The sequence below is a fragment of the Zalophus californianus genome, chromosome 8 (assembly GCF_009762305.2).
Source record: "Zalophus californianus isolate mZalCal1 chromosome 8, mZalCal1.pri.v2, whole genome shotgun sequence".
Taxonomy (NCBI): Eukaryota; Metazoa; Chordata; class Mammalia; order Carnivora; family Otariidae; genus Zalophus; species Zalophus californianus.
Window position 1 is genome coordinate 91,319,374 of NC_045602.1, and position 124,940 is coordinate 91,444,313.

Here is a 124,940-nt window from a genome sequence, read left to right on the forward strand (position 1 = left end):
TCATGCCCCCAGGTGCTTCCACACCCTCCCTCACTCTGCCCTTCCAGGGCTACTCCCCACAAGGATCACAGAAGACAGAGCTGCTCATCAGGCTGGGTGTCTGTCACTACAGTGCCTATCCCAGGGGTAGTGATTGGTGTTGACAGCCATGGAGGTCAGGCTGGGCTGGGAAGGGGGATACAGGCATCATCAGGGAGCAGGTGGGACATGGTGATTGGAGCTACCATTTTCTGAGCTATCTTCAGAGGCCCTGGGATGACCTTCTATGTGTCAAGGGGCTCATGTGCAGATGCCTTGATGGGTGTCCATGGAGGGCAGAGCCTTTTATCAGCTTCACTCACCCACCTCCAATCTCTGTGACTAGATATAGCCCCTCTTCAGAAGGACCACCCCATTATGAGCCTGGTCCTAGAGCTGGAAAAGAGAAGAAGCAAGAGCTGCTCCCTGGCAAAATTGTCTGCATTCCTTTTGAGTGAGATGGATGAGGGGCATGGAGAGATTGGCGGATGAATGAATAAATGAATGGATACATGGATGGATACATGGATGGGTAGATACATGTATGGATGAATGGATGGATGGACGAATGGATGAATGACTAAATGAATAAATACACCAACCAACCAGTGGGGACCCTGCAAGTACTACTAGGACAGCCTCCCATGAGCTGGGGAGTCTCATTGACTCAACACTCTGCACCTACAGTCAAGGAAAGAGCAATAATGATGATGAATTCACCACCTCTTGTCAGAGGCAACACCATTTATAAAAGATAAAAGATGTGGGAGAGTGTAAAATAGATAGGGACCCAGAAAGTGCTCTGAGATACCTTTAATTTTCCTGGTACTGAATAGACCTGGGACTACAGACTGACTCTTGCTCTCTGGAGGGAAAAGAACTTCTTTTTTTTTTTTTTTAAGATTTTATTTATTTATTTGTCAGAGAGAGAGAGAGAAATAACACAAGCAGGGGGAGTGGCAGACAGTGGGAGAAGCCCGCTCTGCACTGAGCAAGAAGCTCGATGTGGGACTCAATCCCAGGACGGTGGGCTCATGACCTGAGCTGAAGGCAGATGCTTAACCAACTGAGCTACCCAGGTATCCCAGGAACTTCTGCTTGAGGAGCAAGGGACTCCTTCTCTGCCTATTTCTGCACGCAGGTACTGTTTAGGAGGGAGAACTGGGAAAACCATGGTCTGGCATCCACAATAAAGGTGCAGTCCACCTGGAAAAAAAAAAAGTAATTATGAGATTAGAACAGTTTAACACATGGAGAGCACTTAGCATGAAAGACTGAGTAGGAGTTCAACGTGCATGAAAACTACAAATGACGAAAAGCAAAAAGAAACAGTGGCCTAGGGTAGGATCCGAGGAGCTCAAGACTCCACCAAAATGATGGGCAGGGGTTGCTGAATCTGCACATGTGGGTCAGGGGCTCCTGAGAGGGTCCTGGTGAGACCATGGCTTGCCACTCAGGGGTCCTGCCAGTACCCATGACACAGCCTGGATGCCCCCTGCCCCCATGAGTTCTGAGGGAGCCAGCAGACTGCCCAGGAGATGGTCCAGCTGAACACTGAACACTCAGTAGCAGCTGCAAACCTACCCGGAGGGGAGGCTGCCCCTCAGACTGGGATAGGGGGTGGGGCTGAGAAAAGCCCCACTGAGGGTTGTCATCCTGACTCAGGCTCATGCCCAGGGTCTGAGTCCCCTGGACGATATCAGCTCATAGATGATGACACAAGAAGTTCATTACACAGGCCAGCTGTGAGCACAGGGCTCTGATGGCCTAGAAAAACCATATTCTCCCTCAGCGGGGAACCCTGGGACCTGAAAAGAGAGGGACCAGGACTCTTTTTATGGCCCACGATCATCCCTGACAACATCCCTAAGCCTTCTCCCATCAGTCCTCCTTTATATGAATGTTCATCATATTCTCAAACCTTTTTCTCTTCTGGGCCATCTTGCAAGGGGCAATTTTCCAGATCTTCATCCTGTTTTGTACAAATGGTTTGGCCCAATTCCAACTCCATTAAATATATCAAGGTAAACTCCTGTTAAGAACAAATTGTAGAAACTGCAATGAAATACTTTGCGTTAGTAAGAAAAACAGAGAACCAAAAAGAAAACAGGCAAAAGCTGTGAATATACATACATAAATGAATAAGGACATACATATGTACGATGTCTCTTATTTTTCTTATTTTTAAATTGATTTATTATTTCACCTTTTCCTCTTAATTCTCCATTTTTCTACAAAAAGATGTCCATATGTACACCTAAGGCATGTATTAGAATCCTCCCTGAGGCACTCCTCCTGATGGCCTGCACCTGCCAGTCACATCCACAGTGCTATGAATGCACAGGAGGTAACAGGCTCACAGGATCAGACGCTGCACAGCAAGGAGCCTGCAGGGGTTCAAGCACCACTGACAGCACCATTGATCTCTCAATCGTATGCTTGCGTGGCATCAGCCAGACACAAGGGGAGCACACCAGGGTGTCCTCCTCTGGAGAGTAGGATAACAGGTGTGTTAGTCCAATGATTAGCCATCACAGATGGCAGTCCCTTTCAGGGCAGCATCTAGACAGGGATGTGGGGGGTCCTGGGGGCTGGGGATGCTTGCCTCTTTATGTGGGAGCTGGCTGCACAGAAGGGCTCTTCTTGTTAAGGTTCACTGAGGTGGATATTTACAAAGCAGATGCTTTCCCATGTGTCAGTTAGGCTTCTATCCGAAGTTATTAAAAGTTACCATTTCATCTTGTTAAAAAGAAAGAACTGCATGAAAACTCAAGAAGGGCTCAAACTTAGAAATGTAGCCAGAAATCACTGTGGGGAGGAAACTGCCTCTCATTGGACTGAACTGGAATTATCTAGAAAGCTGACTTTTGGGCTCAGTTCTTACAACTGACACATGATATCCACTCGTGCCCCAACAAGCACCAACAATACACACACACACACACACACACACACACACACACACACACACACACTCATGCACACCCAGCCTCACTTGCATGGCCCCCAGACCCTGAGCTAGGACGGGGCACAGGGGCTGGAGCAGCAGCTACAGGTTCTATGCCCAGGGGTTCCCACATCCTCCAGGTGTCCAGGGTTGGCGGCTGTCTAAGGAAGAGGCAGAGGGTCAGGAAATGGGAAAGACTGAGAGAAGCCAGTGGGCACTGTGAGGGGAGGGGGCCACACCCAGTGTGATGCAGAAGTGAGACTCTCCCCATCAGGGCCCTGCAGACATGGTGCCTGGCTCAAGACTGTTCATGCAGGGACCAGAATCTGGGCATGCACAGAATGAGTTCAGAACAGCAGTCTGTATTCCATTCAAAGAAAGCATGAAGTGATAAGAATAAACAGTAGTGGGAAAGGTTTGCCCAACAGAGGCTAAGGGCACATTTCTATCAGGCCCAATGTTTTCTCTACTCTTAAGGCTCTATAACCCATGGCCTTCTTCTGCATGGGCTATTTCAGGAATCCTAAATGTGATGTGTCCTGCCCAGATCTGTTTGTGTTTCCTCCAACCTTGCTCTGTTGTCTCAGTTGATGGAGTCACTGCACACCCACGTGTTCTGGGAAAACACCAGGGGTCCATATTTGACCCCCTCTTTCTCTACACTGTCACACCAGTGCACCCCACATCAACCTCCAACAGATGCAGAAGCCAGCACTTCTTTTACTTCCCAGTGACCAGAGGACCATCCCCTGCATCCTGGTCTCAGCCTGCCATGGCCTGTGGAGCCCTGAGCAACTTTTTTCAATGGATCCCCAGATCTTCAAGGATAACATCTCAAATCTTTGCCTGGGGCCCTGAGGTGCCCCCAGCCCTACCTACCCCTGCACTCCTGCCTCTCTGCACCTCCTTCCCAGCAACGCCAGTCCACAGAATTTCAGGCTGTCTGCAAGTGTATTTGTTGCTTGTCCCCATCCAGGGTCCTCCCCAGGGCTGCCTGCCCTTCTCATCCCCAACCTCCAGATGACTGTATCTTTCCAGGAGTACCCATCATTGAGATGCCTTCCCTGACTGCCCCCCATGCCCCTAGCCTTGCCTTTGCCCTAGGCCCCCACACCTACTGCTCTTCCCCAGCCTTCCACTATTCCACTCATGAACTTGGAGGCCATTGGTCTGTCCTCACCAGCACCACAGCCCCATGAGAACATTTCCCAATCTGTCTTCTCTGCTACCTCCTGCCCAGCCCTGGACCTACAGTGTTTCATGCAGGAGCCTCACAGCTCAGTTTCTGTGATGCCTTTCCTTCTCGGGCTGGTGCTCCCCAGCTACCACGTCTCTTAGTCTCTCTGGTTTCTTGTCTCCCTGCGGCTCTGGCTTCTCCTAGCCACCTCATTGGCAGCTTTTCTTCCCTCTCTCACTCGGCAGCTGGATCTTTGCGTTCAGTGCTTGCTTTCTGCTCACCTTCTTTCCTTCCCTCTGTTATTCAGGGAACTTGCTCATGAAGGAAACAAATCAGAAACTCGGAACACTTCTAATGAAACCTTGTAACTTTTTTAACAATATTTACCAAATTAAAACATCCATTGCTCTTTCCTGCAGATCAAGGACTCGCCCCTCCCAGGTGTGGTCCCAGGGCAAACATGGAGCCACATGGAAGGAGGACATTCAACTCACCTTGCGCTGGCTTCGCCGCACCCACAGCAGCTTATACGCATACTCATCTGGGTAAACTTGGTTGAAATGAAACACCGCAAACTCAACACACAGGGTAAAGTAATTTGTTCTCCTATCAATGTCCACAAAGTTGGAACTGCAGACATGAGGCACCAGCACAATGAGCCCCAGAAGCAGAGGTGCCTTCAGGAGCATGTTGTCTGGCGTGAGCCCTGGAGGCCAGCAGCAAACGGCTGGCAGCCAGCGTGGGGCCACCCTCCAAAGCTCTGCATCCCACACAGCCTTACCCCAAGGAGTCCCTGGGCTGCTGGCCAGTGCTCTGTCCAGCTCCTCCCTTTCATCCTGCCTTGTCTGTGCCTTGTCCTTCCCATCATCACTAACAGAAGGCAGAGCAGGGGCTCACCATTTCCACCGCTTTGTTCCATAAGCCTTGGACCCAGGAACATGCATGCAATATGCTCTGTTTCCAGGGCTACCTCCACCTGCCCCAGTCCAGCCCTAATAGGCTCTGAATGGGGGTTTTGAATCCACCTCCCTTGCTCTCACAGCACTGCATCCTACAACTGCCAAGTCACAGGAACTCTTAGGAACACTGGTGGGCTCTAGGAGATTGAGGTAAAAACCAGGTCTACCTCTGACCATGGCTGCAGCCATCAGGAGGGTACAGGGAAGGGTTACCATTGGGGCTGGGTTACCATCCCTTCCACCACCTCTGGCACCTGCTGACCTGCTTGCCATGAGGTCTGGCTGTGTTTGGCAGTGGGGAGAGGGATTTCTAATGTACTGGGCAGGTGGAGAGAAATCCAGGACAAAGTGGGTACTAGCCCAGGGCAGGGCTCTGCTGGAATGGATGTGGATGGCAGCCATGGGCATGAGAGGGATCAGGGACTGGGAAAGACAGGCCTTGCCCAGCCCTAGCCAACATGCATTTCCACACAGTTCTGCCACTTTGAGGTCCCATGGCCTTTGCCAAGTCATTGTTGTTAGGCTTTCCTCGGGGGAACCACAGTACGTGTGAGTGTCCTGCCTGGCCTCATACAAGGCATTGGGAGTGAGTGGACCAAGAAATTATGACATGCTGTCCATGCATGTGAGGACACTCTGCAAAGGAAGGATTTTCCCACCTTGGGCATGGGGAGTAAACAGACACCTGCACATTGATGATGATCCCAGAAAGGGTACAGGGCCAGGGCCACAGCTGTTCAGATAGGCCATAAGTACAGACTGGGATTACCCCAGAAAGAGACGGGAGTGTGGCCAGAATGGCAGACACCTTTGTGACCACCTTCACTGCTGCACATCAGTAGATAGCTGGCGGCATGGGTGTCTGGGGATCGTCATGACGAGGACTCCACACCCTGCCTACAAGTGTGTCTGATCCTGAGTGTTGCTCTCCCGAGGAGATCAGGTCCCCACATGGCTGACCCTTCTTCCCCACCTCCAGCAGCAGGGTGACTAGAGTGGCCATTGTCATCTTTCGAGACCAGGAAGACACTACTGACATGGGTTGTGACTGCCTCACTTCTAGATTTCTCTCAGCAGGGGTCAGAGGTTTCATGGGGCCTGCCAATGGACCAGCTGTTGCATTTCTTGGCCCTCTCTATCAGTCTGTTTCTTCTTTCCTTTGTTTATGCTTTTTTGTCATAATTTCCTCCCATTCTTGAGAGAGACTGTGATCACCGGTCATCCTTGTGCCCATCCTCTGCGTGTGCCGGTCCAGACTGTCACTTCCCTTGAGGCTGAACCTCAGGAGCACCACATATACTTGTCACATCATAAATTTTAATCATTTCCTTTGATCATATACCCTAATCAGAATTGAGATTACTTGTGTTATTTTAAGGTGTGTTGCTGACTCGACAACCATTTTTCTCCTTAATTTCAATCTAAACATCATTGCAGCCAGAGACTTTATTCCTTATGATATCAGTTCTTTCAAATGCATTGAGATTCACTTTATGGATCAGAATATGTTCAGTTTGGATTAATATTCTATCAGCTCAAGAAAAGTACATGTTCCGGGGCACCTGGGGGGGCTCAGTCATTAAGCGTCTGCCTTCAGCTTAGGTCATGATCTCAGGGTCCTGGGATGAAGCCCCACGTCGGGCCCCTTCTCAGCGGGGAGCCTGCTTCTCCCTCTGCCTGCCGCTTCCCCTGCTTATGCTCTCTCATTCTCTCTCTCTGTCAAATAAATAAATCTTAAAAAATCTTAAAAACATAAAATAAATAAATAAAATTATATAAAAAAAGAAGAATACATGTTCCATAGTCGGTGGTGAATATTCTATATAATTGTTATTAATTTGTGAAATTAACAATTAAGTGGAGCACAGGGTGATGCATGGTCAATCTCAGTTCAACAAAGGACCATGGGAGAAACTGAAATAGAGGAGCGATCATTCACAGGTCCTGGGGGAAGTACTCAGCAAGGTGAAAGGGCCGCACGGGGAGGTCAAGGCACAATGCAGATGGAGCCACAGGATCTGCTTACTGGGTGGAGTACTTTGGGGTTCTTGGGATAGAACCAGACTGACCAACTCAACCCCAAAGGACAGAGTTCTGTAAAACCCACAAGGGTCTTTTCTAAGGGAGCACAAGGGGGAGGTCCTGGGAGGCAGAGGAGACTATTGCTCACAAGGGCTGCAGGGGAAGTCACATCAGGTGCTTCCATTTACTTGTGACTCTGCAGGATGCTATCTAGGGCACATGCTTGTGCTTATATGAGAGACTAGTGTCAGTTTTAAGACCATGCAGGCCTCCTGGCCACACAAAGTAGCTGCCAAGACAGCAGTACCATGGAGTAGCTTAGCTAAACTCCCAAAAATAATCAAAAATCAAATTTGTTCAACGGATTCTTAAATTTTTGTATATATGTTCTGATTTTTACCTAGTGGGTTCTGTCAGTTACTGGTTTGGGATTTGATCATTTTCCCTCTAGCCCTGTCTGGTCTGGCTTTACTAATGTGGAGACCATAAGAAGAGGTAGCCCAAGGATAGAACTGTTGTAACTTCCATATTCAAGCAAAGCTGTGACTTTCAGTTCCCAAAAAGCTATGTTTCTAATCCCATATTTGTTGAGAGCTGCAAGAGGCCACAGTCAGAGTTATGAACCTATATTCACACCTTGGTGCCCAAAGGGAAGCTCATTAGAATCATCAGTGCAGGGCTTAAAATAACCCAGTGGCTGGGTCCGCTGAACACATGACACTAACACAGTTACATTTACAATGCCCCCAGGTGCATGTAAGGTGTATCTGAGCTCAAAGCACAGCATAATTGAAAACAACAAGATGCCAGGCCTTCCCAATGTGAAATGGGAATGATGATAAAGGTGTTCACCTATGAGGGGTAACAGTGAGCAGCAACAACCGGACTTCAGGGAGGGTCTGGTTGTCCTCAGCCACCACAGGCCTCTGAACAATGAACAGCTAGACCACTCTGAACCTGAGTGATCTCAAACCAAGAGCAGGTAATAGGTTAGCTTTGCTGACCACACATCTACCTTGTTAGTTTATATTTGCCCCTATCAAACTGTGGGGAGACATCAGAAATTATATGCACAGGCTGGTGAAAGGACCAAACCTGGCTCAGGCCACCATCTTTATTCTGTGCCCAATGAAGCAGTCCAGAATATGTGGAAAATCTATCTTATCAATGTTTATAGCCACATCATGGAAATATATCAGCAAGAAAAGGACAGACTTTGAACCACACTAAAAATAGAACCCCTAGAAACCCAAAAGGAAGGAAGGTAACCCCTAACCCCTCCATGCTGAAGGATTCTTCCAAGCATCATTGCCACAGCTTCTCTGTCCCAGTCATGCTCCCAGGTGCTCCCACACCTCACTCTGTCTGTCCCTCACTCTGCCCCTCCAGGGTTACTCCCCACAAGGATCCCAAAAGACAGAACTGCTCATCAGGCTGAGTGTCTGTCACCACAGTTCCTATCCCAGGGGTAGTGATTGGTGTTGACAGCCATGGAGGCTAGGCAGAGCTAGGAAGGGGGATACAGGCATCATCAGGGAGCAGGTGGTACATGGTGATTGGAGCTACCATTTTCTGAGCTACCTTCAGAGGCCCTGGGATGACCTTCTATGTGTCAAGGGGCTCATATGCAGATGCCTTGATGGGTGTCCATGGAGGGCAGAGCCTTTTATCAGCTTCACTCACCCACCTCCAATCTCTGTGACTAATATGGTCCCTCTTCGGAAGGACCACCCTATTGTGAGCCTGGCCTTAGAGCTGGAAGAGAGAAGAAGCAAGAGCTATTCCCTGGCAAAATAGTCTGCATTCCTTTTGAGTGGGATGGATGAGGGGCATGGGAAGATTGGAGGATGAATGACTAAATGAATAAATACACCAACCAACCAGTGGGGACCCCGCAAGAACCACTAGGGCAGCCTCCCATGAGCTGAGGAGTCTGACTGACTCAACGCTCTGCACCTACAGTCAAGGTAAGAGCAATAATGATGAATTCTCCACCCCTTGTCACAGGCAGCACCATTTATAAAAGATAAAAGATGTGGGAGAGTGCAAAACAGACATGGACCCAGAAAGTGCTCTGAGATACCTTTATTTCCCCTGGTACTAAATAGACCTGGGACTACAGACTGACTGTTGCTCTCTGGAGGGAAAGGAACTTCTGCTTGAGGAACTATGGGCTCCTTCTCTGCCTATTTCTGCACGCAGGTACTGTTCAGGAGGGAGAACTGGGAAATCCTTGGTCTGGCATCCACAATAAAGGTGCAGTCCATTTGGAAAAAAAAAGTAATTATGAGATTAGAACAGTTTAACACATGGAGAGCACTTAGCATGAAAGACTGAGTAGGAGTTCAACGTGCATGAAAACTATAAATGACGAAAAGCAAAAAGAAACAGTGGCCTAGGGTAGGATCCGAGGAGCTTAAGACTCCACCAAAATGATGGGCAGGGGTTGCTGAATCTGCACATGTGGGTCAGGGGCTCCTGAGAGGGTCCTGGTGAGACCATGGCTTGCCACTCAGGGGTCCTGCCAGTACCCATGACACAGCCTGGATGCCCCTTACCCCCATGAGTTCTGAGGGAGCCAGCAGACTGCCCAGGAGATGGTCCAGCTGGACACTGAACACTCAGTAGCAGCTGCAAACCTACCCGGAGGGGAGGCTTTCCCCAACCCTGGGGTGGAGGAAAGATTGGGACATGTCCTTGAAGCCCAGGGTATTAGAGGGGGGTGTGGGATGACCAGACAAACTAAACAGTCCTCAGAAACCAAAATAGAAGAGCAAAGGAAGAGTTAGGACCACAGAGACAGAACAGTATCTGCCAGAAGCCAAGGTCTCGGGAAACATTCAGGCTATGCTCTGGGGAGAGGGTCTCATCATGGGAGGAAGGTCATATGGGTATCTGCAGGGTATTTCTGGTGGGCCAGCCAGGTGAGCACAGGGCTCAGCTTCACTACTCTGTTGGAAGCAGCTCTGTCTACTTAGTGTGGCCACCTTCCCCCTCTGGGTAGAGTTCTGGGACCTGGAGGGAGAGGGACCAAGACACTCATTGTGACAACTTCCCTAAGCTTCCTTTCATAGACCCTCCTTAATATTATTGTTAATTTTATTATCAAACCTTTTTCTTTCCTGGGCCTTCTTGTAAGGGGCAGTTGTTGAAGTCTTCATCCTGTTGTTTACAAATTGTGCGGTGCAACTCCAACTCCATTAAAAATATCATTGTCCACCTCTGTCAAGAAGAAATTATAAAACAACTGCTAAATATTTGCTTTCCATGAGTGAATAAAAGGCAGAGAATCAAATAGAAAAGTGGGCAAATGACTAGAATATGTATATAAATAGAATATTCAGACAATTCTCTGTAAGCATATGATCAATAGAAAGGTGTTCCTAAATGCACCTAAGGCATGTATTAGAATCTTCCCTGAGGCACTCCTCCTGATGGCCTGCACCTGCCAGTCACAACCACAGTGCTATGAATGCACAGGAGGTAACAGGCTCACAGGATCAGACGCTGCACAACAAGGAGCCTGCAGGGGCTCAAGCACCACTGACAGCACCATTGATCTCTCAATCGTATGCTTGCGTGGCATCAGCCAGACACAAGGGGAGCACACCAGGGTGTCCTCCTCTGGAGAGTAGGATAACAGGTGTGTTAGTCCAATGATTAGCCATCACAGATGGCAGTCCCTTTCAGGGCAGCATCTAGACAGGGATGTGGGGGGTCCTGGGGGCTGGGGATGCTTGCCTCTTTATGTGGGAGCTGGCTGCACAGAAGGGCTCTTCTTGTTAAGGTTCACTGAGGTGGATATTTACAAAGCAGATGCTTTCCCATGTGTCAGTTAGGCTTCTATCCGAAGTTATTAAAAGTTACCATTTCATCTTGTTAAAAAGAAAGAACTGCATGAAAACTCAAGAAGGGCTCAAACTTAGAAATGTAGCCAGAAATCACTGTGGGGAGGAAACTGCCTCTCATTGGACTGAACTGGAATTATCTAGAAAGCTGACTTTTGGGCTCAGTTTTTGCAACTAACACATGATATCCACTAGTGCCCCAACAAGCACCAACAACACACTCTCAAACATGTGCGTGTGCGAGCACACACACACACTCATGCACACCCAGCCTCACTTGCAGGGCCACCAGACCCTGAGCTAGGACAGGGCACAGGGGCTTGGAGACCACCCCAACGAGCTCCTGTGGCCTCCAGGTGTCCAGGGCTGGTTGTTGTCCAAGGAAGAGGCTGAGGGTCAGGAAATGGGAAAGACTGAGGGAAGCTGGTGGGTGCTGTGCAGGGAAGGGGCCACACCCAGTCTCTTCAGGAGTGTGGTGCAGAGGTGAGACCCTCCCTATCAGGGCCCTGCTGGCATGGCACCCAGCTCACGGCTGTTCATGCAGGGACCAGAATCTGGGCATGGACAGAATGATCGAACTCACCTTTTGCTGGGCCTGCCCAACCTCCAACAACTTGTATGAGTCTTCTTCCATGTTGTCATCATTGAACCAAGCCAGAGCAAACTCCACAGATGCCACAAAATAATCATGGTTCTTACAAATGTCTACAAATTCTTTTTGAATGGTCCAGACATGGGTGCCCAGCACAATGAGTCCGAGAAGCAGAGGCGTCTTCAGGAACATGCTGTCCTTTGTCAGCACCAAGGACTGGTGACACATGGGAGGAGGGGGTGGCAGCAGCTGCTGGGCTGCCCTCCACATCTCCGGATCCCACACAACCCTGCCCTCAGAGCTGCTGACCTCCCCCCTTTGACTGGTGCCTCTGGTCAGCTCCACCTCTCCATCTACCTGCCTTGTCCCTCCCACATCACCAAACAGAAAGCAGAATATGGGGTCACATCATCACCCCTTGTCACAAAAACCCTGGACACAGGGCATGCATGCAACATGCTCTGTTTCCTGCGTGTTTCCAGGGCTGCCTGCCTGAGCTGCTATTTCAGCCCCACTCCTGCAGAGCTTTGTATCCACCTTGTTTGCTCCCACAGCAGTGCATCAACTGCCAGAGTCACACAGATTCCTGGGAACCCTGATGAGTCCGTTTCTGGGGCTGGAGGCCGTTGTCAAGCCTGCCTACAACCTTGGCTGGAGCCCACCACTAGCCAGACCCAGGGAAGTACAGGGTGTGCGGCCGGCAATGAGGAAGGTTGGGGAGGTGTTTAATCCACTGTCCTGACCCTCCTCTGCCAGAAGGTACATCTGGCTTCATCCTCCCAGTCTGGTATGATTAGTTTTCCCTCCCTCCAAAATATGTTCTCAATTTCACTGTGATTTCTTTCTTGATCTGTGGGCTATTGTGACTATGTCGTTTAATTACTACCATAGCCAGTTTCCAATCATCTTCTCTCCTGTTGACTTCCAGCTGAAGTCCACTGTAGTCAGAAAATATCCTATTATTTATCTTCTTTGAAATTTGTTGAGGTTTTATTGCCCAGAATATTGCCAACACTCTATATGTTCTTGAACACAATGTATATTCTGTATTTTTTAGGAGTTAGATACCTCTCAGTACACCATTTTGTTCAAACCTTCCATATACTTACCTTTTTTGCTTTGTTTGGTTATATTGAGTTTGGTTTGGTTTGGTTTGGGTTTGGGTTTCAGTCTCCTTTTCTGTCTGTTGCTCAGAAATGTGTTAAAATCTCTCACTGTGATTGATCGTGAATTTGTTCTTCTTTTCCACAATGATTGCTTTATGTATTATGAGACTCTGTCATTAAGTGCTTATACAAATAGAATTTTTACACCTTTTTGGTGGTCAACCATGTTACCATTATGAGTTAGTTGTACCTTTTATCCCAAGGAAATCCTCTTGCTCTGCAATCTGCTTTGTGTGATGTCAGAGCTCCTACATCAGCATTGTTTTCTTTTTTTTTTTTTATTTTTTTATTGTTATGTTAATCACCATATATTACATCATTAGTTTTTGGTGCAGTGTTCCATGATTCATTGTTTGTTCATAACACCCAGTGCTCCATGCAGAACGTGCCCTCTTTAATACCCATCACCAGGCTAACCCATCCCCCCACCCCCCTCCCCTCCAGAACCCTCAGTTTGTTTTTCAGAGTCCATCATCTCTCATGGTTCGTCTCCCCCTCTGACATACTCCCCTTTTCTTCCTCTCCTGTTATCTTCTTCTTTTTCTTTTTTCTTAAAATATGTTGCGTTATTTGTTTCAGAAGTACAGATCTGTGATTCAACAGTCTTGCACAATTCACAGCGCTCACCGTAGCACATACCCTCCCCAATGTCTATCACCCAGCCACCCCATCCCTCCCACCCCCAACCACTCCAGTAACACTCAGTTTCTTTCCTGAGATTAAGAATTCCTCATATCAGTGAGGTCATGTGATACATGTCTTTCTCTGATTGACTTATTTCACTCAGCATAACACCCTCCAGTTCCATCCACGTCGTTGCAAATGGCAAGATCTCATTCCTTTTGATGGCTGCATAATATTCCATTGTGTATATATACCACTTCTTCTTTATCCATTCATCTGTTGATGGACATCTTGGCTCTTTCCACAGTTTGGCTATGGTGGACATTGCTGCTATAAACATTGGGGTACACGTACCCCTTCGGGTCCCTACATTTGTATCTTTGTGGTAAATACCCAGTAGTGCAATTGCTGGATCGAACGGTAGCTCTAATTTCAACTGTTTGAGGAACCTCCATACTGTTTTCCAGAGGGGTTGCACCAGCTTGCATTCCCACCAACAGTGTAGGAGGGTTCCCCTTTCTCCACATCCCCGCCAACATCTGTTGTTCCCTGACTTGTTAATTTTAGCCATTCTGACGGGTGTGAGGTGGTATCTCATTGAGGTTTTGATTTGGATTTCCCTGATGCCAAGCGATGTTGAGCACTTTTTCATGTGCCTGTTGGCCATTTGGATGTCTTCTTTGGAGAAATGTCTGTTCATGTCTTCTGCCCATTTCTTGATTGGATTATTTGTTCTTTGGGTGTGGAGTTTGATAAGTTCTTTATAGATTTTGGATACTAACCCTTTATCTGATATGTTATTTGCAAATATTTTCTCCCATTCTGTCGGTTGTCTTTTGGTTTTGTGGACTGTTTCTTTTGCTGTGCAAAAGCTTTTTATCTTGATGAAATCCCAATAGTTCATTTTTGCCCTGGCTTCCCGTGCCTTTGGCGATGTTTCTAGGAAGAAGTTGCTGCAGCTAAGGTTGAAAAGGTTGCTACCTGTGTTCTCCTTTAGGATTTGGATGGACTCCTGTCTCACGTTTAGGTCTTTCAACCATTTGGAGTCTATTTTTGTGTGTGGTGTAAGGAAATGGTCCAGTTTCATTCTTCTGCATGTGGCTGTCCAATTTTCCCAACACCATTTGTTGAAGAGACTGTCTTTTTGCCATTGGACATTCTTTCCTGCTTTGTCAAAAATAAGTTGACCATAGAGTTGAGGGTCCATTTCTGGGCTCTCGATTCTGTTCCATTGATCTATGTGTCTGTTTTTGTGCCAGTACCATACTGTCTTGATGATGACAGATTTGTAATAGAGCTGGAAGTCCGGAATTGTGATGCCGCCAGCTTTGCTTTTCTTTTTCAGTATTCCTCTGGCTATTCTGGGTCTCTTCTGGTTCCATACAAATTTTAGGATTATTTGTTCCATTTCTTTGAAAAAAGTGGATGGTATTTTGATGGGGATTGCATTGAATGTGTAGATTGCTCTAGGTAACATTGACATCTTCACAATGTTGATTCTCCCAATCCATGAGCATGGAACGTTTTTCCATTTCTTTGTGTCTTCTTCAATTTCTTTCATGAGTATTTTATAGTTTTCTGAGTACAGATCCTTTGCCTCTTTGGTTAGATTTATTCCTAGGTATCTAATGGTTTTGGGTGCAATTGTAAATGGGATCGACTCCTTGATTTGTCTCTCTTCTGTCTTGTTGTTGGTGTATAGGAATGCCACTGATTTCTGTGCATTGATTTTATAACCTTCTACTTGACTGAATTCCTGTATGAGTTCTAGCAGTTTTGGGGTGGAGTCTTTTGGGTTTTCCACATACAGTATCATATCACCTGCAAAGAGTGAGAGTTTGACTTCCTCTTTGCCGATTTGGATGCCTTTGATTTCTTTTTGTTGTCTGATGGCTGTGGCTAGGACTTCTAATACTATGTTGAATAGCAGTGGTGAGAGTGGACATCCCTGCCGCGTTCCTGACCTTAGGGGGAAAGCTCTCAGCTTTTCCCCATTGAGAATGATATTCGCTGTAGGTTTTTCATAGATGGCTTTTATGATATTGAGGTATGTACCCTCTATCCCTATACTCTGAAGAGTTTTGATCAAGAAAGGATGTTGTACTTTGTCAAATGCTTTTTCTGCATCTATTGAGAGGATCATATGATTCTTGTTCTTTCTTTTGTTAATGTATTGTATCATGTTGATTGATTTGCGGATGTTGAACCAGCCTTGCAGCCCAGGAATAAATCCCACTTGATCGTGGTGAATAATCCTTTTAATGTACTGTTGGATCCTATTGGCTAGTATTTTGGCGAGAATTTTTGCATCCATGTTCATCAAGGATATTGGTCTGTAATTCTCTTTTTGGATGGGGTCTTTGTCTGGTTTTGGGATCAAGGTAATGCTGGCCTCATAAAATGAGTTTGGAAGTTTCCCTTCCATTTCTATGTTTTGGAACAGTTTCAGGAGAATAGGTATTAATTCTTCTTGAAATGTCTGATAGAATTCCCTTGGGAAGCCATCTGGCCCTGGGCTTTTGTTTGTTGGGAGATTTCTGATGACTGTTTCAATTTCCTTAGTGGTTATAGGTCTGTTCAGGTTTTCTATTTCTTCCTGGTTCAATTTTGGTAGTTGATACATCTCTAGGAATGCACCCATTTCTTCCAGGTTATCTAATTTGCTGGCATAGAGTTGCTCATAATATGTTCTTATAATTGTTTGTATTTCTTTGGTGTTGCTTGTGATCTCTCCTCTTTCATTCATGATTTTGTGGATTTGGGTCATTTCTCTTTTCTTTTTGATCAGTCTGGCCAGGGGTTTATCAATCTTGTGAATTCTTTCAAAGAACCAGCTCCTAGTTTCATGGATCTGTTCTACTGTTCTTTTGGTTTCTAGTTCATTGATTTCTGCTCTGATCTTTATGATTTCTCTTCTCCTGCTGGGTTTAGGCTTTATTTGCTGTTCTTTCTCCAGCTCCTTTAGGTGTAGGGTTAGGTTGTGTATTTGAGACCTTTCTTGTTTCTTGAGAAAGGCTTGTATTGCTATATACTTTCTTCTCAGGACTGCCTTTGCTGTATCCCAAAGATTTTGAACAGTTGTGTTTTCATTTTCATTGGTTTCCATGAATTTTTTTAATTCTTCTTTAATTTCTTGGTTGACCCATTCATTCTTTAGTAGGATGCTCTTTAGCCTCCATGTATTTGAGTTCTTTCCGACTTTCCTCTTGTGGTTGAGTTCTAGTTTCAAAGCATTGTGGTCTGAAAATATGCAGGGAATGATCCCAATCTTTTGGTACCAATTGAGACCTGATTTGTGACCTAGGATGTGATCAATTCTGGAGAATGTTCCATGGGCACTAGAGAAGAATGTGTATTCCGTTGCTTTGGGATGGAATGTTCTGAATATGTCTGTGAAGTCCATTTGGTCCAGTGTGTCATTTAAAGTCTTTATTTCCTTGTTGATCTTTTGCTTAGATGATCTGTCCATTTCAGTCAGGGGGGTGTTAAAGTCCCCCACTATTATTGTATTGTTGTCAATGTGTTTCTTTGCTTTTGTTATTAATTGCCTTATATAATTGGCTGCTCCCATGTTCGGGGCATAGATATTTACAATTGTTAGATCTTCTTGTTGGATAGACCCTTTAAGTAGGATATAGTGTCCTTCCTCATCTCTTATTACAGTCTTTGTTTTAAAATCTACTTTGTCTGATATAAGGATTGCCACCCCAGCTTTCTTTTGGTGTCCATTAGCATGGTAAATGGTTTTCCACCCCCTCACTTTCAATCTGGGGGTGTCTTTGGGTGTAAAATGAGTCTCTTGCAGACAGCATATTGATGGGTCTTGTTTTTTAATCCAATCTGATAGCCTGTGTCTTTTGATTGGGGCATTGAGCCCATTTACATTCAGGGTAACTATTGAAAGGTATGAATTTAGTGCCATTGTATTACCTGTAAGGTGACTGTTAACTGTCTGTTGTCTGTGTTCGTTTCTGCTCTTTGCTGCTTTTAGGTTCTCTCTTTGCTTAGAGGACCCCTCTCAATATTTCTTGGAGGGCTGGTTTCGTGTTTGCAAATTCCTTTAGTTTTTGTTTGTTCTGGAAGCTTTTTATCTCTCCTTCTATTTTCAATGATAGCCTAGCTGGATATAGTATTCTTGGCTGCATATTTTTCTCGTTTAGTGCTCTGAAGATATCTTGCCAGTCCTTTCTGGCCTGCCAGGTCTCTGTGGATAGGTCTGTTGCCAATCTAATGTTTCTACCATTGTAGGTTACATATCTCTTCTCCCGAGCTGCTTTCAGGATTTTCTCTTTGTCTCTGAGACTCGTAAGTTTTACTATTAGATGTCGGGGTGTTGACCTATTATTATTGATTTTGAGAGGGGTTCTCTGTGCCTCCTGGATTTTGATGCCTGTTTCCTTCCACACATTAGGGAAGTTCTCTGCTATAATTTGCTCCAATATACCTTCTGCACCTCTCTCTCTCTCTTCTTCTTCTGGGATCCCAATTATTCTAATGTTGTTTCGTCTTATCGTATCACTTATCTCTCGAATTCTGCCCTCGTGATCCTGTAGTTGTTTCTCTCTCTTTTCCTCAGCCTCTTTATTTTCCATCATTTGGTCTTCTATATCGCTGATTCTCTCTTCTGCCTCATTTATCCTAGCATTTAGTGCCCCCATTTTTGATTGCACCTCATCAATGGCCTTTTTGATTTCGATTTGGTTAGATTTTAGTTCTTTTATTTCTCCAGAAAGGGTTTCTCTAATAACTTCCACGCTTTTTTCAAGCCCAGCTAGTATCTTTAAAGTCATGATTCTGAACTCTAGGTCTGACATCGTACTAATCTCCGTATTGAGTAGGTCCCTGGCTAACCGTACTACCTCTTGTTCTTTTTGCTGAGGTGATTTCTTTCGTCTTGTCATTTTGTCCAGAGGAGAATAGATGAATGAGAGAACAAAAGGCTAACAGGTTTACAACGTCCCCAGCAAATATACTGTATACAAATCAGAAAAGACCTGAAACCAGGGGAAAAGAAAGGGAAAGAAAGAAAAAAGAAAGAGTAAAAGAAAAAAAAAAGAAAAAAAAGATAAAAACAAAAACAAAACAATTCAAAAAAGGAGAATATGATCAAATATGATCAGGCTAGTGCATAGATCAGTGCCACACACTAGATTTTGGGCGTATTTTGGTCTGTTAGAAAAAAGTGCCTCCTAAAATTTTAAAGGAAGAAAGACATATATGTACAAAATAAGGGTTGATACAATGAAGGGATGGAAGATGACTGTAAAGATGAAAATTATAAAAGATTTTATAAAAGGACTTGGTAAGATAAGTTGTTTGAAAAAAGAAAGAAGATTTAAGGAAAAAAAAAAAAGGAAAAAGGGAGAGAATGTGATCAGGCAGGGGACTAGGACAAAGCCATACACTAGTGATTTAGGGTATATTTTGATCTGTTAGAAGAAACTGTACCTCAAAATTTTAAAGAGAGAACAACTTATATATATATGCCAAAAATAAGGGTAACTACTATGAAGGGATAAAATATGACTCTAAAAATGAAAAAAAAAATAAAAAATGTTTTTTTTTTAAAAAAAAGGGATTTATAAGATGTTGGTTGAAAAAGGGAAAAAGAAAAATAAAAAAAAGTCAACAAAAATTAACTTTGATGAAATAATGAATCATGGTAAAAAAAAAAAAAAAAAAAAAAGCCATGAATCTATGTGCAGTATTCCCCTAGCGCTGGAGTTCTCCTATTCTCCTTGATCGATCAACTTGGTCTTGGCTTGCTGGCTGTTTGTGCTGATCTTCTGGGGGAGGGGCCTGTTGCTGTGGTTTCCAAATATCTTTGCCGGAGGCGGGATTGCCCCGCCCTTGTCGGTCCGGGCTAAGGAAGCTGCTCGGGTTTGATCTCAGAAGCTTTTGTTCCCTGCAAGCTCTCTGTACAGCTTTGGAGGACCAGGGCAGAAATGGTGGCCTCCCAATCTCCACTCGGAGGAGCTGAGAACTCAGGGCCCCGCTCCTCAGTGTGCCCCCAGAGAAAAGCAGTCACTTCCGTGTCCCCGGTCTCCGGCCGCACTCCGTGCTCACCCGGCCTGTGATCGAGCGTTGCTATCTCTGGCACCCGACCCCGCGCGGAGTCTCCAAACCCAGCAGATCCCTGCAGTGCATTCCCGCACCGCTCCTCCCCGGGAAGGAAGGGGAGTCTCCCCGGATCTGCTGCTTGTTGGGTCCCTGCTGGGGGAGCCGTGCCCCGACTGGGCCGCAGATCACAGTTTATGGCAACCCCGAGCTGAGAGCCCGCGACTCTGCTCCGTCTCTGCAGCCGGCTTCCCTGCTCTGATACCTGGGAGCTCTGGCGCACTCAGGCACCCCTGGTCTCTCTGTGACCCCAAGGGTCCTGAGACCACACTGTCCCGGGAGGATTCCACCCCCCGCTTAGCCACTGCAGCGACGTCCCTCCGCCGAGCCAACTTCTAAAAGGTCCGATTTTGTGCTCCGCGGCTCTATCACTTGCCAGAAGCGGCCGGCGGAGGCCCCTCCCCCGCCGTCTATCCTCCCAAATATCGCCTCGGATTCACTTCTCCGCACGCCCTACCTTCCAGTAAGTGGTCGCTTCTCTGTTCAGAGAGTTGTTGCTACTCTCCTGTTCGATCTCCTGTTGAGTTCGTAGGTGTTCAGAATGGTTTGATCCCTATTCAGCTGAATTCCTGAGACCAGACAAAAACTAGGTCTCCTACTCCTCCGCCATCTTGCTCCGCCCAGCATTGTTTTCATTATTGTTCCCATGATATGTCTTTATTCATCTTTTTGCTCACAGATGGTGTCCTAATCATTAAGATGTGGCTTTGTGAGCAGCAAACAGTTTTTAAAATCAGTCTAAGTGTCTTTTCTTTTGAGGATTTATTCCACTTACAATGACTTGTATTACTGATCCCTGACAACTAGTATTACCATTATTGATATGTTTGGATTCCAATTGGCCATATAATTATTTGTTTTCTATTCATCTCATTGTCTGTTCCTTATTTTCTCCTTTCTTGCATTCTTTTAAATTATTCAAGATCTTATTATTCCATTTCTTCCTCTCAGCGGTTTTATTTACCCCTTACTTTACTCTTCTTTTAGTGGTACCATTAGTGATTGTGACAAGCATCACTGAGTTACTTGTATCTACTGTAAATTAGTACTTTTACCATTTCAGGGATGGTGGAAAGACCTTAGAACATTATTACTCCTAACTCCCTGCCCACCTAGTGTGTTATTGTTGTCAGGTGTTTAAATTATATATATTCAAAAGCCCGTAAGACAATATGATTGTCTTAAATTAATTGGATTTAGCAACATATTTACCCTTCTGCTCTGCATCATTCCTACAACATTATTTTCACTGGGGTTATTTCTTGTCCCCTGAAGAACTCTCTTAAGGATTTATTTTTGGTTGGATCTTGATAATACATCTTTTAGTTAGTTAATTTTTTCATTTGTGTTTTTATTTTTCAAAAACTATCTTCTCACTAAACAATTGTACTTCCTTGGGAGCCCTTGTCCTAGGGGTTCAGCAAAGTTTCCCCCTCCCCCTACGTCCTTCAAGCATGGCTAATACATGGATTTTAAGATGATAAATTATCCTCTGGGCCCTGTTTTGGCTGCATCTCAGAAGGTTTGTTATGCCATATGTTCATTATCTTTTGATTCAAAGTATTTTCTTATTTCCTATGTGATTTCTTCTTTGACCCTTGGCTTATTTAGAAATATACTACTAAATTTACAGGACCTAGAGTTTTTCAAATTGAGTTTTTATTGTAGTTGTCTACTGTGAACAGAAAACATACTCTGAACCCTTTTGATCTTCTAAAACTTTTAAGATTCCTCTCTTTTTTGATTGAGAATGTTTTTATTTCACCTTCAATTTTGAAGAAAAATTTTGCTGCCTATAGAATTCTAGGTAGTTAGTTCTTTCATTTCAGTTCTTTGAAGATTCAAAGTGGCACTTCTTAAAGTGGTCTATTTCTAATTGACTTTTACAAGCAGGATGTGGCCCTTCATGGTCTCTGCTGAAATCCTAGGATATTTGCTATAGCACTTCTTCTTGGCAGGTGCTGAACTCCAGGTTTTGTCCCCCATTTGAGGAAAGAAACACCTCTTCCCCAGGGCACTGAAAGCCACTGCCTCCTTCTCTTCCATTCACACCCTGGTGCCCTCTCACCCCATTCTCCTCTCTAGGCCTTGCTTTGAGTCAAGCAAGATAGAGATAATATAGTTCCACACCAGGGTAGTGTCCTTCACCACCTGTTTCTCCCAGGGGCAATAAGTAGTACCCACAGTCTAAGTTCTCACCATGAAGACCAGGCTGAGTCCCCAGGTGTTTAAGCATCAAGGAGCAGGTAAGGATGTGCTGAGTTGAGCTGCTGTCTTCCAAGGCCATTTGCAGTCCTGGTGAAGGCTTTCTTTCAATCCGGTGGCCCCTGTACCCTGGTGGGTAACTATAGGTGGATGGAACCTCCCTCTTGTGCCTCTCAGATTTGGATATGGCCCATCTACAGAATGCCTGGGCCCTGTGAGCCTGGTGGGCAGAGTCTGAAGCAGAAGTGATATGGTCCTTGCTTCCTGGGAAATTCTTCTATAATCTTTTACTTTCAGGAGATTTGTGTAAAAAGAAGAAAATTTTCATTCCACTTGAAAGAGCATTGAACTTTGTAACCTTGCTCCATCTTAAAGCTCTCTTCATTCTGTCTTTGGCCTCTGGTTCAGGGTCTAGCACTGCCCCTGGAAGGGTCAGCAGGGCCATTTCCCTCCTTCCCTATGAAGGTCAGGCTTCCAGGTGACTGGACTCACTGGAGGCTCATAGACAAAGCAGAGAGCTGCCCAGGTCAGGGCCCCTGGGTGTTCTACTGGACTTCAACAGTTACTGCCCCAGAATGGGGCTTAGGACTGAACAGATATGTACACATCCATGTCCAAAGAAGCATTAATCACAATAGCCAAAAGTCTGAAGCAACCTATATCCATCAATAGATCAATAGATGAATGGATAAACAAAATATTGTATATCTATACAACAGAATACTATTCAGCCTTAAAAAAGAAAGAAATTCTGTCTCAAAGTATAACATGAGTGAACATTGAGGGCATTATGTTAAGTGAAATAAGCCAGTCACAAAAGAACAAATATTGTATGACTTCACTTATATGAAGTACCTAGAATATTCAAATCCATACAAACAACATAGAAAGGTAGTTGCCAGGGGAAAGAGGGTAGGAAGAGATGAGATGTTACTATTTAATGAGTGCAGAGTTTAAGTTTAGGAAGATGAGAAGGTTCTAGAGATGGATGGTGGTGATGGTTGCACAACAATATGAATGTACTTAATACCAATGGAATGTACTATTAAAAATGATTAAAACAATAAATTTCATGTTATATATCTTTTGTTAAAATAAAAAACATTATATATACATATTAGGGGCTCAGGAAAATTCTGAATTACAGAAGAGAGAAACATATGGTTCTGCAGGGAAGGCCATGTTGCTCCCATCACACATGCTGGTGCAACCCTCCAGTGCCCATGTGTCAGCAGGGGGAACAGGAGGGAAGAGGACCCCTTCCCCAAACATAACCGAACTTTAACCTGCTGGCTGTCCTCCTCTGGTCTCCCAGCTGGCCTCAGCACTCCTGCCTCTTTCTAGAACAGTGTTGTCCACCAGGGGCTAATGTTAGCCCCTCTCAAAGCTCTGCCATGTATCTCAGAACACCTGATGCTTGCCTGGGTGCCCAATTCTTATATCACATTTGAGATCAGTCATTCCCAAAGAATCATTGAAACTCAACAGAACACAGAAGAGTAACCACCTGTTATAAGAATATTTTATCCTCTGTGGAAAAGGGAAACCCTCTCACACTGTTGGTGGGAATGCAAGCTGGTACAGCCACTCTGGAAAACAGTATGGATGCTCCTCAAGAAGTTAAAAATAGAGCTACCATATGACCCAGCAATTGCACTACTGGGTATTTACCCCAAAGATACAGACAGAGTGAAAAGAAGGGGCACATGCACCCCAATGTTCATAGCAGCAATGTTCACAATAGCCAAACTGTGGAAGGAGCCGAGATGCCCTTCAACAGATGAATGGATAGAGAAGATGTGGTCCATATATACAATGGAATATTACTCAGCCATCAGAAAAGATGAATACCTACCATTTGCATCGACATGGCTGGAACTGGAGGGTATTATGCTAAGTGAAATAAGTCAAGCAGAGAAAGACAATTATCATATGGTTTCACTCATATGTGGAACATAAGGAATAGCACAGAGGACCACAGGGGAAGGGAGGGAAAACTGAATGGGAAAAAATCAGAGAGGGAGACAAACCATGAAAGACTCTGGACTCATGGAAACAAACTGAGGGTTACAGAAGGGAGGAGGGTAGTGGGATGGGTTAACAGGGTGATGGGTGTTAAGGAGAGCATGTGTGGTGATGAGCACTGAGTGTCATATGCAATGAATGAATCACTGAACACTACATGAAAAGTTAAAGATGTAGGGCGCCTGGGTGGCTCAGCCATTAAGTGTCTGCCTTCAGCTCAGGTCATGATCCTGGGGTCCTGGGATTGAGCCCCACATCGGGCTCTCTCCTCAGCAGGAACCCTGCTTCTCTCTTTCACACTCCCCTTGCTTGTGTTTCCTCTCTCGCTGCTCTCTCTCTGTCAAATAAATAATAAAATCTTAAAAAAAAAAAGCTAATGATGTATTATATGTTGGCTAATTGAAAAATAAATAAATAAAAGAATATTTTATCCTCTTGAGAGACCTGAAAGTTTAGATAACAATGTTTTTTTAATGGTGCAAAGAAAGGTCTTTTCCTCAGTCATTCAGCTGTAAGTCAGAACCAGGATCAAGCACCAACATAGTTCGATGCTCAAGGAACCCAGACCAAGACCACTAAGCCTCTGCTCTCCTGCCTTGTCCCATGTTTCTGGCCTTGCCCTTGGGATGATAAACCAGTGAATAAACACAATTTCTACAGGGACATTCCTATTCCTTAGCTCTGCATGGGTCTGATTGTTACTATTTCAAAAGTTGGGAGAGACCAAGAGAGGTGGCAAGGCAACCATAGGAAAAACAGAGCCTTCCTTTTTCAAGAAGGTAGGGTGAGAGCTGGGGCCTTGCGAGGAGGTAGGAGATAAGTGTTCACTGAGGCCAATGGGCACAGACCAGGAGAGATCCACAAACAGGTTTCTGTACTGGGGCAGCACTTGCCAGGATTCCATGCTAGTACACACATTAGACAAATACAAATTTAGGGAAATTCTACAGTATAATGGTCCTTCAAAAATGTCAAGGTCATGGTGCCTGAGTGGCTCAGTTGGTTAAGTGTCTGCCTTCAGGTCAGGTCATGATCCCAGAGTCCTGGAATCAAGTCCCGCATCGGCTCCTTGCTCATCAGGGAGCGTGCTTCTCCCTCTTCTGCCTGCTGCTTCCCCTGCTTGTGTTCTCTCTCTCTGTCAAATAAATAAATAAAATATTTTTTAAAATGTCAAGGTCATAAAAGTCAAGGAAAGATTAAGGGACCTTTCCAGATGGAACAGCAAGTGTGCCCCATGATTCTACATCCTTTTGTCATGGGGCATTTAGTATGGTGATTAACATAACATAATAATAAAAAAAAAAAAGAAGGAGAAGAGGTCCTTCGTTCTGGGAGGGCCAAAACACATGTCCTGCTGCTCTGCCACTGGTTGAGGGTGGGGGAGGCATGACCATCCCTTAGCACTTGTCAGGATTTGAGGATCAGGCAGGAGATATGTCTCTGTGTTCATCTCTGGACTCCATGGTTGCATTGCGGTTAGGGAGGAAAGTGTAGGACCTGTTTGTAGGAATGACTCACTAACATATTCAGGGTGATAAAGCATCACATCATCAACTTTCTCTCAAGTGTTTTAAGAGTGAAGTTCTTTGCATTGTAATTATAGCATTTCTGTAAGTTTAAGATTCTTTTAAAATAAAACTTCTTTTTAAAAACTCAGCAGGATGGGGACATGGAGCATATGCCTCAGAAGTAGCCCATCTGAGGGGCAAACAAGCTAAAATATTGAGTCTCCAGCTCCTGTCTTGTCATGTATAGCAGTGCATACATCTGCCACTTTTGGCCTATTCCATGATGGGCAAATGTGCCCTGTGGCCAGAGAAATCTTCAGGCAAAGCCACGGAGCATGCACCAAGTCTAAATGAGAAGTGTGAATGAGAAAAGATTGAGTCTGGTCTATACCCTTGGAAAACATGCCCAGAATCCTCTCTGCTCTGTTCCCCCAAGGATCGACCCTGTCCTATAGCTGGCCATGCCCTGGAGCAAGCTGGCTGCATCAACCCAGCCCCATATCCTTCCCCCATCCAGTGCAGAGGGAGACTGAGGCCTTTCTGGAAGTTCCTGTGAAAGAGGGAAATGGTTCCATGTTCCGGAGGGCCAGCACACAGCTGAAGCTCAACAACTGGCTGGAGTTGGGGAAGGTGTGCCTGTCCCTGCCTGTGTGTAGGTAGGGCTGTGGTCTGCACTGATCAACCTGATTCCACAGCAGACCACCCCTGATAGAGGTGGGCCCAGTTCTTCCTACTACCATGGCTAGAGACAAGGGAAGGGTTGGGTCCCCAAGGAAAGTCAGAATTCTGTTTTTTTTTTTTCCAAAGGCATTTCCAAAGGGAAGGGAAAAGCAGGGTCCTCTACATTCTCTTCAAGGTAGTCAATTACCAGAAGAAGGAAGACAAGCCTGAAGCCCCAGGACAGAGGTTCCTTGGATATAGAGTGTTTAGTGGAAGAGTGGCTTTTAGGAGAGGAGAATGTTCTCTTTCCAGGTAAGACAGAGTCAACACATAACACCCTGACTTTACCAAAGATTCAACTCCAAAACCTGGACAGAATGTATGGAACAGCCACCCAGAGGCTCTGAAACATACATAGTAGCAGATAGACAAAAGATTAGAATTTGAAATACCAAAGAACCAGGAAGGTTTATCATTGCTTTTCCTCTGGTGTCCCCCAGCCTGGGTTTTAAGAAGCCAGGAACTCAAAAGAGGGCACCTGGGTATGGAGAGAGAGCTCTGGGAAAATCCCTGTAGTCCTGCTCAAGGAGAAAGCAAGGCACTCATGAGACAGACAGTGGGAGTGGTCCCTGTGTTTTCTTTTCTCTGCTCTCTGATGCCCTGACCCCTGGGGCAATCCTGTGGTGGCAGCCGAGAGCACAACAACAGTGGCAGGGGATCCTAGAGATACATAAAATGCTGCCGAAGGGGAGCCTCCTCTGATCAGAGCAGCTGTTCGTCCAAGAGAGATGAACAAACCCCTGTTGCTTTCTTCCTTTTCCTCTCCTCCTCTGTGACCTCAGAACTGGCTGTAGTTATGGGCCTGCATGACAGAGCAGGGTAGGGGAGGTCCAGGGGACCAGATAGTACTGGAAAGATAGTAGGGAGTGAGGATCTCAGAAGCAGGAAACCTGAATTGCACAAGTGCAGGTCTAATCCTAAACAGCACACCAAAGACTTTTAGAACTGTATGAAGGGTTAGAGTATCACCCAGCCGGACTGGACACTGGAAGACCCACACTCAATACAGGTCCAAACAGCATTGCAGAGGCTTGCTTTGACACAGAACTGACATTGAGATCACAACCCACAGAAGGCTGGTCAGAATTTGCAGCCTGAACCCAACTGGGTTAATTGCCTGCTGAAAAAAGAAAAATCAACATTCCCTATAGGATTTGAACAAGATACAGAGTCTCACAGCATAATTTTCAAAACATCCAGGATATAATCCAAAACTACTCAGCATATGAAGAACTAAGAAAATTTTAGTTCTCATGGGAAAAAGAAAACAATTAACAGACACCAAAGTTAGAATTAAAAAGACAAGAAATAACAAGTGTTGGTAAGGATGTGGAGAAAAAAAAACTTGTGCACTGTTGGTGGGAATGTAAATAGATGCAGCCATATTGGATACAGTATGGACGTTCTTCAAAAAATTAAAAATAGGAATACCATACGATTCAGTAATTCCACTACTGGGTATTTATCCAAAGAAAACAAAATCACCAATTCAAAAAAAATATATGCACCCCTCTGTTTATTGTAGCATTTTTTTCAGTAGCCAACATAGGGAAGCAACCAAAATGTCCATTGAAAGATGAATGGATAAAGAAGATGTGATATATATAAAATGGAATTTGCTCAGCCATAAGAAAAAGAATGAGATCTTGCCATTTACAACAACACAGATAGACCTGGGGGGGGGGGTATTATACTAAGTGAAATAAGTCAAACAGAGAAAGATAAATATCATATGATTTCACTTATATGTAGAATCTGAAAAACAAAACAAACAAATAAACAAAAAGCAGAAGCAGGCCATAAATACAGAGAACAAAATGGCAGTTGCAGGGTGGGGAGGATAGGGGGATGGGTGAATTGGGTAAAGGGGAGTGGGAGATACAGGCTTCCAATTATGGAAGTATAAGTCATGGAGATGAAGGGCACAGCATAGGGAATATAACCAATGGTATTGTAATAGCGTTGTATGGTGACAGATGGTAGCTACACCTGCGGTGAGCATAGCATAACATATAGACTTGTTGAATCACTCTTTGTACACCTGAAACTAATGTAACATTGTGTGTCAACTATACTTCAATCTAAAAAAAGACACCAATGCTGAAATAATTCAATATCTGACAAGGAGTTTAAAGCAACATTCCAAGAAGTAAAAGTAAGCCCTTTTGAAATGAATGGAAAGGTAGGAAATATTAGCAAAATCAGAAAATTAAAAAAGAAGTAGCAAACAAAAAGAGAGCTTTTTGTATGAAGGGTTAGAGTAGGCTAAATCCAACACATATACTAAAATAGTAGGCTAAATCCAAACACATCGACAATTACATTAAATATGTGATCTTAATTAAGAGATTGTCAAAATGAATAAAAATATGACCAAACTATATGCTCTTCTTATTCACACACAACATGATTATATGTATGCCTAGAAACATTGTATGATTACATGCATCATGTTGTGAAAATCCCAAGGAAACTACCCCAAAATCCTATACAGCTAGAGTATGGTTCTTGCAAAGTGGTAGATAAATACATGGAACAGAATAGTCAAGAAATATAACCATAGATAGCCTATTCATTTTTTACATTGATGTAAAAGGCAATTCAAGGTAGAAAAACACTCTTTTCAACGAATGGTGTTGGAATAATTGAACTCCCTTGGACAATAAATGAACCTCAAACTCAAGGAGTAAATATAGAGGAAGGAAGAAATAAAATCATCCTACCATGCCCATCTTGGGGGGAACAGAAGAGCAGGAAAAAAAAAAAGTCTAAAGAGTTCATCTTTTAGGAGAGAAAGAGTGAGCAGATAATAGTTTCGAACAGCAGGTATGATTATCATTTATCATTTTAAGAATAGGAAAATATAGTTTTATTTGGGATTAATACTCTGTGCTCGATTGACAAAATGGCTACAGTTCTTTAAGCCTCCCTATATCCACGCCCTTTGCAAAGACAACTTTACAGTTCCTCTCACTGAGAGGTGGGGTCTATTATCCTATTCCATGGAATGTGGCTGAGGTGTCTGTGGGCCAATTCCAAACCTAAACCCCAAGGACATCCTCTCATTCTCTTGAAAGCCTGTCACCATCGTGGGACATGCCTAGGTTACTCTGCTGAAGCATGAAAGGCCATGTATAACAGAACCAAGTGGACCCAGCTGAGGCCCCTGACATATGAAAGAATGCAGTCAAGAGCAGCAGAGCAAATATTATGTTTAAAAGGTTGGAAGGGGGGCTCATGGGTGGCTCAGTCAGTTGGGTGTCTGCCTTCGGCTTGGGTCCTGATCCCAGGGTCCTGGGACTGACCCTTGCATCAGGCTCCCTGCTTGGATTCAAGTCTGCTTCTCCCTCTCCCTCTGGGATTTCCCTCACTCTTGCTCTCTCAAATAAATAAATAATTTAAAAAAAAAGGTTGGAAGAGCTGAGAACACAAAAAAATCAAGAGAAAATGTCAGAACACTTAAAGTAATATGCATAAATTAACTCTGCACAAACTGCATTGAAGCTGAAATAATGTGGGCAAAGTAACAGACACTCCTTTGGAAGATGAGAAGCCATGGAACTTTCATGATAGCCTTACCAACTATAGAGGGATTTACTGCAATTTCTTGTTTTTCAGACTGTTGCTGAGTTACAACTAACATTTATTTAAATAGAAAATATGCATATTATTTATATCTACACAGATAAATGTATAATATATCTTCAGTTTTATCTATAATTTGTAGATGTTATATTATAGACTTATTATCTATATATAAGCTTAAAAATAATTTCATACAGTACAAAATGGAGTGTATGCACGGCATATACTGAAAACAGGAAATACACGTCAGTTCATTAAACTTTTATTTCAGTTACTTACATGGTTTTATATATGTAGGTATGTGCTGGACCATAATATATACTGTATTTCTTCCTGTGGAATGATCCAACATGTTTATACTCCAATATATTGAGTAACAAAAAAGTCTGTGCAGCCAGCTGAAAAGGCCAGTACAAGAATAACCATTCTTTTTTCCATTCTGTAGACACATCATCTTAACTCCTCCAAGCCAGGCTGCAATCATTCTTTGATAGGCTCATACTTTGTTGCCTTGTCTTTTCAGATTTGCAGTCCGACAGTGATCCTTATTTAAAAGAATTCCTCCAATTGCTATGATTACTTATAAGGCTGGGAACTCTGGTGGCAGCATCCCAGATATTTATAGCTCTGCCAAAGGTTTAGAAGTTGTTTACCCCTCTTTGTGAGATTTTTAGAAAAGACTCCTTTAGAAGGGATGGCTTCTCACAGATATTATCCCAAACTCCCCCAACCCATGGTTTGAAAGGACCAATCAAGAAATTCCAGTTAATCTATCAATAACCAAACTTAAACTGGAGTCTTTTGTGCCTCAACCAGTTTTGTTTTTGTTTGCAGTAGACAGCATTTGCCATGGGCATATGAATGTTTAGATAGCTGGTGAACCAGGGGTCAATGCTTATAGGGACATTTAACTGTCTGTGTCAGCATCCATAACAAATCAGAAGTTTCCCAATTGCCCTGCCATTGAGCCTCCATTGCCACCTTCAACAAAAACTTCCAGGAGGCGTACATGACTCCAGATTTGCCTCCATAGGAAGACCCTTTCTCACATGCCAATCAACACATGACCAGAAATCTCTCCCTAATATTAGGAAAGCTAGCCAACCCCACAGCCAAAGCAGTAGCAGCCCAGTGATGATCACTTGACTCGTTGGCTAAACAGACAAGCACATGGCCCTTGATTATCTACATACCGGACAAGGAGGCATTTGTGCCGTAGTGAATTCCATCCTTTGTACAGGGATAAATGCCTCTAGAGAAGCAGAAATTCAATTATACAAGATCAGAGAACAAGCCCACCGGTTATGACAAATTTCTCCTCACACTCCATTGTCTTTTGATCTATTTAGCTGGCTACCTTCAGGTTTGAGCTCCTGGCTTAGAATCATCCTACAAACTGGATTTATCATATTACTTCTAATTCTGCTTCGCATAATTATTCTTGAACTTCGTACCTGTTGCCTGTCAAATGTCTGCAGAAGCAATGCACCAAAGAGGGTGATGCTGTTTCAATGCTTGGATATGATCTTCAATGTTTACCACCTTGATAAGATACAGACTATAAGTGGAAAAGGCCTGAGAGTTCTCCCTCCTACCCTTCCTTTTGCTCACATGTGGCCTAGGTAGTTTGAATTAGTGCACTTTCCCTTCCAACATGGGACATGACAGCCAGGACAGGGCCTTCCTGGCAACAAGGGACAAAAGCACTAAATGGGGAAAACCTTAACTTGTGATCAGTGATGCTCTCTAGGGAAGATCTTGATCAAAAGGGGGAAATGTGAAAATGCATAAAGGACACCTCATTTATCATTTTTTAATTTTATCTTATTTTATTATGTTATGTTAGTCACCATACATCATTAGCTTTTTTTAAAATATGTTATGTTAATCACCATACATACATCATTAGTTTTTGATGTAGTGTTCCATGATTCATTGTTTGTGTATAACACCCAGTGCTCCATTCAATACGTGCCCTCTTTAATACCCATCACCAGGCTAACCCATTGCCCCACCCCCTCCCCTCTAGAACCCTCAGTTTTTTTCCCAGAGTCCAGAGTCTCTCATTGTTCGTCTCCCCCTCTGATTCCCCCCCTTCATTTTTCCCTTCGTATTATCTTCTTCTTCTTTTTTTTAACATATAATGTATTATTTGTTTCAGAGGTACAGGTCTGTGATTCAACAGTCTTACACAATTCACAACACTCACCATAAACATCGGGGCGCACATACCCCTTTGGATCACTACATTTGTATCTTTGGGGTAAATACCCAGGAGTGCATCATTAGCATTTGATGTAGTGTTCCATGATTCATTGTTTTTGTATAACACTTCATTTTTATTATTTTTAGTTTTTGATGTAGTGATCCATGATTCATTGTTTGCATATAACACCCAGTGCTCCATGCAGAACGTGCCCTCCTTAATACCCATCACCAAGCTAACCCATCCCCCCACCCCCATCCCTTCTAACACTCTCAGTTTGTTTCTCAGAGTCTATAGTCTTTCATGGTTCATCTCTCCCTCCGATTTCCCCCCGTTCATTTTCCCTTCCTTCTCCTAATGTCCTCCATGCTATTCCTTATGTTCCACAAATAAGTGAAACCATATAATAATTGACTTTCTCTGCTTGACTTATTTCACTTAGCATAATCTCCTCCAGTCCCATCCATGTTGATGTAAAAGTTGTGTATTGATCCTTTCTGGTGGCTGAGTAATATTCCATTGTATATATGGACCACATCTTTATCCATTCATCTGTTGAAGGGCATCTCAGCTCTTTCCACATTTAAAATGAGTCAGGAAGCCCTGAAGGGGGCACTCTTCTTGCACGTACTGCTCCTGGCAGCAAGCAGCACCAGCAGGAAGAGAAAAGATAAAAATTATCTTGACAAGGAGGACATTTTTCACATAGGAATTTGATCTCCTGCTTTTAAGAAAAAGAAGGAAACCCCTCCCTGTCCCGGCAACTGCACACTAAGCCCTCCTTGCAGCCAATGAGAAACCACCACAGTCTGAAACACTTGTTCTTCTCCAGTGACCTTTTGTTCAAAATAACCCTCCCTGATTTCCTCCTAAAACCTAATAAAAGCTCACCTTCCTTTTGTCTCTTTGGACTTTCCTATGGTTCACCATACTGTGTATGTCCTGAATTGTGATTCCTCTGCTATCCCCAAATAAACTCACTTTGCCAGTAAAATAACTGGCAATTTTATTTTTTAAGGTTGACATAACCAGAGAACTTACAAAATCACTAGAGTTGGAGAGTATGTGAGTTTTAGAAACAAACCAGGCAAACTTCTTCAGCATGTCCATCAATCTGAGGTGAAAATTTGGTGGTCAGATAACATCTTCCGACAGAGCACAATGAAGCCTGTGGCAGGAGGCACATTAAGTAAATCTGTGTAAACCTGAAACTAAGTGTCCTGTTCAAGGTTGAGCAGGAAGACTTTCTGACAGCGGGCAATTACCCTCCCTCCGCTTTTAATCTCAGCCTCCAAACCAACTGTCAGTGGGATGTGGAAAGCCTACTGCCAGGAAGAATGGGGTTTTTTTGTTGTTGTTTTTTAATAAGATCAATGTGCTAGAAAAGTATACCCATTGATGCATTGTCTTGTGGCAATAAACCCATTGGTCCATGTTACCCATAAATGATCCATGGCAGGAGATAGGCTGGAAATGATGAACGAAGACTGAGTGGGCCTTGGTGGCTGCCTTTGGGACTTCCAAGGGACAGTATGTGGTACTCCCACAAGGGCAGTGTGAGGGGAGTAAAGAGAATGATCTGGTCCTGGGTTTGAGGAGTTTCAGTACACAGTGGGACTTTCAAAGAAATTTGTGGCAACCAGGTAGAAATATAGGATCAGATCTCAAAATAAGGACCTGGCATGAAGGCAGATGTATAGGGGTCCCCTCAATGGAAGCATTGAATGTGGCCAATAGTAGCTTTGAGTGTGGAAAAGGGGTTCTTCATTCAGAGCCCATGACAGTGGGTATAATTTGGGGATCTATAACCCCGCTAAAGTTATATGCAACATTTTATGTAGATATTACTGAATGCTCAAATGGACTTTTTAATTGAGGCAGATGTCAAAGTGAGGTGCCAGAGAAGAATATGAAATTTCTCACAGAAGGAGAAGACCCATAGATGTTGAGGAAATAAAAGTCAGGAGTTGGAGAGCAGCGGGAAAGTTTTAAGCAAGGTGGGCTCCTGTCCGAACCTCACCAAAGCGACAAGCTGAGATTGACTCAATGCTTTCTAGCTGGGCACGCAAGAAGGGGCTGGCTGGAACTGGTCTGAACAGAGAGAGCTGGGGTGGGAAGGCCCACACTGCTTAGCCAAGAGAAACCAAGGGATTCCCTTGGGGGAACCAACCAGCTGGAAGACAGAGCATTACACTGCAATGACAGGCAGAATAGTGTCCCCCAAAATATCCCTGTCCAACCCTTGGAATCTGTGAATAGGCTGCCTCCAAAAGCAAAGGGGATTTGCAGGTGTGGTTAAGTTAAGGTTCTTGAGGTGGAGAGGTCATCCTCAGTTATCTGGGTGGGCTGAACATAATCACAGAGGTGCTTGTGAGAGGGAGGTGGAGAGTCAGAGAAGGACAGATGGCAGAAGAATCAGAGGTCAGATGACATCTTTGAAGATGCTTCACTGCTGGCTTTGAAGATGGGAAAGGGGCTATAGGCTAAGGCATACAGGTGGCCTCTACAAGCTGGAAAAGGATAGAAATGGGTTCTTCTCCAGAGCCTCCAGAAGGAATGCAACCCTGCCAACACCTTAATTTTAGGATTTGTAATCTCCAGAACTGTGAGATAATAAATGTGTGTTGTTTTAAGCCAGTGTTGATGGTAACTCATTACAGCAGCCCTAGGAAACTAACAGAGCTTCCAAGAGAGCTATGGAGGAGAGGTTACTAGCAGTGGAGGCTGGGGGAAAGCCAGGAAGGGACCCAAAGAACAGTACACTGCACAATTCCCAACAAGTCCAGGAGCACTGCAGCTGGAGCCAAGTAGGGACTTCTCAGTACCCCCACCCCTTCTTCTTCCCCTGGTCCTCACACCAGAAGAGTCCTGAGGTAAGATGGTAAGATGGGGCAAATGGAACAGATGGAACAGATGGGGAAAACGAAAAAAGAGCTATCACTCCTCCCCACAGTCAGGCCTTCAGGAGGGAGAAGTGCAGCTTCACAACACATTCCAAGTTCTGACCATCTGGAGAGACTGGTTCTTGATTACTGGATTGAGGCTGTATGTATTGTCTGAGAGTGCCTGAAAGGTTACAGGGGACAAATAGCACAGCCGAGTCCATTCAAAGGGACAGTGGAAAGTGAATATAAAGCCGTGTCATGACTTCACCCATACATGGAGTATGCTCCCCATATGGGGCACAGCCTCTGTTTTCTGGGGAGCACTGGCTTCTCTGAGGGGGGCCATACACTTCCCAAATTTAAGAATTATTAACACAGAGCATTGTCTGGGTGGCTAGTAGGTTAACCGTCCGACTTCAGCTCAGGTCATGATCTCAGGGTTCTGGGATTGAGTCAGGTTCCCCATTCAGTGGGAGCCTGCTTGTCCCTCTGCCCCTCCCCTTGCTCGTGTTCTCTCTCTCTCTCTTTCTATCTCTCTCTCTCTCTCAAAAATAAATAAAATATTTTTTTAAAAAGGTAAGAATTATTAACACAGGCAGTCACACCACTGCCGCCATCATGCCAGCCCTTTGGGTCTCAACAAGGCTGGGTAATGCTTCAGAATGACACACAAGCCAATCTGGGAGCAGATTGGATCCAGTTTCATTCCACATGACAGAACCCAACTAGGCACAATTTATACTGATGCATCATGCCTTACGTGGGAAGGACAGTAGTTCCTGAGGAAAGCTTCCATTGTGGAGAAGTTGTCTTGTCTTCCATCCCAGAAAATCCAGCACAGCATCACAATGCAGAACCATCAGCCCACGCCAGATAGCTGCATCATCAGCATGGTTGTGGGCCAGTTCAAGGCTGATGAAGACCCCATCATGGGGTTCCACCAGATGTTCTTATTAAAGAACATTAACGATGCTTGGATTTGCACCAATCACATGTTCAGGCTTTCCCTGCACAGCTTCAGCTGGGCTCCTCCCAGCCAGGCACTCTTGCTGTTTCCTCCTTTCTCTTCTTCTTTATACTATTCACATTCCTCCAGATGCTCCAAATATTAAATACAAATGAGCAGGGCCGTGGTGGGAGCGGGTTCAGTGCACTGCTATTATGGAGTTATTGTGCAGATGTAGTTGCATCTGACAAAGTTTGTGTTGCACCAGCACATGCCTTGGAAAGTCTTAAGTAATGCAAAAGGTGGTCTTTTTATTTATTTATTTTTAATCTACTGACAAGTCGCTCTAGTAACGCAAAGAAGTGAAGGAGAAAATGCCTCACTGCCCAGATATTGATTTGTTCGGATATTTCAATGCTTCATGATACAATAAAACCACAAAAATTTTCTTAAAAAAAAAAGAATTATTAGCATAGAGGAAGAGACCAAGGTTTGGGCCTGACGGAAAAGTAATATCCTGGCCAGGCAGGGAAGAGGGAGAGGGTGATAAGAAGAGTCCAAGGGAAATCAAAGGACAGGGAGGATGTGGTGTTCACTTGGCTGACCTGTTTGTGCTCCACTGCCCTGTGATCCAGCATCCCCCATGTCTCCATTGCTTCCTGTCACTCCAGACTGCCCACAGTGCTGGCTGAAGTGGGTTCAGTAGATAGAGGCCCCTGGCCTGACTTCCACCCAGATAATGCTGGGGCAGCAGGAGGGTGTGTGCTGCTAAGACAGAAGCCCCCCAAAAGAGAAGAAAAGAGCATTTGCATGAGTGTATGTGTGTGAGAGATGAACATATGCAAAAAGAAGAAGAGGAAGTAGGACTGAAATCGCCAACCATGGCAGAGTGTTCCTGCTCATTCACCAGGTCCAGCTACAGATGGAGAAGGAGGTGGAGGAGGGCTGTGGGTGTCCACCACTGACCATTTAAATCCAGCCAGGCAAGGAAGGTCAGTGGTATCCTGCTGGGCCCTGCAGGGTAAGGAGGGGGGTCTTCCTATTCCTCCCCAGCTTAGGGACAATGGCCAGACTCTGGCAGGCCCCGCGACTTCTGCTGGTCATCCTGGTAGCCCTGATGGCCCTCACCTACCAAGAAAAAAGGAAAACCTTTCTGAGTGTCAGAAAAGTTCCTGCATCAGAGCCCTATGTGATAGCCACCATGCAATATGTGATCAATGACTTCAACAAGAAGAGTAACGACAAGTACAATTTCCGGATTGTGCGTGTCCTGAAGGTCGAGCAGCAGGTCAGCTCAGCCCCCTCTCCTAGCCATGCCTCTCCAATGGGGACAGTCCAAAGGGGATGCCCACACAAGTGAAATTCAGCCTCGTTTAGTTTCAAGTGGGAATTTTAAGAGAAACAAATTCACTGGCATAGATGAAGTTACTTAAATGATACCTAAGACCAGGGGTCAACAGATTATACCCCAGGAGCCAAAGAGGACTGCTGCCCATTTTTGTAAATAGTTTTATTGCTGCTCAGCCATGCCATGCATGCACACATCATCCAGGGCTGCTTTTGAGCTACAACAGCAGTGTTGAGTACTTGCAACTGAGATTGCATGGACTGCAAAGCCTAAAAGATGGACTATCAAGCCTTTACAGTTTATAGACCCTTGCCCAAATCAATTAGTATCATTTGAGTTGTCCAAGGGATGTCTTTTCCCAGAGACTTGAATGGCAAAAAGATAGGAGTCAGATAGGAAGGGGAGAGAGAAGCCCACCAATTTGTCCAGGAAGGAGTGCTTGACCTTGGGCACCATGAAAAGGAGTTCTTGCCACCAGAACCTACAGAGAAAGGAGAAGTCCTTTTATCTCTTTGCCACTTGCTCCTCACAGGTTACTGACCACATGGAGTATCGTGTGAACATGGAAATGCGGCGGACCACCTGTCAAAAGCTCGAGACTACTAACTGCTCCTTTCAGGAAGGGGAGCTTTACAAGGTACCGGGTGAATACACATTAATTCAGAAAGAACCCACTGGCGTTTTCTGTGGTTTTAGGATGAGGTAGGGTAGAATTACTGGGGGTATATTCAAGCCTGCTTGAAAAGAAAGCATAGGTAACACCAGCTTGCTCAAAGAGGGAAAGTAAAGGTAAGAGTAACAAAGATCCTGCCTGGCAGGTGCGGTTCCTTTGTTGTTGAAAGAATTATGGGAGGTAAAGGGAGTCCAGACAGGGAGAGCCAAGGTGGCTGAATAACTGAATATAGCAATAGAGTAAAATTAGATCTTCTTGGATGTTAGTGATTGAACTGATGGAGTTGGTAGTCTGATTTCTATTTTAGGAGAAATGTAAGTGTTTAAGCCTCCCACCCCACCCCCACCCTGGGCTTTCAAATGAAGAGCAAGAAAACAAAATCAAACTAAGAAATTATATTTATTAATTTTTTATTATGGGACAAGAGGGAAGTGAAAAAGAAAAGCAAAGTCTTGAGAGTGAATGGGGACAAGGGAAGGAGGGAGTGGGTGTGATGGATCAGTAGATGAACAGACAAAGAAAATGCAGGGAAGGAAGGATGGATGGAGATGGGTGAGTCCAAGTGGATGGATCCAAGTGGATGGATGATGGATGGGTGAATGCATAGATGGATGGATGGATGGTTGGATGGATGGATGGATGGATGAAGTCAGCAGAGGCCATGTAAGGGAAAGTGTGAAGTAAATGACACTGGAGTAAGAATAGAGGAAAAAAGAATCACTAGTTCCTATTGTGAGTATGGCAGGATGGATCCTATTTCTAGTCTACAATTATCACCATAAACAGAAGGGCATTTGATGATCTCAGCAATACTACCATCAAGTGACTGAAATCAAAATAAAAGTCAAGTCATATTTGGATTGGAGACATGGTGAGGTGGTGTCATCTTCCCCAACTGCATGTGTTATATCCTCTTCTTGCTCCTTTAAATTTTTCACTTTGCTTACCTTTTTAAAATATTGTTTTTGGTTTTTTTTTAGCAAATTGAGTGCTTCTACACAGTGTTTGTTGTTCCTTGGTTTGAAAAGTACAAAATTCTGAACAAAAACTGCACCGATATCTAGATGTCCTGGAGCACACACCTGCAATCATTATGCATGAAAGTATCCTGCAATAAGCAGTAATTCCCTTGACTTGACTTTAATATAGAAAATAAATGTTTGTCAAACTATTATCGTAATGCTCTTAACCCTCTTAATGTTTATGATTCCACTCTTTTTTGCCAAATTCTTCAGTTCATAATAATATAATATTTTGGGCTAGGGCAGTTTGGGGATTCTAATCAGGTGATGTGGATAATTCCTGACCTTATAGCCTATACCTGCATGATAGCAGAACTTCAGCCCCAGCCTCATTTCAAGTAGGAGTCTTCAGACTGTAGAGTAAGTAGAAGATGAGAAGGAGGAGGAAGGAAGAAGCTGTATGTCACTTACCTGATTAGACAAAAGCTGTTTGCAAGTATGGCCTACAATGCCTTCTCTGAGGGCCCAATGAGGAGTATCCTTTTCCTTGCTTAAAGTGTCAAACAAGGACAAATAATACAAGTAATTTTAAAAGATGAGGGTCTTTGTTACTGATAAGGACTAAGTTGGGAGATGTGTGTTATTTTTGCAGGAAAATGAACTAATACCAAACTCTATATTTACACCCCTAGCATCAGCAAAATTGGAGCAGGTCTCTTCATAGAGGACTTCCTCACTTGGAGTTACCAAGGAAAATATGTGCCCATGTGGGAAAGAGGAGGTCCGGGGTACCATGACTTCTTTATTCATCCCAGATAGACAAATTAGAATAATTCCTCCAAGAGAGAAATGATTGAAGGTGAAGAGAAACTGGGAATACTATGTCAAAGGACTCCCTTTCTATGGGTGCCATATTAGCAGTGGGGAATGATCACACACACACCCCCAGCCAATAGCTTGATTCAGGATTTCAAACAATGTCACCAATTTCATCTCTCCACTCTACTTCCTCCATGTGGTCTCAGAGGGCTACCAGCTGGGTCACATCTGTCCTCATTCACATCCAGTAGGGGAGAAAAAGATCTCATCCCCAGGAACTGAGGAAAAAGCCTTGTGGTTTAATACCACTGGGGAACTCTAGGGACATTATAAAATACTTACACACACACACACACACACACACACTCACACTCATAACTCTTTCTTACACACACACACACACACACACACACACATCTACCTGAAGGGAGAGGGAGTGGGGTATTTATGCAAAAGCCCCAGTCAGTTATTGGCTGCAGAAGAGCTCCTAGGAGGCATTAATTCCCTAGAACCACTGGCCTGGGGTGGCTTGAGGGCAGAGCAGGCAGTCAGAGATAAAAGGGCATAGGTGCTGCATTTGGAGCTGGTGTGCACAGAAAGATAAGCTGTGGGAGGATAAAGGCAGAATGCCAATAGGGTACTCTTTCTACATGTGGACTGTATACAGGGATGCAAAATAGACACATCAATTCTCTACCAGATAGAGATAGCTGGGAGCTCTGAAAGAACAATATTTTTGCATTCTACACTTCCTACCGAAGTTCTGGAATGCTCAGGACCCTGTTTCAGGTGGTGCCCAGGTGGGACACCCCTCCACCAACTATTCAGGAAAATGTTAACCTACAGTTTCTTCATCTTTAACTTAAAATAACAGTACCTATTTCTTGGGGTAGTTATAATATTAATAATGATAGTGCATGTAAATTACTTAACAAAGCAAATATTCAAATAAATGTTAATGATTAGTAAGAATATTGGCAGTAGCAGTAGTAATTTAATATTAATCAGTCATTCAACTCTCTGCTGGGATTTTGGCTGCTTTGTGTGAAGGCAAATGTTATTAACCTGGGGTAGAATAAAAGAAAGGTAGAACATTTGTGCCCCTTGATATTTTGGATTTCTCAGCCCAATTTTTTTTAAATTTTTTATTTTGAAACAATAAAAAGAAGAAAGTTATAAGTACAGAGAGGTCTCTTGTATGGTTTATTTAGTTTCCTTGCATGATCACAACTTTTGTAGTTATAGAAAAATATCTCAAGCAGGAAATTGACACTGGTATAGTTTGCATGTGTGTCATTTTGTCATATGTGTAGATTTGTGCGACTGTAACCACAATCAAGATATAAAACTATTCCATCACCACAAACATACTCTGAACTAACCCCTATAGAGTCACACCTCTCTTTCCCCACCATCTAAAACTCCTTGCAACCACTAATTTATTCTCTATCTCTTTAGTTGTGCCAATTTGAGAATGTTATATAAATGGAATCAAGTACGTGACCTTTTGAGATTTGTGATGATGCCCTTGGGATCCATCCAATGTGTTTCATGTTATCAGTAGCTTGTTTCTTTTAATTGTTGAGTGGTATTCCATGGTATACCATAGCACCACAGTTTGTCTAACTATTTACCTATTTTAAGATGTGTTTGTTCTTTTCAACTTTTGCTAATAAAGTTTCTATGAACAATCATGTATGAGTTTTTGTGTGGAGGTAAGTTTTCATTTCTGTGGGTTAAATGCTGAGGAGTGCAGTTGCTGCACCATATAGTAAAGCATATTTTAGGATTTTCTCTTTTTGAAAAAGAAACTGCCAAATTATTTTCCAAAGGATGTAACATTATGTAATGTCCCTTTGTATCCCTGGTAATTTTCTTTGCTCTGAGGTCTGCTTTATCTGATAATATAGCTTCTCTCACTTTCTTTTAATGTTTTATAACTTTTTCATCTTTTCACTTTCAACTTATACATATTATTATATTTGAAGTAAGTTTCTTGTAGATAGCATATAGTTGGGTCAATATTTATTTAATCCACTCTACAAATCTCTGTCTTTTAATTGGCTTATTTAGACCATTTACATGTAGTTTACACATTCTATTTAATGTAATTGCTGAAAGGACTTAGGTCTGTTATTTTATTTTTTCTTCTCTCTGTATTTTGTTTCTGTTTTCTTTATTCTTCCTTCCTGTGAGTTACTTGAATATTTTTTAAAGAATTCCACTTTTATGTATCTATACTGTTTGTGAGTATATCTCTTTGCACAGCCTTCTAGGTGGTTGCTCTAGATATGGCATTATAAATACATAACTTGTCAGTCTGCTGGTGTTGTTATTTTACCAGTTTGAATGAAATGTAGAAAGTTTACCTCCCTTTACACCCTTTATTATTCCTCATTTACAAATGTTCTAAATATTTCTTCTACATACATTGGGAACTACATCAGAAAATGATATAATTTTTGCTTTAATGATCAGACATAATTTAGAAAACTCAAGAGAAAAAAATCCTATTGTATTTACCCATATTTTTACTTTTTATGTTCTTCTTTTCTGATGCTTTAAGATCCTTCTTTTAAATTTCCTTTATATTTAGAGAGCTTCTTTTAGCTGTTATTTTAATGTAGGTCTTCTGGTGCAAATTCTCTAGTTTCCTTCCAGGTGAGAATGGCTTATTTCCCCTTTATTCCTGTCGGATATTTTAGTGGATAGAGGATTCTGGATTGGCAGTTTTCTTTTCTTTTAGACCCTGAAAAACATTGCAGCTCTTCTGGCCTCCATGGTTTATTATGAAAAATCTGTTGTCATTCAAACTGGGGTTTTCCCCCTAAAGTTAATGTGCCTTTTCTCTTTCACTGCTTTCAAGATTTTTTGTCTTTATATTTCAGAAGTTTAACTCTGATGCGTTTTGCTGTAAATTTCTTTCTGTTTAGGATTTACTCACTTTCTTGAATCTATAGGTTTATGTCTTTTGCCGAATTTGAGAGGTGATCAGCCATGATTTCTTCAAATAATTTTTTAGCCCCCCTCTCTCCTCTCTTTCTGCAATTCCAATGTGTTAGATATTTTGTAAGAGTTTCACCAATTTCTGAGGCTCTGTTCATTTCTATTTGGTTGACTTTCTCACTGTTATTCAGATTGGATAGTTTCCATTATTCTTGCTTCTGTTCATTTACTTTTCCTCTATTCCTTCCATTTCACTGGTGAGCCCACACATTTAATTTTGTATTTATTATTGTACTTTTTAATTCTAATATTTCCACTTGTTTTTTCTTTACATCTTCTATTTCTTTGTTGAGATTGTATCTTTTCTGAGACTTCCCATTTTTTCATTTGTTTGAAGCATGTTGACAATTGATCATTGCAGCACTTTATGATGACTGCTTTAAAATCCTTATGAAATGGTGGGTATTCATCCTTTCTGATGGCTGAGTAATATTCCATTTTATATATGAACCACACCTTCTTTATCCATTCATCTTGAAGGACATCTCAGCTCCTTCCACAATCCTTATTAGATGATTTTAAGATCTGTGTCATCTCTATGTTAGCATCTGTTCATTGTCTCTTCTCATTTAAGTTGACATTTTCCTCATTCTTAGTAGGACAAATGATTGTCTATTAAAATCTGGGTGTTTTCATATTGTACTTCTGGATCTCACTTATATGTCTCTTAGCAGGCCTCCTCTGACAGTGCTCTTCAGGGAAGAGGGACACCACCTCATCACTGCCAGTGGGGACTGAAGGCTAGTTTCCTCATTCAGTCTCTGTTGACACAGGTGGGGGGGATTCCTCATCACATTTGGATGGGATGGGAATTCAATTCAGCCTCCCCACCCAGGCCTCTGCTGATACTATTCTCACTGGAAAGAGCAGGAGTGTCTCATCACTACTCCCCACATGCCTCTTCTCACACTAGCTCAGTGAGGAGAAACAGAAGTCTGGGCTTTCCATGTGGCCTCCACTATCACCACAGGGAGCGGGGCAGCGGTGGGGGGGCATGTTGACACTCAGTGAGGTAAAAGCTCTGGCACCCTATTTGGCTTTCTCTGACACCATTTCAACTTGAGTGCTAGGCTCCTCATTACAGTCTCAAGAGGGTGAAAAATCTACATTCCCCACTCAAGCTTTACCAGGGGGTCAAGGGATTGTGGAGCCTCATTTTTCCTGCAGTATTTTCCTGGAGTAAAGCACTTATCTAAATGCTGTCATAATGGGCTGCCCCATCCTGGCCTTTTGGCCAGAGAGAGCAACCTTTCGCTGAGATGTTTTTTTATCTGCCCCTGTTGTCATTTCCAGGTTTCCACCTTCTTCATCTCCAAGTCTGAGATACAAAGCAAAAAGGAAACCCAGGGTATAAGCTTCCTATAGCTGCTGTCAAATCTTCACAAACTTGGTGACTTCAAACCGTAGACACTAGTTCTCAGTTCTGGAGCCATGAAGTTTGAAATCAAAAGTGTTGGCAGGACTGTGCTCCCCCCAGAGGCTCTAAGGGAGAATCTGTTCTTTGCTTCTTCCAGCCACCGGTGGCTGCTGGCTTTGCTGGGCTGTGGTACATCACTACCCTCCCTGCCTCTGTCTTCACACACCTTCTCCTCCATGTTTCTTTGCTAAATCCTTCTCTGCCTCTCTCTCATAAGGAAAACTGTCTTGGGTCTCTTAGACATCAGGGCCTGGACTCCCCACTCCTTTCACAGAGGCCTACCTTGTGTCTGTCCTTCCTAGCTGCCATTCATAAAAGCAAGGCAGGTGGGTGGGGCAGGAAGAGGTCACTTTAAAAATTCAAAGCAAAGCCATAAAGTTTGGTAAAATATTATTAAAAGAATAAAGTATCATTTGAAATTACATAAAATAAAGCTACAAACAAAACAATTAGGTCATATAACTAAAAGATATTTTTTAAAGTAAGAACTTAGAAGTTGAACAAGGTTTAAATCAATAATTAAATAGCATTAGAGAGGTAAATTAAGTAAAAAATTTTAAAATGTTAAAAAAAATCTTGAGTAAATTAGCTAAAGGCTGAATGTACACATATCCTATTATCCAGGATTCCACTCTTAGTTGTGTACTCAACAGAAACTCATGCATATGTCTACCATTAGACACACACATGCATATTTATTCTTAATAGCTTTTATTCTTAGAAACTAGAAACTACCATAAAGTTCATTATCAGTAGAATAGATAAGTATAGTGTAGTATAATCACAAAATAGAACTTTACACAATCTTAAAGTGAGCTACAATTACACACAACATGAAAGAATTCAGAAATATGTTGAATGAAAGAAGCCAGAAACAAAAGAATATATATTGTATGATTCCATTTGTAAAAGCTCAACCAACAGGCCAAACTCAGCTAGAATGGTAGGATCTGGAGAGGCTCCTCACCTGTAACATGGAGGTGAGAGTTGCTATTTCATAGGTTGTTGGGATAACCAAATGAGAAAGTGAGGACAGCAGGCCCGTGCGTATCACCCACTCAGCCTTCAATAACTTTAGATCTGCAGAACTGGATGCTTCTGCCTTCTCTCTTGCATGAGAATTTCCCCACCTTTAACACTGCACCTCCACTCTCCCTTCTCTCTTAAGACACTCAGGTGAATTTGAGGTTCTTATTTGTGTGTTTACTCTTCCCCTTTGGAAATCCTCTCTCAAGTTGCCATTATAAGTATGCCAGTGGGTCTGGTCACTGAGGAGGTTCTCAGCCTTCATCTGATCCCCATTTCTGGTCCAGTGTACACCGACTCTGCTCAACTATGAGTCACAGGAGGGAAGATGCTGTAGGTCTCATTCCTCCAGCAGTGAGCACATGGGAGGCTCAGGAGCTCTCTGTGAAGAAAAGAGTTCACACGGCCAGCCCAGACTGCTGTCCTTGGAAAGGCCCACTTGTGAAGTTGGCCTTGGTTGGAGGGTGGGGACTTGGATGGCAAACGGTTCCATATATATATATACTGATATAAACTCTCCCTAAGTGATGAGAGGCCCTCATTGTGTCTGTACTCTTTATACAGTGTGACTTATGCTGAATAACTTTTCTCCTTCTGGGAGTCTGAAGTTTGGACACATCCTAGGCAGAAGCTGCTTATGTGCAGGGAAAAACCCATGGCACTGAGTCTCTAATGAGCTTCCCTGGGAAATACATTTCACACATACTATCACAACTCACTACTGGGGAATTAAGCACATACCATCTGACTGTACCAGGAAAGGAGTCTGGAAACCTGCACCTAGTTCCCTGAACTTTTCCACATTAACTTTTTCCCCATTGCTGATTTTGTCTGATACCCTTTCACTGTAATAAGTCATAGCTGTGAGTACAACTGTGTGCTGAGTCCTGAGGGTCTTTCTACTGAGTTACTGAACCAGTGAACTTGGGGACCTCAGCCACACTCACAAAGATACATAAGTTACAGAGAGTATGGAGAAAAAAGAGAGCTCCTGCAAGCTCAGGCTGGTGGTCAGAAATTGCCTGAATCACAACAAACCTCAAAGACATGCACTGAAGTAGAAAAACTATGAGTTTCCTCCAAAGAGTTAACATCCTTCTGTTCAAATTGCACCCACCCCCTAAGGGCCACTGAACATGTGCATGAGTGTGAGTGTGTGAGCACGTGAGGAATGTGAGTGTGTGTCTGCATATGTGTGAGTGTGTGTATGAGTGCGTTGTGAGTGTGCACATGCACTTATGCAAGTGTGCATGTGTGCATGTGTGCATGAGTACGAGCAGGTGTGTGGAGATCCTGCTGAGGGGGATGAGGCCCTTCAGAAGTCTAATAGAAAGCGCACAGTGTGACCACCTAAGTTTTTATCAAACATCTTTGCACCAGTGCATTCAAGCCTCCAGACAAGAGTTGTTCCAGAGTTGGTAATAGTTCATCCAGGGCACAGTGTACACCAAAAAATCACAAATGAAACTCTGTGGAAGGAGAAAGGAAACAGCTTTCAGGGAAATATTTTTTGAAGGTGAACAAAAAACTCCTGCCCTCCAACAAGCCCTTATCTGGGGAATCTGGACCAGTCTCTGTGTCTGCTCAATGACCACATGGGTGAGGGGGATCTGCTCACAGTCACATGGTGGGGGCGGAGTGGGCCGGCCTGAACAGGGATGTCACCCTGGGTGCCCCCTGCCCAGTCATTGGGACCTGGAACAGGTGCACCTGGAGCCTGCAGCCCAGCCAGATGCTGGGATGAAGTCTGGGCAGGACAGCCTGGGACAGCTACATTGCCCAAAGCCCCAGTCCTCCTGCTCCTGCACTCAGGCACAAAGTGTCCCTCGTGTCTGCCAGCTTGCAGGTGGTTGCACCAGGTGGTACTGGGAAAAGCCGGAAAAGATGGGCAGAGGTTGGAAGACAAGAAGGAAACTAGACAATTCCCAGGGATATAGACAGTATGAGCCAAGGGCAGAGCAAAGCCCCAGGGAAAGTAAACCACTTCCACCTGAGGGGCAGGGGTGATACTGCCAGGGCCGGGGCTATAACAGCTCAGGGTGGGGAGACTGCCCAATTAGAGAGCCTTCCTCCCACCTCTGGGCACCTCCAATGGCATCAGGCAGCCCTAAGCCCCATATCCACACAGCTAGAAAAGCTGTCAATGTCCACTTTTGGTCTACTTTTTAAAATTTTACTTTTCCCCCTTTGATCACAAGTCCCTGCTCAAATGACTGCCACCACACACCTTTTTCAGCTTCTTTTTGCTTTGAATGGGACAAGAATTACTTGTGCTATTCCTCTTGCATTTGGTCCGGCTAATCTTCACAGTTACCATATACTCCACTCCAGTTGTGAGCTACCGAGAAACAGCAACACTGTTAGTGTTGACTCCAAGCATCCAGTTGCTGACTCTCCCCAGGAAAAGCTAGGAGATGAAGCCCCAAGAGCCACAATCCCTGTTTCCAGAGCTCATCCAGTAAAACCATGGCTCCCTCTTCTCCTCCCAGCTGGAGGATGCACAGTGACAGTTGAGGCCCTTGGTTGGCCCCCAGCATGTGCAGAGCCCTTCCCCTTGCTCTGGACTGGCCTCACTTTTGCAGTCACAGATGGCTTCTCACTTATCTCCCTTGCATCCTCAGGATGAGGGACTGGCAAGACACTGAGCTTGGCTGCCCGGCAGCCCCAGAATACCCCCCATATCTATACACATGATCCTCAGAATGCATAGGGGTGCATCTTGTCCCTCGGTTTCATCCTTGCCCTCCCTCCCTACTCTCCTTCCCAACCAACCTGATGGAAAGCAGTTTAAAAACACAGCTAAAAAACACAGGCTTAGAAACTGAATTGATTTGGGGCATTCATTTCCCTCCTACTAACCCTGCACCCTTGAGCAAATGCCCAGCAGCCTCCCTTTCTTCAACTACAGAGTTCAGATAATAATTGTGCCTGCTCAAGGAGTTGTTACATGGGCTAAAGAGAAGCATGCATCTCAGTGAATGCACAAAGAAAATTCTAAAATAATTCATTATGAATTATTAAATGTTTTAGCAAAGTGTGGGGAACATTACTCTGAAGCAGCTATGGAGTTAGGAAAGCAACAGAACAGAAGACAGAAGAACTGTGCTCGAGTTCTGGCTTTATCCCCGGCTAACTCTGTCTCCTTGGCCAAGCCCTGCCACCTCTCTGACTCAGTTTCCTCATCTAGAGAATGGGAAGAAGAGTGCCAATTTCCTCCTAGGGTGTATGCAAACAGTGAATGTGTAAACCATGGAGAACACACACCAGGGTTAGTCCCGGCTGTTGGGATCTGTCTTGCTGTGCTCATGATCAAGTGCCAGGCTGTAAGGACTGTGAGGTCAGGAATGCTGGGAAAGCCCTTTGTGGCAGGACCTGCACCGTGAAGTGAAACTGCAACAAATGCTTTGGTGATTCATGTCCTCTCTTGGAAACAGCTGGGTCCCTCAAGTCAACACACTGGATAGAGAGCTCTGCCCTGGGGAGGGGAGAAGCTCCTGGAACTTCCCTGCTTCCTTGTTCCTATGTCAGGGTCAAATCAACCGAGAGGGCTTGGTACTCTCCCTGGTGGTGGTAGAGGGAGAGAGCACCCACACTGCCCCCTAGAGGAAAGTGCCCCCAGAAAAGCTCAGGGTGGTTGCAGGGGAAGGAGGCCTGAGGGCGTTATGGCCATCCTGGTCCCAACATCTGCCACCTGAAGAACCTCAGGATGCAGGGCTCCAAGCTCTTCATCAAAGGACGACGGTTCCATCCAGGTGTTGGCATCTTACAGGGCTTTCACACTGACTTTCAGCATACTCCATAGGTATGAAAAATCTAAAACACCGGCCATAAATTTTACTGACATTCCAGTGTGCAAAGTGTTTTAGTATTCATTATTAGATTAGATTGCTAGGTAATAAGAGGAATCATCATAGTCATACAAATATTTTCACGAGTGCGACTTCACTCTTATTCTGCCCACTTGCCGATGAGGAAACAGGCCTGGAGATTATGAATGGCGCTTGACATAGATCTCACAATTAGAGGGACCTGGAACCTGGGTGCAGGCAGCTCATCAGGCCCACCTCCTATACCCCTCTGTGGGGTATTAGGATGCACACATCATGTGGTGAAAGGACCCAGGTCACCTAGCTACCTCAGGGCACACACACTGTCCTTTTATCCATCTGAATGACATTAAAAGGTTGTTCATAAACTATTCTTTGAGAGTTAACTGTTTTGTTTTGTTTTTAAAGATTTTATTTATTTATCTGACAGAGAGAGACACAGCGAGAGAGGGAACATAAGCAGGGGGAGTGGGAGAGGGAGAAGCAGGCTCCCCGCGGAGCAGGGAGCCCAATGCGGGGCTCGATCCCAGGACCCTGGGATCATGACCTGAGCCAAAGGCAGACGCTTAACGACTGAGCCACCCAGGCACCCCGAGAGTTAACTGTTAACGGTAACGGACTGATTCCACAAGACAGACCTCCTGGGAGTCTCAGATTTATCCTTGAGAAGTATGGCCTGGGAGAACAAGCCAACTTGGCAAGAATTTTGTTCAACAGCCGCCACCTTGTGGCCAAGTCACCTCAGTATTTGTGGGCCTGATGAGCCACCATCTTGGGGCAAGAGTATGTGACTGAAACAGGGACCAGCGGATGTCCACATTGTGATGTCAGGCCTGCTTCGTATCACACTAACACTGCCTGCCCCTCTCTGCGCCCCACCCTTGCTGGTTTCTCCTGTCCCCACTGTCCCTCTCTCTCTGGGCCAGAGACCTTTTCTCCGGTCAATTTTTTTTTCCAAATCGGGTTAATTGAACTAAAATGTGCTATTGCCTCTGCCCTAACTTACATATAGTTTACTATGTAAACTTGAAGGGAAGTGGGACCCACAAAAGTGGTTTTCAAACAACTTTTCTTTCCTCCATCACCCTCAATTGATGTATTTCAAAAAAACTTTGTATGCAAAACACATAAAAACACATAAAAAGAGAGATGATCTGGTTGAAGTCTGTTCCTCACTCCCCCTTCTGTGCCCTGTGCAATCCCAGATATCTATAGAATACAACTAGAAAGTTCAGACTTGACAGCCCTGGACACTGAAAAACTATGTTGAGGGGGAACCTACAGAGAACATATTTCACCAAAGCAGAAACAAAGTCATCTTCGTCAGCTGTCACTCTGGTAGGACTAATTTCAGAATAAAAGGCAATTCTTCCCAAGAAAGAACAGTTGAGAACCTCAGAGACTGTTTTTACTTCAGACCAAGAGTAACAGAGTAAGGTTTCATTCCAGTCATTCAGCTAGCATTTCAAAGCAGGGTGAAGGCAAGTCTGGGGTCCAAACAACTCCAAACATGCTCATCCCAAATGAAGCCTCCCCCCACCTTGGTGAAACCATCACTTGATTCTCTCTGGGAGCCATGCCATGTCCCCGGATGTCCAAGTGGGCCCTGCCCACATCCAGAGAAACTGAAGCACAAACCTGCATCTGACTTCGAAGTAGCTTGTCGACTTGAAATAAGTAGGTGTCATTGCTAGCATTGTTGTAGGTTTCCATGAAGAATTGGAGTGTTGAATTCATGTTTGTCTTGCTCATGGACTTCTCCTGGAAGCCTTCCCACCTTTGAAAATGACCTAGTCTGGCTTCCAGGATCAGGACAGCCAACAGCAACAAAGGGTTCCTCCAACATCCAACTCCCATCTTGAAGCCTCGGAAACCTTCTAACCACTGCACCTGCCAGGGCAGGGTTGGAGCCAGAATACAACTCACTCACCCTCCCGCAGCAGCCCTTGCCCAGTGGGCTTGCCCAGGTTAAGCAGAGATTGAGACCCCAGCCTTATCCTTTCAAGGCTCTGCCCCCAATCTGACCAAAGGACCAACCCAGGAAATCTCCCTGCGTGGTTGCTCAACTCTCTTTCAGGTTTGTGTATTTTCCACATATTTATGATACCCACTTGGTTCTTCTATTATTCAGGCAAGTGTAATTTCTAAACACCTGCCAAGATTGGCAAGACCCTCTCCTTGCCTTCGTATTTATCAAGGAAGAAAGCCCCCAGAACAGAGCTCTACAGTGCTATGCCATAAGAAGTATATTGGACAGAGAAGCGCCATTGGTGGGAATTGGGGAAGACTTATGGAGAAAGTAATATTTTAAACTGGGTGGGATATGAGGAATCAAGATACAGGACAGGGCGTGATACATTCTACTTACCTGCTGTGGATTCTACCTTTTTAACCCAGCCATCAACTATTCCCTATGCCTCCTTTAGAGATAAGTTCTCTTTACTCTCCTGCCTCCTTTCTCACCACAGATTTCTGCCTGCTGGATCCCACTATACCTGCAGGCCCTGGCACTAGCTCTTGCTATCTTGGTGTGACCCCAGCAGACCTTTGTGAGGTAATATTAGCCTCCCTGTGAGGAGGGAATAAACTCTGATCCTTGTTCACAAATTAATCCTAAAGACCCCTGAAGGTTAGGTGTTGCTTATTTGGGGCAGGAAAAATTTTCCTCAACCCTCTTTAGGTCTCTGGATGGACCTAAGAATTAAACTAACAGGAGAAAAGCATACAGGTTTTATTGACATTTTGTATTTGCATGGAGCCTTCACAAGAAAATGAAGACGTGAAGAAGTGACCAGAACAAAAAGCTTATATACCCTGTAGACAAAGAAACAATAAATGTGTGAAGAATAGACAAGACAAGGGGGTTTGGACTAGGGATAATAAATGGTGAAGAGATAACAAGGTTTGTTTCTACAGTCTTATCCCCCATCTCTGGGGATAAGGATGTCCTCCATCTTCCTGGCACATGGAAGGCACCTTTCACATGGGAGATTTATCTTCTGTTTTTAGGGAAGAAGGCCTCCGGGTGGGGGGTGGGGGATGATCAGATTGTCCTTCCTGTTTCACCATTTTCTCAAACTCCTTAGGCTTAAGATCTTCAATGCACCAAAGTGCCAAATTTGGGGGTAACATGCCCTGAACCCATTACCTGCATCCAGAAGCCTGTAATAGCTCCGCATTTTTAAAACTTTTGTTAAGGCGGGATCCTGAATGGGGTCCTGCAGCAGAAAAAAAGAATTAGTGGGACAATTGATGAAATGTGAATCAAGTCTGTAGATCAGTTCATAGCACTGCACCGATGTTAACTTCCTCGTTTTTACCGTTGCACTGCACTTACATGAGATGCTAACATTTGGGCAAGTGGGGTGAACATTTTATGCTATTTTTGTAGCCTTTTTGTAAGTCTGAAATTATTTCAAAATAAAGGTTAACTTTTTAAAATTTTTTTGTTTAAATTCAATTTAGTTAACATATACTATATTATTAGCTTCAGGGACAGAACTCTCTTCAGCAACCCTCAGTTTATTTCCTAGAGTTTAAGAGTCTCTTATGATTTTCCTCCCTCTTTGTTTTCATCTTATTTTTTTAATTAGATATTTGCAAATGACACTACAGATAAAGGGCTGATATCCAAGATCTATAAATAACTTCTCAAACTCAACACCCAAAAAACAAATAATCAAGTCAAAAAATGGGCAGAAGACATGGACACTTCTCGAAAGAAGACATACAAATGGCTAACAGATGCATGAAAAAAGTGTCCATCATCATTAGCCATCAGGTAAGTTCAAATCAAAACCACATTGAGATACCACCTTACACCAGTTAGAATGGCAAAAATTGACAAGGTAAGAAACAACAAATGTTGGAGAAGTTGTGGAGAAAGGGGAACCCTCTTACACTGTTGGTGGGAATGCAAGTTGATACAACCACTTTGGAAAACAGTGTGGTGGTTCCTCAAAAAGTTAAAAATAGAGCTACCCTATCACCCAGAAATTGCACTACTGGGCATTTACCCCAAAGATATAGATGTAGTGAAAAGAAGGACCACATGAACTGCAATGTTCATAGCGGCAATGTCCACAATAGCCAAACTGTGGAAAGAGCTGAGATGCCCTTCAACAGATGAATGGATAAAGAAGATGTGGTCCATATACACAATGGAATATTACTCGGCCATCAGAAAGAATGAATACCCAACTTTTGCATCAACATGAATGGAACTGGAGGAGATTATGCTAAGTGAAATAAGTCAAGCAGAGAAGGTCAATTATCATATGGTTTCACTTATTTGTGGAACATAAGGAATAGCATGGAGGACATTAGGAGAAGGAAGGGAAAAATGAAAGGCGGGAAATCAGAGGGTGAGATGAACCATGAGAGATTATGGACTCTGGGAAACAAAATGAGGGTTTTAGAGGGGAGGCGGGTGGGGGGATGGGTTAGCCTGGTGATGGGTATTAAGGGGGGCATGGATTGCATGGAGCATTGGGTGTTATATGCAAACAATGAATCATGGAACACTACATCAAAAACTAATGATGTAATGTATGGTGATTAACATAACAATAAAATAGTTTAAAAAAACTAATGATGTACCATATGCTGACTAACATAACATAATAAAAAAATAAAAATAAATAAATTCAATTTGCTAACACGTACTACATCCTTAGTTTCAGATGTAATGTTCCACAATTCATTAGTTGCATATAACACCCAGTGCTCATCACATCACATGCCCTTCCCAATGCCCATCACCCAATTATCCCATCCCCCCATCCACCACCCCTCCAGCAACCCTCAGTTTGTTTCCTAGAGTGAAGAGTCTCTCATGGTTTGTCTACCTCTCTAATTTCTTCCCATTCAGTTTTCCCTCCCTTCCCCTATGATCCTCTGCGCTATTTCTTATATTCCACACATGAGTGAGACCATATATTTGTCTTTCTCCGATTGACTTATTTCACATAGCAAAATACCCTCCAGTTCCATCCATGTCGATGTAAATGATAAATATTCATCCTTTCTGATGGCTGAGTAATATTCCATTGTATACATAATTCATCTGCTGAAGGACATCTCAGCTCCTCCCACAATTTGGCTATTGTAGACATTGCTGCTATGAACATTGGGGTGCAGGTGCCCCTACTACATCTGTATCTTTGGGGTCAATACCTAATAGTGCAATAGCTGGATATTCATCTTATTTTATTTTTCCTGCCTTTCCCCATGTTCATCTGTTTTGTTTCTTAAATTCCACAAAATAAAGGTTAAAATGTTCAAAAATAAATGGGACCTTAGTCTTTGGGAAGGGGTACACATGCAGTACTACCTTGCAATCCAACTCTCCTGGGTTCAGATCCCTTGCTGGGTGACTCAGAGAGACAGTTAATCTCTGAGCCTCAGTTTCTTCATCTATAATATGAGAATGGGAAAAACTACTAATCTTGGTTTGTGGTGGAAACTAAATCCACATACCAAACAACCTGTTCTCAGGTCAGGCATCAGTCAGTGCTCGGAAACATCCTCTGGGTGATTCTTTCAAGACTCTGAACCCACACAGTGAAGCCCATGGCCTGTCAGACCCCAAATGCCCTAGGACCCAGACCACCCTCCAGTGTGAAAATCCTACTAGGACCTGTTACAACATCACTGCTGACCCTCAAAGCCTGCCTTGTAAGACTTGTCCAGCTGATGGAAGTGGCCACTTTGGAACACTCTGGGCCAAAGCTGCAGGAGCACCATTGTCAAATAGATGCATAAGGGTTCCAAGTAATGTGTGTGCAGACTGCCTTGGAAACCTGAGCTATTCCCATTGGACTGTGGATCTGAGGAAGGAAATGTAATATTCAATGGATTATATCAGAAAATCTATGAACATGGGGCCAAATACATAAAAAAATTGATCTACTTAAAGAAATATGCACCTTGGTTATAACCATAAAGTAAGGGAAAAATGAATCCCCAGTAATTTGCACAGAATAAGAAAAAATATATAGACCCTGGTTATCCCCATAGAATAAAACAGAAAAAGGGAACCCTATCTACCATACCTGGAGTTCTTTGGCTTATGGTGGCAGAACTCCAATCTCACCTCCCTCCACATGGCCTTCTCATCTGTCTCTTTATCTCAAATCTCTCCCACCTTTCTCTTAAGAATGCCAGTCATTGGATTTGGGACTACCCTAAATCCAATGTGATCTCATCTCAAGATCCTTAACTTAATTATGTCTGCAAAGACTTTAAATCCAAATAAGTTCACATTCATGGGTACTAGGGGCAACAACTTGCACATATATTTTTGGGGAACACAATTCAACACACTAAATTGTCCACAGAATAAGAAGAAAATTGAGAGTATAAGTGTGTCCATATATACTAATTTCTCATGGTTTTGTAACAAATTAACATGAGTTTGGTGGCTTAAAACCATAGAAATGTATTGTCTTTTAATTCTGGAGGCCAGAAATATGAAGTCATTTTCACTAGACCAAAATCAAGGTGTTGGCAGCGCCATACTCCCTCCAGAGGCTTTGGGGGAAAATCCACTGGTTGTCGTCATTCCTTGGCTTGTGGCCACAATGCTCCAATCTCTGCTTCTGTGGGCATATGCCCTCCTCTTCTGTCTGCCTCCCTCATATAAGGATATATGGGTGGTATTTAAGGCCCATCTGAGAAATCCAGAATGATCTGTCCATCTCAAGATCTTGAACTTAATCACATCTGTAAACTTCTTCTTTACCACATAAGACAGTGCTCACAAGTTCCAGGGGGTCATTATTCAGCCTATCACACCATGGAGTCAGGAAAAATAGGAAGAGTGATTATTTCCATGGAAGGAGGGGGACAGGGGCCCTGGTCATGTCCCTGGAGAAGGAAAAAAGAGAAATAAACACATCCATGGAAATGAGAGGAAATAGGAGGCCTCATCAATTCCATGCTTAAAGGGAAAACAGGTATCCTGGTTACGTCTGTGGAATAAGTGAAAAATAGGAGACCTGATAATATTCATGGGATAGGTTGAAGATAGGGATGAGCATTATATCCATGAATCAGTGGAAAAATACAGGAGGATGGATGATTTCCATAGCTTGAGGGGGAAATGATGGTTTTGGTTATGTTCATGGAATGAGGAGAAAATAGGATTCCAACAATGTTTGGTATAAGGGATAAGCAGGGGCTTGGTTAAGATTATGGAATAAAGAGAAAATGAATGGCCTGGTTATATCCAGAATAGATTGTGAGAAAAGGCAGTGATATAATGCCCATAGAATGAAGGGGAAATGAGGGACCCTCGTCATATCCATGGAATATGGTGAAAATAAGGGGTCTGGCAATGTCCATGAATTAAGAGAAAAATACTAAGCCTGATAAAATCCATAGAAAGGGAAAATATTAGGCCTGATTATTTCCATGCAATGAGGAGAAAATACAGGGCTGGGTGTGTCCGTGTAATGCAGGGGAAGTAGGGGGCCTGGTTATGTCAGTGGAATAAGGGGACAAGCAGAATGCCTTGGTCATATCTATGGAATGAAAGGAAAATAGGCAGCCCCATTGTGTCCATAAAAAAAGAAATAGAGACAATGACTATGTCTACGTAGTAAGGGGAACGTAGGGACCCTGGTTATATCCATGGAATGTGAGAAAAAGCCCTAGTTGTACACACGAAAGAAGAGAAAACAGGGGACCTGGCATGTCCATGCATGAAGAGGAAAATAAGCCTAATAGTGTCCATGAAATAAGGAAAAGCATGAGGTCTGATTGCTTCCCAAGAAATAAAGGGAAAATAGAGGCCCTAGATGTTCAGGAATAAGAAGAAAATTGGAAACATGGCCATGTCTGTGGAATAAGGGGAAAACATGTGGCCTGGATAAGTCTATGAAAGTCTATAAGGAAGATATGGGGGGGCTGATAATATCCATTTAATAGGGGACACAGGGAGCCTGGTCATGTCCAGGGAATTAGTGGAAAAGAAAGTAGCGTCTCTGGATGTTTCTATGGAAAAGGGGAAAGTAGGTAAAAAGGAAAAACTCAGCTTCCCATCTGGGTAGGGAAAACCCCAGCTCTTCCCTATGTTATTTCTCTCCAGCAAGTCTCCTTTTCTATCTTGCAAAACACTTTCTGACACTTCTGGCTGCCAAATATGTGGGGTTTTCCCCACAAGCAATTCTCTCCAACACCAGTTGGGTGTCCTATAAGTCCACTCTACCTGGAGACAGCATCAGACCTCACAGATGAAGGGCTTAGTCCAACAAGACTTTCCCACTATCACCACCTTCAGATGCCAGGTGCAAGTCCAGGTTGTCAACTGTGCTTCATGACCAACTGGCTATAAATCCAAGGTTCTCATGACTCCCTTTCTGGGTTCAATTAATTTGCTAGAGTGGCTCATAGAACTCAGGGAAACACTTTTTCCCAGCTTATTGTAAAAGGATATAACAAAGGATACAGATGAACATCCAGATGGAAGGGATATGTAGGACAAGGTATGTGGGAATGGGGGCAAGGCTTCCATGCCCGGTCCCAGAGGGCAACTCTCCCAGCACCTTTATGTGGTGACCAACCTGGAAGGTCTCCAAACCCTGTACTTTTAAGATTTTATGGAGACTTCATCATATAGGCATGATCTATCATTGACTCCATTTTTAGCCCTTCTCCCTTCTCACAAGCATAGGGGGCAGGGCTGAAAATTCCAAGTTTCTAATCATGGGTTGTTCTGTCTGGTGACCAGCCCCCATCCAGAAGCCCACCCAAAGTCACCTCATTAGAACAAAAGGCACTCCTGTCACCCAGGAAATACAAGGATTTCAGGGGCTCTCTGCTGGGAACCAGGATCAAAGCCCAAATATTGGAGCAAAAGACACTCTTCATAGTCTCACCACTTAGGAAATTACAAGGGTTTCACAGGTTCTGTGCCAGAAACTGGAGGCAGAGGCCAATACACATATTTTCTATTACCTCATAAATAAAACTCGGTTACAACCATAAAATAACAGGGAAGTAGAGGCCCTGGCTCTATATATGGCCCAGTAATGTCCACAGAACAAGAGGAAAATAGAGAACTTAATTATTTCCATAGAATAATAGGAAATTACATTGCCTGGTTACAGTCATGGGATAAGAGGAAAATGGGGACCCTGATTATCCATGGAATAAAGGTACATAAGGTGGGCTGGTTATGTCCACCTAGGAAAAGTGAAAAATAGGAGCCCCATTTTGGTCAATAAAAGAAGGGAAAATGGGGGCCCCAATTATAGCCTGAAATTATAAGAAATATGGAGTCTGTGTATGTCCATGGAATAAGGAAGGGTGGGTGGGAGGGAATGCAAAGGGGCTTGAGGAAACTTTGGATAACAGATGTGTTCATTGTATGGAGTATAGTGATGATCTCACAGGTGATACACATCAAAACTCAGCAAGTTGTGCAGTTTATTGTATGTCAATTATACCTCAATAAAGCCATTTGGGTAGGTAGATGGACGAATGGATGGATGGATGGACAGATAGATGAGTGGGTGGACAGAGGAACAGATAGATGGATAGGTAAGTGGGGGTGGGGGGATGAACAAGTAGATGTATGGACAGGTAGATGGTTGGATGGATGGGTGGGTGGATAGATGGATGAAGGGTGTGCAAGAATAAGCACAGAGCTTCCTATGGAACAGACAGGGCTGCCACTGTGCCCCTTTCCATAACTGCACCCAGAGCACTGAGAAAGAAAAACCTGTCCTTGTCCAGAGCCACATGGAGGCAAGTATGAGAACAGTGAGAACTGCACCTCAGCATCTCCCACCTGCCTGGGCCCAGGCCACCTTCTCACTTGTTGCTACACCATTCAGAGGAAGAGAGTCAGCCTCATTAGTAGTTGGTGCTTAAGAAAGAATAAGCATCTTTCCCAAAAGCCCAGCGCACCTGGCCTTCTGACTCATAGGCTGAACCTGGTAGCAGGGCCACTGCTGGAGCAGTCAGTGGCAAGGGCATGAGATTTGTCTTAGATCAACCCACAGCTATGTGGTGTGTGGGTGACATGGTGGTAGGCCACAGGGGGTTGTCTGTGAGCTGCACAACTTCTTGGTTTTGCCTGTTGCCAGCCAGGCTTGGAAATCCTTTGTCAGGCTGCTCCCAGGGAAAAAAATAGCAGGAAAGAGAGGGACAATGTATCTTATCACTGAGGGCAGTATGGGTCTGCTTGTGTGGGCTGAGGAGTCTGGAGACTGGGAGTTTCCTGGCTGTGGTTTTTCATCTACCTTGTCATTACTGCCCCTCCACCCCACATGAACTTCACAGGTTCTTCCTTGACCCCAGTTCTCTTGAGCCTGCACAGACCACTCATCAGTCTGGTCAAAACCATTGCTCATCATGATATGCTTCTGATTGGAAACCCAAAGCAGAGTGCCATTACTCCCGGAAGTGGGAAGGGACCTGGAGGTCTTCTAGCAGGTGAGAATCCATGTCCCAGGCTGCTGGGCTTGTTCCAGGACAGGCAGCTAGGTAGACCATCCCTCACCCAGGCAGACTGAGTCCAGACATCCAGGCTGGTCAGTTCTGGTCTTGCTGCGGGGCCAGGGGATGCTGTGAAGAGTAGGAGAGCTGTAGAGTAGTCAGACGTCGGGCTGCCCTTCCACAGTTTCTTGGCAGCTGCTTCACCTTCGGAGTCTTAGTTACCTCATCTGTAAAATCCACATGATAGTAAAAACATCAGAATATTTTAAAAGGTACCTAGCAGTGCCTGGAACACAGGGCTCAATCATTTGGGTTCTTCTCCCCATATTTTTTTAATTTATCTATCTATCTATCTATCTATCTATCTATCTATCTATCTATCTATCTATCTAAACTCTTCCTTGTTCTGCTCTCAACTGGCTGCTGACCTAGAAATTACCTTGACAAGAAGCAAATCTATTTGAGAGCCACCCTGTCCCCAGAAACCCTTCAAAGCCGGCCCAGCAAGGAACAATCTGCAGTCTGGGTACCTGCATGACTACTCTCCCAAGCACGGCTGCAGGGGATCATTGCCTAGGCTAACAGTGGCAGGCTGCAACTGCAGCCCCGAGCCCCTGAGCCCTCATCCCTGGAGCTGCAGAAGAAGGACATGGCTGACATTGGCTGGAAGATGCCCGCTGGTCCTGGGGAGCAGGCCAGCAGCAGGCGCAGAATGTCAACAATGACAAGGTGGTAGTACAGATGGCTCAGAGCTGGCATTGCCCCAAAAGGCTCAGTGTACATTTTCCCTTTCCAGACAAGGAAACCTGAGAAATCACGAGGTTCAGAAAGTCAGAGATGTCATAAGACATGGAACATTCTCGCTGTCTCTGTAGGATCTCCACCTGGGGACTGAGAGTGACAGGGTTTGTCGGCAGGCCACCGTCCTCATGCAGCCTTTGGTCTCCTTTCTGCGGCCATTCTCCCTGGTGCAGCACTGGTTTACCAGCTCCTAAACAGGCTACTCCATTTAAGTAACCATCACATCTCATTTTGAAAGCGAATAAAAAGTACGCAGGCTCTGCAGACTGTTGTTCTCCTGTTTCTGGTCTCCGGCTATACTTCTGTTTTTCCGTGAGCAGGCAACCATCCTCCTGAAGCAACAAGCAGCAAAAGCTGAAAAGGGCCAAAACTTTGTTGTAACCTTCAAGTGTTCAAGTTCAAGTCTTTTGTCCATCTTTTCTATTTGGTGGTTTGCCTCCCATTGATTTGTAGGATTTCTTTACCCTTAGTAATAATTATTTTGGGGTATATTTCCTGCAAATATCTTTTCTGGGTTGTGGTTTTGTCTTTTCATTTGAGTTATATGCTATGTTAACGAAAAGAAATCCTTCATCTTAATGGAGTGAACGTATTGATTTTTTTCTCTTATGGTTGGCAGTTTTGATATCTCATTTAAGAAATCAAGGTCATGAAGCTACTTTCCTGTATTTTCATTTAAAACTTCTAAAAGTTTTTACCCAAAACTCATGTGACATTGTGTGTCAACTATACTTCAATAATAATAAAAAAAAAAGTCAGTTTCAAAGTTAAGCATTTCACACTTATGTCCATTACCATCAATATTTTTGTGCCAGGTGTATTTGCTAATATCTCATTCAGAATTCTTGTATCCATGTTCCTGAGTGAGACTGGCCCAAGATTTTCCTTTCTCATACAGGCGTTTTCTAGTTTGGGTCTCAAGGTTGCACCTCATACAACAAGCTGGGGAACGTGTCAGTCAGGGTCCCTGCAGTAAATAGAGGCACACTCGCAATAGGAAGGTTTATTTTACAGGGGGTACTTACAATGCTGCAGGTGCAAGTGAATCCCAAGGCACAGGGCTGTCATTTGCTGGCAGATGAGGGGAGCAATCTCGATGTCAGGGAGCATCAGCTGGCCACCCTGCAGATGGACCGGTGAACAGATGCCATGATTTCACTCACCTTCTGCCCCTCCACCTCAGGCTGAGCACCTCATTGGCCTCATGCACCAGAAGTCCAAGGACATGGAACCCTATTGGTGGAGTCCCTACAGATCAGCCTTTTGGGGCAGAGAGCAGCATAAAGCAAGGTAATGAGTGGGACGGAGAGGAGGGGGGGATCAACGTGATCAAACACGGGGACATGTCCCTCTCTTTTAATTCCCTGGAGGAGTTGCTAGTTTGTTACGTTTCTGTCCATGTCTTTTAGGGACTGGGAAAGAGAGAGTCTATATGTAGCTTCATTTCATTTTCTTTATCTGGACACTCTCGCAATATACAGTCAATTCTCATCAATCAAAGTAGTTATGATCTATAAAGTCACTACAAACACTGAGTTAACAAGTACTGAACCATTGCTCCCCAGGAAAGCACAGGTTTGGTTCCCTTGAGTCTCTGGTCACATTTTTGTCAGCCCATTAACTGTTTTATATGTGTTTCTGTTTAAAGACACTTTATTTGATGTATATCTTGACTTGTTAACATTGAACTCATAGCCAACAGCACCATAACTTGTGCCTGAACAAAGCTTATCTAACACGTATCTTCTCCCTAAGGCACAGCACCACTTTCTTGTGCTGAGGAACACCAGGAGACTTATTTACAGTATGAGCTAAAAAAAAAAAAAAAGTTAGTAAGCTGAAAACATGTTTATCATGCCACTCAAATTTTTCACTGCTCTGCACATGTCCATAAATGACTGCAGAAATTCATAGTATTGGTTTGGGGGTTACAAATGGATTTTAGCAAATAGGCAAATTTGCAAATATAGAATCCGTGGATGCTGAGCATTTACTGTACTTTCAAATGCAGTCACTACAACAGTGCTTATGAAGACTCAGTTCTTTCAGACTATGAGATGTCTGAAGACTCAGTTCTTTCAGACTATGAGATGTTAGCACCACACCTAAGTAAGCCTGTTACAGTGTGACCACTGATAGGAAACCCTTTCTTTATTTTGGGACAGATCTGACTATTCTGGTAATAGGCAAATAGGATGAAACTCAAACATGCCACAATTGGAAAGGGTTATATAAGATTTGGTGCAATGAACTATTATCCATTAACACCTAATTGCAAAGACTAGTAGCAATCTAGAAAATGCTTATGTATCCTTAGAAACATATAGATAAAAAATGAGTAGAAAGGGATGAATTTTTCCTAAAATTTCTTTTAATTAAAGAAATTTAGATCAATTAAATTAAAATAATAATGTGAAAGGAAATCGAAACAGTCCAGGAAATAAACCCATTTTTCTCTGTAAGCCATTGTGCCTGCAGCTTAGAACTATAATTCTGGCTAGAACTATATTAACTATCGAGAAGAAAAGTCTTAGAATATATCATTATATAAATAAAAGTTGGGTCATCTTGGTTTTTATGTCTGTTTGCCATTTTTAAAAGTATCCAGTTAATTTCAAACTGTGTGGTGGAATTTCATATCAGTTAATGAAAAGAATAACATTAATTAATGACATAATATTACTTTTTCACAAGTATTTTCTTGAACTTAATTTACCATTTTCTATGTTTCCTCTAACAGATATTTTGTACATTTAATTTTGCTTTTTCTAATGTTTTGGTCTAAATTTCACAGAACAATTTCTTAAGAAAATGGTAAATAATATTAACAGAACTGTCTTCAGGAATAGTTGTAGTAATTTCGACACAGCATGAAATGTCTCAAACACACACACACACACACATACACAAACTACTATTGATTTGAAAATTTAAAAAATATATAATAAAAACCACTTATTTAATTATCCCTCTGGAGTTCCCCATTCAATTGCTCTCGGGTTTTGCGAGTCCATGAGGAAAATGAAAAGAATCACCATGAATAGAATAATTAAATTCTAGCCTCAAAGCTACACAAAGTGCAGAAGCCCAGCCTCATCAACATGAATAGAGAACGTTTATTTTCATTAATTCATTATTTTGATGCTTTTGGATGAAGAGCCTTCTGGAATGAATTCTTTTCTTCCCTGCCTTCGAAAGGGGACCACACTGGAGCAGCCCTGGCCTTGTCCCTCCCGACACCTCTGAGCCACTCTTAGGCTACTGAGGCTGAGACATCAGTGGAGGAGGCAGCCAAAGATGGGGCAGACCCTCCCGGGGTTCCAAGGCCCTTGGAGGTGAGGGGCTGCTCCACAGCCTGGGGGCTCCAGCTTCACAGTTTTGTCAGTGCAACCAGGCTCCCTTGAATATAACTCTGGTGGGTTTAACACCTCTGACAAATCCTTTGAGACCCTCCCCTTGAATACAGGTGAGCCTGAGCAATTTGCTTCAGGGAAATAGAAATGATGCCTCAGAACTTGAGACCTTAAGTTGTAAAGGTGATTCAGCAGCTGCCTGGCTCCCATCCCCCTAGCACCTTTGGAACCCTGGTCACCATGTAAACATTCGGAGAGAGAAACCAGGAGCCTTGGCTGTTCTGGCCTTTCGAGTCTTCCCATCTCAGACAGCAGGCATGAGTAGAAAGCCCTGAAGATGACCCCAGCTCCAGCTACCACCTGACTGAGAGACCCCCAAGTGAGAACCACCCATCTGAGCCCAGTCGGGCCCCAGAACCACAAATGATACTAAATAATAAACAACTACTATAGCTTTTCACCCCTAAGTTTGAAGTGACAACCAGAACCCCAAGTATACAGTTATCCACAGATGGCAATACCGATTTATGAATTTGTAATGAACACCATGACTGTGTCTGGGTACCAGAACACACCTATCAGTCCTCAGTGCATACGGTCCCCGTCTTAGTTTGTGTTCTCCCAGAAGCAGACCTTGAGACAAGGATTCTAGTGAAAGCAATTTCTTAGGCAGTAACACCAGAAGGCAGTGCCAGTAGGAGTGTGGGGAAAGGCAAGGGAAGAAAGTCAGTAAAGAGTACAGAACAAGGAACGTTCTACTGTGAGCAGCTTGGAGCTCACTGCCACTGGGGACCCCTATGAGTGAGTGTAAAACATTGCTCAGAGTTGTCCCACCAGAAGGGTACTTATCTTCCAATTTGCCAACATTCATTGATTGAGGGCTGCTCATAGGAGGCCAAGAGGCATTGATTTCCTTGTTAATGTAGTTAATTAATCTTCCCCACTTCTTTGGCACTCCAGCAGAACAGGCTGGAAGGCCAAAGAGAACCCTCAGGAGAATTGCAGGTGCTGGCAGTTGGGACCCCCAGGCTAGTCATGGCCAGAAGTTTCCTACAGACTTTGGAATCAGAGGGAGGGGGGGTGGGTGACACTAAGTGAATGCAGGACCTGGTAGCTGCTGCTCAGCTGCAGGGCAGGCAGGCATAGTGGGAGCCAACTGCACTCAGTGGCATGGGAGAAACTCACCCAGTGCACTGGGCCCCCGCACTGCCACTCCAGATCCCAGTCCGGACAGTCCTGGAGGTGCAATGCATTTGTGCCCACTGCACCTTCCCTTGGTACTGGTCTCCACACAGGACTTTTCCCATGCTGCACTGCCTTCTGTGAACACATGCAAAGGGCCACACCTTGTTTTTCACACAGATCGTTTTCTGATCCTGCCTCTCTTACAGCAGGCTATTCGCAAATGGCTTCAGTCTTGCCTTTGCAGAGCACCTCTCAGGGTGAACAGTTGGACACTCGACATTCCTGTGTGTTCATTCAGTCTGAATGCCTGTGAGTCTGCCCTGATCATAGGGAAAGGCCTGCAGGTTCTGCTTGGTTCTGCCTGGTAAAGGGTGCAGGCTCCTCCTTTCTTTCTCCATCTTCTCAGAAACTGTCTGAAGTCTTTCCTTCCAAGTGTCCAGAGCGGCTGAAAGGCAAGATATGTCTAGGCCAGCATTGTCAACTTCGTGCCATAAATAGAAATGTTCTGTATTTGTGCATTCCAATATGACAGCCACTAGGTACATGCGGCAATTGAGCAGTTAAAATGTGGCTAGTGTGACTGAGGAACAAAATTTTACATTTGATTTCATATTATTTGATTTAAATTTAAATGGCCTCTTTCAGTGAGTGGCCACCATCCTGGTCAGCACAGGTGTACATCATGGGTCCTTTGGACCCACTCTAGGACAGCTTCTACTTGAGGGCTTCACTCTTTCCCTGGCGCACAGCAGAGCAGGTCTCCTTTTCCCTCCTGCTTGGAGGAGTCCTCATCTGTCTTTCATTCATCCTCATTCTTTGAGGTTTTTCTCTCTGCCCTGCCACCCCCCTCTATCTAGCCTCTGGAAGAAGAAAACAAGTGCTCTACACAACAATTACAGTTTAAAGTTTTTTCCCTACTTGGGTATGGACTGAGGAAGGATGGGAGTGACTGTCAGAAAGAAGAGAATGAAGGAAATACCCAGAAACATTAAAAATGTCAAGATGTACCCTGCCACCCCTAGCTGCATGTTCTGGCTCAGAGGAGGAAGTCCATTCTACCTCCTTTTGAGCTGACCACAGATTTGAGAATCTAGAATTGTATGCTTTACAATAGCGCAGAGAGTTCTTATTAAAATGTACATTTCCTAGACTCCAACCTCAGGAGATCCTGATATAAACAGCTAGCGGCTTAGGGATCAGTATTTCTTGAACATCCGTTACTTTGGGCCAGCTTTGGGAGCTGCTTTAATCAAAATAATGATCCTGCACTTAGGAGCTTTTGAGTTGGCTCCACTCCATGAAATTCCCATGGACTGCTCTGCTTTTCAAATGCTTATGTCCAATTTTGCAGTTTTTCCTCTTTAATCTGACATTTACTGACACCTCTAATTTCCTGCCTCCTTATTCTCCAATACTGCTTCAAAAGAACACAAATTAGGCTTTTGAAGTTAGAGTATTGCATGTAGTAATAGTAAATAAATTCTGCCTGAAGATCTGATACGTCCATCTCTAGAGTTCCTTCAATGTTTGAACTCTGTGACATATGCTTTAGTTACCTTTCTAGGAGTTTGGCCTTCGTTGCCTTGCTTCTAAAGACAGGCTTCATTCTAAAGACAGTTTGACATTGTCACACATTCTCATTTGGCAGTGATTTTCATATTTGCTTCACCACCTCTGCTTTAGCATTGCCAAATGCAAATGGTCTAGATTTTGTATAAAACAAAAACAAAACAAAACAAAAAAACAAAACAAAGAAAAAAAGCCACCCCCTCCAGGACAGGCCTGGAAATTGTTGGCACATGATAGCATCTATCTATGGATTCTTCTGCTAGGGAATTAGAAGTCCTCCAGGCAGGCCTGTGCCCCAGGAGACTCACCCTCTAGGGCCAGCACCATGTAAAGAATAAGAGAGCTCAAAGCTTCCCATCCATGGAAAATAATTCAATTCGAAGAGTGGATTATGCATATATAGCATAAATGCAACTTATTTATAACCAAGAAAGAGAGAACCGACATTAAGTTGTAATACGGAGAAACTGAAAAATAACTCTGAATTTATATTGGGGAAAATGATGCATTCTTAAACGCCTTGCTCTGGAGATAAAAATGGCTCTTTCTTCCAGCTGTTGCTGGTGGGTGGTTGGGTGGATGGGCATCACATGGTTAATGAAATTGCTTTCAGTGGCTGCGTTAGATTCCCTTTTGCAGAACTTGAGCGTAGGTTGAACGTTCCAATCTGTTATCCACCGTTTCCTCATCTATCCCATTGCCAGGTGTCAGTCGTGGTGAGCAAGGGATTCCTGAACCAACATGATGCGGCGTGTTTGAGGTTACCCTAACTAGAAAGCCACGCATCATCTTCCATTTCCCCGCATACTAAATGATTAAAGTTCACCTTGGACTAAGACCCCTACGGAGAGCCACGCCCCTCGCCCCGAAATCCCGGGCGCTGGCAGTCTGCAAGCTCCGATCCCCACCCCGCCTGGCTCTGCGGCCCTCTGGGAATTGTAGTTGACACCTCCCCCATCTCCGGCGCCAGGGTCCGACCCGGCACTACAAGTCCCGAAAGGCCTTGCGCACCACGCCTGCGCTCCCCATCTCTGGGAGAGAAGGGCGAAGGCGCTGAAGGCGCGTCGGAGCCGGGAGAGGAGATTGTGGCAGCGGGCGACATGGACAACGCGGGGAAGGAGCGAGAGGCGGTGCAGCTGATGGCGGAGGCCGAGAAGCGAGTCAAGGCCTCCCACTCCTTCCTCCGAGGGCTCTTTGGGTGAGCTCCAGACCGCGAGTGCCCTGAGGGGGGTCTCCGTCGCGGGCCCCTTCCTCAGCCAGCCGCCCCCACGCGCGTCCAGTTGAATCCCCTCTCTCCCCTGAGACGCCCGTGGGCCCTCATTTCCCCTGCATCTTCCAGAGAGCTCCTAAGCCTTAGAGCCTCCCAGAGACACCCTACCAAGAACGCCACAGGGGCTCTCAGGACCCCCGCGCGCCCCCAGACCTCACCCCCGTACGTCCCCTGGAACCTCCAGGATCTCTCGGGGTCCCTCAGCCCCCACACACCTTCCAGACATCCCCGGAAGTCCCCCGAGCCCCCACGCCCCCTCCGCCCCGGCGTTATCCACGCGTTGGTTCGGCGGGGGGGGTCCCACGCCTCGCCTGGAGGGGTGCAGTCGCCGCCACGGCGGGATAGATTTGTTCGTTTCGCCACGGTTGAAGCCGCGTCCCTCGGAGACCCGTGTTAGTGGGAGGCGAGCCCAGGAGGAGCTGGAGGGGCGGGTCCGGGGACCCCCCGCCCCGGCGCCTGGCTGGTGCATCTGGGCGCATCTGGCTGGGCAGGTGGGTCCCCGGGAGGAGCAGACTGTCGCGGCGCCCCCATTCCAGAGATCGTGTGCCCGTTTGCCTTGCGCCAAGTGGACGTTTAATAAATGTTCGTTGGAGAACGAATACGTTTTCTCAGCAAAGTCTTTTTACTTCACCAGAGATTGATGGGTTTGCCAGTGCCTCCTGTTTGATTAAGGATAACGCAGTTCCTGTCTAAGTCGGCGTCTTTGGGGAATCCCGTTCATTTTCTGTAATTCTTACGTGTTCTCCTAGGGAAGGTCTTAAATTCGGACCTCCCAAAAAGCAGAGCTTGAATATGTGAATGATTCAGCTGTTTAGGATTAGAGAGGCTGAAATTTCCTGGTGGTTTTTGTTGTTGTTGTTGTTGTTTTTCTTTTTGAAAGTGGAAGATCTGCCGACAGCAAGAGCATATTTTTATTTTTGAGAAGGACCAGTACTTTATTAGAGTTTTATTTCTGTACTAAATTCAGTTTGGAATCTGCTTGTTTTGCCACCTTCATTCTTTTGATTATAATATAACACTTTACCGTTGTGAAAACATCTCCAGGAAATGCTTAGATACAGGTTTCATGCAGTGCACAGTAGTACAGGATGCAAAGATGCATAAAGGTAAGGGTTCCTTTCCTCAGGAACCTCTCAAAGGGCATTTATCCTAGCTGGTTTCTAAATTTCTTGCAGGACGTGTAGTTCAAACACAGCAAATTCATAATAAGTTGTCCCCCTTTTACAAGTTACCCTGATATACGCTGATACTTAAGGAGTACTGCCTCATACTTGATGCTGACACCAAACAATAGCTCCTTTCTGTGATTCACAAAACATTTAAAATCTATTCAAATAAAATTTAATGTTCTAGCACCTCCTGCCTAGAGGTGATCTTAATGTCACAGCAGATTTTAAGTCAGGATGTACTTCCGTGGAAGAGAATCTATAATTGGCAGAGGAAAACATTACAGCACTTGATACTGGTCTCAGGGGAACCCTCCTTTCTGTGAAGAGGTGTTGCGTTATTGTTTTTGTGAAACTAGGCCAAGTCTTGAGCCAGTAATCCTAAAAGGATTTTGAAAAGGCTTTTGTTTATAAACAAACTTCTGTTTGTTTGCTGATTGTTGATCACCTGTTTCATTGACAGGAGGTATAGGAAGACTTTCACCTTCACTCTTTACACTTAGTTTGCACAAGTCATTGCATCCTAGGCCTGGCCTGGATATGGCAGGCCAGTTGATGTCTTAGCTCTTGGTTGGGGGGCAAGGTACTTAGCCTCTCTGTGCGTTAGTTTCATCTGCTATAAAAAGGGGTAATAATAGTATATCTCATAGTGAGGGTTCAGTGAGTTTATGCTTATAAAACATTTAGGACCATTGGAGATGGTGATTATGAAATATTAATTAGCATATTCATCAAAATTGTCAGCCATTATTTACCAAGGAAGCAGAGAGCCAGACAGATTAAGTGACTCTGCCGGAATTTCAGAGCCAAAGACCTTTAGGACTAGATCTTTGGTCTTTTAATTAAAGATTTGAAAGAGTTTTGTACCATGTTAAGTGTTATTTTTCCTATGGGGAACTGTGTTATTTTCAGTGATAGTTGGCTCCAGGAAAGCTTAGGGAAGACGAGTACTCACGGTTCTGTGAGTTTTAATAGTATATAATTACTTGAAGCCAAAAGCTAGGCCTAGTTTCTCTGTCAGTTACAGTAGGAAGGCCGATTCTGTATCAGTTTTAGATGTTTAGAATCTTCCATTATATCTGACATCATTTATACTTGTCCTCATCCTTCTAGGCTGGAGCACATGTTAGTCCACCCTGCCACCCTTCTTTTAATGTAGAATTTTCCCATCTACTTGTTACCCTTTCTTGACACCACAGTGTAGTCCATCTCCCCATGTCAGACTCCTGAATTAACAGAACACACGTACTGACCTATCATCAGTTTCATCCAAGCTCCATGTATTTAAGAGCTGACCAGTTAGTGCTTTAAAGGGGACAGGTGATGCTCTTTTGAAGACGTGGCAGCCATTAGAAGATGCTCAGCATTTGCAGCACACTTCCCATGGACTCATTCTCATTATCCTAACTGCAGATTAAAATGTATTAGGAGCTTATTTTCTTCACCCCCTGTTTATCCACCACCCACACAGGTTTTGTGGCAATACTGTATTCTCACTACTATTCTATTGCTGTTTCTTGTTGCTTTCAGTAAGATTAAATGAAAATATACATTGTATATTCCTGAGGAAAGGTCAGTTGTGTATTCTGTGTACAAGGCACAAGTCCCATGCTTGTCTGCAAGATGTTAGTGAGCCACGGAGGGATGCAGCCATCACAAAATACCTATTATGGGTGTTCTGCTTTTCTGCTTGACTGCCAGTTAAATAGTGGTGTGTTTTTTTAGCTGTGGTATTGAATTAAAATTTACTCTTTCTGAAGGGCTTAGCATAGTATAGCAAAATTACCACCAAAAGAGTTCTGTTTTCATTTCATTTGTTCCCAGGGATGAGTTATGGAATTTTTCAAATTCGATTGTAGAATCTTAATGAACTGCCATTAAGATCTTAAACTGGCCTGAGTGTGACAGTAAAGTAGTTTTGAATTGCTAAGGTCTCTCTTGCTATCTTCTCCTTGTTAATAGGAGGCCAGATTGGGGATAGCCTGCACAGTGCACATCAAAGAGAATGGCTGCTTAAGAATGGCAGTTGGAAGATGTTCTGCATGGCTAATGCTGTCTTCTCCTACTTTTGGATGTTGCCCAGTTGTAAAGCTTGTAAAGAGCCATGAATTTGGCAGTGTCAAATTTAATGAAAGACCGTATTGCGTTATCTTGACGCAATTATGAGTCTATAATTTAGCTATTTTTGAAAATTGGGAATATTTCTTGAACATTGTAAGACCATCAATTATTGGTATTTTTCACTCAGCTTTATTTCTCAAAGGTTGTTTTTAAATTTTGCCAAAATGTGATGAGGACATATGATAGCATTTGTAAAGCATTAGGGGCACCTGGGTGGCTCAGTCGGTTAAGCATCCGACTCTTGGTTTCCACTCAGGTCATGATCTCAGGGTGATGGGATTGAGCCCTGAGTCTGGCTCCTTGCTGAGTGTGGAACCTGCTTGAGATTTTCTTTTTCCCTCTCCCACTGTTCCCTCCCCACCCCCCACTTAAAAAAAAATTTTTTTTTTTTTTGGTTTTCTAGTTTTACTGCCAAGTTATAGCTTGTGTACCAAATGATAAAATCTTTCTAGATTGGCCTTTTTCTGTTTGCATTTGCAGTGTTCACCATCTGTTCTCATTCTCGTGAGCCCCATGAGGTGCACTTGTTTAGAAGAGGTAGGGAGAGGAACGCCTGGGTGGCTCAGTCGGTTAAGTGGCTGCCTTCAGGCCAGGTCATGATCCCAGGGTCCTGGGATCGAGTCCCACATCGGGGTCCTTGCTCAGCAGGGAACCTGCTTCTCCCTCTCTCCCTCTGCTTGTGCTCTCTCTGTCAAAAAAAAAAAAAAAAAAAATCTTAGAATAGGTAGGGAGGACCCATGGTGGTATGTGGCTCCAGAATGTAAGCTCCTGGTGAGTGTCTGTCTTAATATCATTGCTGTCACCCCGCACCTCACTCGATGTGTGCCAGCCAGTAGGCACTTGGTGAATATTGGTAGAGAGAATATGTGAATGCTCCTAACATGTTGATTTTTTTCTTTTACTCTTTAGTTTTTGAGAGCAAAGGCAACAAAGTGAAAGGGAGTTCATGTCACGTTTTTCTATGTTTTACCTAAATATGTGTTTATTATAAATGTAGTAGCTACTACATATGTGAGAAAAATGCAAGGACTATGGAAAAGTTCCAGTTAAAAAGTAAAGTATTCCCTGAGTCTCCCCTCTCCTAAATCGTACTCCCCAGAAGTAATGGTTTTTAACTTCCTGTTTAATTCCTCTGATGGTTACCACTGTAATTCTAAATAATTTTGGAATACTTCTACTTCTTGACTTACTAATTTTAGACAGTATCTAATGATTCTGCTAAAAATGAATAGTTACATGGCCTTGCATTTTCTCTTACCTCCTGATTTTACTTAGTTAATTGTCAACCTCTAAATATTAACTTTTATATATGAATAACATTTAAACTATAATTCTACTTTTTTTTTTTCCAATAGTTCCCTATTTCTGTGAGTTACAGAGTGGCCATGAGTAGGTTGTTCAATTTGGGATATTTTTGAGATGCCAGGAAGATGGGTATAAGCCAAGGCTGTCTGTCCATCCAGCCAGGACATAGGATCATCCAAGTTCTAGGAGACTTTGCAATCTGTTCTTATGAACACTTTGTGTTCATTTGATTAGATGGTAAGATCACTAAAGTGTTTGTACCTTCAAAGCATTTTCAGTGACTAACACTTAGGGTTCACAGTAAGGAAACATTGGAAGTAGAATTTTAGAATGCTAACCATTTCTGTATTTAAATGGAGCTTATTATAAGTAATGGTAATGTAATTAAAATCGAAATAACTGATAGATCATTCCTTCTTGGCTTAAAGTACATATTTTTTCATGATAAGGAAGTATCTGTCAACTTCTGTTTTAATGAGTGTTTTTATCAGAGATTGACGAGTCATATTTTTTTAAAAAGATTTTATTTATTTATTTGAGACAGAGAGGGAGAGAGAGAGAGCATGAGTGGTGAGGAGGGGCAGAGGGTGGGGGAGAAGCAGACTCCCTGCTGAGCAAGGAGCCTGACAGGGGACTTGATCCCAGGACCCTGAGATCATGACCTGAGTTAAAGACAGATGCTTACTTAACCAATTGAGCCACCCAGGCACCCCAAGAGTTATATTTTGAAGGCCTCTTTAATATCTGTGAAGACAAACATGATTTTTCTCCTTAGTTACTAATACGTTAAACTGTCCTGGCATTCCTTGAATAACCCCTATAGACTATAATGTATTATTTTTTAATGTGCTATTTGATTCTGTTTTTAACTATTTTCCTTTGAATTATTTTCTTTACGGTTCTTTTGTATATAGCCCATCAGGTTGAAGTATCGATGTTACAGGTGCCTCATAAAAAGAATGTAGAGATTTTCCTTTTACCCCATGCTATGGTCCTTGAAGATTTAAGTGGAACCCTTAAATTGACTTTTTTGAACATTCTTTAGTTCAGTAGTTACTTCCCTTTGTCACTTCTGTTTTTGTGCATTTACCTTTCTCTCTTGATTCTTTTGATCCTTTTCCTCAAACAGCTAATATTTTGACTCACAGGTTTTATTAGTTTCCTGTTTTCTTCTTTTAACTCTGTTGCTTGCTTCCATTTTTTCCTCTGGCTTTTTGGGGGGAATGGAAGATGGTATTTATTTCACTATTTCTATTACTTATATGGGTCCAAATACTCATGGATGAATTTTCCTTTAAAACTGTATTAATGTTTTAAATTGTATCCCCCCTGCACTGATCTTGATATATAGTTTTTTATTGTCATTCGTTTCCCCTTTAATCCAAGAATTTGTGGGTTGTATTCGAGGTGGAGGTGCTTTGATTTCTAGTTTTCTTTCATTATCATCAGAGAACTTACTAAGGTTTTCTTTGCCACCTGATATATGATTGGTGTTTATGAATGGCCCTTGCACACTTGTGAAGAAGGCAGATGTTCTCTTATTGGAGTGTATGCCTTGATAGAGATCCCTGAGATGTAGATTTTGATTATGTTGTCAAGGCCTTTCACATCTGTGTTTATTTTTTGTCCACTTGACTTGCTTTGGACTAAAGGGGTATAGTCATATCTCCTTTTATAAGTGCATTTCTGTCTATCTTGCATTTCTTATAGTTTCTGCTTTATGAAGGTGGCTACTATGTTTGGTAAGTAGATGTTCAAAACTAATATAATTCCATTATGAATTGTATCTTTAGCATTAACGAGTGAATTTCTTTCTTTCATTTGGTATTTTTGAGCCCAAATTCTGCCTTGTCTGATACTGGAGTAGCAATCCTTGCTTTCTTATTATTTGTGTTTGCCTGCTTGAGGACTGTATTATGTAAGAGGATTATACATTCTGTCTGCTGCCATGTGACCTGTGCTGCCTGGCTCTGGGCAAAGTGTGCTTCCCCTCCCCACTGAGTCTGCTCTGGCCCATGACTGACTTTGAGGGAGTGGAAGGGGGGATGCACTCTCTGCCTGAGCAGAAGCTGCAGGGGTCATCCCTTGCTTCTGTCCTGGTTGGGTGGGGGGGAATAAAATACACACACACACACACACACACACACACACACACACACTCCTGATAGGGCTACATTCCAGACACACACACACACACACACACACACACACACACACTCCTGATAGGGCTACATTCCAGACACACACACACACACACACACACACTCTCCTGATAGGGCTACATTCCAGACACACACACACACACACTCTCCTGATAGGGCTATATTCCAGACACACACACACACACACACACACACACACACTCCTGATAGGCGCACACACACACACACACACACACACACTCCTGATAGGCTACATTCCAGAATAGAGGGATGACACATGGAGAAAGAACCAGCACAACTGGCCTGCAGTAACAGGTAAAGTAAGTGAGAAAGAAGCCTTTGGAGATTTGAGGGTTATTTGTTGTTGCAACAAATCAAACAAAAGTTGGTTGATGTATGTGGTATACTTTTGACGTCCTTTTAATCGTAAGCCTTTCAGAATAGCTTTATTTTATTTGTATCTCTCCTATTGAGCACACAGTTGGCTTTTTTGTGAGCAAATCTAAAAATCTTCAGTCCACTTACATTGTTTGTATGACTGGTATATGATTGGTTTTTAAATCTGTCATCTTGCTTTATATTTATTATGTCTTTATTAATTATGTATGATGTTTTAATTTTCTTCATGTGATCTCTTTTCTCTTATTTTTGGAAATTTTGTATTTTTGTTCTACTTGGTAACCTTTAGACTATGAATTTTTTTTTAATGTCCTTAGCTCTAGTAGGCCTCTAGTATTTGATGTGGGAAAACACCCATTACTTATGTGCCAGTCCCTGAGCCTGTTCTAAATTTCTCCCTCTGTCCAGCTTATGTGTGTGGGAAGATGGGGCTCAGTTATTTGTACTTTGTTGGAAAAGATGTTTCCATTTTATATTTCTACCCTGTTTCTACTTTTTTTTTCTCTTCGATCTATAGTAAAATATATTCAATGCCACCACCACCAACCTTTTTACTGATGTTCCTTAGTCATCTCCATAGTTGGAAGCCATTGTGGTATCCTTAAGTTCTTGCTTCGATCAGTGGTACTTATTGGTTGGCTTGGCTGGCTGTGTGATCTTTGACTCACACTTTTTTTCCTTTGAGTTTCTTCAAATATGTTGTTCCCCTGTCATCTTGCTTTGTATGTTGCTGTTGAAGTCTAATTGAAGCTAACCTGATTTCCTTAATTTTGTAAGTGACTTTGCCTGGAAGCCTAGAGATTTTCTTGATGTATAAAATCTAATAGTCTTACTAGATGTGTTTCACTGGGTCAGTTTTCCCAGTACATGGCAGACCTTTTCAGTACTTAGATTCATATCTTCTTTTGTTTCCATAAAATTTTCTGAAATTGTAGTTTTAAATCTTATTTCAATATTTTGTTTTGTTTTACTCCCCTTTTCAGGGACTCCAGTTATCCTATCATTTTTTCTTGAATCCACTTCCATGCTCTTGGCTGTTTTCATTTTTCTCCTCAGTGTCAATAGAATCTGTTCTCCCTGTAGGTATGTTCTAGCTAAGATTTCATTTCTGAGATGACTTGGTCTTTTTTTTTTTTTCTTTCCTTCTAGAATTTGAAATAGGAGTTCCTGGTTTTATTTTTTGTGTGCATGTAGGGAAGGAAGAACTTCACCTTTGTTCTCTAGTCTCCTAGGTTCTCCAGACAGACTGAAAAGAAAAAATAGTTTATTGAACATGGCAGCAATGAGTAACTCAAAGGGGTTATTAGAACTGGGCTTATAGCGTCTTAACAAAACAATGTATTTGTAGAGAAGTGTCAGGACAAAAGGTTTTAGGCTTCCAAGGGCAGCACACTGGGAAACGAAGGAGTAAGGTTTGTTTGTGCAGGCCTGTCTCTGTATGAACGTTCCATCGGCTTCATGGCCATAAAACTTTCCCAGGAGAGGGGATTTATGGCAGTCCTCATACCTTAGAAGTTTCTGCATTTAGTCAGATAGGGGAAGCTCTGAGAAGGTGTCTTTCTGTATCTGCTATTCTCATTTTCCTCTAGTTCAAAATAATCTTTATGCCAAAGTGGTGTATTTTGGGGTGGCATATTCTGGTCCCCTGCATGCTCTTGCATTCTGAGTTTTGAGTTTCTGACCTGTGATGTAGTTTCATATCTGTAAATGTTTGTTTAATAATATTTAAATTATATGGAATTGTTCTCCTCTGCCTTGTGGTAGTTTGGGGGAACACTTTGGTCAGCTGCAAAGGTTTTATTCTTACTTCTCACATGGTAGCTTTGTATGGATGCTGCTTGCCTTCTTCTGTTTAGAGTGTCTTGGAGTTTCTTGGGCTCATAATAGCATGTGTTTCTGCAATGGGAGATGAGGGGTTTGGGTGCTTTCACAGGGTTCTTAGTTTAAATCCTCTCTTCTGTTGACACCATTAAGGACTTTTTTTTGATGAAAAGTATCAGGGAGGGGTGGGTAGGGGCTTGATGTTACTCCCAGTGCTATGATTCTCCTTTGTTTCGTAAGACTCTTAGTTTATTTCTATCACTGGTTTTCTTTCCCTTCTTTCCCTAAGCTTCTGTGAACTGCCTCTGCCTCTCCCAGAAGTGGGATCTTCTGGAGGCCACCACATCTAGCCAAGTTCCCCTGTTCCAGTGCTCTGGCCCTCTCGGTCTTACACCTGGTCTCTGTGTTCCCCCCCTATGCAGCCCTTCCTTACTAGGGTGTTGCTGTCTGTGAACTGCTGTTGTGGGAACCTGCTGCAACCCCTCTTGTGCCCATGCATTTCCTCCTGAGAGGAAGGAGGAGGAAGTGTCACTGGAGGAGGAGCAGTGTCACTGGCTCTGCTAGTTTCTCCAGTTGTCTTGTTGAATTCTGTCTCCTAGTTTTGCTGTTGGCATGGTTGTATCTGCTGCTTGTTGATCTGTCTGGGTTTGGAGGACATAAGGACAAGTTGGTATTCAGGCAGCCACCATTATCCTGTGAGATTCACAAGTTTCACCAGGATTTCTTACAGATTGAGATTCAGTTTGAAGATTGAATTTTCATAAAGATGGAAATTAAAATATAAAAACTTCTGTGGTAAGTCATGTTGTACGTGTCATTTCTGAGTCCATCCAATAACTACTGTTCTTAGCTTTCCTGTATATTTAAGTATCTTGATTTGTTTTATTAATAGGTCCAGCTACACATTTTCCCCTCTATAAGAAAGGTGACTCTCCATATCAAGTCGAGGCATTGGGACTAATACCAAAATAAAGACCAACTAGCCCTCTTTGCTGTACATGTTCTTATAAACTTCTTTTCAGGAAATTATGCTTAAACACGGATACTTTTGTCAGCCATTCCTTAAATGTCTCAGATTGTTTCCTGTGTCTGAGAATCTAGGATTGTTGTTTTCCTTAAGTAAGTAGAAATAAAGTGAAAAGTTCTCAGAAAATGGAATCCCAGAGTCCAAGGCAGAGAGCCCTGAGACTGCATTGGTAGTAGAAGTGTGGCTCCTGCTCAGCTTCTGTCGGCGGCTCTGGTGGAATTTCTCTTGAGACCCAGGAGGGGCTGCCTGCTCTGTGCTGGCCGTACCTAGCTAATAAATGACAGTGTTCCTCTGTAGATTGTCTCACCTGTCCAAAGCCTGTGTCCTTGCCACTACTCCTGTTACTGGTTCCTGAAAAAACAAAGGACCTCAGTCTAGTGGTTTTACAGGCATTTGGTATAAGAGTTCAAGGTAGCTTGATGAAGAGCATCTCCCTGGTGCCTGTGCACCTCCCTGCTGCAGATACTTCTGCTTTCTGCATCGCATGAAAGAAGTTGGACTCTTTAGAAATATATTAAACCCAGCAATAAATTCATCTTGAAATGGTTATGTTTATCTAGGAAAGTTTAAGTTTTTAGAATATGGAGATTATAGAAATGAAGTACAGATGAAAAAAATTGCTCTTGTAAGGTAAAAAATAGAATAAATAGTTCTATGTGGCTGTGATGTTGTGATCTAATAAATATATATTTGTTCTTCATCCCTGGTTCCTGGCACAGAACTTGTAAAGTGCTTATGGGATCCTCAGTGGTAAGGGTGAGAGAAGCATCTTCTGTATCATAGTAAGCCCCTTTCAACAATACTAAAGTTCATGCTAATGAGGTGACTGTTTTTGGGTCCCTCGGTGGCTTCAGGATGAGGGCTGGTCCTCAGAGGAGCCAACCATGTAATTAGAGGGTTGGAACTTTCAGCCCCACTCCCAAACCTCCCAGGAGAGGAGAGGGGTTGGGAATTGAGTTAATCACCAGTGGTCAGTGATTTAAACAGTCGTGCCTGTGTAGTGAAGAATCCTACCAGAACCCTAAATGATGGGTTCAGAGAGCTTATGGGGTGGTGAACACGGAGGTGTTGGGAGGCGGAGCCCCTGGAGAGGGTGTGGATGCTCCTTGCACTTCCTTCCAATATACCTCGCCCTGTGCATCTCTTCTAAATGATATAACTCTGTGAGTTATATCATTTGTGATCATAAGTAAAGTGTTTTCCTACGTTCTGTGAGTTCTTGCCAATTAATCAAATTTGAGGAGGGGGTTGTGGGAACTCCTGATTTTTAGCCAAGTTAGAGATGTGAGTATCTTGAGGACCCACTACTTGAGATTGTTGTCTGAAGTGGGGGCAGTCTTGAGGGATTGGGCCCTTATCCTGTGGGGTTTGCATTGACTCTGGGTAGTGTCACAGTTGAATTGAATTGTAGGACACCTAGCTGGTGCCTGCAGAGAACTGGAGAATTGCTTGATGTGGAAAACCCATACATTTGGTGTCAGAAGTGTTGGGAGTAGAGAAACAGTGTTTCTGTTAATAGTAGAGATATTTTAAACAGAGTTTGAATTTTTCTCTCCTTTTCTAGATACTTGTTGTGTTTGCTTTTTGTTTTGAATGATATATGGGAAAACTTCCCAAAAAATGTAATGTGGGTAGTTTCTTCCATCCAGACCCTGAGCGGTCAGCATTGTTACTGAGACTTGTGTGCCAGGCCCTGTGCTGGTCTCTGTCCCCAGGGTCAGCCTAAGGGCTAAAGTAATGTTGCTCATAAATAGTGAAAGTAAAGAGCTGTCCTAGTCGGTGGGGTTTCCCCCACGGGTCCCAGGCACTCCGAAAAGTGATCCGTATTTGTAGTTCCCTGATGTAGTTTGACATCCCTTCAGGATACTACGATGATAGAGTTGAATTTTGTCTCTAGTTCTGCGTTCACATTCTCACAGCACTGTGTCACTTTTTATGATATTTCTTCTCTGCTACTCTGTGATTTTATTTTTTTTATTTTTTTAAAGATTTTATTTATTTATTTGAGAGAGAGAATGAGATAGAGAGAGAGAGCATGAGAGGGGGGAGGGTCAGAGGGAGAAGCAGACTCCCCGCTGAGCGAGGAGCCCGATGCAGGACTTGATCCTGGGACTCCAGGATCATGACCTGAGCCGAAGGCAGTCGCTTAACCAACTGAGCCACCCAGGCGCCCTACTCTGTGATTTTAGAAGCAACTTTATTTCTCCCTTAGCAGTTGCCTCCTTTTCTTTTGGGTACATCTCATGATGTGTGTGCCATTAGTCTCCATGTTGCTACTTTAACGCCCCCCTCTTCCCACCCACAGTCCTAAAAGAGCATGTACTATGGTTGCCAGGGTTTTGTAGTGCTCTAAAAATAGTTCTTATTCAGGATGAGGAAAAATCAAGACTTCAGATTATTTGAGGATTAATTGGTTTTTAAAAGATCAATGACTTATCTGCATGTGGATGTTGTGGGAGCTCTTTGAAATAATGGGCTGTAGTTTCCCAGGCTGGGTTCTCCTCCCCATGCCCCCAGCATCTGAATAGGAACAGACAGGATGCGACTGTGAAGAGAGGCAGGGACTTGCAGGCTCAGCTCAAGGCACTGCTCTGTGGTTCACTGGCTCCTGGTGGGACATGTTGTGGCTCTGACCACGTTTCTTCAGTGCAGCATGTGAGGTGGGATGGGCACTCCGATCTTTTCCAAGCCCTGAAGTTAAATACTTTTTCCTCAGTATTCTGATCTCTTCGTGGGCAAGAACATTCCTTTTTTTTTTTTTTTTTTAAGATTTTGTTTATTTATTTGACAGAGACACAGCGAGAGAGGGAACACAAGCAGGGGGAGTGGGAGAGGGAGAAGCAGGCTCCCCGGATCAGGGAACCTGATGCAGGGCTCGATCCCAGGACCCTGGGATCATGACCTGAGCTGAAGGCAGACGCTTAATGACTGAGCCACCCAGGCACCCCAAGAACATTCTTTTCTTAGTGTTTTCTGACACTTACTGATCTCAGTGAATGTCTCCTGAATAAGCATGGTCAAGAAGGGAAGGGAGTCTGCCTTGCCCCTGGAATTGAGAGTTGGTGGGGTCAGCTGGGGCTGCATGGGTGGGGTGGTGATGGTGGTGGTAGAGGTGATGGAGGTGATGGTGATGTAGGTGATGGTGGTGGCAGTGGTGGTTCTTAGGCTGGTCACTGTTTCCATTAGTGGCACAAAAAGCATTTTCTTCAAGTTCATGGTAGCATAATCTCCCCAAATAGTTAATTTGGCTCAGTTTAGCTTTTCTTAATGTCAGGTCAGTGCCCTGTACTTATATTGTATCACCTTACAATGTAGATTCCCTCATAGAAACTTGTTTCTCTTTTCAAGGATCTTATACTTCACTTATGGGGGCTCTGAATAACAATCATTTGAATTATTTGAACATGAGTTCTGAATATTTGTCCTTAAAACTCAGAAACATTAACTTTCACATGAATAGAACACAGTAGGCATTTGGAATGATTTCAGAAGTACATTTTTTCAAATTGTTAAAGTTGTGTTTGTGACAAGTAAGTTTTTCGAGTGCTTTTAAAATGAGTATACTTCTCGTGATTCTATTTTAGGAGAGGTGAGAGTCTTAAGTTTTTATAAAAATGTATTCATTATTTTTGTAATGATCACTGAACTTGGTATCAGGTTCAGCTCCACTACTGACCTTGGCTAGATGACCTTGGTTGAGCCATTGATCTCCAGATACAGTTTTCTTTCTTTTTTTTTTCTTAGATTTTATTCATTTATTTGAGAGAGAGCACAAGCAGAGGGCTTGTGGGAAGCAGGGCTTCCCACTGAGCAGGGAGCCTGATGCAGTGCTCAATCCCAAGATCCCTGGATCATGACCTGAGCCAGGTATCCCCAGATACAGTTTTCTCTTCTGTCAAATGGAGTTAGCATCTTTCATTGTGGTTGTAATAATGATGAAAATGACATAACACATGTGGAAATACCCAGCATAAAAACCTAGCATAATGTAGGTGTTCTATTATTCCTAGCTGAATCTGTCTCCAAAAATAATAGGGTAAAGTACATTTTAATTAAGCTAGTTTTATTTGGAAACCTTTAATAAGAATGAATGAACTATAATTACAGTGCAAGATTCCTGGTACACTTTAGAAAAATAAGAAAGTGGTAAGCCTTTGTTAGCTCCAAGGAGTTATGGCTAAGATCGGAAACTTGGGAATTTTCCACTGGGGTAATTAGCTAATTGTTTTGTTGTTGTTGTTTTAATATATGAAGGTGTGATTGAAAGAAAGCTTTACTAATTCTGACACTGCATTTTTGGTGTGGCTTGTCGCCATCCTGTCATTCACTGTGTGACATAGCCCCCGAAGGCTTTTTTCTTTTTGTGTGCGTGGGGGGGGGGGGTGATACAGCTTTAGATATAATTCACATACTGTATAATTCATCCATTTAAAGTGTCCAGTTCAATAGTTTTTAGCATAGTCACAAAACTGTGCATCCATCATAACAGTCAATTTTAGAACATTCTCATCGCCACAAAAAGAAACTCTACTCTCCTTGCCCCTCCCCATTTTTCTCCAGAACTCTAGGCAACCACTAATCTGTATTCTGTCTCTATAGATTTGCTTACTCTGAAGTGAAATCTTACAATATGCTCATGCCTTCTTTCATTTAAACATAATGTTTTCAAGGCTTATCCATATTAGAGCATATATCAGTACTTCGTTTCTTTTTATTGTCTAATATCCCATTGTATGCGTATACCACATTTTTTTTATCAGTTGATGGACATTTAGGTTGTTCCCACTTTCTGGCAGTTATGAATGATGCTAGGGTTGAACATTTATATACAAGTTTTTGTATGGACGTAGTCTTTTCATTTCTCTTGGGTGTGTACCAAGGAGTGGAGTTGCTGGGTCATATAGTAACTCTATGTTTAACCTTTTGAGCAACTCACTAAATGTGGCTGCAGCATTTTACATTTGTACCAGCAGTATAGGAGGATTCCAGTTTCTATACATCCTCCCTAACATTTGTTACTGTCTTTTGATTCTAGCCATCCTTATGGGTGTGAAATGAGATCTCATTTGTGGTTTTGATTTGCATTTCCCTGATGGCTAATGATGTTGAACATCTTTTCATGTGCTTATTGGCTGTTTGTATATCTTCTTTGAGGAAATGTCTAATCAGATCCTTTGTCTATTTTTTTAATTATTAGTCATTTTATTATTGAGTTGTAAGAGTTCGTTACATATTTCAGATATAAGTCCCTTAGCAGACATGTCTCTTATTTGTACAAATATGCCCAAAAGTTTTTATGCCTTCAGTACATGAATCTAATTATAATAATCATCCTGATTGAGTACCTACTCTGGGTCAAGCCCTACAGTGGCCACTATATATGGATTATTTCCTTTGATCTTTATAATGACCAACAAGTATAGATTCTATTATCTGCTGTTTACACATGCAAAAACTGAGGCCCAGAGAAGTTAAAGAACTAGCCTGGGGTAAGACAGTAGTTACTGCCTAAGGTGCAAGTCACATGTGAGCCTCAGTGTACTGCAGTGGGACACGTATTGATACAGAGCTGTCCATGCCCCTCTGCCAGAGCTCGGAGCCTCTTTGAGTTTCTGGCATATGTGTATGTGCTCACTCTTGTTCATATTGTGCCCACTCGAAGAGCGAGCCTTGATCTCCCCTTTCTCTTAGTCCTTATGTCCTTAAACCCCTCTGAATTCCTCATGTGCACTGCACGCAGTACTTTGTCTTCATTTTCTGGTTATTTATGTTTATAGCGTAGATAGAAGAGGTAGAGAAACATCATTTATAGAGGGGTCTTAGTTTAGCTTTTAGGAAGAACCAGGTCAAATTGGAAAACTCTGGTGCTAGTTACAGAGGATTATTTTTGCCTTTGTGTAAGAAGAAATGTCTGACAGCTAAAGCTGTCCCTCAGTGGAATCAACTGTCTAGTGGAGAACTTTCCAGAACAGTATGTATGCAAGCAACAGTAGAGTTTCCTTCTCTCAGGATGTCGTAAATGCATTTCCACACAGGAAGATGGGCTGGACTCTGAGGCCTTCCCCCTCCCTTTCTTGGAGAAGAGCTTGTCTCCTGCCAGAGGTGATAATATAGCAGTCAAAAAACATGGCATTTCTTTTATGCTCTGGCTTCAGGTTTTTGTTTTTTTGTTTTTAAAGTCTAAATAAACATAGTGCTAAACTCTTAAAAATTAACAGGGTAAAAGTGTCTTTAACCTTCAAAATTTAATCTCATTTGAATAATGTACTTCTTATTTCTCCAATTGACCTAAAACTTCAATTTCCATGCATGGAAATTGGTTAAGGGCATGGCTCTGAGATCAGCCAGATCTGTATTTGAGTCTCAATTCTGTGGCATTCTTGCTTTGTGACCTGGGGCTAGTTACTTTACTTATGTATGCCTCAGTTTCCTCATTTGGAAAATAGGGTTAATAAGAGTATATGCTTTGAGTGAGCAGCTGTTAAGATTCTGTACTTGTCTGGCACATAGTAAGTGCTCATTAAATGCTTATTATTTGAGGGAGGGAGAATTAGAGATGTGGATGGTTGCTGTAGTAAAACTTAACCTCGTTTTTAAATTTTTCTCAGAGGAAACACAAAAATAGAAGAGGCTTGTGAAATGTATACCAGAGCTGCAAATATGTTCAAGATGGCTAAAAATTGGAGTGGTATGTATAAAGTTTTTGTTTGTTTGCTTTTCAGGCAAATAACTTTAAAATCATCTTGAAGGAAGAAATAACTGTCTGCATTTCCTCCTGTTGGCTGAGACAGGTGTACGTGCTGGAGTAACTGGTGTGGCCACTGTGGTCTGGGAGAAAAGAACCTTGATCTAAGTGAACAAAGCCTATTTTTCTTTACCTAAACATTGGGTGAGAATTTCTTACTGTGGGAACAGCTCTGTGATAGCTGATTGAGGTTCCATTGAGAAATGGAACACCCAGTAAGGGTGTTATTTCTATAAACCTCAACATTTTTATTGTCACTTTTTAACATAATGCTTTCTATCCAGTGAAATTACACATAACAAAATCACTTCCAAAACAATGGAATTATTTACTGGTTTGAGAGAGGATGACTATTTCTAACACTGATTTGAGAAACAAATTCATCCCCTACCATGTAAAAAGGGGCTTGTTATGTCTCTGTGATAGGGTCTCTCTGTCGTGAAAATGGAGACTGCCTTGAGCTGGAGCAGGGACTGGGTCTCTAGCCCGGCTTGCACCTGCTGTGTGATCTAAAGTAGGGCCTTTGCCCTCTACAAATCATTTCCCCATCTGCTTTTTTTCCCCCAGTTTTATTGAGATAAAATGGACTATAACATTGTATAAGCTTAGGGTGTATACTGTGTTGATTTACCCATTAAGGCTGACACTTTAAAAGCATTTCTATGAAGAAATGGCTGTAGAAGTACATGAATCTGAAAGTTCCTTTCTGACTAAAATTCATTTATAGGTTAAGTTTTAGGTTAAAACGATGTGTTATGTTTTCAAAATGTACTTCTATCTGAATTATAACATACTGAAAACAATAGAGGAGAAAAAGAGCATTGTCTCAGCGTTTTTTATCTTTTGTGTTTTATAAAGGTATGGTCTAAGGATAGATTCGCGTGTACTAATGAGATTGGCCGATGCATGCATAACAGGAGCCAGTCTGTTGGAAGCACTTTACTTGGGAGGTCCAAGCTATTACTGTACTCTCCTTAGGCAGAGCCCATCAGAGCTGCCATTCAGTTAGCTGCTGCCACAGGTACCCATGTGCCTGCTTACTCCCCTGGCGGCAGGCTTGGCCCCTCCTCTGGGACTGCCAGCCCCATGAGTCACCAGTTTAAGGGGTAAAGCCTGGTGGGCAGGGGTTCTCCAGTCCCAGCTCCAACTGGGGGCCACTTCCTCTCTGATTGCTCAGTGCCTGTGCCACACTGATGGCTGAGTATTCTCAACACTGCCTGGGCACTTTTTTTGTCTGGCACAGAGCCAGAGTCGAGCCTGGGCAGGCTGGATCAGGAGTCTGTACTGCTGCTTTTCCCTTAGTGGAAGTCCAGAAGCCTGAGTAGGAATTGTGTGGTTACCTCTGGAAGAGGGGTCAGAATAAGGGATGATAGCCAAAGCTTTGTGGAATTGAATGCTTTATTTCTTAATACCAGCAGTGGGTTTTTTGGTGTCTCTCACGATTTTCTGTACTTTTCTGAATGTTTTTGAAATGACTAAAAACATTTTTTTTTAAGTACCACAAGTTCTTATGATATTCTTCATCATGTTTTTCCTAGTGGAGGGATCTCTTTCCCATCCATTCCTGTTAGTGCTGACTTCCCTATTCCAGACCTTACTGAGCTGTGACTCCACAGGCCTCGTGCTTCCCAGTCTATGGTTGTTCTCTCTGAGCCAAGAACTTCAAGACAGTGGGTGGGCTCATCCTTGTCCAGGTTCCTCGTGCTGGCATTTAAACCTCCCAGAACTGGCCTCATGGCACCTTCAGCCTTCACTTCCCCTGCCCACTGTGTTCATCCCTCCTGCAGGCAGCATGGACTTGTCACTGGCCTCTGTTCCCAGCCTTTTCTTGTCTTCAAGCATTTGTTCCTTGTTCGTGAGACTTCTGTGCTAGGGATTCCTTCCCTCATTCTTTTCTGCTGCTCCAGAATCTACAGTCCCTGATCGAAACCTTTTCTGAAAAAATTAAGTGCATAAAACTTTCACATTGTGCCTTGTTCCAACAGAAACCTGGACAGCACCCTGTAACCAAACCCATCCGTCATCCCACAGGGAATGTGCAAGTTTTCACACTAAGTGGGAGATAAAGACATGTTAAACCTCATATGAAGTTCAGTCCGATTTTGTTATAACTTAAGAAACTTGGAGTTTTGAAATTGTGGGCCTTGATTTTCACTCTTTGAGATACTTACTTTGTCCAAGAAGCTTCCATTAATGCTTTCTTCAAGAATGACAGCCAAGTCCAGTGGACTCTGTGAGATAGAAAGATGAGTAAATAAGTATCCTTGACCTCAGTGTTTTACCTTTCTTTAAATACTTGTGGCCTAAAGCCACAAGTCAGTATTTAATATATGCTGGGGGACAGAGTTGAACGTGACTGGCTCTGGTACTAAATGGAGGCCTGTTGCCCAGGTGTCACTTGGGAGGTTTTCTGGGGCTGAGAGACACTTTTGTCACCGTTGAACTTGGTTCTGATTTCTTTATACATACCTGAAGTGCACTTGACCACATTTATATATGCTTCTGACTGGAATGCTTCTTTTCAGTGACAAGGAACTTTTCTAGGGGTAGGTCCAGCACTTAGAGCACGGACCACCCTGGGGACACCGGCTGCTCTGTGATTAATTGTAGTGACTTGTCTTCTTCAGCTGCAGGAAATGCATTTTGTCAGGCAGCCAAGCTCCATATGCAGCTTCAGAGCAAGCATGATTCTGCCACCAGCTTTGTGGATGCTGGCAATGCTTACAAGAAGGCAGACCCTCAAGGTAAGACGTGCCTGCATCTCTGCGCAACTAGAACCGTAGGGTCGATGTCAGGGACCTTTCTCACAGGGTATGCTGCTGGACCTTGGAGTCCTGGTAAAATAAATTTTGGTGCTTTGGGAAAATAGACATTTTAGTAATTTTAGGGATTTTTCTGTAATCATTTTGAGCTTTTATGAGGAGAAATTGTGTTCAATTTGTCCTAGCTGTTTAGTTGACAGCACTGTTTTCTTAAATGCCATTTAATTTTATGAATATATTATTACTCGTTAAAGAGAAGGAATGGTTCCTCACTCCTAAATACGTGGTGCATTTTAAGATCCAGTTAATGGGAGATTATAATATCTGATAGTTAAAAACAACTTATTCACACAGTATTCATCTGACTTTTTAAAGAGTGTTTTTCAAAGTACTGGTTTTGAAGAAAGAATGAACTTGGGTATTTAAAGTGGCAAAATTTTGCAAATTTTTTTTTTTAGTTAAGAGTATACATTTATTGATTAAAAGTACTAACTTATTCCTGTAGCACATGCGCTGGAGGCTGTGGAGTCTCCCATTTTTCTCTTTTAGCAGTGTATTTTAACACAAAAATCCCAACTTTTATTATGAATATATCATTGAGAATGAAAATGCTTTGAGGGCTTTTGTATAAAGATTGTTACACTCTATTTCCGAATGTGAAAAACTGGACACGGCCTAAATGAACAGCAAGGATAGAATGGTAAAATTAAAATGCATCAGTATTCTAGAATATGATGCAGGCATTAAAGTCCCTGGATTCAGAGCTTCTTCAATGACTGGTCATTGTCCACATGGTAACCAAAGAACCACATGAGAATTGAGATCTCAAATTTATAAAGAAATGTGCACATAGAAATGCATCCAGAAAATACTGGAAGGAAAAGTACATCAAAATACTAGCAGTGGGTCTGAGTGGCATTCTGGGTAGCTTATTTTTCTGTATTTTTAAAGGTGTAACAAACCACATTTCTTAATATAGCTTGGGAAAAAGTTGCTTTTAATTTTGTTAATCTCTGTACCTTTCTAATTCTTCTGTCAGGCCTTTTCTCTTTGCTACCTCCTTTAAAGCAAAAGCAATAAATTTGGAGCTGTTGCCCATAGGGCAACATTATAAGGACCACCATTTTGTGACAGGAAATTTGTTGGCTCAGTGTTTTAAAAAATTAATAGAATTTATTAGTATCACTTACTAGATTTTTTTTCTTCCTTTTGGCATATACTGGTACACCAAAAGTTAGCATCTTTTAACATTGTATGAAATGTTAACTTTGCTTAAGGGTTGTTTGAACAGGTATTTCAAAGTGCTTTTGATTTTGGCTGCATGAAGAATCAAATCTATTGAAATGATCTTCCTTATGAAGGACTGTCTTCCAGAATTCATATATATACATGATATCAGTGAAGAATGCATTTACATTTATGTTTTAGCAGCTAGAGCTGATGAGTGTTGATGACAGCCCTCATGGTTTGTCTGCTTTTTAATGCAGTCTTGGCCCTGGATGGGGTCTTCACTGGCAGGTTGAGAGTAGTGAGCCAGTCCCACGCCAGCTCCAGTTCTCTAAATTGCACTGCCCCTGCTGGGGACCGAGCATACCGAGGTGTCTGGCCTTGTGTGTGATTTCTGCTTGCTTTTTACTAACTCGGCTGCACATCGTCCACCCCAAATTCAACCTCTTTAACGTTCTAGTAACAACCAGGAAGATAGGCTCCCCGGAACCCTCTTTGACTGAATGGATTTTTCATTGTTTTTCTTAAATGCCTTCGCTTCAGAGGCTATCAACTGCTTAAATGCAGCCATCGACATTTACACAGACATGGTAAGACACTGCCTTGCTTGAGCGGCTGTGGGGTGGAATCCTGGAGATGGCTTACAGTTGTACTTTTGCTGTTGTTTTTTGTTTCCTAAAGGGATTGGCATTCAAAAAGGTAAAAGCAGAACGTAACTCTGTTTTTTTGTTTTTTCCCCCAGGGAAGGTTTACGATCGCAGCCAAGCACCACATCACCATTGCGGAGATCTATGAGACTGAACTGGTAGACATCGAGAAGGTAAGCCAGGGCACGGTTCCTCCATAGCTGGGTACAAGGCAGGTAGATGACATGACTCGGGGAGCCCTCTCCCTTCCAGTAGAGTTGAGTGGTGCAGAGCCATTGAGATGGCTTCACGTGGAGGGTGGGGGACCTGACAGGTTGAGGACTGGATGGGCTTCTCCTGGGGTGAGCACCTGGCACCTGAGAGCTGGGTAAGGTTTACCAGGCCTGCCTGTTATCTCTGCTCTGGGTGATTCATGTCAGGATGGTGGTGTTAGCAGAAGTCTTCCTCTTGGTCACCAGGCCTCTGTGGCCCCGTGAAGGGAGCTTCAGGACTGCAGGCACATGCACACCTTTATATTCAGGCCCTGACCTGTAGGAGGAAGAGAGCTGAATGCCAGCTTGGCCACACCTGTTTCATGCAGGTCTCATTTTCTGAGCTGTGGTTTATAGTAGCAAAAGAAGAGAGGCAGGAGAAAATGCTCACTGAGCACCACTGTTTCCCAGGCTCTGTTCTTGCTGGCATGCTGTGAATTTAACTGCTTTCAGCTTTACAACACAGAGGCCCCTTTATGGGTGTGGAAGTTAGGGCTTAGAAGGACTGCACTGCCTGGGACCATTCAGGTTGAAACCAGCAGAGCTGAGGCAAAGCTGGCCCCAGTGTGGAGCTTCCTCCTGTTTCACACTGTCTTCTCAGTCAGGAGATTGCTGGCAGGGCTCAGGGCACCTCGGCAAGAGGAAGACATTTGTCAGACTCCAGAGGCTGCCTCAGCTCTGGAGACAGATGTTTGTGTAACACTGCCCTGAGTACTGTGGAAGACAGGAGGTGTGAGTGAGAAGGAGAAACGGTAGTGGAGGCCATTGGTTGTTCCTGCCAGGCTGATGGGCACCAAGCATGCTCTTAGGAGTATAGTTGTGTCCTATCTGAATGGTCAGAACACTCCCTGAGCCCACTTTGGCATCAGACAGGGGTCCCTCTTTCTCTCTTTTGTCTCATGCCTTCTTTCGGCATCTGTCACAGGCACCTAATGGTGCCGCCTCTTCTCCCCACCCTCTAGTGTGGGGCACCCTGGGGTTGACTCCTTGTCTTCTCTCACTCCACATTGCTCCCTTGGTACTCTCTCTGCACTCAGCATCACGGCTTTACAGATCATCTGTATGCCAGTGGCTCGCAAGTCTATCTGCAGCCCACACCTCTCTCCACACCTCAGATTCCTCTATCCTCCTATCTGCCGACCGTCACCTCCAACCCAGGGTGTCTGAGTCAGAATTCTGATACCCCGCCATGATGTTCCCTTCCGAACCACAGGTGTCTCTGCCTCCTCTCTTTCTCTACATCCAGCCTGTGGGCAATTTCTTTGGTGCTGTCCTCCATGCTCCCAGGTCTGGGCACCTCTCACTACCTTGTTGTCAGCTTTCCCTGGATCTCTGCAAGGAGCCTCCAAATTGGCCTCCCTGCTCCTATTCCTGCTGGAGTTCTGAGCCCTGGGCACAGGGTCCCCATCACTCCTTCCTTTTGGATTCACTCTCTTCTTTTCTGCTTCTGTGTGTTTTCTTAAGAGAAAGGGGGCTTTATACTGAGAAATAGCATGTTGACCCAAATCCCAGGGGACCCTCAAGAGGGTAGCCAAGTTAGCAAGATGGATACTATTACCAACATAAGAATTTCCTCCTGATACAAAATGATAAATTCGTGTATATTACACTGGTTTTTGATACTGTCAGTGGTAGTGACCGCCTCCCCCATGTAACATAGCAGCCAGGGCAATCCTTGTCAAAAGTAGATCAGATTGTGTTTCTACTGCTGACAACCTGCTGTTGTCTCCTCTTCACTCAGAGGAATAGCCAGAGCCTTGCAGATGGTCTCCGAGGCCCCTCTGATCAGCCCCTTCAGCCCTTTGCCTCTCTGAACTCTCCTCTGGCTCTTCCTCACCCTCCTCCCTCATGCTACCCTGTGCTGTGGCCACCATGACCTTCTTGATGATCTTCACACATGCTGGATGAGCTCCTGTCTCAGGATTTAGCACTGCTGTTTGCTCTGTGGGGTTTTTCCACAGATGCCTGCATGGCTAACTCCCCTTGTCCTTCAAATTTTTGCTCATTTGTTACTTTTTCCATGAGACTTATCATGACCACTTAGTTAAAATTGGAACCCCACCCTGTCACGAATACATACCCAGACACCTCCCCCACCTCAGCTTTTTCTTTTTTTGCAGCACACTTGTCACTTTACTTCATGTGCTACAAATGCTTGCTCATCATCATCATTCCTTACCCTAGAGTGGGTGCCCATATCAGCACAGAGCTTTACCTCTGGTTTACTGATGTATCCCAAGAGCCCAGAACTCTGGGACATAGTAGTTTCTAAGAAATAGGCAAACGATGCACCCATCTCTGTCATAGCAGCGTATTTACCAAAACACAGAGAATCTTGGTTTGGGGAGGTATCTCTTACTGCTAAAGTTGGATTGGCATCGTTAACCTTTTCCCTCTAACTTCATGCTGACCACCACCTTGTGGCTATTGCAGCACAAAATTCACTGACTTATTACATAGAATTCATGATTTGGCCATTTTTGTCATAATATGCCATGGTTTTCTAAGGATACTTAGCTTGTGACTAAATCAGAGCCACCGAGTGCATTGCATATGCCCCTTCTTGTTGAAGAAGCTATCTGTAGACTCTGGAGAGGATGAGGAGACCCAAACCTGAACCCTTCTTTGCTCCCTGGTGCAGAATTGATGATGGAACAGAAAGGAGATGGGTCTGGTGTGGCTGGGATATGTATTTGGTCAGGGTGTCTTGGAGTGGCACAATATCTTTATTGAGGTTGAATCATCCTGGGGGGACAGCACTCATGCAGAGTGTCTTTCTAGCAGAGTTTGCGGCGTCAGCTCCTTGCCTGGCGTGATCAGGAAAGCACTCTGAGGCGGGAGCCCACAGCACTGTGCTGCTGCTGCTGCCAGGGCATGTTCTGGGGCAACCACTTCACACGTGGCTCTCCATAAATTCAGAGGGGGTAAAATGATCTATAGCATACTCTTGTTTCCCTTCTTCTAAAAAAAAAGTATGGTCTGTCATGGAAGCTTCTGAAGCCCGTTAACTCATGGTTTTCCTGCCATTCTACGAGTTGGCCAGCAGGTGGCATCTCCCTTCACTGATGTGAAGTGCCCTTTTAAAAGCAATTTAAGAGTATTACTCAGCGCACACAGGGTTACCTTGTAGTGTTCCCTGATGTTTGGGCTCCTGTGTTTATTATTTTTTAATAGATTTTATTTTTTTATTAGAGAGAGAGAGAGCAAGCAAGCATAAGCAGGGGAAACAGCAGGCAGAGGGAGAGGGAGAAGCAGGGCTCCCCGCTAAGCAGAGAGCCCGGGATCATGACCCAAACCCAAGGCAGATGCTTAACCGATTGAGCCACCCAGGTGCCCCAAGGGCTCCTGTGTTTAGAAATATCATTGCCTTCGCTTTCCTGGTGGGACTCACCAGATGTATTCCGTTGTACTTGAAGTTTAAGTTTGAAAAATCAGTTATGTTATCAGTATATATATGTATCATTATATATACACATATATATAACGTAAGGTACCTTACATTTCACTTACTACAAATGAATTTTTTTCCCTGTTAATATAAGCTGCTATATGTTCTCTGATTCATTCACAGATTTTAGCTAGTGAACAAAGTGTGAAATTTCAAAGACTAACATTATTTCTTTGATTTTATGAAATCAAACAAAATAATAAAATGGGTCCTCTTTAAATGGGCTTTTATTTTTTTTTTTAAGATTTATTCATTTTAAAGAGAGCGTGCGTGCGTGAAGGGGGCAGGGCATAGGGAGAGGGACAGAATCTTTAAGCAGACTCCCCACTGAGCGTGGAGCCTGACTTGGGGCTCAGTCCTATCCCATGACTCATGAGATCATGACCTGAGCCAAAATCACGAGCCAGACGCTTAAACAGCTGAGCCACGCAGGCGCCCATAGGAACGCCTTTTAAATGACCCAGAGGAACTGTGATCCATTTCTCTTTCAGCCCCTCGAGAACATGATTTACTACTGTTTGTTACCATGTAGGTGTGTCTGTGGCAAGTTCATGTTAGGTCCTATCTGGGGGTATATGTTCTAAAAGAATTGATCCCATCTGAACGCTGTTTAAGTTCACCTACAAAGTGGACTCTTCTTGACACTTGGAAATTGCATTTGCTTTGAAACACTGATGAGGACTGCAGTCCTAGAGGGTCTTGTCTCTCATTTCAGGATTTATGTATTTTCCAGCATGGTGACATTTACCAGATTCCCCAGGAAGGAATATTATTGCAATTCCTTTGGTGGGCTACTTAAATAACAGGATAACGAGCTGGTTTTGTATCTGGTTTTTTGTTGTGTGTGCTGTTGTTATTGGTGGCTGTGTTCTACTTTTGATATTTATCATGATCTTCGAAATTGTAAGTAAGAAACAGATTTCTAATGTGGAAGGGTCTACTTGTGCCTGGTAAATTTCACTACATGTTAAAATTCTAAACAGGTATGAACATCCAAAGATGACCTGTCACAACCTCTTTTCTCTGAAACGTCTCTGTTAAGCCACTAGATAAGCTTTCCTTTCAACTATAGCCTCAGTCAAAACTTGGGACTATCATAAAATTTGATTATTGGTTTAATTAGATTATTAAAAATCAAGCTTTAGTTTTCTTTTTTACTATGATAAATCTAGCCATAGTTTACAGTTACAATATTTCGATGAATCAATATCATTATTAAGAACTAGGTTAAACCAAATTATCCACAGTTGTCCACATTTGGCCATTTATTTTTACCCCCAAAACCACAGTTACGTCTAGTTCAACCCAACACTGTTCATTGAGTTCTGGTGTTGAGAACTAGCAAGATAAGTAGTGACACTCCCCACCCCACCCCCAGGAGGTTGTGTAATCTGATACTCTTTACTGAAGATTTGGTCATGTTTCTCATACTTTACCCCATTTGTTACAATGGAAAAGAGTGCTAAATACTTGAGAGCATGGGGACAGTTCAAAAAATATTATTAGTCAGGAATTCACTGATATTATTAGGAATTCACTGAAAAACTTCTTTTGTGGGCATTCCAGATTAAGATATTGGCAACAATTTAATAGGGGTCCATCATTTTAAATGCAACTTGCCTTCATTCACTTAGCATCTATTTATTGAGCACCTACCATATGATAGACACTATGCTAGGCTCAGGGACATAATGTTGAGCAAAACTCTCATGAAACCTGTCCTCGCATTTTAATGGGAGAATACATACATTGATCAGATTATCCCACAGGTGTGTGTATGTGACAGCTCTGACAAATGCTCCAAAGGAATCTATGCCAGATGTTTTCTGTATGTGTTTATGTATTTGTAAAAAGAGGTCCACAGTGTATCTGTTCTTTCATGGCTATTTGTTAATTTAATATTTCATGAAGAAATTTCCATACTGATACTCTGTCATTATTTTTTTTTTTTTTTTTTTTTTAAGGAGGCTCCACAGCCAGTGTGGAGCCCAACACAGGTCTTGAACTCACAACCATGAGATCAAGACCTGAGCTGATACCAAGAGTTCGACCCTTGGGGCGCCTGGGTGGCTCAGTTGTTAAGCGTCTGCCTTCGGCTCAGGTCATGATCCCGGGGTCCTGGGATCAAGCCCCACATCGGGCTCCCTGCTTGGCGGGAAGCCTGTTTCTCCCTCTCCCACTCCCCCTGCTTGTGTTCCCTCTCTTGCTGTCTCTCTGTCTCTGTCAAATAAATAAATAAATAAAATCTTAAAAAAAAGAGTTGGACCCTTAACCGACTGAGCCACCCAGGCAGGCGCCCTGTCATTATTCTTAATCTTAGTCTATTATATTTAACCACTTACCTTGTTTCCAGTTTTGCCCCTGTTATAAATAATACTCAGAAAATTTGTTTGGGGAGCATATTAGTTAGGATAGGCTGATCAAAAAGACCCAAAACATAATTATTTAAACCCATAAATGTCAGGGCTAGGTTCCTGGGATCGAACTTCTCTGCTCATCGGGGAGCCTGCTTCTCTCCCTCTGCCTGCCCCTTTGTCTGCTGCTCTTCCTACTTGTGCTCTATCAAATAAATAAATAAAATCTTAAAAAAAAAATACACCCAGAAATGTCAGTTTTTCACACACTGTCAGTGGTGCTCTGCAGTCCAGACTTGACTAATGTGCTGTGGCCCCTTCAGCCTGAGGCCTCAGAGGTAAACAAATTTTGTAAACCAAATCATTGTTGGTCTTGGTCATTGCACTAGTACGTGCAGAAAGCGGGGGCTGAGGCTTTACGGCCAGGTCTGTCCATTTCCAGTCAGCTCTCAGGAACCATAGCCAAAGCTTTAACGTAGTTCTCTAGCCTGTTTTGTTTGTTGTTTTGTCTTTGTGCCTCTCTCTTAAGTCATTTGGTGGGACTTCCTTGAAGCTATGGGCTTAGTGGGAAGGGAGCACCTGTAGTCTGATGTTTGCATAATGCCAGCTTCCTCTTTAGGACTTAACTGGGAAAACCCTGAAATTTAAGGCAGAGGTCTATAGACCTACTACCTGTTTTTGTGCACCCAGAAGTTAAGAATAGGTTTTACATTTTTTAATCACTGTTAGGGAAAAAAGCAGTTCATGACACATAAAAATCAAGTGAAGTTGAAATGTCATTGTCCATAAATACAGTTTTTGGAACATGGACACCGCTTTTGTGGCACTGCAGGAGAGCCAAGTTGTTGCAACAGATCATACGGCTCACAAAACCTAAAGTATTTATAATCTGGTCTATTACAGAAAAGTTCATCAGATCCCTAGTTTAAAATGTTGTTCAGGCTTATGTTTTGCTCTTTGGGGTATAGAGGCCACTGGCCTTTCCAGTCTTATAAGGCCCTATCACTGGACTTTACCTATCCCTTTTATAATTGCCTACAAATAAGCTAGTTCTTTCCAGAGTTCTTCTCTCTTACAAAACTGCTGAAAACAGCATTACACGCTATCATCTGTCTCTTTCCATAGAGCTTCTTCCCTTAGAGTTTCTGGCTCCAGTAGGGATGTCTTCTGCCTTCTGAGTTGTCGTATGCTTGACTTTACTATATCTTATGCTACAATGTGACAAAGCCTTCTAGCTTTCCAGCCTGCAACTTGTTTCCTCTCCACTTGACTGTTAATTCAGCACCACACATTTTAGAATGAAGGCAACACCCTTATTCTAGATGACACTTAAGGTATTAATGAGGAAAGTCTGTGCTGCTCTAGCAAGCTATAGATCTAAAATGCAAAAGGACTTAATGTGCCTTTAAAATAACCATCCAGTGTAGCCGTTCTGGGTTTGGCAGCAGTACATGGTGGATGAAGTACATTCTGCCCTTTGTAGTTATTTAGGAACCAGGCAGACAGTAGTTCTGCCATCCTCGGTTTGTGGCTTCCACTATCACTCCAGACTTGGTCATTGCCGTTCTAGCTCCTGGGAAGGGAAGAGGCCTGGAGAAAGACGTACAGTTAGATGGACCGGCCAAGCCTGGTAGAGGCCCACAGCATGCCTCTATACATTCTATTGGAAACAGCAGGTCACAGCTGCCTGGCATTGCATTGGGGGCTGGGAAAATGGTGTAGCTGGGCGTTTGCTTTGGGGGAAGGGAAGAAGAGATTTTGATGGATGGTGAGTATTATGCCACCGGGCTTCTGGATGTGCATGCTTTCGTGTCTTCCCCAAATAAAGGAGGCCAAGTTGTGAAAGGTGTGCTGTTGAAATAGGCTTATCTGTAGGAATAATACCTATGCAAATGTAATTTTTAAATGTAGCTCTTCAGAGAAGTAGTTTGAATAAAATACATGTGTGTTTTTCAGGCTATTGCACATTATGAACAATCGGCTGATTATTACAAAGGGGAAGAATCCAACAGGCAAGTGCTGTTTTCCTTAATATAATTAAATGAGTTTTGTTATGTGCGATAAAAGACAAACCTTTACTGCACTCTGTGAGCATATTGGGCTGTACCAAATGGAGGTGTACTCGGATACCTTTTAATTTTTTTGTTGGATTGTTATTCGCTCTGCTCTGGTTCTTGATTTCAGTTCAGCTAACAAGTGTCTGCTGAAAGTGGCAGCGTATGCCGCCCAGCTGGAGCAGTACCAGAAAGCCATCGAGATCTACGAGCAGGTGAGGCTGCTACGGTCTCACCAACTTCCGGCAGAAGTCACTGAATCTTGTTCTTTTTTAATTATACATTTTACTTAATTTTGCTTTTAATTGAGATATAATTCACACATCATGTAATTCATCCTGGTAAAGAATACAAGTCAGTGGGTTTTAATATATTCACAGAATTGTGTAACCATCACCAGCACCTAATTCCAAGGCATTTTCGTTATCCACCACTGGGGAGACACCCCATTCTCCCCTCCTCCCAGTCTCTGGAAACCAGTGTCTAATTTCTGTCTCAATGGATTTGTTTATTCTAGGCCTTCTAGGATAAGTGGCCTTTTGTGACTGACTTCTTTCACATAGCATAGTTTTTTCAAAGTTCTTTATTTTAGCATGTAATGATACTTCCTTTCTTTTCATAGCTGAGTAATATTCCACAGTTTGTTTACCTGTTTATCAGTGAATGTTTATCATTTGAGTTTTCTTCACTTTTGAACTATTATGAATAATGCTGCTCTGAACACTTGTGTTCATGTTTTTGTGAGGGGAGGCTTGCTGTTGTCTCGGTTATATACCTAGGATTGGGATTGCTGGTTTATGTGGCAGGTCTTTTTTTAACTTTTTGAGGAACCGCCAGACTCTTCCACAGCACCTGCACCATTTTACATCCCACCAGCAATGTGCCAGGATTCCAGTTGCTCCACATCCTCACCAGTACTTTTTGGGTTTTTTTGGTAATAGTTACCCTAATGAGTATGAAGTGATTCGTTGTGGTTTTGATTTCCATTATCCTCATGGTTGGTGATGTTGACCCTTTTCAATCGCTTGTTAGCCATTTTATATCTTCACTGGAGAAATGGTTCGATTTCTTTGCCCATTTTTGAAGTGGGTTGTTTGCTTTTTAGTATTACATTTTGGAATTCTTATTTCTTAAGCATTTAGAAATTCTTATTTTAGATATTCATATTTCGTTTATATTTATATTTTAGATATTATCGGATATGTGATGTGCACATATTTTCTCCTATTCTGTGGGTTGCTTTTTTACTCTGTTGTTGATGTCCTTTGACATGTAGTTTTTAACTTGGACGAAATCCTAAGAGTTTTATAGTTAGAGCTCTTAGGTTTAGGTCTTTTGATTCATTTTGAGTTAATTTTTGTATGTAGTGTTAGGTAAGGATCCAACTTCATTCTTTTGCTTGTGGATATGCAGTTTTCCCAGCACTTTTTGTTGACTACACTGTCCTTCTGCCATTAAATGGTCTGGGCCCCCTTATTGGAAGTTATTTGACTGATACTCTGTTTGACCATCTATTCTGTCCTGTTGGTTAACGTGTCTGTCTGTGTGCCAGTATCACATTGTTTTGATCATGTAGCTTTGTTTTGAAATCATGAACTGTGAGTCCTCCAACTTTGATCCTTTTTTTCCCTAAGATTGTTTGGCTATTCTGGGACCCTGTCATCTCCATACAAATTTTAGGATCAGTTTGTCAGTCTGTGCTAAGAAGTCAGCTGGAATTTGATAAGAGATTACATTGAATCTGTAGACCAATCTGGAAAGTATTGATGTCTTAACATTGTTAAGTCTTCCAAACTATGAGCTCAAGTTGCCTTTGCATTTATTTAGATTTTCTCTAATTTTGTTCAGTAATATCTTAAAGTTTTTAGTGTGTAAGCCTTGCACTTCTTTGGTTAAATATACTCCTAAGTATTTTATTCTTTTTGATGCTATTGTAAATGTAATTGTTTTCTCAGTTTCCTTTTTAGATTGTTAATTGCTAGTTTTATACACTGCAACCCTGCTGAACTACTTTATTAACTCTAATGGGTTTGGGTATTTTTGTTTGTTTGATTTTTGTTTTTTTTTTTTTGATTCCTTGGGATTCTGTTTGTACAAAATCATGTAATCATGTCATCTGCAGATAGCTATACTTGTTCTCCAATTTGGATGCCTTTTACTTCATTTTCTTGTTATTTGCCCTGACTGGACCTTCTAGAACAATGGTAACTAGAAGTAGCAAGAGCACACATCCTTGTCTTATTCCCATCTTAGACAGAAAGCTTTCAGTCTTTCATCATTAAATAGGATGTTAGCTGTGGGGCTTCTGTGGATATGCTTTATCAGTTTGAGGAAGTACCCTTCTCTTCCTTTGTTGAGTGTTTTTATCCTTGAGGCATATTGGGTTTTGTCAAGTGTTTTTTTCTGCATCTGTTGAGATGATCGTATGGTTTTTGTTCTTTATTAATATGCTGTATTTCATTGATGGATTTTCATATTTAGAACCAACCTTATATTCCTGGGATAAATCCTTCTTGATTATTGCAAAGTTTGGGGCTCTTCAAGAGTACCTTTAGGTTTGATCATTCTCTAGAAGCACTCACAGGACTCAGTGAAAGCTGTTACGCCACAGTTATGGTTTATTATACCAAAGGATACAGATTAAAATCAGCAAAAGCAAGAGGTGTGCTTAGGGCAGGGTCCAGGAGAGTTGCAGGTGTAGAACTTGTTTTGCCCTTCCCCAGTGGAGTTGTACAGGTAGCACTTACTTCTCCCAATGATGATGTGTGATGAAAATATCCATGGAGTATTGCCAACAGGGGAAGAAGTTCACCTGTACTGGGTGTCTAGAATTTTTATTGTGGCTCAGTCACAGATTCTCCAGTCCCTCCAACGGTTCAGCTGAACCGTGTTGTCAGAGACACCCAGGTAAACAAAAACAGTCTTTCAAGCAGGCCGTTCCAAGCAAGGGCTTAGAGATAACACCCCAGGAACCACAGACAAAGGCAAGACCTCACTTAGGAGAAAATTAATCCTGTACTGTATAGTCATAATGTGTAATCCTTTTAATAAGTTGTCACAGTTAGTTTGCTAGTATTTTGTGGAGGATTTTCAATCTATATTCATAAGGATATTGATCTTTAATTTTCTTGTGAGATTTTTGTCTGGTTTTGGTAGCAAGGTAATAGTAGCCTCATGGAATGAGTTGGAAAGTATTCCCTTCTCTTCTTTGGAAAAATTTGTGAATGATTGATGTTTGTTCTTTAAACATTTGGTAGAATTCAATGATTTTCTCTGTATTTCTGTTTTCAGTGTCATTGATTTCTAATATTATTATTTCATCCTTCTATTTTCTTTAGATTTATTTTATACTTTTTTTAGGGCGTTGAGATAGGAACTGGTTTTCCTCTTTGTTGTGTATACATGTTTAGTGCTATAAGTTCTCCTCTAAACACTGCTTTCACTATGTCTCACAATTCTGGTATATTTTATTTATTTCATTGTATGTATTGATTTCTGTGGATTATTTAGATGTGTTTTGCTTAATTACCAAGTGTTTGGAGGTTTTCCTCTTTATCTTTCTGTTGATTTCTGGTTTGATTCCATTGTGGCTGGAGAATTCACTCTGTGATTTCAAGTCTTATAAATTTGTTGAAGTTGTTTTATGGCCCAGAATATGGTCTGACTTGGCATTTGTTCTGTGAGACTGCTGTTGCTTGGTAACATGTTCTGTAGTATTGATTAGATCTTCTCAGTTGATGGCGTTGTTGAGTTCTGTATACTTGCTGATTTTCTATCTCTATCCATTGTTGAGAGTGGAGTGTTGGGAGTCTCTGACTGTGATTGTGGATTTGTCTCTCTTCTTTCATTACTATCAGTCTTTGCTTCACATATTTTGCAGCTCTCTTGTTTGCTGCATACATGTTTAGGATTGCCATGTTTTTTTGGTGGGTTGACACTTTCATCATTATATAATGTTCCCCTCTGTCCCTGGTAGTTTTCTTTGTTCTGAAGTCTTGCTTTATCTGATAATATAGCCTCACCTGCTTCCTTTTGGTTAATATTTATGTGATATATCTTTTCCCATCCTTTTTCTTTGAACCTGTCTTTATCACTATAATGGAAGTGAGTTTCTTATGGACAGCATATAGTTATGTCATGCTTTTTAATCTATTCTTCCAATCTCTGTCTTTTAATTGGTATATTTAGACCATTCACATTTAATATAATTATTGATATATTAGGGCTTAAGTCTGCCATTTTATTTATTGTTTTCTATTTATCTGGGTTTTTTTTTTTCTGTTTTCTTTTTCCTGCATTATAGTGGGTTGCTTGATTATCTGTAGTGTTTTCGAGTAAATGTCTTTGACTACCTGTTTTTAGTGGTTGCTCTAAGTAACATGTACATGATTTATCATAAGCTGATGATGATATCATTTTATCATTTCCAGTGAAATATAGAGGTCTTACTTTTTGTCCCTTTTTCCTCCCCATTCAGTATAAATTAACTGTTTTCTCTGCATATTTAAGAACCACCTCAGTCAATGATATAATTTTAATTTCAATCTTCCAACATATTAGTAAACTCAAGAGGAGAAGAAAAGCCCATTGTATTTACTCATATTTTGCTTATTGTGTTCTTTCTTTCTTCTGATGTTCCAAGATTACTTCTTTCATTGTGTCCTTTGCATTTAGAGAACATCCTTTTGCCATTCTCTTAGGATAGGTTTTACTGCTGTCAAATTCTTTGTGTTCCTTCATCTGGGAATGTTTTGATTTCCCCTTCATTCCTGAAGCATGTTGAGAGATGAGAAGTCCACTTTCATTCAAGTTATTTTTCTCCTGTAGGTAAGGTGTTGTTTTTTTTCTGGCCACTTTTAAAGTTTTTTCCTTAGCTTCAGTTTTTCAGAAGTTTATGTGGCTTGGCTTGGGTGTCTTTGCTTTTATCCTGTTTGGGTTTCACTAAACTTCTTGAATCTGTAGGTTTATGTTTCTTGCCAAATTTAGGAAGTTTTCAGCCATTATTTCTTAAATTACTCTTTCAGCCCTTCTCTCTGTCCTCCCCTCCCAGGACTTAGACAACCTGAGGGTTAGACCTTATTTTATAGTCCAATAGGTCCCTGATGCTCTGTTCGTTTGTTTTTTGTTTTGTTTTTTTTTTCAGTCTGTTTTCTGCTCTCTTTTATTCAGACTGAGTAATTTCTAATGTTCTGTCATCAGTTCACTGATTCTTTTCCTCTCCTGTCTATTCTGTTGAACCCGTCCACTTTTTGTGAAGTTATTGTGTTTTTCAGTTCTGAAATTTCCATTTGTTTCTTCTTTATATCTTATGGGGGTTTTTTTGCTGGAAATTTCTTTTTTCTTTGTTGATGCTTTCTGTTTTTTCTTTAGTTTTAAGCATTTTTGTAATTGCTTGTTGAAGCATTTTTTTAAGGGCTCCTTTAAAAATCTTTGTTGGATAATCTTAACATTTCTGTCACCTCAGAGCCGTCATCTATTGGTTGTTATTTTTCATTCAGCTTAAGATCTCCTTTCTTAGTGACAGCTGGACTAGATCATATTTAAACCTTCTCTCAGGGGGGCTTGGGGGGCACAGTCAGTTAAGCGTCCAACTCTTGGTTTTGGCTCAGGTCATGATCTTATGGTCGTGAGATCGAATCCTGTGTCAGCCTCTGCACTCAGCACGGAGTCTGCTTGAGATTCTCTCTCCCTCTCCTTCTGCCCATCCTGCTCATGCTCTCTCTCTCTCCTTAAAACAAATAAATAAACCTTCTCTTTCAGCTGGTTTCCTGTGACCCTGCTCTGGCAGCAGAAGGGGAGTGTTGCTTACTGCTGGGCAGAGGCGGCCATTCCTACCCTTTCTTGCCCTCCACCAACACCACATTGGGATTGTTCTCATTACTACTGGGTGGTGATAGAAGTCTTAATCCTCCACTAGGCCTCTTCTGAAACCACAACTGCTGGGAGATGAGGGATGATGCCTCATTCCTGCTGGGTGGAGGAGAGACCCAGGCTCCCCACATGGTCTCCATTGCCTCACAGCAGGGATGGAGGAGGGTGGGCCATTACAAGCTGACAGGGATGAAGGCGTGGCTCCCTTCTGGGCCTTTGTGAAGCCACCTTGGCAGGGATTTGGGGTTCCTCCACAATTGCATCTCAAAAGCATTGACATCTCAGTTCTCTCTAGGGCCTTTACTGAAGTGAGTAGGGGTGGGGCCATAGTGTTCTGTGGTGTTTGGCTAGAGTAGAGCAGTAATTACCTAAACTTTTCTTTCTTGCTAGGCTGCCCTTTTCCAGGTCCTTCAGCTAGAGAAAGCAAACTTCTGTGTATTCTTTTCTTTTCTTTCTTTTTTTTTTCTGCTGCCTCTAGTGTGGCATTTACGGGTTGCTGGCTTTTTCTGTTCCAAGTTAGGGATATGTGAAAGAAAACGAAAACCCAGAGAACTCCCTGCTGTGTTTTCTGTGTGTCTCAAGGTCCCTAGCTGGTCTCCTGTCTTGTCTCTACTTTTCAGTCGCCTTATGTTGGTTTTATATAAAATGACTGGGGCTTTCAGTTGCTCTTAGCAGGAGGGATAGAGAAAAATAATGTCTATTCCATCTTCCTGGAAGTAGAAGTAGAAGTTTTCTGGGGCATTTTTAACAGGTTAGCACTTATATATTAAATATTGTTTCTTGTCTAGTGTGTGATACTGGGTTAAAAGAATATATTCATAGCTAAACTGATGTAAGATACACAAGTATTTTCTAAAGGGCAGATGAGGATCAGTTTGCCTACTACAAGAAGGCAAACCCTTGAAATCTGAATCTTTCTGTGCCTAGGTTGGGGCAAACACCATGGATAATCCTTTGTTGAAGTACAGTGCAAAGGACTACTTCTTTAAAGCAGCCCTCTGTCACTTCATAGTAGATGAACTGAATGCCAAGGTAAGAGTCCTGCAGTGCCAATTTCAGCTGCACTTTACCATGAGAACAGGCCTCAGGCCCTCTGTCATTCACGATATGCTTTGTTGGGTGATATTGGTTATAGTAAGACCAAACTGCATGCATTAATAATGATAATAATAACAGTAATACTATGCTGTGCATCCCAGCTGTAATCTTGAAACCACTGCCGAAGTGCTAGCTGCATTCCCTTCAGTAGTTTTGCTTTAAAGAAATTAGGCGGCTGGGGCCCCTGGGTGGCACAGTTGGTTAAGCATCGGACTCTGGGTCTCAGCTCAGGTTGTGATCTCAGGGTCCTGTGTCAGGTTCCCTGCTCAGCGGGGAGTCTCCTGGAGATTCTCTGCCCCTCCCGCTCATGCTCTCTCTCAAATAAATAAATCTATCTTTAAAAAAAGAAATTAGGGGGTATAGGGAGGAGACAATAAAAGTGGAATAACAGTCTTTGTTTCAAACTCCAAAATCACATCAGAATGTGGCCTGGGGAGACCAGAGGCAGAGACTTGGGCGGCCTTGCTGTCGTCATGTCTGGGGCTGGGAGAGCAGAAGTAAAACTGCTGAGAGGAAAGGCGTCCTTCCCTCCAGACTCAAGCACAGAGGTCTGACTGTGATTTATGTGGAATCTGGACAGTGTTAAGGAAGAGCTTTTTTATGTAGTGGGTGGAAACAGACACCTGGTCTGTGAGTTCTTACAAATTAGATTTGGTCCATGTTGTCCTCTCTACAGCAACCTAATTCAGAAAAACTGGTTTAGAAATTTATTCTTAACTGAAGGTGGCAATTCAAATTGAATAGGGTTTCCTGTGTTGATTTTGATGTTGAGTTTAACAGCATACTTCTTATACATTTAATTAAATAGGCTGCAGAAAGATCTTACTGAAGTGGTAAGATGTTCAGATAGAAAGGGCTTTATTTCCTGATTCAGTGAGTTTGACATTAATGAGTGGCTTTTCTCTTTCAGCTTGCTCTTGAGAAATATGAGGAAATGTTTCCAGCATTTACTGATTCAAGGGAATGTAAGTTACTGAAAGTAAGTAACATCACAAATTTGAAGAAGAAAAAAAAAGCCTTTGCTGTCAGGTGGGATCAGGTCTAAAGTGAAACTCTAATTCTTTGAGGAGCACTGGTACTCTCCTGCTTTTGTAGAATAGGTTTCAGATGCCAGCAGAGTCAAGGACATAAGCATTGTGTTCTAAACCAAGCAACTCAGAAATGTGAGCACAAAAACTAGGTCCCTGATTTGGGATAATTCATGGCTTATATTTGAGTATTTTCTCTATTCTGTAAGGTGTTTGGCAATATCAATTGATGTGATACTAAGGCTATTTCTGTATTTGAAGTATCTATTCATAGGTGGAATTTTTTAGCCTACCAAACTAATTTTTCCATACTTACGCTACCAGAAACTTCTAGAAGCTCATGAAGAACAGAACAGTGAAGCTTACACTGAAGCAGTAAGTTATGCATTCGGGGTACAGTACATTCTTGGAAGTTTAATCTACAGAAACATCTTTTCATTGTATGAGTGCTGAATGTTTATTCGAACATTTTTCCAATATGCCTAAGTTGTATTTCCCAAAGGTCATGTTTTATATATCCCACAAATCTTTACAGTTACTTAATTCTATTAGCCATGTTGAATTTGGCTGGGATGCAAATTTAAGAGACTATCGCATACTGTTAAAATTTGCTATTTGAATGTTTTCTTTTGAAAATAATCTGATCCATAAATAAGTATAAAGTAAAATCAGTTAAGTACAGCTTAAAATATAAAAACAGTGAGAGTTTGCTATATTCTTGGCATAAAAGAAATGGAAGACTTTTTTATACTCATTAGTTTTCTGTTTTCCCATATTTGCCATCTTATGTTTAGAATCAAGCAGATTTCTTAGTATTCTCCTTTAATTTACTCATGGCTTTGAAGCAGTAGTGGAAAAGAATGTTTTCCTGTTTCACTTTGGCTACCAAACCATTTGCATCCTATTGAAATAATCACTTTCTGGTAGTGCACTGAAATGAGTTAAAGGAATTCCACTTTCACACATCCTGTCTCTGCAAGTACGTGGATGCATGTTCAGTGAATATTAGAACACTATGAATTTTCCATGTTCCCTTCTTATACAGGGTCTTGTTTCCTTTGTCACATTAAGTATGCTCTTCCAGTTACAAAGGCAGTTAGGAGCTCAGCATGTTAGCACACAGAGCGGTTTAAAAAGCACAGGAACTTGTCACTGGTTCCATCCAGATAGTCACAGAACAAACCATTTTAATGAAAAGAGTTATAAAGTGGAATGAATGATTTAAACAAACCATTTTTCACGAATAAAGTTATAGACTAGAATGAATGATTTAAATGAAGGATTATCACTAGAAATGTTTAAACAGCTTGAGGTGTTTTTTTTGTGTGTGTTTTGGTTGTATTTCCATAGACTAATTCCTGTTCCTCTTTTTTTAAATTAGGTGAAGGAATTTGACTCAATATCTCGCTTAGATCAGTGGCTCACGACCATGTTGCTTCGTATCAAAAAGTCCATCCAAGGGGATGGAGAAGGAGACGGGGACCTAAAGTGAACATTTATGTCTTTGTGGCATGCAGCTGACTCCTCTTTAGTTTCATGTTAGGGCCACATGATCTTTATGGGATGCCCATTTAATGGCTTACTTCTGTTGCACATGAGCCAAACCATCTGTGTGTTTAAACTCCCTGTGTTTGTGTCTTCATGAAGCGGACGGCTGGGAAGCTCCTGTGCATATCGTGGGTGTGATGGGCTATTTCATGCTTGTCAGAGCCCCCAGAGTTTTCTGAGAACTACTTCAGAATTTTTTTCCTGTTATTTTGATATCTGCAGAGCCCGTGTTCAACTTTGTCATGTATTTTTATGTCATTTTCTTGGACTGGAGTACCCAGCCTAATCATTGTAATAGATGCTTTGCATATTTTCCATAAATTCCCACCTGGATGTATTCTTTAAGTGTACATGTTTAGTTCGGGATGGTTGTTAAGAATGAGCTTTATGACTTCACTTCCTAGAAATGGTTTTTGTTGTTGTCGTCATGATTCTTTTGACGGTGCTAGTGACCCATTTGTTTGCTTTTTATATTGTTGTGTTTGCTAACATGCATGCGAAAATTCAGAACAGCCGGGGTCTGCCAGCATCCCTTAGTTAACGTTGTGAGAAAAGAGAGTTTCCTGGCAGGGCTTGCTGATGTGTGTGGGCGAACGTCAGGATGAGTCTGATGGATTCGTACTCCTTTACACACAAGAGATCTGTACAAAACAGTTTTTCCCTTTCCTGGAGATAGTTTCCACTTTTAGTTGAGATATTCACATAAAAGTGATTTGACTGGCATGTCCCTTTTGCTTACTTTCACATTCATACACTTACCCACGTTGAGACTGTGCCTGGTGTGCCACCACCATGTGAATCCTCTTCAAGGCTGCAGAGAGAGTGGGTCATTAATTTTACCCTTTTATGGAATGTGATGGGTTAGGTGGGGTAAATATAGTACAGAGGTTTACTATGTGTCCAGTTGGGGAAGAAGGGCAACCAGCTTCTGGGGAGAATTGATTTTCCTCTCGGCTAATAGAACTGTTTTGGCTTGTATGTTTGAATTTAGTATGTCGTTTTGGTTTACATAATATGTGCTCTATTGATTTATGAACTTACATGCAGATACTGTACTTTAGACATGGTCTTGTTTCTGGAATCTTCCCTGTGTGTATTTTTATGCTTAACTGACTTAAGTTTGACATGCATTTTTTTGCCAGTCCTAGCTTGTGGGTCTTTCTAAATTATGTAGCTGTCATTAAAGACAGATAATGAAATTTCCCATGTTAGGTCACATGGAAACTGGCATTTGAAGGGTGTTGTCATTTTTGGATTCCCTCCACTGGGATTGGTAGGCTTATGTTGGGCAGAAGTAGAGAGTGTGGCCACGAAATGGGCTGAGTGTGGAGGAAGGCAAGGGGATGGTGCTTGGGTCGGGCTGAGATGAAGGAGAAAGTAGCAAGAAAGTAGCTGGAAAGGGCCAACTGAGGCCTGGTAGTGGAGGCTGTCCCTCAGGCGGCTGGAAAGGGCCAGCTGAGGCCTGGTAGTGGAGGCTGTCCCTCAGGCAGCTGGAAAGGGCCAGCTGAGGCCTGGTAGTGGAGGTTGTCCCTCAGGTGGCTGTGGATTTCCTGGCTGCAGTTGTAGGGCCACCTTTGCCAACATAGCCTGGTGGGGAGGAAGGTCAGAGATGTCACAGTGTGGGCCAAATGGACCAGAAGAAGTGGACATTCTTGCCTTGCACCCTGGGATATGATGAATGTTCCTTCCTTCAAAGTTCTGGGATTCTTAGAAGAAAGCTGGCTATCACTTACAGTACAATTTGGAATGCAGCCCATTTGGTACTTCTTCACTTCCTGTCAGACTTTCTTACAAAGAAACGATTAGAGCAGAGAGTGGGTTCCTATGCCTCATCTGTTCCACAACCAGCCAAATGCACTTTTGTGAAAGTGAGGCATGGGGGGTGCTTTTGTTGCCTGTGTCCTCAGGCTATAAGTCTGTCCCATCTGGAGAGCATTTAAATCCTAGCCTGCCAGCCTGCTTGTTTCATCACTAGTGTGCAAGGTTTGTTTTCACTTGTTAAAAGGACTGTCTGGTTTGACCACTGAAAGTAGGAACCAAATGATTGCTCTTAAGAGGATTCCTTTAGCTTTCATCATGGTCCCCTGTCAGATCCCTGTCTGAGAAAGAGGTGGGGTTTGTAAAAACAGTACTGGTACCATTTTGTTTTGTCAGTTGGAGAGTTGCTGGTTTGTCTTGAAATAAACACTGGGATCAGTGGCTGGGTTAAGAATTTTTTGTTTTTAATACTTCACATGAAAAGAGTAAAAATAATTGTAATGGTTAGAACAGAACTGCCAGAAGATAAAAGGAAAATGAGAAGAAAAAGTCCCATTAACATTATCCAAACTTCCTTCTTTTGAAATGTCCCCTTAACATAGGGTAGTACCATGACTCAGAGGCCCGAGTTAGGTTTTCAGGAGTTAACAGAATGTTCTTTATGAATAAAATATAATGACTATTTATGTTCTGGTTCTTGTATTTTAGCAAATCTGGGGTTCATAGAGTCAGTTAAAATTTCTTACAGGAAAGCTTTGCTTTTTGTGGCAACATTTTTATAGCTTGTGTGAGTTCCTTTTTTATTTAATGATTTGAAAACAGTATTTTTGCACAGTTGTGACCGTGTGTGATGCCATCCCTGTAACCAAAGTGTGTGCATTTATTGTTTTCTCTGATACTGTGCATTTAAAATGTCCAAATGCAAACCTCTGTGGCTTCCTTCGGGGGACCCGGCAGCACAGCATGCCGCCTGCGACCCACCTGCCTGAAGCGGGAGCTGTGGCCCGGAGCGGGCCCCTGCCTGCCAAGTGCGGTGTCGGGCACTGTGGGGTCTCCTCCCTCGTGCTCTCCAGTGGAGGATTATGTTGTGAAAACTAACCATGTGACGATCACTCTACCTTAGCAGAAAGAGTATGTTTTATGTCACCCTGTACAGAAAATAAAGTGGAAATTATGAGTAATATTTTGATGGGTCTTTCCTATGTAAATTTACACAAATCAAGAGTAGTTTCCTTTCTTTGAAGTTGTTCCCATTAAGGTTTAAGGAAATGGATATTAATATTCACTAGGCTCTTTGAATATCCATCCAAACATGAGTTTGGCTACCTCAAAACCTCCATCACTTGGAAATGCAGGGCACTGTAGCAGGTCTGCCAGCAGAGGGTTTATGAGGAAGCCCTGGTACCAGCCTGTAGGTGCAGTCACTGGGTTGCACGGTGTCGTCCCTTCTGGCCACCCCTGGCAAGGGACTCTTGCTGGCATACCTTAGGCCCCAGTCACCTGCCAGGTACAGGGAGGCAGGGTTTCTAGAAGACTGTTAGGTCGGGGGGGAGGGGTGAGGAACCTTGAAGCCCCTCAAGTCTGTTCACAGTGCGGGTGTTCGTGTAACTCTGCAGGATGTCTGTATGGGGCGACACATGCCCCTGGGGCAGGTCGAGCCACAGGCCATTTGGGCCTCAAGTTCTGGGGAGGAGGAGGATGTGGTTGGGGGCAGGAGCTCTCACGGGGCCGGCTCCTCCCCTCAGAGAACAGTGGTCAGGTCCATCAATATATTCACAACAACTTAAAAGATAATTCAAAGCAAGTTTTAAAAAATGAATGGTAGAACAGGCTGTTCCAGTCTAGGCGTTCTGAGAAGTTGATCATTCTCATTTAGTTCTCATTCAGATTCTCTTCTCAGAATCCTTTCCTAATGGAAGCCACCATGGTGGTTTAAAAACCTGGCTTTACCAGCCGTGGTAAAGGGTCCCTGTACAGATTGGTAGAAGTGAGTAGATGATTTCTGGGGCCCAACTAGGATGATATGCCAGATGGCCCTCTGAGCCACGTTTGTAGCCTGCTTGGTTATTGCGGCCTGCTGGGTACAAGTGAACAAATGACCCTTTTTTGCATGAGTGCCCCAGGCCTCATACTCCCCACTGAAACAATATCGTTACTTCAAGTAACATGAACACCATCAAGTTTAGTTAAAGAGACAAGCTATACATTTGGTCTCAAAATATGTCCCTGGTGTGGCAAGGTGTAAAACTGAACAGGTTAGAATTAAAACTTAAATTTGTTGGTTTGGATTATCACCTACAGCAAAACCACATTTCTATTAAAGTCAATTAGTATAAAGGTCTTCCCCAGCGACCCCCACCACAACATGGCTTTTTTCTTCAAATTCTGTACAACAAATTTTGGTAAAATCCAAGGTGGCAGAATGCTTTGGACTTTGTGCTGAGAGCATTTCCCATAAAATGTTTGGAGGGCACTAAATCACCCCCGCAGTCGCCTTTCATGATGCTCTGGGAGGAGCAGCACCCACACCCTGGGCACTTTCTGATCATGCTTTTGGGACCCACATACTCAGAGGCCAGCCTTGCTTTCTCTCAGCAGGACTGTACTTGGATTAGGAGGAATCACGACACCCACAAATCCCTCTGTGCTGGGTCTTCTACAGGGTTTTTGCATTTCTCTGCTCTCAGACGCAGCCTTACCCTCCTGGGAAGGACAGAGAAATGGGTCTAGCTGGAGACGTGCCCTAAGGACAGAGAAATGGGTCTAGCTGGAGACGTACCCATGACGGAGACTGTCACATCACTGAAGAGGCCTTTCGGCAGCCGCCCCAGCACCAACTACACGGCATACTACCCCTGCAGGCAGAGGCCAGCGTCCCTCACCACCAGGCTTTCATGTGTGTAGTCATTATGCAGTCCAGACAGTTAGTCCTAGGACTATAGATCCTGATTTGACATTTCACTACTCATGAAATGGAAGAGAATTACACTTGTTCCAATTAAGAATCTTATTTCTACAAAGCCTAGATTCTAACAGTGGAAATAAACTCTAGACCTGCCGAACTTTTTAGAAAGCAAACATTTATTAACACATTAAACGATTTTTTGTAGAATTTCTAAAGAAACAAATTCAAGACAAAAATTCTTCCAGTAGGTAACAAAATAATCTATTATTTAAACTCCTTCTCATTAAGATGACTTTATTCCATGAAACAGTACATCAGCTGAGCAGGCTCATTCTCTTAGCAAAAGTAAAATGGTTGTGTGACAGTTTTGTTGTTGTTGTTCTGTAGACACAACCAGGATATGCTGTCATCATTGAAAATTCAGTACTGCCATCTTCAAGAGCAAGTGTGAAACATGTTATCAGCACCTCTAAAACATCTTAGAGTGGCTTTAGTATTTACTTAACATGTTACAAGTTAGAACAAAATAAGCATTTAGGGAGTCTTCCCACATTAGTTTCTGGCATAGTGCAGCTGTGTCTTCATCCTGGAACTTAGGATAAAGTACCTTTCTCTCAGAAAGTGAACGTTTTCACAGCAAGTTTAATAAATTAAAACGTAAGAAAAAGAGCAACTAGTGAACAAAAGAATTCTTCGGGGTTCTCTCTTTAAATTATTATGTTTAGGGTTACATGTGAGTCAAAGCACTTAGCATGCGGCAACACACCCAAGCCACTGGAACCAAGAATTGGGCTTAGCAAATACAGCAGAATTAACTTCACTGCAAATTCATTTTAAGCAGAAGGCCAGCAGAGCCAGCCACAGGAGCACTGAAAACAAAGTTCCTGGTTCTTCACAACCCACTCTTAAGGCATAATCAAAGACACTCCAAGGCTTTTGGTCCCTTCTGCTTATACGCTCACATGTTCCCAAGGAAACAAATGCGTGGGAATTACTTGGCTGTTTCAAGCTGCTGATACGTAAATGAGAAATTCTAGGTTTCTGAAAATCACAGAGTAAGTCGGGAAAACCTAGCCAAAAATACTAACACTCTGTGTTCTAAGATTTGCCAGATCACCTCATTGCTACTTGTGAATAAAAGGACTCCACAGTGTTTCAAGTGTTCTAAAGCCTCTTCACTTTCACACCTCTGCAAAACCTACTACACCATTTGCTGCTAGAATCTTTGGTAGGACAGCTTTTATCTAATCAGACTTTAGGAATGAAACCCAACAACCACACTTCATTTCAGCAGTTATCCTATGGCCAACTTCCTAGCTGCGAATGTGCTGTGAATACAGATTATACGAAGCCATTTTTCAAGTGTTCAATTTGTCATTCCTTTTTTAGTGCCTACAGACAGGAGGTGGAGGGGAATGAATGCAACCATCCATTTCTTCAGTCCAACTCAAGGGTCCCCAGAGCAAAACGGACTTGCTTCCATTCAACAAGAAAGAGCTGAAAATACATGGTCCCAGTTTTATTTTAGCTTGGTAGAAAAATAGCTTAAAATTATCAGAGAACTAAACCCACACAGAAGGGTAAGGCAGGCTGAGAGACCAGGGAGATCACTAACAGTAACTTCATGAGCTGGGCCAGGGCTCTGTATTCTACAGTTACGTAGTTGTCCAAACTTCCTACACATCAGGACAAGTGTTACGCACACAACCTGCACCAGGATCCAGTGAGGTCATGTTAACTGCCTTGTTTGTCGATCAAGCGTGGCTGAGATCATGCAGACTGGGATTTTTAAGGGTAAGCTCTAAAAATGCTTTGATAAACACGTGCAAGTTAGCAGAGATTCAGGAAAATGTGCAGAAGGTATTCTTGCCCACTCTGCCCATAGACAGTTCTTCGTCTTAGCCCCTGACATTAACCTGCATACAGCAATCACACACGTGGAGAAGCAGTATAGGATCTGCTTGGCAGCTAACTAAGCTCTCATTCCATGTTGGTCAGCGAGTGAAGCTGTGCGGGCATCGGGTCTGTCTGCGGAGTCAGCTCACTAAGCTCACTGATGGTGGTGGCCAGCAGCGTGTCCTGAGACACCACGCAATCATCCGACTTGCAGGCCGTGTCTGCAGAACTGTTCTCATGCACCATGGGTACACTGCCTTGGACTGTGGCGAGGTTGTGAAAATGGCCATTTTCTGCAAAAGACAGCAATTTATCTGAAAGTTTGGATGGCGTATATTCTTCATCTGGCTGCTCAGTCTTGTGCGCATCATCATTCTTGGGTGAGCCATCTACAATAACAAGGAAAGACTTCCATGGAGTATTCTTATCATGTATCTACAAATCAAACACAAAACAGAAGTCACAACATGTCTCTGAACAAATGCATCTTTCAAAACAATGGTCTCTTTTCAACTTAAATTTAGTTTCCACCGTAGCAAAATACCCTTTCACTAATGGCCAAATCTCTCTCTCCCACCACTGTCACAGTGAAGAAGCACTTATCACAGATTGTGCCTTTGGGGCCCTGAGACTAGGTTCTCCGTTCACACTGTGAATGTACTCCCTGCAGGGAAGACCTGAAAAGGAAAGGCCCGCTATCTTCTATGACCACCGTATGGAATGATGGCTGGCATTTCTGACTGCCTAGAGTTACGTGTACCTGGGGACCAGCGACGGGCCCTGCAGAAGCCACGCCACTGCTTACCGAGGTATGCCGCCGGAGAGTGGACTTGTCGGTGAATGTCCGCCCGCACGCGTTACACATGAATGGCTTCTCCCCCGTGTGGATGCGATGGTGACGCTGGAGAGCGTTGAGCTGGGTGAACTGCTTCCCGCACTGGTCACAGCAATAAGGACGTTCCCCTGAGATGGGAAGGGAAGAAAGCCACTGGTTGGTCTCCCCAGCCTACTGTGCTGAGTTCTGAAACGCTCTGCAGTCATGCTGCTGGGAGCCCACTGGCAAGCAGCTGCAGGAAGGCTACGCTGGGAACGACTCGAGAGTCGACTGACAGGTATAAATCTATCCCTCTAGTACCAGGATTTATGGTCTACACCCAAAAAGGGCCAAAGCCAAAAGCTGGTACTACGTCTACAGAAGTTCACCTTTTTCCGCAGTAATAGAATATAAAATTCCAAGTCCCATTATAACTGAATTTATGTGTGTGTACACGAATATGTATAGACCATTACCCTGACTCCTAATCTGAAAATGTTAAAAATGTCTGCATATCCACATCCAAACACTCATACCTTTCCAGTTTGTCAGGGCCAGAAACTAGAAACTCAGAAATTTAAAAATGCTATTATGACACACAGAACAATGCTAAATTCCAAATAGTTTTCTAGTAAATCAAAAACTTTTGGGACATTATCCTTGCCATACTGGACTCCCTTCCCTGACGACATGCCAGCCATACCTGTATGGACTTTAATGTGCTGGTAGAGTGAATTCCGCTGGGCAAAAGTCCTGAAACAAACTTCACATTTAAAGGGTTTGGATCCAGTATGGATTCTATTGTGATGTTTTAAATACTCCTTAGAAGCAAAACTCTTGCCACATGTTTCACACATAAAAGGTCTTTCACCTACATGAAAAGATGAGACGGAAAGTTAGAAATGATACAGGCACCAGAACACTTGACAAGCTGGCCCACACTCTAGAACACATATGAACTCAGAAGCACCGTGCTGGGCAGCACATTACATCTTCTAGTTAAAACTGTCCTAGAACACCTATTTGTGTAAGATGCCTGCTACTTCCTGGAAGTTCAGGTAAAATAGCCTTGGGAATCCCAAAAAGGGTTCCACCAGCCTAGAATTAGATCATTCAGGCAGCCCACATTTTGGAAACTTAGTCATTCCAAACAAGAAATTAACCTTACAACCTGTTTGGGGAAATTGTTGGATTTTTCAAAGCAGCACTCACGTGGCACTTTATCAGGGCAAAAGCCCCTTGAGAGGAGAGGAAGTTTTTACTTGGACACGTATAAATGGCTGCTCTGGGGCAGCAACTCCAATTAACCTGGGCTGGGTTACAGAACAGGAGAAAAATGTTCCCACTTCATGTTGTATAGTTTGAGTCTTTTAATCCCACAAATCAGACTCATCCAATTATTAGGTGTACCCCTGACTTTACAAACATCAAAATAAAAATACTGGCGTTAACAGAACCTGAGTACATTAATATTTTCATCACATGACTGGTTCTCGCGTAATGCTTCAGTGAGACCTGACCTCACCTCCACCCTCAATCTTCCATTAGGCACCAATTCTCATTTTAGAGTCTCAGTAATTCCCATCGTTAAATGCCTCAGCTCTGCCTCGCCTGCGTTTGAACTTGAGGCTCATATGCCGGTGTTTAGAGATAAAAAATTTTAAGTGCAAGCAAGAAAGAACTGGGTTAGTATGATAACAGCAGTATACAACAGTTAGATTCTGTATCCTATACAAGGTTCTGAACCTCAGCATTGCTGTGCTGAATTTGAATAAAGTCAACTTAAATTTTCTCCCTCATGTAATAAAATCATATCACAAAATTTTGAAAAATAGAAATGAGATAATCCCACCACCTCAAACATTATATAGCAATTTATTTTCATCCAGTCTTTTAAGTGCAGGTTTTCAATGTAGCTGGGACTAGCTGTCTGCATAATTGTGCATTTTCCAGTCCACATCCAAGCACAGGTGTTTTTCCTAATGTTCAGAGCCCTGGGAGTGGCCCCATCAGGCACCGGGAAGGGATGGATTTACCAGTTTATTGAACCACACTTCCTTGTGGTTGGACAATCAGGCTGTTTCCAATGCTCTGTTATTAGGGAGAGCAAGAAGGGGAATGACAGCATATAGCTTTTCCCATATTTTGAACAATTTCTTTAAGACAGATTCCTGGAAATGGAATTTGGGGCTAGAACAGCAGGAGCTGTTTCACACCTCTTGATATGTCAGACTCGCATGCCGGCTCCCACCGCCCAGTGTGCACAGGCTGCCGCCACGAGCATGCCAGCACCAGAGCCCCGGGCATGTGTGAGCTGTTCGTTTTTGCTCACTTATGAGATGGAAAAGCTATTATCATGGCCTTAGCCTGCACCACTTTGGTAGATGCCAACTTCTAAATTAAATGGCAGTTTCTTCTACAGCTAGAAAGACATTCAATCACAACAGCATTGAGTATTTACCTGTGTGACACCTTTTATGATAAATCAGCATGTGGTTCTGAGTGAATCTTGCACCACATTCATCACAGACAAAAGGTTTTTCCCCTGTATGAATTCTGAAAGTACAACATTCAGATGATAACTTAGGATGTATCTCAAAGCTCACTTTGCAATACAATTTCCACGCTAGCCTGCAAAGATGGTTATTCCAAGAGACCGAATGGGAATGGCTGAAGTGGAAATACACAGGCCCACGACCTCCATCCCCAAGTCCATTTCCGTGGGAGGCCAGCCGGGCGGGGGGTGCTGCACGGCCCTGGCCAGCAGACACTCGCCTTTGCTCGCTCTCTTCACCACTGAATAGTACCGTGCAGTATTTGCAAAGCTTCCTCATCAGAGTAATCGACCACAGACACCCTGGGGACTACGGCTGACCAAGCACCATGCGATCAAAAACATTACCGTCGATTCCTAAGACGACGTGACCAGTCCAGAAAGAACGGTTCTCAAAATGCTAAGGAAAGCTGGTTTCTGAGGAGCGTGCACCAGCATTTGAGTTTCACAACCAGTATGAAGCAGCCATCAACCACGACTCACTGCGCACTTCCTACACCAAGGTTTTAACTGATCACAGAGTAAAAAGACAATGAACACCATGCTACCACCCCAAAGACGCCCCAGCCTGACAGCAGGTCTACAATAGAGGAGAAACTGCTTGTCTGGATTTCAAGCGCAAACAGTCAGCACTGGAAGTAAACCTATTTAAAAACTGGTGTACTCCACCTATAGTTCAAAAATTATGAACAGAAAACACTGTCCTGATGCTGGAGGTTAGACTAACCAGTGGCACTTTCCAAGCCCCGAGAACGAACACCTACGACCAGAGTGTCCTAAAGCCCTAAACGTCCTCACATGGAGGTCTTTAATGGGACCGTGGGACCCAGCTGGTCACAGGCCCAAGTTCTAAATGAAGAGTCAGAAAAACAGCAATGATGGTCATTAGCCCGAATGGCCCTCAAGCATAAGCATGGCGGGCACTGTAAGCTCCAGAGGCTACTCTGGGATCAGGAAAGCCTGGCCTGCAGTGGCCGTGCAACAAGACAGGCGGGGCCTGGGTTCCGTGTCCAGGCTTCTGTGCTGGCACTGGGCACAGGGTGAGGGGGACAGCCATCAGCCTGGGGCCTGTAGGAAGGCTGAGTGGAGAAGAGAATTCACAGACGTCCCAAAGCAGCCCCACCGCGCCAATTTCTAGAGGGCACAAATTAAGAAGTGGAACGTCTGCAGACACAGCCACGCCGGTCAAACCCTAGCACGACCTCCATCTCTCCACACCCCCAGCCCCAGCACACAAACAGGCCGCATTGTGGGCAAAGAGCACCCTCGCAGCGGCCCTGGCCCGGCGGCCGCGACCCTACCTCATGTGGGTCTTCAGCGCCGAGGGCTGCGAAAACTTGGCCTCGCACTCGGTGCAGCCGTATGGCTTGTGGCCTGTGTGCGTCCGCTCGTGCAGCCGCAGCGCCGTCTTGGAGCTCAGGCCCTTGCCACACTGCTGGCACTGGTGCCGCTCGCCGCCGCCCTCGTGCACCTGCACCACGTGCCGCTTGACGTCCTTCTTCCTCTTGAACTTCTTGCCGCACAGCTCGCACGGGAAGTGGCGCTCGCTGCTGTGCACGTGGCGCTGGTGGCTCTTGAGGTTGCAGCGGTTGGCAAAGGTCTGGCCGCACGTGTCGCAGCGATGAACCACCTCGGTGGCCACCCCATGGTGGTGCCGGATGTGCTTCAGGAAGCTCTTCTCATACAGAAAGGCTTTTTCACAGATAGTGCACTTGAAGTTGCTCTTCCTCTTCTCGCCCTCCTCGTCCTCGTCGTCGTCCTCCCCCTCCCCGCGGCCTGCGTCCTCCCTGCTGCCTGCTTTCGGCAGCACCTGTGCCGCCTCCACCCCCACACCACACTCCTCACGCTTTGGGACGGGCTCCATCTCTGCTCCCATGGCCTCCGGGTCAGGGTCCTGGGGGCCACGGGCGTCCCCCATGTCGTCCTCGGCGCTTTTCTGCTGCTCCCGCAGTCTTCTCGTGTATTTCTTTTTAGGGATTTCCACAAACACCTTTCTTCCAGCCAGCCTTCCGCTGGCCCTTCTGATTTTCGGGTAGGGAGGCTTGACTGCATCTTTTTTCTTGTCTGGCTTCTCCTTGGACTTCCTCGGGGGCACATCTGGCAACACACCATTGCTGATTGTCTCCACTAGGGGATCGGAGGAATCCCCGAGGCCGTTAGGGAGAGGACTGTCCCCAGGGGGACTTGCCCTGGGGTCAGGAGCAACAGCAGCTTGGGAGCCACTGCTCCCTTCTGCCTCCTGAGACTCAGAGAAGTTCTGCAACTCCAGAAGTACAGACTCTAACATCTGTTTCTTCAACTGAAAACAAGTTTCTGATAAGTCCAGACATTTTAGTTTCTCAGCCATTTCTAGCATTCGCTGCACCCGATCTTCTTCTACCTGTACCTTTGCAGTGTACACAAACTCAAGAAACGAGGCAAAGTCAACAACTTGCACTTCATTTAGGTAGACGTTAGTCCTCGTACCATCCACAGTCTTCTCATTAAGGAACATCTCCTTAAAGAACTTGCTGGTGGCTGCCAGCACCGCCTTATGAGCCATGAACTCTTTGCGGACGCCCTGGTACTCCACACTGACAGTCACGTCACACAGGTGACCGAGAAGGCGTAGTTGATGCATTTCATGCAGAAGGTTGAACGGTGAGGATTTGGATTCCAGCAGAACTGCGCCACTTTCCATGTTTCTTCTTTCTAATAACAGCTCTGAAAACAGAACAAGAATTATTCAAGCCTGAGCAAACACTGAAGTGAAAGGATTAAAAATTAGGATTATTTCAATTCTCTAGAGGATATAAACTGATTAACAGCCAAAACGTAGCTTTCCTCAGCTAAAGATACAAATCACACCACTTCTTAGCGGGTTCTAAAGCGAAGTCCTAATGCACCCTCATAAGATAATGTTTGCACACACACAAAAAATATTACTAGGGTTTCTCCCAATGATAAACATAACTGACCAAAGTGATGCTTAATGAAATATAGTACAGCAGTAATTGCTTATCTAGGTCATTTTCTAACTTGTTTATGGACACAGACCTCAAAACCATAACAGAATTTATAACAACAATGTCTAGCTCTTTGACCAGGAAACCAAATAATTAAAACAAAACACGTGGCCACCAAACCTTAGAGAATCACGTCTGCCTTTGAAAACAACCAACGTGGGGTGCCTGGGTGGCTCAGTAGGTTGACTGCCTTCAGCTCAGGTCATGATCCCAGGGTCCTGGAATTGAGTCCCGCTTCGGGCTCCCTGCTCAGCTGGGAGCCTGCTTCTCCCTCTCCCTCTGCCTCCTCCCCCCGCCATGCTCTCTCTCTCTCATAAAGAAATAAAATAAAATATGATAAAATAAAATAAGAAAGAAAGACAACAACTAACTTGGGACGCCTGGGTGGCTCAATCAGTTAGGTGTCTGCCTTCAGCTCAGGTCATGATCCCAGGGTCCTGGGATCGAGTCCCGCATCGGGCTCCTTGCTCAGCAGGGAGCCTGCTTCTCCCTCTGCCTGCCGCTCCCCTGCTTGTGTGCACGCACACGCTCTCTCTCTCTGACAATAAATAAATTTAAAAAAAAAGGAAAAAAGAAAACAACCAACTAAATAAATAACTACTTTCCATGAGGAAAACTTCATGAAAAAGTAGTCCACAATCCATGGCCATTTCCAGCACCCCTAAACATCTCATAAGTGAATTACCGCTACTCTACGAGAATAATTTCACGAGCTGTGCTACCTTGAGCAAGTAACTTAATTTCTCTGAACCTGAGTCTGCTCCTTTGTAGAAAACTGCCAGAGCCCATGAGGCTCCAGTGAGTACAAACATGCCAAGTGCTTATACAGCCTCACCTGAGGCTTGTAAGCTACTTGCTACTGGCTTCCCATACACCAGGCCTAGGTGCCACTGTCACTATTACCATTCCCACTTCACAGAAGAGTAACTAACAAGATAAGAGTAAGTGGTTGGGCTGCCACTTGAGCCTGGGCCTGGTGGGACTCTGGACTCACACTGAAACTGCTCAACATGCCCCTCACCTCAGCAGTGCCAAATGCAAAGAGCTGCTTTTCCTCCCTAGATCTTTCCACACCTGTGGACACTGCAGACTGCACTCCCCACTCCAAGGTCTCTTCCCCCTGGCTTCCGTGGCACCCCACACCAGCATGGGTCACTTCTGCTTTAATGGAGCTACTTTTTCCTCAGACTCCCTGACTAGGTGCTTTCTCAAGATGCACCCAACCTTATGCTCTAGAATCTACCTTCCTTCTCACAGTACGTTTTAGTTCCTAAATCTCCACCACCCGTCCAAAGTACCTGTCCTCCTAATAACCCCCTTCAGCCAGATCTTAGATGTTGCCTCAGATTCAACATGTCTAGGGCAGAACTTGTCTTCATCTTCCCTGGAAAACCAGCCTCACCTCTACCCAGTTCTCCAGTCCCACCAGTGATACTATTTCCAGTACCTGGGGCTACAGTTGGCTTCCTACAACCACCAGCCACCCCCAAACATGAAAAAAGACTGCCCTCTGAGAGTTCAACTGTAACAAGGATATCCAGGAGGCCTGAGCAGTCACCGGAAGAAGACTCCATAGTCAACTGAAAACACCCACCAAGCTTAGATGGGTGAGGCGGGGGAGGGGCGGTACACTATGCCAAGGACTGTCACTGATTCCAGCCCCAGCCTCGGAGAAATGGCTGCAGAGGGCTCGCTCAACCTGATGTCCATCCTCACCAGCAGCCCTCCACTTCCCCAAACCTCGGCCAACCGGGCCCTTAAGCAGACGTGCGAACCTACAGGCGGCCTGACAGCGATTTTTGAGTCAATCAATAAAGTGGTTTCTGAGCATGATTTCCCATCCTGTCTCAGCACAGGAAGGGAAGGCAGCGATCATGGCGACAAGAATCCTCTGGCCTGGGTGACAGCTGCATCTCCCACTGTAATTGGCTGGCGCCCGGCCGCACCTCCGTCCCCGAGCATCTCCCTCCCGCCGGCCGTTCTCCGCCGCTCCTCCGCACTAAGGAGGGTGCGGCGCTCCCGCCGCCCGCGTCCGGGTCCGCATCGCGCTCCGACGGCGCACGCCCCCGCCCCCTCCGCCCCTCTGACCCGCACACTTCAGAGGGACACACGCACCCTCTGCAAACGGATCCGGTGCCTGCTGGGCCGCAGGCATTCACGGCGCCCGCGTGATTGGGCCTGGACCTCCGACCCCGGGGCCGCCCCCGACTCCTGCGCCCCCAAGGCCCGCCGCTTCTCCTCAAGGGCACGCGCGGCCGGCCAGCTCGCCACGCCCGGACAAGTCGGGAGGCAGCGGCTGGCGCGAGAAGCCTGAACGGCCCGCGGGCCGCACACTCACCTCCCAGCCGGCGTCGCCGCCGCCGCTACAGCGCGTCCACCGGACCAGGCCCCCGGGGACCGACGGCCGGCTGGGCGGGGCGGGACAACAGCACGGGCGCCGCCGATTGGTCGCCGCGGGGCCCGCCCCGCCCCCAGACGGCCCCGCCCCCTCCCGTGGCTGGGGGTGGGGGCTGCGTGCGCACGTCCGACTGCGGCGGCCGTTCGGGCTGAGTTACGTGATTCGACGTTCGCTCGGGGCCCGAGTCCGCGCAGGAATGCGTCACCAGCTGCGAGTCAAGGTCTGCGCCTGCGCAGAAGACCAAGAAGGCGGCTCCGCGTCTGTTCTTGGTGCGGCGGGGGGCGGAGCCGGGCCAGCCCCAGAGGTCACGTGAGCGGGGGAGAGGTGCGTGGTCACTTTTGGGTCCGTCTCGGTCGTTCGCCCGTGGCGGCAGTAGTCCTTGTGCTACGCGCAGTTCCGGGCAGTGTCCGCCACTCGGAGAAGGGGAGGGTCTACGACGCCGGCCGGCACCGGGAAGGAGCGGGCGGCCCGCGGGCGTCCTGGGACTGCCGGTGGCGGACAAAGCGCTTCCACGTGCTGCAGGACAGGGTTGGCGAGGGGCGGGGTGCTCGGCGGGCATTCTTCCCGCAGCGTCGCCGCCAGGTTCGGCCCCGGCCGAAGAGCGCCGAGATCACACCTCACACCTTGCTTCAGCGTGCGGTTTGGTGTCTCCGGAGTCTGCAGCCACGCACGTGGTTTGAGCGGTCATTACGGAGCTTCCCAAAGACCCAGCCTCCCTTGGGTGGAAAGAATTCATGCTCCGTCTTTGAATCCTTCAGCCCAAAACCTTGCTGCTTCCACGCATCCTTGTGCACTCTTAATCAAAATTCCGCTTTGGAAGACTTGACTTAAACCAACAGTTCTCGGTTAATCCGGCCCCTGGCTTCCCGCTGCTAGCCACCGCTAAAGCTGTGCGAGATCCTGTTCCTCAGCGGCCAGCCTTGCACTGGGCGGCTTCTTACCTGCAGAGTATGTCGGTAATGTGTAGGACTATAAAACGCAGATTAAAAAGACGCTTAATTCTTACTGTTGAAAATATTTTACTCTTTTTGAGCATATAGTTTAGAAAAGTGATCATTGTAAGTATTCTTTGAAATGTACCTAATTCCTTTTGAAGACTAGCTAGGCCCTGGGTCAGCTTTACGACCTAGAACCTAGAAAAACCTTGCTCAAGGGCTCCCGGAGCCGTCTTTTTGCAGTGTAGACATCCAGAGAGAAAGCGCCCAATCTCCCAGTTTCCTAGGAGACTAACTTTAATGGGCGTCTTGTTCCAAAGTTGCACAACTAACTCCTGTCAAAGGTATGAGAAGTGTGTTTTTACTTTGGATAAACCAAATAGATGACCTAGATAGTCATCCTACTTACTAGGTAAAGAGGATCAACTATGTGTGATCAGTCGTACTGTCTAGTCCTCTTACTGGAGGACTAGTTATTACTGTTTACATTGAGACAGATTGTACCTGGTTAGCTAACACGGAAAGGGTGAGATTTCTTTCTGTCATTGTCAGTTGCCTGTGATGCACGTCACATTCTGGTGTAAGGCCTATCTGATAATACAGGTGTTTTCTTTACTACGTTTATAGACATTTGGGGAGAAGATTTTATTTTCAACTTTATCACCTCGGGGTTCCTGGGTGGCTCAGTCTGCCTTCAGCTGGGGTCATGGTCCTGGGGTCCTGGGATTGAGCCCTACATCGGACTCCCTGCTTGGCAGGAGGCCTACTTCGCCCTCTCCCACTCCCCCTTCTTCTGTTCCCTCTCTCGCTCTGTCTCTCTCTGTCAAATAAATAAAATCTTTAAAAAAAATAAATAAATTTTATCTCCTCAATAGGAGCCAGCTTCCCACACATAATAGGTTCTCAGTCTATTTTAAGAGTGAATGAGAGGCATCTTTGCATAGGCACACTCTTTCTATTTGCATTCCATGATTCCAGAAAATAGGTATGAACACAATTTTCAGTTGTGGCCCCAGGTTCAGAATAATTTTTTATTTTATGATTTTGTTTTGCGTTGCTCAAAGGTGATTTGCTTCCTCACTTAAATCTTCAGTGCTTGTTGGCCATCTGTGTATCTCCTTTAGAAAAATTTTTTATTCATTCAGACCCTCTATTTTTCTTCAGTTATTGTTCTTTATATTATTGAGTTGTAAGAGTTATTTTTATAAATTCTAGATGAAAGGCCCGTATCAGATATATTTTGTAGATACTTGTTTTTACTTTCTGGATGGTATCCTTTGAAGCACAGGGGTTTTTAATTTTGATGGACTCCAATCTGTTTTTTTTTGGAACCTGTTGCCTAATCCAAGGTCATGATGATTTACCACTGCTTTCTTCTAAAAGCTTTGTAGTTTTAGCTCTTATATTTAAGTTTCATCCATTTTGAGTTAACTTTTGTATACATATGAGGTAGGGGTCCTACTTAATTCTAATTGCACGTGATTATCCAGTTGTCCCAACATTGGTTGGAAAGACCCTTCCTCCATTAAACTGCCTGGCCTCCTTGTCAAAAATCATTTGACTGTAAATGCCATTATTTATTTGACTCTGTTCAGTTGATCCACAGGACTATCCTCAGTACCACACTGTCTCGGTTAGTGTGTATGTTTTCCTTTTTCATGGAGAAGTTTTAAAGTTTGTGCTGATCTGCCAGTCTTTTCTTTTGGGTTTCTTCTGCTGATTTTAAGCTCAGAAAACACTTTGAAATGTAAAGCAGAAAGAATAGGAAGAACAAAGGTGCAGAAATGATACCCCAAGCACCTACCGTCACTAGAACAGGCTGCGGATGTGGCTCTGAGACTCCTCGTGGTCAAAGAGAAAAAGGCCATAAAGCTTTGTCTACCAGAAAGAACAAAGCGTATTTAGTTTGCTCAGGGGAAGTTTTATGTAAGTTTTATGTATGTTGTGGGCAGTATCTGTCCTAAAGAGCATTCTTAAGATGAACCGACCTCCGTGTTCTTCATCATCTTTTTCATCTTTTCTCTCTTCAAATTTGCATTAAATGACTTTGCTGCCCCCTCTTCACCACCAGCAGATTCCCTGTGATTGGCTCCTGCTGTATTCCTCCAGGTACATCTGTCTCATAACCTCTGGCTGCTGATTAGCTGGTGAGTGGGACCACCACCTAGCACACTGGCTGAGTTTTTTGTCTTGTCTGGATTCATGTATTTTTCTGTAGAAAAACAAGATGTAACTGCAGTGGATAAACACTCATTTTTGTGAACTGGGCAACTATAAGAAATAAGGTAAACATTGGAATGAGACGTAATGCACAGCTCGCATCCCCTATGGGGATGAAGACTCAAGGGGGAAACAGGCTGATGAGAGACCCATGGGTTCCAGGTAAAAAAAA

At 43.5% G+C, this 124,940-nt stretch overlaps 5 protein-coding genes and 1 pseudogene across 10 annotated transcripts; 3 read left to right on the forward strand and 3 right to left on the reverse strand.

Moving 5' to 3' along the window:
* Positions 1 to 842: 842 nt before the first annotated feature.
* Positions 843 to 11,951, reverse strand: LOC113938142 (probable cystatin-16). 2 transcript variants are annotated; one of them, XM_027623323.2, is made up of 4 exons: positions 11,555 to 11,951; positions 10,235 to 10,345; positions 1,940 to 2,050; positions 843 to 1,224 (listed from the first exon to the last, which is right to left on the reverse strand). In XM_027623323.2, exons 1-4 carry the CDS (start codon positions 11,831 to 11,833, stop codon positions 1,144 to 1,146), a joined length of 582 nt encoding a protein of 193 aa, XP_027479124.1. In that variant the 5' UTR covers positions 11,834 to 11,951; the 3' UTR covers positions 843 to 1,143. The 2 variants fall into 2 exon arrangements, with proteins under 2 accessions (XP_027479124.1, XP_027479125.1); XM_027623324.2 differs by lacking the exons at positions 10,235 to 10,345; positions 11,555 to 11,951 and adding an exon at positions 4,637 to 4,897 and having other exon boundaries at positions 860 to 1,224.
* A 23,315-nt stretch (positions 11,952 to 35,266) lies between these two features.
* On the forward strand, positions 35,267 to 35,716 carry LOC113938529 (annotated as a pseudogene).
* Positions 35,717 to 36,613: 897 nt separating this feature from the next.
* Positions 36,614 to 38,635, forward strand: CST11 (cystatin 11). Its single transcript, XM_027620657.2, has 3 exons — positions 36,614 to 36,838; positions 37,431 to 37,535; positions 38,552 to 38,635. Exons 1-3 carry the CDS (start codon positions 36,614 to 36,616, stop codon positions 38,633 to 38,635), a joined length of 414 nt encoding a protein of 137 aa, XP_027476458.1.
* Positions 38,636 to 46,145: 7,510 nt separating this feature from the next.
* Positions 46,146 to 51,118, reverse strand: CSTL1 (cystatin like 1). The gene is made up of 4 exons (XM_027623948.2): positions 50,997 to 51,118; positions 50,267 to 50,518; positions 47,029 to 47,139; positions 46,146 to 46,270 (listed from the first exon to the last, which is right to left on the reverse strand). The coding sequence occupies exons 2-4, from the start codon at positions 50,483 to 50,485 to the stop codon at positions 46,187 to 46,189; spliced, it is 414 nt and encodes a 137-aa protein (XP_027479749.1). The 5' UTR covers positions 50,486 to 50,518; positions 50,997 to 51,118; the 3' UTR covers positions 46,146 to 46,186.
* A 15,870-nt stretch (positions 51,119 to 66,988) lies between these two features.
* Positions 66,989 to 109,222, forward strand: NAPB (NSF attachment protein beta). Of its 2 annotated transcripts, XM_027623602.2 has the most exons (11): positions 66,989 to 67,177; positions 83,859 to 83,938; positions 86,623 to 86,739; positions 88,528 to 88,574; positions 88,727 to 88,804; positions 96,641 to 96,696; positions 96,869 to 96,953; positions 103,537 to 103,641; positions 104,618 to 104,686; positions 105,060 to 105,110; positions 106,117 to 109,222. In XM_027623602.2, exons 1-11 carry the CDS (start codon positions 67,080 to 67,082, stop codon positions 106,225 to 106,227), a joined length of 897 nt encoding a protein of 298 aa, XP_027479403.1. In that variant the 5' UTR covers positions 66,989 to 67,079; the 3' UTR covers positions 106,228 to 109,222. The 2 variants fall into 2 exon arrangements, with proteins under 2 accessions (XP_027479403.1, XP_027479404.1); XM_027623603.2 differs by lacking the exons at positions 66,989 to 67,177; positions 88,528 to 88,574 and having other exon boundaries at positions 83,927 to 83,938.
* A 1,888-nt stretch (positions 109,223 to 111,110) lies between these two features.
* Positions 111,111 to 121,620, reverse strand: GZF1 (GDNF inducible zinc finger protein 1). 4 transcript variants are annotated; one of them, XM_027623706.2, is made up of 6 exons: positions 121,554 to 121,620; positions 117,512 to 118,913; positions 116,118 to 116,212; positions 114,360 to 114,527; positions 113,648 to 113,805; positions 111,111 to 113,277 (listed from the first exon to the last, which is right to left on the reverse strand). In XM_027623706.2, the coding sequence occupies exons 2-6, from the start codon at positions 118,888 to 118,890 to the stop codon at positions 112,927 to 112,929; spliced, it is 2,151 nt and encodes a 716-aa protein (XP_027479507.1). In that variant the 5' UTR covers positions 118,891 to 118,913; positions 121,554 to 121,620; the 3' UTR covers positions 111,111 to 112,926. The 4 variants fall into 4 exon arrangements, with proteins under 4 accessions (XP_027479507.1, XP_027479509.1, XP_027479506.1 ...); XM_027623708.2 differs by lacking the exon at positions 121,554 to 121,620 and adding an exon at positions 121,331 to 121,542 and having other exon boundaries at positions 111,111 to 113,231; XM_027623705.2 differs by lacking the exon at positions 121,554 to 121,620 and adding an exon at positions 121,331 to 121,542.
* Positions 121,621 to 124,940: the final 3,320 nt, after the last annotated feature.

Excerpts from the sequence above, each read along its gene's own strand:
- LOC113938142 (XM_027623323.2), bottom strand. The coding sequence starts at position 11,833 with ATGTGGAGGGCAGCCCAGCAGCTGCTGCCACCCCCTCCTCCCATGTGT. Across the intron at positions 2,051-10,234 it reads AAGGCCCAGGAAAGAAAAAG|GAGTTTACCTTGATATATTT; the intron begins GTTTGATAATAA and ends TGTTCTTAACAG. Across the intron at positions 1,225-1,939 it reads ATGGCCCAGAAGAGAAAAAG|GTGGACTGCACCTTTATTGT; the intron begins GTTTGAGAATAT and ends TTTTTTTTCCAG.
- CST11 (XM_027620657.2), top strand. The coding sequence starts at position 36,614 with ATGGCCAGACTCTGGCAGGCCCCGCGACTTCTGCTGGTCATCCTGGTA. Across the intron at positions 36,839-37,430 it reads TCCTGAAGGTCGAGCAGCAG|GTTACTGACCACATGGAGTA; the intron begins GTCAGCTCAGCC and ends TGCTCCTCACAG. Across the intron at positions 37,536-38,551 it reads AGGAAGGGGAGCTTTACAAG|CAAATTGAGTGCTTCTACAC; the intron begins GTACCGGGTGAA and ends GTTTTTTTTTAG.
- CSTL1 (XM_027623948.2), bottom strand. The coding sequence starts at position 50,485 with ATGGGAGTTGGATGTTGGAGGAACCCTTTGTTGCTGTTGGCTGTCCTG. Across the intron at positions 47,140-50,266 it reads TACTTCGAAGTCAGATGCAG|CTCACAACTGGAGTGGAGTA; the intron begins GTTTGTGCTTCA and ends GTTTCTCGGTAG. Across the intron at positions 46,271-47,028 it reads GCAAAAAGAAGCTGAAAAAG|AGTTTCATTTGTGATTTTTT; the intron begins GTGTGTGGTGGC and ends CTCCTTCCACAG.
- NAPB (XM_027623602.2), top strand. The coding sequence starts at position 67,080 with ATGGACAACGCGGGGAAGGAGCGAGAGGCGGTGCAGCTGATGGCGGAG. Across the intron at positions 88,805-96,640 it reads AACTGGTAGACATCGAGAAG|GCTATTGCACATTATGAACA; the intron begins GTAAGCCAGGGC and ends TGTGTTTTTCAG. Across the intron at positions 96,697-96,868 it reads AAAGGGGAAGAATCCAACAG|TTCAGCTAACAAGTGTCTGC; the intron begins GCAAGTGCTGTT and ends TCTTGATTTCAG.
- GZF1 (XM_027623705.2), bottom strand. The coding sequence starts at position 121,370 with ATGCCTGCGGCCCAGCAGGCACCGGATCCGTTTGCAGAGG. Across the intron at positions 113,806-114,359 it reads GCACATTAAAGTCCATACAG|GGGAACGTCCTTATTGCTGT; the intron begins GTATGGCTGGCA and ends TTCCCATCTCAG. Across the intron at positions 113,278-113,647 it reads CTCTCCGGCGGCATACCTCG|ATACATGATAAGAATACTCC; the intron begins GTAAGCAGTGGC and ends TTTGATTTGTAG.